The sequence below is a fragment of the Typha angustifolia genome, chromosome 11 (assembly GCF_048772165.1).
Source record: "Typha angustifolia cultivar Huaian chromosome 11, ASM4877216v1, whole genome shotgun sequence".
Lineage (NCBI taxonomy): Eukaryota > Viridiplantae > Streptophyta > Magnoliopsida > Poales > Typhaceae > Typha > Typha angustifolia.
This window is the reverse complement of record NC_133249.1, coordinates 12,068,254-12,212,432: the sequence shown is the minus strand read 5'-3', so window position 1 is coordinate 12,212,432 and position 144,179 is coordinate 12,068,254. Positions and strand designations below refer to the sequence as shown.

At 36.8% G+C, this 144,179-nt stretch overlaps 8 protein-coding genes across 8 annotated transcripts; 6 read left to right on the top strand and 2 right to left on the bottom strand.

The window, feature by feature from the left end:
• Positions 1-29,616: 29,616 nt before the first annotated feature.
• LOC140770825 (peamaclein-like) lies at positions 29,617-31,016 on the bottom strand. The gene is made up of 3 exons (XM_073112114.1): positions 30,857-31,016; positions 30,094-30,139; positions 29,617-29,972 (listed from the first exon to the last, which is right to left on the bottom strand). The coding sequence occupies exons 1-3, from the start codon at positions 30,947-30,949 to the stop codon at positions 29,788-29,790; spliced, it is 324 nt and encodes a 107-aa protein (XP_072968215.1). The 5' UTR covers positions 30,950-31,016; the 3' UTR covers positions 29,617-29,787.
• Positions 31,017-44,716: 13,700 nt separating this feature from the next.
• LOC140770881 (uncharacterized) lies at positions 44,717-61,710 on the top strand. The gene is made up of 7 exons (XM_073112201.1): positions 44,717-44,969; positions 45,049-45,138; positions 45,218-45,372; positions 60,706-60,826; positions 60,927-61,046; positions 61,129-61,199; positions 61,275-61,710. The coding sequence occupies exons 1-7, from the start codon at positions 44,853-44,855 to the stop codon at positions 61,519-61,521; spliced, it is 921 nt and encodes a 306-aa protein (XP_072968302.1). The 5' UTR covers positions 44,717-44,852; the 3' UTR covers positions 61,522-61,710.
• Positions 61,711-68,511: 6,801 nt separating this feature from the next.
• LOC140770675 (uncharacterized) lies at positions 68,512-69,891 on the top strand. The gene has a single exon (XM_073111923.1). The coding sequence runs from the start codon at positions 68,644-68,646 to the stop codon at positions 69,601-69,603; it is 960 nt and encodes a 319-aa protein (XP_072968024.1). The 5' UTR covers positions 68,512-68,643; the 3' UTR covers positions 69,604-69,891.
• Positions 69,892-85,931: 16,040 nt separating this feature from the next.
• On the top strand, positions 85,932-89,581 carry LOC140769449 (probable lysophospholipase BODYGUARD 3). Its single transcript, XM_073110128.1, has 4 exons — positions 85,932-86,655; positions 86,731-87,065; positions 87,150-87,355; positions 89,043-89,581. Exons 1-4 carry the CDS (start codon positions 86,097-86,099, stop codon positions 89,365-89,367), a joined length of 1,425 nt encoding a protein of 474 aa, XP_072966229.1. The 5' UTR covers positions 85,932-86,096; the 3' UTR covers positions 89,368-89,581.
• A 5,790-nt stretch (positions 89,582-95,371) lies between these two features.
• LOC140771134 (magnesium protoporphyrin IX methyltransferase, chloroplastic) lies at positions 95,372-97,710 on the top strand. The gene is made up of 2 exons (XM_073112545.1): positions 95,372-96,468; positions 97,192-97,710. The coding sequence occupies exon 1, from the start codon at positions 95,411-95,413 to the stop codon at positions 96,416-96,418; it is 1,008 nt and encodes a 335-aa protein (XP_072968646.1). The 5' UTR covers positions 95,372-95,410; the 3' UTR covers positions 96,419-96,468; positions 97,192-97,710.
• Positions 97,711-108,052: 10,342 nt separating this feature from the next.
• Positions 108,053-111,025, top strand: LOC140770472 (endoglucanase 1-like). The gene is made up of 8 exons (XM_073111682.1): positions 108,053-108,282; positions 108,374-108,583; positions 109,134-109,334; positions 109,428-109,520; positions 109,613-109,774; positions 110,094-110,205; positions 110,284-110,447; positions 110,535-111,025. The coding sequence occupies exons 1-8, from the start codon at positions 108,082-108,084 to the stop codon at positions 110,865-110,867; spliced, it is 1,476 nt and encodes a 491-aa protein (XP_072967783.1). The 5' UTR covers positions 108,053-108,081; the 3' UTR covers positions 110,868-111,025.
• A 10,981-nt stretch (positions 111,026-122,006) lies between these two features.
• LOC140769925 (protein CANDIDATE G-PROTEIN COUPLED RECEPTOR 7) lies at positions 122,007-123,684 on the top strand. Its single transcript, XM_073110829.1, has one exon. The coding sequence runs from the start codon at positions 122,171-122,173 to the stop codon at positions 123,518-123,520; it is 1,350 nt and encodes a 449-aa protein (XP_072966930.1). The 5' UTR covers positions 122,007-122,170; the 3' UTR covers positions 123,521-123,684.
• On the bottom strand, positions 123,521-132,360 carry LOC140769923 (L-gulonolactone oxidase 2-like). Its single transcript, XM_073110828.1, has 3 exons — positions 131,543-132,360; positions 127,719-127,974; positions 123,521-127,629 (listed from the first exon to the last, which is right to left on the bottom strand). Exons 1-3 carry the CDS (start codon positions 132,203-132,205, stop codon positions 126,812-126,814), a joined length of 1,737 nt encoding a protein of 578 aa, XP_072966929.1. The 5' UTR covers positions 132,206-132,360; the 3' UTR covers positions 123,521-126,811.
• Between the last annotated feature and the right edge of the window lie 11,819 nt (positions 132,361-144,179).

Sequence of the window (144,179 nt, the reverse complement as noted above, 5' to 3'; positions counted from 1 at the left end):
GTTTGATACCGATCCTTCATGCGAGAGCGATTAGATCAGATAGCACGGCTCCTAAATACACACACACACACACACACACACACTTCCATAGCCATTAATCTATAAGCCAGCATGCGTGGTTGGTAGGTTCACAGTGCTGAGCAACAAGTTTCACATGGCCTTAATGTGCACAGAAAAAGCAAAAAGAAAAAAAAGAAGCTAACAGGTAGTGCTCCCTATCTTCTTCTTCTTCTTCTTTCAAATCAGAAAGCTCTCTAGACGAGGGAAGGGAAACTCATATACATCATGTCACTTCACACTCAGAGGGATGTTGTTTGGTGCCGTAGAAGTTGACAAAACTGCAATAGTCGTCATCAAGAATACTAGGGAAGATTTCGCATTTGTCACCTTGTGTTCAGACATAAGCAAAATACGACAAGACCAAAAATATCGGATACGAAGAAGGAATTAATAGAGAATCACACAATCAACCAATGGGCATATCTTTTCATCGCTCATAGTAATAAGCTCAACCAATAGTATGGTATAACTCACCATATGCTGAACAAGGGAAAATATACTAAAGAGTTTGCCAGAAATACACAGTTAGCAGTAACAATCTGAATCGAATGGTCACAAAATCTAATCACAAAATAAGTAAAGAAAACTAAATAAGCAGATTATAGAATATAAAATTATGTATAGCCGAGTCTATTAGAAGAAGGTGGTAGAAAACTCAAGAAAAGAAAATTGTTTTCTTAAATACAAGATGAAGTAGATAAAAATTTTAAACTTTCTTACTTCACTTAATTTTCTTCCACAAAAAAGACCACATATATAATGGTTTGCATGACTCTTAGTTATCATATATAACTCCTTGATTTCTATCATCTAGAGAATTCGAAAAGGTTACTATAATTCAAAGGCTTAGAAAACACTAAGAGTCACCTCAAAACCAAAGTATTATTCTTGAATTCTACACTAGCCAATTAATCTAATTGACTAGTCAAATGGGCTAGCTTAAATTTCTAACATTCTCCTCTTAAGCTAGATCATTTCCACGCCGAGTTTCTTCTTCAATTTGGTGAAGGTATCCATCTTGAGAGCTTTGGTGAATATATCTGCTAATTGATCGTGAGTCTTGCAATACTTGACCTCGATCTCACTATCTTTGACCAAATCTCAAATGAAATGATACCTAACTCAAATATGCTTGCTTCTACTATGGAAGACCAAGTTATTTGTGAGTGCAATTGCTGATTTGTTATCACAAAATAAATTTGAACATTTTCTTTGTAGATGCTTGAGTTCTTCCAAAATCCACCTTAGCCACAATACTTGACAACTTGCTAATGATAAGGCAATATACTATGCTTCCATAGTAGAGAGAGCGACAATATCTTACTTCTTTGTTGACCATGAGATTGCACCGGAGCCGACATTGAAAATATAACTAGAAGTACTCTTGCTATCGTCGGCGTTTCCACCCCAATCACTATCACAATAGCTAACTAAACATAAATTGTTAGTACTTTTGTAAATAATATCTTCATCTAAGGCACCACTAATATATCTCAAAATTCTTTTCCTAGCATTCCAATGATATCTTCTTGGTGTTTTTATAAATCTGCTCAAAAGACTAACAAGTAAATAATATTTGGTCTTGTAGCTCTTAAGTACATGAGAATACTAACAAGACTTCTATAAAGAGTAGCATCTACAAATTTATCGTCACCTTGCTTGCTTAATTTCAAGCCAACCTCCATAGATGTACTTATAGGTGAAGCACCTTCTATTCGAAATCTCTTCAAAAGATTCATTGCATACTTCTTTTGTGAGATTGAAATTATGCCTTCACTTTGTTTGTCTGAAGCGTCCTCAAAAGTGATAGGATATACATCAATAAATAGTGCAAAGTTGCTCATATCTTTAAATGATACTTCTATAACAGCTTCATAGATCTCTCTATTGCTCATTGTCTTCCTTGGTAGAGACACCGATGATGAAGACATTGAAGATGATATGGAAGAAGAAGAACGGGAAGTAGGCGGAGTCCTTTCTTCTTCTCCAAGATCATTACCTTGATTTTCTTCTTCACCTACAAGAATAGAAGATTTTCTTTTCTCTTTTCCATCCCACCCCATAAGATTCTCCTTTATTAAATTTTACATCTCTACTCATAATAACCTTCTTGGTAAGGGGATTAAAAAGTTTATAGGTTTTGGATATTTCACTATAGCCTAGAAGAATACATTTTTCAGATTTATCATCCAATTTCTTCTTTTTTTCATCAGGCACATGGATATAGGCAATGCTTCCAAAAACCCTCAAGTGAGCAACACAAGGTTTGTATCCACTCTAAGCTTCTTGAGGCATCATGTTATGCACACTTTTAGAAGTTACATGATTCAAGAGATAGACTGCACAAGCAACGGCTTCAGCCGAAAATGTATTAGGCATCCCTTTTGCCTTTAAAATGCTTCTAACAAGCTCCATAATAGTCTGGTTCTTCCTTTTCGCCACCCTATTTTGTTGTGGTGTATAGCAAGTCGTAACTTGATGTTTTATGCCATGCTCTTTAAAAAATGAGATCAAATCTTGTGGATTGTATTCACCTCTTTGGTCGAAATGCAAAGTTCTTAAGATATGTCACTTTGCTTTTCGACCAAGACCTTGAATTCTTTAAACTTGTTCAATACATCTCTCTTTTCTTTAAGAAAATAAATCCATGTCTTTCTACTATTATCATCAATGAAGGTAAGAAAATAACGATTACCTCTCATGGATGTTGTGTGCATAGGGCCATATAGATCGGTATGAACAAGTTCAAAAGGTTTGAATACTCTCCAAGCTTTTCCACTTGGAAAAGAGTCTCGATGATGCTTTCCAAGTGCACATCCTTCACATGCTTGATCATGTTGATGACTATTTGGCATATCCCATACCATATGTTTCTTGCACATGTGAGAAAGAGAACTAAAACTTAAATGACCATACCGGAGATGCCAAAGCCATGACTCACCCTTTATGATGGTGTTGAAGCATGGAAGAACTTCACTTTGTATCTTTAAGGGAAATAACTTGTTTGGTGTCATATTCACTTTGTCTATAAGAATATTATTTTTCTCCTTGATCTTGCATGTGTCTTCCTTGAAGAGAACATTATAACCCTTAGAAAGAAGTTGTCCAACACTCAAAAGATTTTGCTTAAGGTCTGGGACCCCATTATCCTCTGTTAGTTGGTGGGTCAGTCACTTCGACTATGCCAGCAATTTCTGAGGTCTTAGGAGCTAGTACTACTACGAGTAAAGGATGTGATGGTGCGTGATCGGGGACTTCTAGTAGAGAAAGGGGTGGACGAACTGGTCGAGTATTTGCCATGATGAAGCAGGACGCAGAGGCATCTTTAGAATATGCTTCTTTAGAATTTAAAATCCTACTTAAATAGATATCAAATTGTCCCTTCCTTCTTTCTAGAGAAAATTAGATTAATAAAAGAATTTTGTTATAAACCTATTTATGTAATGACAGGTACTATGACTTTATTTTCTCATACTGCTAGGATTCTATTTGACACTGGGGCTACACATTCTTTCATTTCGACCTCACTTTTATGGCATACTAATATAACCCGAGAGCTTCTTGATGAACCTCTATACATAGCTACCCCAATGGGTTATTCTTTAGAGATTCGCCAAATTTATAGTCCTTGGACTCTGACTTTTATTGAATGGGATTTTAGGGCAGACTTTTTACCCCTTGAGATGCGTAATTTTGATTTGATTTTGGATATGGACTAGTTAGCCACTTATCATGCCAGCATTAACTACTATAGAAAGGAAATTATTTTGCAGCTTAATGATGGCATAGAGTGTCGATTGTTTAAAGATCGACAGGTAGACCAACCGCCATTTTGTGAAAATATTTTAGAGTTAATTATGGAGGACATAGATATCGAGGAGTAGCGGATTTATTTTCTTATTAGGATTTATTCTATTATTCCAAATTGGATTTTAGCCCCTACGAGGGTTATTATGGTTTAAATTTGTGTATAGACTTGTATTCCTAGAGGCTTGTTAAGGCTTGTGATAATTGTAACTTTGAATTATTTGCTTAGATTAGTATAGTATTTTTAGACCTATCTTAGATACTTTGTAAGATTATTATACTAATAGGTCATGTGAGAGTTGTGTAGATCTTTCCACGTGAGGAACACGTGATTTTTGGAGTTGGGTGTTTCAACTTGGTATTAGAGCATAGGTTCACCATAATTTGGCAAGTTATCTAGGGTATAGTCTATATATTGATTTGGAAAGTTTAGAGACCATGGCAGATTGGACATAAGAGATATTAATGACTTGTAGGTATAATTTCTGAATTATAAATAAAATACTCTAAAACTTAATAGGAATGCTACCTAAACGCGCTAGATCGATTCATGCAACTACTTCTGAGAGAGCTTCCACTCTTGTTAACGAGCCGACTGTGGATGCTTCAGCCAGTAGCGTGGAGGCCCTCGGGTGTCTGGTTAGACAATAGGAGAGGTTCATTGAAAAGCTAGTTCATGAGCGCACGGCGGTGGCTAGGACGAACACGCTGGGTGGATCAGCAGGTGACTTTTACCACCTTTCTTCTCCGTGGGAAGGTGAAAGAGTGGTGGAAGGCCACTAAGTGTTTGATGCCAAACCAGCCTGCAGGAGAATACATCACATGGAAGGTGTTCACAGATGCCTTTGATCAGAAGTATTTTCCACCATCCCTTTGGGTTGAGCTAACATAGGAGTTTACCCAATTAAACCAAGGAAATATGACTGTAGCTCAATACGAGGAAAGCTTTAATACCTTATCCCATTTCTGCCTTAGAGTTGTGCCAAATGATACTGCCAGAGCTGAGCAATTTAAGATGGGACTACGAGTTGAGATTCGTAAGCAGGTGAATATGGTGAGGAACTAGACTTCTGCATTGCTACTAGAGAACACAAGGAAAGCCGAGGGAGATTTGCTAGAGGAAAGAGTGGCCAAACGTCCAAGTTGCTTTGATGGGCGTCCGTAAGGAGGTGGTTTGAGTTAGAGTGGACCTTCTGGGTCTTATCGACCGAGGTTTCACCCCTATGCTAGTGGTGCTAGTTCTAGTGCAACTTCGAGCAGATCCGGCTCACAAAGTTTGGGCGAACCTAGTGAGGCATCACCTTTTATCAGCAGTGAGAGGCCAGCAGCGATTATAGGCAACATTAGTAGTGGAGGATCTACACAACAGCCTTACATTGGATGAGAGGACTTGCTATACTTGTGGTCGGAAGGGACATTTATCTTGGATTGTTTTGGTACTCAGGAGGTGACCTGTCATTATTATGGACAGGCTGGACATATCTGACCCATTGTCCTCTATTAGCTGGTGGGTCAGTCACTTCAACTATGCCTGCTATTTCTAGGGCTTCAAGAGCTAGTACTGCTGCGAGTAGAGGACGTAGTGGTGTGCGATCGTGGACTTCTAGCAGAGGAAGGGGCAAGCAAACGAGTTAAGTATTTGCCATGACGAAGTAGGACGGAGAGGCATCTAATGATATGGCTATAGGTAATAATTAAATATGCTTATTTAGAATTTAAAATCTTGCTTAAATAGAAATCAAATTGTCCATTCCTTCTTTTTAGAGAAAATTAGATTAATAAAAGAATTTTGTTTTAAACCTATTTATGCAATGACAAGTACTGTAACCTTATTTTCTCATACAGTTAGGATTCTATTTGACCCTGGGGCTACACATTCTTTCACTTCTTCCTCACTTTTGAGGCATGCTAATATGACCTGAGAGCCTCTTGATGAACCTTTGCTCATAGCTACCCTAATGGGTGATTCTTTGGAGATTCACCAAATTTAGTCCTTGCACTCTAACTTTTGGCAAATAGGATTTTAGGGCAAATCTTTTACCCCTTGAGATGCATGATTTTGATTTGATTTTTTGTATGGACTAGTTAGCCACTTATCATACCAGCATTAACTACTACAACAAGGAAATTATTTTGCAACTTAATGATGGCATAGAGTGTCGATTGTTTAAAGATCGACAAGTAGACCAACCGCCATTTTGGTAAAAATATTTTAGAGTTAATTATGGAAGACGCAGATATCGAGGAGTAACGAATTTATTTTCTTATTAGGATTGTTTGTTCAGTTATTCTTAGTTGGACTTTAGCTCCTGCAAGGGTTATTATGTTTTAAATTTGTAAATAGACTTGTATTTTTAGAGGCTCGTTGAGGCCTATGATAATTGTAACTTTAGATTATTTACTTAGATTAGTATGATATTTTTAGACCTATCTTAAATACATTATGAGATTATTATACTAACAGGTCATGTATGAGTCACATGGATCTTTCCATATGAGGAACTCATAATTTTGGAGGTGGGTGTTTCAACTTTGTTAAGAGAAGATGGTAGAAAACTCAAGAGAAGAAAATTATTCTCTTAATATAAGATGAACTAGATAAAAACTTTAAACTTTCTTACTTCACTTAATTTTCTTGCACAAGATAAGGCCACATATATAGTGGTTTACATGACTCTTAGTTATCATATATAACTCTTTGATTTTCATCATCTAGAGAATATAAAATGTTACTATAATTTAAAAGCATAGAAAACACTAATTGTCAGCTCAAAACCAAAGCATTATTCTTGAATTCTAGACTAGCCAATTAATCTAATTGACTAGTCAAATGTGATAGCTTAATATTCTAACAGAGTCTAGTGTTGAATACTATTTTTTAAGGTCAATTCGCCTCCTGTCGATTGTTCTATGTTCAACAAAGTAAAATAGTTAACTTCGTGGATCATGCTAATGTACCAAAAGTAAACAAATTCCTTTCACTTTGCTCTAGAGTGTCTGTCTTACCTACTAGAATTACTTCGCTATCATGTTTGGTCATCACCAATTATCACAAATGGTGGATATAAATTCGATGTGATTTTTATTGACGACCAACTCTCTAGATTTTCTTGGCCTTTTCTTCTTAAACAAAAGTTTGTAATCTCTTCCTTGAGTATTTTATCTAATGCATTTGAGTTCTTAAACGAAAAGGCATTGTACATTAAGTCACTTTCCTCGACAAACTTCAACAGAATATAGGAACCGGTAGAATTAAACATTGCCATATTATTGAGACAGGTTTATCATTGTTCGTAATCTAGACTTTCATCATATTTTGGATTGATACCCTACTTACCTTTGTATATCTCATTAATCTCCTACCAGGTGCCTTGCTCAATTTTGCTAATCCATATACTCAATTAGTTGTTTAAAGCATCTCCAAATTACTCTATCCTCAAAGTCTTTGGACGTGCATACTATCCTCTCATATGTCCTTAGACCAAAAATAAGCTTGAATTTCCCAGCAGGAAATGCATATTATTGGTTATGCTCACAATAGAAAAGGTTGACAATGTCTCGACTTTACTAATCAGCAAATCTACATTTTAAGAAGTGTGGTCTTCCATGAGAGTTTGTTTCCAGCATTGCATCGATTCATCATCTAATGTTGGAGTTGGCTTGCATCAAGTATGTCTTTCACTTTTCCTTCCTTTCATCATTTACATCCAACTATACCTAACACTGCTGTACCATCTTAGTCTCCGTTGCAGTCCACCCATATATTCATGATCAACCACAAGACTGTCAGTTTATGCCTTCACCATGTTTGAGCATTCAAAGGCATGAAGTCCCTCCTGATTACTCTAATACTTCAACTAACCAATCAGAACCTCCCACAAAATCCCCTACCAACTAGCATGGAAGTGATCACAAATTGGGCACTTGAAGATGAAAATGATTTAGTGATTGCCAAACTTTTTATGCCACAAAGCATCCTATGAAAGACTTCAATGCTACCATACATCCTCTTAAGCCTACGTGTTACTCCAAAGCTATTATTCACCCTCAATGGAGAACTGCAATGGGTAGGAAGTTTGATATATTCATGACAAGTGGAACTTGGCCTTTATGTCCACAAACTCCTAACAAAAATACTCGAACTAAGTGGGTCTTTAAACTTAAAACTAGAGTTGATGGCTCTATTGATGGACATAATATGAGACTTGTCGCTAAGGATTTGACCAACAAGAAGACTTATATTACACTAAGACTCTTAGCCTGGTGATCAAAACGCACTTATCAAACTTGCGCTATCTTTTGCAGTACATTATAACTAGCCCTTATGACAATTAGATATCTGTAATGCGTTCTTGCATGGGACCTTGACTGAGGAGGTGTTTATGCAACAATCCTAATGTTTCATTGATCCATCCAAGCTTGATTATGTATGAAAACTTTACAAAGCAATTTACGGTTTGACATAAGCTCCTCGAGCTTGGTTTCAATGACTTCCCCATGTACTCATGGATTGTGCTTTATTGGCTCTACGGTGGACTCTTTATTATTTACTTTCCGTCAATATCTTATACATCTCTTTGTGTTAGTTTATGTTGATAACATTATTGTGACAGGAACTCATCTATCAATTATTTCTAAGCTCATTGATAACCTCAAGCATAAGTTTGCATTGAAGGACCGCGGTTCTATTCCTACTTCGGCATTCAAGTATCTCAGACAGCAACTGGAATCCCTCTTAATCAAACAAAGTACCTCTTGGATCTTTTAGAGCGAACGAAAATGCTAGGAGGAAAGCCCTACAACTCCCATTGTATTTCTAGCAGCAAGTTATCTCAGCACCTCTGGTGATCCTCTTCAATACATGACTGTATACAGGCAGCTAGTTAGTGCACTCCCAATTATTTCGCACTTACATGACCAAAAAATGATTATTCAGCCAATCCCTACACTCTCGTACAACTACTCACATGATTATAGCTAAACAGGTGCTAAGGTATCTCAAAGGTACCTTTAATCATGGTCTCTTCTACACTAAAAGATTGTTCAACGACAAATTTGCTATTAAAAAAAAAAAGATTCTAACATATTTTATTGTCATCAAAATTAAAATAGAATAGAATATAAATAAGGGCACACACTCGTTCTCAATATCACCATAAGATACAAGCCTTTTTTCACACAAAAACGTGTAAACCGATGATGAGATTGACAACTCATTATTACATCCAAATGAAAAACCCCTAATTAAGAATTCGAAACTTAAAATTTTTACATCTTTGAAAAGAAAAATAAAAAAAAAAATGAGAAAGGGTTTTGGGTTTCTAAGCATTTAAGAGCCTAGAACCCTCACCTTTGTTGTTGATGAAGTCCTCCCTCAACCTCTTTCTCCTTCTTCAATATGCCTTCAATTAGATCCTTGAGAATGTAGTTAGTGTGCTTTACCAAAATATGAGAATATTGGATTTTTGGTCTCTCCTCCGGAGGCTTTTAAGGTTAGCCCTTATGGTACATTTATAATTGACCATAAATTATAGTTATTGAATTGTTTATAAGTAGTTATGAGAGGAGTATGGGTATTTATAATCATAGGTAGTTATTACTATTTTAAAATCTATGTTAATATAGGTTTTTCTTAGTAGATAACAAGGTTGATTATATATGTGAAGTTAATGAGAATTTTAGATAGTTATATGGGAATAGAAAGTTGAATCATTGTGGAGGTAGTGGAGAGAAAATAAGAAGTTAGAAGAAGGTTAGTTGTAGAAAAGTGAAAGGTGAAGAAAAATAGGAAGTTAAATGACTTAGTCATAAGAGAGTGAGAGGGGAGAGATATATGAAGTAAAAATGAAGTTACAAAATAGTTATAGGAGAATAAAAGCTAGAGAGATATATGAAGTTAAATGACGTAGTTATAGGAGAGCAAAAAGTTGAAAAAAATAAATCCCTAGACACACGTATGTATCTAAACACTAGGCAATGATATCGCTCGTTCGCTTAAGTAAAAGTCCGAAGAAATATTAAGAACGAAAGCAGAGATGAACGCCAAGATTTTAACGTGGAAAAACCTAAAACGGGAAAAAACCACGGATCCAAACTCGGATCAAAACTAATCACTATAATAGTAGCAGTTACAAGACTGACTCACAAAACACCCCGTCGATCCAAACGACTTTGTTTCTCTCAGTCTTGATCGCTAGAACCCACGATTCACTGTTTCTTGTGATTGAAGTCCAATCTCAGTAGCCCTCGAGATTGATCTTTCATCTAGATCATCCTTAAGACGAAAGATTAAATTCTTGTAGATGAGTGGAACATTGTTAGTTGAAGAATCGATGTAGCCTCAAGAAGTCTCCTTCAATCATATTTCTTCAACTCACCTTTAGATAGGGTTTCACAATCCTTATATATGATTTTCAAGGTAGAGACAAATCCGAGTCTTATCCGTACTCATGAACTTCAAGATAGAGCCAACTCCGAGTCTTATCCGTACTCATGATCTTCAAGATAGAGCCAAATCTGAATCTTATCCGTGCTCATGAAAGTCCAATATTTTTAAACTTTGTTGGTGCGTTCGAACGGGCTCGAGTGCGTTCGAACGCGACAGCTTGAATTCTTCAGGTTGCGTTCGAACGCGTTTGTGAACGCGGCTCTCTGTCTGTGTGAACGTAGTGCCCGCGTTCGAACGCGTTTGTGAACGCGGCTCTCTGTCTGTGTGAACGCAGATTTCGCGTTCGAACTCGTTTGTGAACGCACCGTGTTCGAACTCGTTTGTGAACGCGGTGTGAACTCAACAGCTTTTCTCCAATAACCTTGCAATTCTTCAGACCAGAGATATTCTAGACTTGTGTAAAGCTCATATACATGTAAAAAATACACTTAGAATATTTTGTACACAATTGCCAACAAATAAAAACCTAACAAAAGTGAATAGATATAGGAAGTTAAATGATCTAGTCATAGGAAAGTAAAAGGTGGCGAGATATAGAAAGTAAAATGACTTAGTCATGAGAGAGTGAAAGGGGAAAGATATATGAAGTACAAATAAAGCTCCGAACTAGTCAAAATGCATGTCAACAAGGATCTCTTTGTCGTAATACTTTTTTTTTACTTTGATTGGGTCAGGGACCTGATGACAAAAGATCTTGCTTTATGTTGTTTCTCTTGGTTCTTGTTTGATATTTTGGAGTGCCAAAAAACAACCTATTGCTAAGGATGCTTTTGAAAGAGTTTCATGCCCTTCCTTACATACCCCAACATTATGGAATAATAATATTGGTGTGCAAAATTTTCTTAGTCTCGCGGACAGAACATATTGAAGTAGATTCTCACCTACTTAGAGAAAAAGTTTTCGATTGAGATATTATTGCTAGGTTGATATCCACTGTTGACCAAGTAGCTGACATCTTCATGAAAGGACTTTCTTCTACTTGGTTTCACTTGTAAAAATAGAGGCTCATGGTCGGGAAATCCCTTGTGCTCAAAGGGGCTACTAAATAAGCAAAGATGATGGGTTTGGGCTGCACCCAACCTAAGCCTGAGCAAGCTAGGCCACACCAAGCCCAACCCAACCACACTATCCCCCCTCTTTTCTCACCCTTGACAAAAGACTAGCTAAGAAGAAGGAAGGGGGTAGTTGTTGGTGAATGCCACCACCGACAACTAGGGCCACACACTTGTCAACCCTATCTAGTTGGGGAAAAGACACATGAGATGTCAATAAGGCTAGGGAAAAGATGCACGAGCTATTGACAATGTCAAAGACAAAGCATGAGCTCATCTCGGCAAGAAGAAGCTCGATGGCAACAAGGAGAGCGTGTTAGGGTTTTTATTTGTTGGCAATTTTGTACAAAATATTCTAAGTGTATTTTTTCATGTATATGAGCTTTACACAAGTCTAGAATATCACTAGTGTGAAGAATTGCAAGATCATTGGAGAAAAGCCGTCGCGTTCTCACCGCGTTCACAAGCGCGTTCGAACGCGGGCACTGCGTTCACACAGACAGAGAGTGGCGTTCATAAGCGCGTTCGAACGCGGGCACTGCGTTCACACAGACAGAGAGCCGCGTTCACAAACGCGTTCGAACGCGAGCACTGCGTTCACACAGATAGAGAGCCGCGTTCACAAACGCGTTCGAACGCGAGTACTGCCTTTACACAGACCGAGAGCAGCGTTCACAAACGCGTTCGAACGCAACCTGAAGAATTCAAGCTGTCGCGTTCGAACGCACTCGGGCTGCGTTCGAACGCACCTATGAAGTTTGCAATTTATTGGATTTTCGTGAGTACGAATATGACTTGGATTTGGCTCTATCTTAGAGATCATATATAAGGATAGTGTTACCCTAACCTAGGGGGTTGAAGAAGATTGTTCAAGGAGACTTTTTGGAGGCTACATCGGTTCTTCAACAAACAAGGCCCTTCGCATCTACAAATCTTAATTTTTCGTCTTAAGGGCTATCTAGACGAAAGATCAATCTTGAGGGCTACTGAGATTGGACTTCAATCACAAGAAGCAGTGAATCGTGGGTTCTAGCGATCAAGACTGAAAGGAACAAAGTCGTTTGGATCGACGGGTTATTTTGTGAGTCAGTCTTGTAACTGCTACTATCATAGTGATTGGTTTTGATCCGAGTTTGGATCCATGGTTTTTTTCCTGTTTGGGTTTTCCACGTTAAAATCTTGGCGTTCATCTCTACTTTCGTTTTTAATATTTCTTCCGACTTTTACTTAAGCGAACGAGAAATATCATTGCCTAGAGGTTAGATACATACGTGTGTCTAGGGGTTTTTTCAGTTGGTATCAGAGCGGGTTCTCTCACCCTTTGAGAGAGATCATATAGGCATGGATTTTCATAGAGATGGACCCTCATCTATTAGACCTCCTATTCTAGATGGATCAAATTATAGATATTGGAAAGCTAGGATGAGAGCTTATTTGAAGTCTATAGATGAGAGAGTATGGATGGCCATTGTGAACGGTTGGAGTCCACCAATATACATGGTGAATGATGAGTTAGTTGAGAAACCGATTGAGTCATGGGATAAAACAGATTATGAAAAAGTTGGCTGGAATAGCAAAGCAATAAATGCAATTTTTAGTTGTGTTTCCTCGGAAGAATTTAGAATAATATCTACTTGTGAAATAGCAAAAGAAGCCTGGATGATCTTAAAAACAACTCATGAAGGTACTATGGCTGTAAAACTTTCGAAACTTCAGAGGTTGACTACTAATTTTGAAACCCTACGTATGGAGGAGAATGAAACATTTGATGAGTTCTATGCAAAGTTGAGTGATATAGTCAACTCCAGTTTTAACCTAGGAGAGAAAATTTCTGGAAATAGAATTGTCCGTAAGATCCTTAGGTCTCTTCCAGAAAGGTTTCAGGCGAAAGTTACAACTATTGAGGAAAGTAAGGACATCGACTCTATGAAAGTTGAACAATTGGTAGGAAATCTACAAACATTTGAGTCCAGTCTTTCAAAACCGAGGAAGTCCAAAGGGATAGCTCTATCCACTGTTGAACAAAATTTAGAGGAGTCTGAAGATGAAGGTGATTTAGATGTTGAGATGTTGGCTATGTTTGTCAAAAAGTTCAATAAATTCTTTCGAAAGCCAAACAAGTTGAATACTGAAAAGTTTGAAAAAAGCAAAGCTTTTGTGAAAAAGAAGAATACTGTGACTTCGAATATAGGTGGTAGCAACAACAATGTCAAACAGAAAAATAAGAATTCTGAGAATAAAGTTCAATGTTTTGAATGTTCTGGTTTTGGACACATTGCACAAGAATGCCCTAATCGTCTTAAGAGAAAAGGCAAAGCTATGAAAGTTACTTGGGATGATTCAGATGAATCTAATGATGATTCTGAAAAAGATGAAGAAAACTTTGTAGCCTTTGCCTCTTCTCTGCTTAATACTGACTCTGTTGATGATACTGATAGTACAGATGATCTTGATATGCTACCAGCTGAGGAAGATGAATCTGAAATTCAAAAGGCATATAATGACTTGTACCTGGAGTCGTTTAAACTCAAGAAAAGTAATCTTAGACTACTTCAACGACTCAAGGAAATTGAACCAGAAAGAATTCAATTTGAGGAGAAGTACAAATTGGAGCTTGAACGTGTCAAAGACCTTTCTGAACAACTTGACAATGCGAAAAATAAAATGAAGGCTGATGAAATTGAACTAGAGCGATTGCATAAGGAAGTTACATTTCTAAAAGGGAAGAACAAACTGGACGAGATTCTAAAAGCTCAAATCTCTGGAAAAGACAGGTATAGTGTTGGATATACTGGTAATTCAAATAATAATAAAACTGTTTTTGTTTCTGCAGGTTTACAAAAGGAAGAATACCTGAAGCCATCAATCGCATTTTTAAAGCAATCTTGGATGAATCCTTCAAAATTGAAGTTGAATCTATAAACTGGTGAATCTTTGACGGCACCAAAGGTAAACTTTAGTCACACTCCTCGACAAAAGGTGAGTAGAAAAAGGTTTGTTCCGACATGCTATCATTGCGGCATTCTAGGGCATATTCGACCTCATTGTAAATTTTTGCAAAAACCTAGAACTGCATTCATTTATGGGATGAAAACAAAAACCATATGGGTCAAGAAAAGTGATTTGAAATGTTATGTTGTCAATACAGCCTTGAAAGCTTTAAATTCTGATTTATGGTATTTAGATAGTGGCTGTTCAAGACATATGTCGGGTGACAAGTCGTTATTTTCTAATCTTGAAAAACATGAAGGGGGAGTTGTGACATTCGGAGATGGTAATTCATCAAAGGTAATAGGTAAAGGAAAGGTAAGTACTCTAGGGATTCCTAGTCTCGAAAATGTTCTTTATGTTAAGGGCTTGAAAGCAAATCTACTGAGCATCAGTCAATTTTGTGATGAAGATTTTGAGGTAAAATTCTCCAAAAATGATTGTACTATTCTAGATCATGATAGTAATGTTATATGTTATGGATCTAGAATATCTGATAATTGCTATGTCGTTGAAACTTCACATAAACTGAAATGTAACAGTGCCTCTTTCGACATTGCAGATCTTTGGCATCAACGTCTTGGACATGTGAATCATAAGGAATTATTTACTCTGTCCAAACATGAAGTGGTAAGAGGAATACCTAAGATGAAAGAAATGTCAAAAAGAGTGTGCGGTTCGTGTCAAATTGGAAAACAAATTCATATCTCACACAAGAAGGTAAATGCAGCTACCACTGACCGTGTGCTACAATTAGTTCACATGGACTTGATGGGTCCAACAAAAACGGAAAGTCTTGGAGGTAAACGCTATATATTCTTAATGGTCGATGATTACTCCAAATATACCTGGGTTGCCTTTCTACGTGAGAAGTCTAAAACCTTTGATGTTTTTAAATCACTATGCTTAAAATTGCAGAATGAAAAATCTACAACCCTAGTTAGGATTCGTTCTGATCATGGTAGAGAATTTGAAAATGAAAATTTTTCTATATTTTGCGATTCTCTTGGTATTCAACATGAGTTTTCAGCTCCTATAACTCCACAACAGAACGGGATTGTTGAAAGAAAAAATCGAGTTGTGTAGGAAATAGCTAGGGTTATGCTTCATGCTAAAAAGGTTACTCAAAGGTTTTGGGCAGAGGCGGTCAATACATCGTGTTTATCTAATAAATCGTGTTTATCTAAGACCAGATACAAATATGACTGCTTATGAAATCTGGAAAGGTAAGAAACCTAGTGTTAAATATTTTCGAGTTTTTGATAGTAAATGTTATATCTTGCGTGATCGAGAATATTTGACTAAATTTGACACTAGAAGTAGCGAAGGCATCTTCTTGGGGTACTCGAATAATAGTAGAGCCTACAGAGTATTTAATCTTGAAACTTCTACTGTTATGGAATCTGCTAATGTTATGATAGATGAATCCTCGACTGACTTAACTAAAGCTACTTCTATTTCTGTTTCTGCAGATACATATTACGAAGAAATAGGAAAGGAGCTTGATCTGGAAATTGAGAATCGGGACGAGGACAAAGTTGAAATGAACAAAAATGACTGCAACGTACCGGAACCATCTGCTAGAGTGAAATCAAATCATCCACTGTCACAAGTGATCGGAGACGTGAATGGACCAATTAAGACAAGACGACAAATCCAAAGTGAGGTATCATTTACTTGTTATACATCTTCTTTTGAACCTAAAAATATGAAGGAAGCATTGTTAGACGATTCTTGGGTTAATGCTATGCATGAGGAATTAGAGCAATTTTCTAGGAATGATGTTTGGTATTTAGTTCCTAGACCTAAGAATGTGAACGTTATTGGAACAAAATGGATTTACAAAAATAAAAGTGATGAACATGGCAATATAGTTCGAAATAAAGCAAGACTAGTAGCACAGGGATACACTCAGGTTGAGGGTATAGATTTTGATGAGACATTTGCTCTTGTTGCTAGATTAGAGTCTATTCGTATACTGCTTGCTATTGCTTGTCATTTAAAATTTAAATTGTTTCAAATGGATGGTAAAAGTGCTTTCTTGAATGGTATTCTGAATGAAAATGTTTATGTGGAACAACCTAAGGGTTTCGAAGATCAAAAATTTCCTTCTCATGTTTTTAAATTGAAAAAGGCTCTTTACGGGCTAAAACAAGCTCCAAGAGCTTGGTATAAGAAGTTGACCACCTTTTTAGTGGATGCGGGGTTCACTCGAGGGGGAGTGGACAAGACATTATTCATTAGACGTGAAAACAAGAGTTTAGTTGTGGCACAAATATATGTGGATGACATTGTCTTCGGGGCGACGGGTCAATTGTTAGCTAAGGAGTTTGCAGATCTCATGCACAATCATTTTGAGATGAGTATGATGGGTGAGTTGAAGTTCTTTTTAGGGCTTCAAATTACTCAATTGGAGAGAGGGATTTTTATCGCTCAAACCAAGTATGCTAAGGATCTTGTGACTAAATTTGGTTTAGAAAATGCAAAACATGCTAGAACTCCTATGAGTACAACTACCAAACTAGGTAAGGTGATGTCAGGAAAAAGTGTTGATCAGACAGTGTATAGGAGCATGATTGGTAGCCTTTTGTACTTAACTACTAGTAGACCTGACATTGCATTTAGTGTCGGTGTGTGTGCTAGGTTTCAGCCTGAACCTAAGGAGTCACATTTGTTTGCTGTGAAACGTATCATAAAATATGTCAGTGGCACAGTTGATTTAGGTATCTGGTTTACTTATGACTCGGGTGCTATCATATCGGCATACACGGATTCTGATTGGGTAGGTTCATGTGATGATAGAAAAAGTACTTCAGGTGGATGTTTTAATGTTGGAAACAATCTGGTTGCTTGGCACAGTAAGAAACAAAACTCGATATCTTTATCTACTGCGGAGGCCGAGTACATTGCAGCAGGAAGTTGTTGTTCTCAGTTACTATGGATGAAACAGATGGTCAAGGATTATGGCATTGAATAAGATACTATGGTGCTTTATTGTGACAACATGAGTGCTATTAATATATTAAAAAATCCCGTTCAACACTCGCGTACAAAACATATTGATATCCGACATCATTTTATACGCGAGTTAGTTGAAGACAAAACAATAGCACTAGAACATGTTGAGACGGAGAAACAGTTGGGTGACTTGTTTACAAAACCTTTGGATTTACAGAGATTTGAGTATCTTCGTACTTCTTTAGGGATTTGTGCTTTGGACTGATTTTATTGGGATTTGTGTTCTTTTTAGTTTGCGAGTTTCTTTTGTTTCGTTTTTTTTTAGGTTCTCTTTTACTCTGAAATTTTCTTTGGTTTTAGTTTCAATTTTGTCGAGAGTTTTTGTCATATAAAAAAAATAAAAAAAATTGATGCACTCCTAGATTCAATAATATACTCTTGACATAAAAATATCATTTTTCTTTTGATTATGAGTTATTATAGTCAATTTTGTCATCTTGTAGTATATTGTTTCAATTTTTGTTTTTGTCACTCCCTCGACTTCTATAATAATAAATTTTTAATGCCTCATAACGTATGTGTATTCTTGTGTGAGCATGATATCATGAATATTTTTTTAAATAACTCTCTATTAACTTTGATTTGCACAGTTTGACCTCATGCTTAGTTATCAAATATATTTTTATAAAATATCAATGAAAAGGGCTACAATGAGTTAGTGTGAAAGCCGTCTTGTTTCGAGTCCAGTTTGACTCAGTACATTATTTGCAAATTTAAAAAAAAATGATATATGTGAATTTCTTCTTGCACATCGTTTGATTTGTACTACGAGAAAAGGGCTACCTACTCATGTGTGAAAGCCATCATTGCACATATATGTTTCAGTAAAAAAAAAATACAGGAAAAATTCCTGTTGTGTTATGGAGAATAAGTCGAACAGTGCAAAATTTCTATACTAAGTCGGTTTGACTACTATGTTACATCATTGTTTATATAGTAAAGTTTGTTTAAAAAGATTGGTTTATGTTTTTCTATGCTCATCTATATGCATATCGTTATGATCAATCAAGATTAATGTAATTTTGAGTGATGCATTAGAATTGATTATAATATGCTTTTGATGATTTGATTGATCTTGTATGACTTATTTCATTTGATTGTCATATTCTATGTCTTGAATATATTTTGGAATTCTAGAAGTCCATCTCCAAAAAGATTTTTAACTTGTTTTTAGTTAAAAAAAATAAAAATAAAAAAAATAAAAGGGCGTTCGAACGAGGATACTTGAGTTCGAACGCGGCGCGTTCGAACGCGCGGACTGGTGCGTTCGAACGCACTCATGGGTTCTTTAAATATTGCATCCGAACCCAAGGGTTTCATCTTCCATTTTCCAAACCCTAAAAACCCTTCATTTTCCCCTTCTCAAATCTTCAAGATCTTGGTGTTTTTCATTGAATTTTTCACTTCAAATCCTTTTTGGGGGTCGATCTCCTCCGGATCTAGTGTCTTTCAACCAAATTTTTGAGTTTCTCCTCACATTTGCAAGGTATGATCATCCATTATTTTTCCTAGTTTTTTATTCAATAAACATGCTTGATCTTGAGTGATTTTGTGCGTTCTCAACTTTTGATCACGTTAATGTTAAACTCTTGATGGTTCTTGTGAGATTGAACGTGATATCTTAGCGTTTTTCAAGTGAAAGATGTTTTTCCTTTTGGGGCTTTATGGTTTCTACCATTTTTTTTTTTTGGAATTCTTGCTATTTTTTGGTTGCTTTGGACATGTATTGAATATTGCAACGTGTTTTCTTTTCAAGAATGCCTAAGAAAACGACAGTGACCAAGAAACCAAGGCCGCCTTCCTCGCCATCCTCGGCTCCCAAGTTTTCTTCAACAACGGCTGCGGGTCGTTACAAGCATAATTTTGGCACCCGTCCTGTTATCTGTGAAAGACCCGTGGTTATATCTGATTTTTCTGAGTTGGGGATTGAACAGATCTTTACTGAACGAGGATGGTTATCAGTGTGTCGGATGAGCGGGACTGCTTATGTGGAAGTTGTTCGAGAATTCTTTAGTAATGCCATGATTTTTGATCACTGTATACGTTCTACTGTTCGTGGTGTATCTATATACCTGGATTCCGATATTATTCGTGCTGAACTGAGTCTGCCTGATGGTTAGTTTCAGTATCCGACGTCTGCTCCACTCCCTGATGTAAATGAATATGCCAGTACAGTCCTGATCAAAGGGGAACGTTGGAAAGGTAACATGATGCCGCATGCAAGGCTGACATCTGTGGCTCGCATGCTTCACCTCTTTTGTCTGTACAATGTCACCCCCAAGACTCGACATTCCAGTATTAGTTTGGATCGTGCATTTCTTCTTCATGCCATGTTATCGGGAGTCTCTATTGACTTAGCTGCAGTGATCTATGATTCAATTCTCTCAGCTTCACAGAAAGAAGCACCTCGTGAGGGATTACCATTTGGCATTTTTCTTACAAATTTGTGCATTCAGAGTGGGGTGCGAGTGGATGCTTCGGAACCTTCTCTTACTTCACAGAAACCATTGGATCGGATTACTCTGAAGCGGAGTCAAGCTCACGACCAGTCGTCTCCTCTCAAACCATCCTCTTCCGCCGCTGGTAGGTCATCGCACCTCGACAGTTCTGATGATAGCTCTGCCGATGACTCATCTCCCACTGAGGGGGAGTTACCACAGTACTCGGACCGGTTCGATCAACTTAGTACTCAAGTGCAGGATCTCTATTCAGCGATGAATGATTTACGTACTGAGCAAGTCCGTCAGGGAACTGTTCTTGATTCCGTGTTGACGATTCTTCATCGTCAGTTTCCTCCGAGTTCCTAGTCTTTGGCATTTGTGCCAAAAAGGGGGAGAGTGTCTTAGTGTTTAGGTGTCTAGGTGTGTAGGGGGAGTATGGGCATAGGGGGAGTTTAGTGGAGTTTACTTGATGGTTGAACTTTGCTTTGTCTTAGTGTCGTTGGCATTTGAACTTAACTTGAAGTAATTATGATAAGTGTGTTTAATCTTTGTCTGTTTAAATTTTTCCTCTTGTGATAACTTGTGTTTTGATTTTTTTTATTTCAAGTTATTTTCACTTGATCTTGGATTAGTATATGTTTCCTTGTAGGGATTGATGTGCAAAATATTCTAGACTTGTTGATTGCTCAGTTTGAAGTCATTGTAATATCTTGTAACCTAGGTGTTTTGTCACAAATTGCCAAAGGGGGAGATTGTTAGGTTTTTTATTTGTTGGCAATTTTGTACAAAATATTCTAAGTGTATTTTTTTATGTATATGAGCTTTACACAAGTCTAGAATATCACTGGTGTGAAGAATTGCAAGATCATTGGAGAAAAGCCGTCGCGTTCTCACCGCGTTCACAAGCGCGTTCGAACGCGGGCACTGCGTTCACACAGACAGATAGTCGCGTTCACAAGCGCGTTCGAACGCGGGCACTGCATTCACACAGACAGAGAGCCGCGTTCACAAACGCTTTTGAACGCGAGCACTGCGTTCACACAGATAGAGAGCGGCGTTCACAAACGCGTTCGAACACGAGTACTGCATTCACACAAACCGAGAGCAGCGTTCACAAACGCGTTCGAACGCAACCTGAAGAATTCAAGCTGTCGCGTTCGAACGCACTTTGGCCCGTTCGAACGCACCTGAGATTAAGTCAGGCCGTTCGAACGCACTCGGGCCGCATTCGAACGCACCTATGAAGTTTGCAATTTATTGGATTTTCGTGAGTACGAATATGACTTGGATTTGGCTCTATCTTGGAGATCATATATAAGAATAGTGTTACCCTAACCTAGGGGGTTGAAGAAGATTATTCAAGGAGACTTTTTGGAGGCTACATCGATTCTTCAACAAACAAGGCCCTTCGCATCTACAAATCTTAATCTTTCGTCTTAAGGGCTATCTAGACAAAAGATCAATCTCGAGGGCTACTGAGATTGAACTTCAATTACAAGAAGCAGTGAATCGTGGGTTCTAGCGATCAAGACTGAGAGGAACAAAGTCGTTTGGATCGACGGGTTGTTTTGTGAGTCAGTCTTGTAACTGTTACTATCATAGTGATTGGTTTTGATCCGAGTTTGGATCCGTGGTTTTTTTCCCGTTTGGGTTTTCCACGTTAAAATCTTGGCGTTCATCTCTACTTTTGTTTTTAATATTTCTTCCGACTTTTACTTAAGTGAACGAGAAATATCATTGCCTAGAGGTTAGATACATACGTGTGTCTAGGGGTTTTTTCAGAGCGGATCGGTGAGCCACTAGGAAGACCGATGGGGAAACTATTCTAAAAGAATAAGGAGGTCGAGGGGAGTGTGCACAGTGCATGGGTGGATAGCCAGGGTGGTTAATAGCAAGGGAAAATGTTCCTCCATGGCCGATTGGCATGGAGTTCGCTCACATTGTCACAGGCTACAAGAGCCCTAGAGCAAGGTGTCATCAGCTTCCCCTTATGGATGGGAACTTTCTCGAACAACCAAAGGGAAGAGATAGTAATGGTGATAGTCGAAAAATGGATCGAAAGCCAACAAGGGAAGGATACCATATGTAGCCTCGACTAGGGGATGGAATGACCCACAAATGATCACCAGCAAGTAGGCAACGAGAAAAAACATTTGGGACCAATGTAGGGAGGCACAAGGCTGCATGCCAACTAGATATATTTTTGGACTCTATATATTTTTGGATTTCATGGATATATTTTCAGATTGTTGATGTACTTTTTGATTTAGTAGATATATTTTCTGATTCCTGATAAATATTGTCTTGAATCCATATTTACGTGTATCAACTAATGTTTGTTTATTTTTCCATATTACAAGACATGCATACCTTTCTCTAGCATTCTGCAAGCTATGTTAGAAGAATCAATCGGATCAACCTCAATAATGCAATGATGTACTCGACAGTTGTGATGCTAGCTCTATTAAAGCTATAGAATTCATTATTAATGACTATGAAATATGAAATTAGTATTTATAGAATTATAGGAGTGGTCATGTGTTGATGATAACCATAGAATGAGAACTAAGTTAACTTATTTTTATTATCTCATCTTTATCTTTCACCGTAGCCGTTAAATTGTCATTATTTTTCTAAGAGTAAATTATAACAGTGGAAACTTTTCGATCTTTCAAACCCTAACCACCATCTCCCTCCAGTAGCCACCCTACTCTACGGCCGTCCACCTCCACTCTTAGTCGTCCGCCACAATCTGACGACCGCCGCAACGTCCAAAACTTATCGATTTGTCTTTTTTTGACATATGTTCACTATTTATTTTTATCTTTTTATCTCAACTTCTGATTTACGTGAAATTGAACCCATTAGATATGTAACTCGTGAGGTTATCACTGCAAAAAATTTCATAATTTTCTTATATCCAGATCAGTCTAAATTTGGTTCGTAACATATGAAACACACCAAAAAATTCTAGATGCAATTTTTTAATGTGGAAAAACCTCCCTCAAGAATAGAGAAAAAAACACCAAATCCGATCACCTACTTTAATTAATCTATTTTGTAATCAAATATAGTATGAGATTCTCAACAATTATTTAGAGAAATTTTTCTTTTCACCCCCTTGAATTATCACCCTTATCCACAATGATTCCTTGAGTTTTTTTTGGTACATAATGGCCCCTTGAACTATCAGGAATACCTCACTTAACTCCTTCAATTAGGAGGGTCATTATGTACTAGTTTAGAGGGTCATTATATACCAAAAATAAAATTGTAAGAGGTTATTATATACAAAAAAAGAAGTTTAGGTGGTAGCAAATTATGATACTTCAAGAGGTGAATCAAAAATTATCCCAATCATTTATTATCATACTTTGGATGTCCATTGATTGAAATCCTTCTTTTGCACAATTTCATGCTTCAATGAGCTACTTAGTGAAAGTAGATCACTCCTTGTTGATTTTACTTAACTCGACATGGATCACTACTGAAAAATAGTAGACATGTCAACATTTAAGCTCCACCATGGATCACTCATTGAAAACAATAGACATGTCAATGTTTCAACTCTTCCTCTACTTTAGCACATGGTAGCCAATCTCTAAGTAATGGACAAAAGAAAAGTCTCCTCAACTTTGGTAGAAATAAGCTCCTTGAGTTGTTCTTACCTCTAGTATCCTTCTATAAGTGTGGAGAAATATATCTGATTTGTAGTAGGAGAATCACCAAAGGAGATATCTAAGTTTGAATAGATTTATGAATTTCCTACTTGTACTACATGATTGGTTTGAACCAAACTTAAGTTCTTCAACTTGTCTAGAGTGACATAATTTCTATGGTTCAAACTAGTTGGGATCAATTCGAACCGATTCTGCAAAACTATTGAATCTTATTTAATTTTAAATATGTTCTTCAATCACTTTGCACATGTCTTTGGTAAATAATGTGTGTAGCATCCCATAAAAAATAATAAAAGGCGTGCGCACGTGCTCGGCGTATGCTGAACTATAAAGGTGTGCACGTGTCAAGCAATTGTGCCTTTTCCTCTTTCTTCCCCTCCCTCGCTTCTCTCTTTTCAATCTTTTTCTCTCTTGCATCTACTGCCATACCCCCTTTTATTACCCACCGCGCCAAAGAGTGGCCAGAGGATATTGACCCGTGAATTGACTCGTTAGAGCATCCTCTTCAACCATGTTTAATTTTAATTTAATTAAGTATTTATTATTTTTCCTCCTATATGTTCCTCTTCTCGATCTCATCGGATAATCGACCAGCCAGTGGCCTCATGCCTTCTTACGTCAGTCCCAAAAGTTTCCGCTCGTCATTGTCTTGCTGATAGTACCCTTTTGTCCCATCCCCTAGTGGAGGCTATATGTGGTAGCCTCTCTTCGTCAGCTTTGGAGCCATTTTTTATTAGTTCCCACCGATGTCTTCTCTCCTTGACTAGTGGGAAACCTTCCCTTCCTCACATGGATGCCATTGGTGGCATCTACGATGCCTTCGGCGATGAATTCATTGGGAGGCTCCTTACCCTAGCCGCCAACCATAGTGAGGGGAATTTTTGGTGTCCATCACCTTGGCCAGTTGTGCACCACCTCGTGTGGTTTTTGTGCATCATGTGGGGTGTGCTGGATTGTGGGTTGGGATCGCCAATGGTAAAAATCATCGATAACACTCCACTCCTGTTGTCAAGCTCCTCTGTTGAGGTAGACTTGTGCTCATCTCCTATCGAGCTCACACTTCTTGTGTTGTCCTTACCATCGATTTCAGCCGACATGTCCACCTTAGCTGTCTCTAGTTGAGGGAGGGGAAGGGATGTGTGGTGGTGCTGAGCTTGGTATTATCCAGCCTATGTTGGTTGTGGGTTGGGTTGTGACCTAGCTTAGGTGGCGAGTTTGTTATAGTTTGGTTTGAGCTTTGGGTCCAAAATTGATGGGTTTTTATTGTGGTCTTTGGGTTGGTTGCAGCTCGATTCAATTTATTTTAATTTTTTCATTTAATTATTCATGTCAACTTGAATCTTATATTTTAATCATCTTTAGATGATAGCTTTGTTCGTTGTAATAATGGTTAAATTGATTTTAACAAATGCATCTATGGTCTGGGTGTATCTATATTGATTGCTCTTATTAGAGAATTAATACATATTAGTGTAGGAAAATCATATTAGGCATGTTTTCTTATTTAACGAAGTAAATTAATTAAATGTTGTTTATTTGTTTTACTTTAAATCGATAATAATTAATCATCTTTAGATGATATCATTGTTCGTTATAATAATGGTTAAATTGATTTGAACAAATGTGTCGGTGGTCTGGGTGTATTAGTATTAATTGCTCTTATCAAAAAATTAATACATATTAGTATAGAGAAATCATATTAAGCATATTTTCTTATTTAACAAAGTAAGTTAATTAAATATTGTCTATTTGTTTTACTTTAAATCAACAATAATTAGTGGAACAATAATTTGAGGTAAATTATTTTAATTACTTTTAATCAGTCAGGCCTTGGTATAACTATGCCGGCTCTACTTGATTAATAAATATAAAAAATTTTAGATAGACCTACCCAAGCCTATAGTAAACATAGTAGAATTATTTAATTAATTAGTGTCAGAAATGTTGTGCTTATATTTTTATTTTTTTCATTATCGACATGGACTCCCTATCATATGAGGATGATCCCATAGTTATAGCTAGTTATCTAGTGAGCGATGTTAGACAGGTGAAACTTCTGAAGTCTAGAAGTAGCATAAAGAGATCGTCATGCCCTCCGAATGGAATGATGTGAGCTAGACCTTCTAGTGGTTGGGTGTGCTATGGTTCTTGAAAAATTGCTCTACAAGGTAAGTCTAGTCTAATGAGTCCAGTCCAACGAATATCATAATATAGCCTATCATCATAAGCCAAGTGATCCCGTGGTTGATGATGATCACACTACCATAGGCCCATGGTCTAGCTCATGTCATGCCTGGACTACATACAAGTTTCTAGTCAACTAATGCGGGCCACAGGGTTGCTCTACTAGTCATCCTTAGGCTCGTACTTGGGCTCATGATCATGCTCATGGGCTCCAAACTAGTTCACAGGAGGTGGTTGAATTGGTTTGTAGAAAATTTAGCTTGCTTCAAGATTCGTGCACTTCAAGACTCCATGAAAATACTCTAACCTAACCCTAGTTATGAATTTGGAATTTGGCCCAGGGGTGCCACCACAAGTTGCATGGGAGGTGGTAGCGGTTATGTTCAGTTGTGGGTCACCAATAGTCAACCTCATGCTAGTCCTTGCGGTGGTGGAATGCTAGCATGCAGTGGTGGAGGGAGATTGTTCTCCATAGGCTGGGCTAGATGCATGGGCCACCATGACACACCTCCGATCGTCCTCGCGAGCCCTAGTGGTTGCGGTTGGTACCTCCAGCCCCACTATAGTAGAGCCACGGTGGTGGGATGAACAATGGCCAATTTTTAGCAAGGTGAGACTAGGTGAAGACTACACCTAGCCATTTGGCATTCATTGATGGTTGCATAGTCCACCAAGGGCTTGTAGTTGGCTAGTGAAAGCCAACCGTGGTCGCTAGTGGTTGCGGGAATGTCAGCCCTAGTAGGTCTACAAAGCTAAGCTTTGGTGTAATAGAGAGAGCCATGGGTGTTTAGTCACCCATCTCCTACGACTGTCGCTGGCCTAGCTTGAGTGCAAGGTTTTGGAAAGGACCTAACATGGTAGTTGCAAATGAGGCGGCTTGGATCACCGTCGGTGGAAAACTAAGGATTTGAGCCCTAGCTTCCACCACGACTAAGAAACCCAACGTTGACCCCTCCCCAGGCAACTTCTCCAACACTATAGTCATGGTTGGGAGGGTCTGTAGGGTTGGAGGAAGCTCCGGAATGCTAGAGGAGAGTGTTGTGGCTGTGGTTTGCGCTAGCAGCTCTCCTCCCCTCACAGATTGTAGTTTCTTGCCGTGGGAGGGATGGTTCCACCATGGACAGTGGCGTAGGTTGGTTGTGCTAGGCTAGAAGAGCTACCGTCAAGGCTTGGACCACATTTTCGATCCTCTTAGAGTTCTCCATGGTGGATCCAACATCCTCCCTCGATGATTCTATCAACAAGTCCATGAACTCTACCAACACTATCGCCCACGTGGATGGTTCATCAATGATGGTGGCTAGAGGCGTCGAGGAAACTTCCACAGGGATCAAGATGAGTCCTTGATCCTCCATAGGTGTTCCTTCCTCATTCGTCTTCTTTGATCTTGTGCTAACCATCGGCCAAGCAATGCTAGCTCTGATACTACTATTACGAATCAGATCTGGATCAATTTGCTCGTAAAAAAATTCTAATATTTTTATGAGTGGCCTCACAAGTTAGGGATCTTTTCGCTTTAGTTTTACATGAATATAAGATCGAGGAGAAAAGATATAATAAATAGTGGAGGAAGGTAAGAACTGGACAAACAGATTGGTAATAATTTGACGTTGAGGCGAATGATCAAGAGTGGTGGTGGGCAGCCGTAATGCATAGCTTATGGAGGAAGATGATAGTTAGGATTTAGAAGCTTGGAAAGGATCTATGGTTAAAATCTACTATGAAAATAAAGATAATCTAATGGCTACAATAAAATGATAAATGTTCAAATAGAAAATAATTAAATCTGATATTCATTCCACCATGAAAATTAACCCATGACCTCTCATATTTATAAGAGTAGAATCATAACGAGCCGAATCTAGTTTGTCATATTGGGCTTACAATCGCTTTATTTGAAATTTAAACCAATAAGCAAATTTAACTAACAAATTCAACACGACTCGACTGGCTTGACTCTCATGTTCAAATCATAATAATTAACTGTGAGTCATTGGGGTCAGCCTCTAAATAAATGTGGAGAGCGGGCATGTTTAGGGTATTGAAGAATATTAGTCATTTTCTACATTCTTCTACCTTGTGTCTCCTTCCTTCTCTCGATCTCCCCCTCTTGTTCTCTCAAGCTAGGCCTTCGTCCTCTTCAAGATCGTTGTCCTTTCTTCCTTTCTTCAACATCTATACCACCTTAGTTTCGTAAGGTCAGCCTTCTCTTTCCTATTCCCTTCTAAATCATGTATCTACCCATTCTATCATCGCCATTAACCCCTCTATCTCTACCTTCTAGATCTCATCATCCCTACCATTACCACCACCACTCACCAAAAATATAAACCCCTAAAGCAGATTCATATCTATTGGCATTAGATCCATTATTCCTCAAATTATTGCCTCCATTAGATCTATAGCGGCTCATCAACATGGAGAGACTTTCATGGCTGCATATCTCCACCTAGAACATGGGACGAGGCCATCGTCACCACTAATCTCACAAACATGGCAGGTAAAAATCCCACTGGTTGTCAAACCATCAGGAAGAAAATATGGTAGCCATGCTTGTCATGATGCAAGGGACGATGTTGGACATCCATAATAGCCTTGCAGATCTATTGCAGAGGCTTCCAAAGGCACCATAACACCTCCACCTCTACAAAATGATAAAGATCTAGAGGGGACTAAGGACCCACTTCTTAGAAGCCCAACCTTGCCCACACCCATACTAAGGATGACTAGTGTGGTGTCGGCACTCAACTAATATCGAGCATCGATGATTCCTCGCTTTGAAGAGGATAATCCTTGGGCATAGCTTGAAGAACAAGCACCTCGATGGCCTCTACTTTGGGCTGTTGGTGACGATTACAAAAAGCGTAGAGCGAACCCTCAAGAGGAAGAGGAGTCGGAGATCCAAGTGGGAACCATGCGGTTGAACTTTTTAAAGTTTAGCGAGAGATCCACTGAACTAGATTTACCACATCGAATAGTTCTTTCTGTACTAGCACACCCCTGAGGCTCAAAGGTCCTCTTAGTTTCATTCCATGTGGAGGAGATAGCCATATGGTGGTGGCGTGGTGCTAAGTGATGAAGTGAACTCGGCCCTTCTAATCTTGAGACTAGTCCATAAAGGCAATATGCATTTAATTTGGACCATTTGACTATGAATACTTCTAAGTCGTGCTCACCAAGTTGACTCAAAAGATCACGGTGAGAACATATCAAGAAGAGTTTGAGCATATTTGCAAACGCCATTTTTTCAAGGAAAATAAAATTGCTCAAATTTTTTTTATAAAAATAATTATCAAATATTAACCTCAATATTAACAAAAAAAATTAAGCTCATAATCTATGTCGAGTCGGATAGGATCTAGCTATTACGCTATAATTGTGGCTTTGACCATTATTATTTACATAACTATGATTATGATGTCATAACATGACCTCTTCCCTATATAACAGCTAGCCATTGAAATGCTCAACTGCGCTTGTTACCACGCCATTTAAATTAAGTATACCAAGACAAACTTGACCAAAGGAATCCTTCTCTCTTTTTCCTTCAAATTAGAGAAAGAAGGCTTCAGGGAGAAATCAATGATCTTCTTGCTAAAGTGAAGGCAATAACTTTATAATTTTTTTAAAACTTCTAATTTATTTTTCAGTTTGATTGGTTTCTTCTAATGTGGAAATCTTCCTTCAAATCCTGCGTCAAAACCCTCCGGTTTGAAATTTGATCTAACTAATCGTTTTCTAGACCAAAAGTTCTGACTCAGCGGTAATAAAAAGAACTCAAATTAGGCTCGAATTGTCCTCACGACCTCCCCGATAAGCAGCACATCTTGGCCCATTATTGGATTAGTTTGAACTTATTTTAAAAGGACGAAGAATTCTATTGTGTATAGTTTTAAAGAAGTTAATCTATTATATAATAAGAAGAGTAACACCAAAAGGAATTAAATTTACTACACCAAGACTCTTATTCCACAAAATAGCCAAAACTGTTGTAGTACTTAGTTGGTGCATACACATACAATAACTCGCAAGTCTAATAAAAGACACTTATTTTTCAAAAGAAAAAGGAAGAATATGTTTTTTTTTTAAAAAAAAGAGAAACATTTTAATTAAGGGCACTTTGGTCGGCCAACACGGTTGGTCATTTTGTCGTAGCAAGGGCACATATGACGCGTATCCTGGCCAGTTCCAGGAGGCACACAGTTGCATTTACTGCAACATATCCCGCACAGCTTCTTGCACATCTTGTTCTTCCAGTTTTTGCTGCACCGCACCCCACACGATGCTCCGCAATCTAGATTCATATATAATTATGAGTCAATTAAGAACCAAATTACCTCATAATTCGTTAGTTGATTAAAGAACTTTTCAAGTTCTGATTTAAACTTGAGGAGAAGATTGATGTTTAGACTCACTTATTTTTGGAGCCTCAAGCAGAGATCTTCCATGGCTCATCATCACCTACAAAAGTAAAACATATCAAGAAAGAAAAGATTTAAAAGTAGTGATCCACAACCAAAAAGTGTTAAGCATCACAGTGTGCCAGAATATCCCCCCTTCTTTTTATATTTCGTTTTGTAACATAGAGTTACTAAATACTGAAGTAAGAATAGTAAAAGAGGAGGTTTCATCATTTGGTCTGGTAAGTTGCTCCCTAAGTTGGTGGGTTCTCCCTTTTTAGTGACTCTCCCACGTTGGTTAAAATTGTGAACAGTCTAAGCAGCGCTACTGACTGAACCATTGATGTTATTGTCTCTAATAATGCATCTTGTTGATGTCATTCTTTCTGTTGATCAATGTTTTTGTAAAGACTGATCCAGTCTTCTTAGGGATCAATATTGCACTTTAAATTTTAAGTGATATCATGTGTTTATGAACCCTTTCAAAAAAAAAAACATATAGTCAAATCTTATTAATCCATGATAGAGATTGTCGATTTAATCTCTACACCGAACATAGGAAGGCGAGAGTGCTATATATAAATTAATGTTTTAGGTCTCTATATAGCACGTATGTTTTGACTCATTTTGACTCATTTCTTGTAAAAATTGATTTAGATGTACAACTTATCTAACTAGTTAAATAATAGAACGAAAACAGACAACATCTGAAACATATATGACTGCCTATGGAACTCCTAGAAATGAAATCAACTATACACGACAGCACAAAGCTCACCAAATGGTCATTATCAACAGTGCTGGAATCAACCAGCTGAACTGCAAGCATGAAGAGGAAAAGGAGAGCAACGAAGCACTTGCAGAAAGCCATGGAGACAGCTAAAGATATCGAAATATAAGCGCACTGAACTGCACTCTTTCTTGTTCTCGGGATGGTGGAGGCCTTCTCAATATATAGAGGGGAAGAATGGGAGATAGAATACTAGGATTAATCTATAATGCAACACGATGTAAAATTATACTACTGACACAGCTAAGCACACAGCTACTTGCCTCTCTTGACTTTATTTGACCCAAATTAATAGTTTTACTCAACTGGATTCATATTATAGGGATAATTACACCTGACATATTGACTCCTTTTAACTATAAAAATATCCCAAATGTCTCCTACTCTTAATTATCCATTTAAAATTCTCTAATAGAATAAACCCTCTATGTGACATTTTTATTTTTATTTTGCTAATACTGCTAAAAGATGAGAGATTTTCTATAAAGTAGAAAGTTAATATATACAAAAAGAAATATGGATATGAAAAAAAAGTATATTATATTGATCAATTGTACCATAACTTGCTGTCTTGCATATTATAGTTCTAGCTGGGTTGATGAGTTGGATTAAATTGGAAGATTTGAACTGCACCGAAAGGAGCTGAATGGGATCACATGGAGTGTCGAACAAAAGGAACACAAAGCCTTTATATGTGTCAGAATAATATCAATTTACAATGGTTTTCTTTTTAAATGTAGAGATAATTTTACTTTACCCCCTCAGCATGCTGCAGGTTTTATTTAAAAAAAATTATCCTGGATTATATTTAACCTGTTGCGAAAATAACAAACAAGAATAACTCCTAGTAATACTATAGCAGTACATTCTTCATAAAGAAAATTAATGGAGAAGTGTTTTAGATAATGATCTAGATAGTTAAGAAAGAAAAATAAGGGTTGAAACAGAAACTTTCCCAAGTTAAACAAAGAAGTTACCATTTGCAGACTGCACTGAATTTTAAGCTTTGAAAATAAAAATTCTAAGCTCGTGAATCAATGCTTCTTGTTTTTATCGTCACTTACAAATTCCATTCATGTGATTGAGGGGTGTGAGGAAGTTGCATCATCGATAAATTACTATTGACTTGATGTTGTTGATTTATAATTTGTTTTAAAATGATTTAGGAAACTTCCAACTCACTTCACTCGCCTGGGCTAATTATATTTCTTTTTCTTTTTCTACTCGTACAGATATATAATTAGTTTAAACAATTATTTTGTCCCCTGGATATAGACTGTGACATTCATCAGCTGGTTAGATGGTTAGATGCGTTCGTGTAATATACAAGAACAGGATCGGTTTAATAATTATGTTACATGAATTAATTTATTTATGATTTAAGCCTGATAAAATTAAATAAAAATTTACTTAAAAGTTAAGTTATCACGCTGACACTTTACTTAGTTTGCTGGAGTTCTAATAACTATATATAAAACAACAATAGATCAAATTAATTCTCGTCATAAGTTATGTAATAAAAGATTATGACTTCAAATCCTCTTGTAGATATTGGGTTAATATTTAATAGATATTTTACTAAAATACTATACTTATATAGATTGAGCTCATTTTGATATGTTTATTAGGATGATTAGTGTTACAAACCGATTACGGTCGACTCGCAATAAGTGGGTCTTAGTGTCAGATAGAGGTGACTGACGATGATGATAACGGTGGAAAACGGTGACCACAGTGGAGAAAGAGAATATGGGGGAGTGATGGTGGTTATAAAGCATGATTAATTTACTTCTAATCCTATATTACAATTTATTTATTTCTACTTTTTTACTCCCAAGATAGTCTAAGATTAAAATATAACTCTCAATGCTCAGATGATTAAACAAAAAAAACTAATCCCTCTTATACATAAAAATCAACTATAATGAGTCCTACTAAGGCTAACCCAAAAGGATTACACGACTCAAACTAAAATTTATATTAAACACTTACATTACTTAATTAGGACTTACCTTAAAAGCCGACATAACTTAACTAAAACTTGCATAAAATATATATTTATATAAAAGCTAAACTTGAATAAGGATACACATAGCTAAATGATAAACATGACTAACTAAAAAATAAATAGATTCAATCCATCGAGCCTAATATTCACATAAGACGATCTGATCAAACTTGGATTACATTACTCCACTATTCTTCCGACCACCTTGTTCTTAAGATATTTACGATAGTTTTCAAACCTTCTTGTCACTCTTGAACTGTAGATCTTTGATCTCCTTGTGGTCGTATCTGGCACGTAGAAGAATATGCATCACATGTGCCCTTGTTACAACCAAAACCAACCGCTTCGCAACGTTCACCAAAGTGCCCTCTTTTAGAATTTTTTTTCTCACTTTTCTAATTATTTTTCCTTTTAATTTTGAAAAATAAGTGCCCTTAATTAGACTTGCGAGTTATTATACACATAAGCAGCCACTATAAAATTATTATGGCAGTTTTGGCTAATTTGCGGAATAAGAGTCTTGGTGTAGTAAATTTAATTCCTTTTGGTGTTACTTTTCTTATTATACAATAGATCAAATTCTTGAAAACTATCCTCAATAGAATACTCATCTTATTATTCTAAATTAGATTAAAGCTACACATTGGCAGGGGAAAACATATAATTCTTCATCCTTTAAAATAAGCTAAAACTAATCCAGTAATCATCAGTAAAATTGGCCAAGAAATGCTGCTTATCAGCTACGTCGTGAGGTCAATTCAAGCCCAATTCATGTTCTACCGCTGTAGTACTTAGCTGGTGCATACATATATAATAACTCGCAAGTCTAATAAAGGGCACTATATATATAGTTATTGCCTTCACCATCGAAAAAGGACTACTGGTTTCTCCTTGACGGCTTGAAGCCTTCTCTTCTTTCTCTAATTTAAATGAGAAGGAGAAAAGGATTCCGATGGTCAGGTTTGTTTTGGCATTAGTTATTTTAAATGGCGTGGTACATACGCGGTCAAGTTTTTTTTTTTTTTTTCCTTCGAAAATAAGGAGCTATTAAGAACAGGTATGAATTAAGAGTGACAGCAAGGGGTTCTAGCCCCGGAAGCATCAAAGAAAATGATACAATTTAAATCAGGGGGTAATAAAGGAGGATCATTCCCTTAATCTAAAAAGATAGATGATCTACCAAAATGAGCAACACAGTCTACTGTCCGATTATATTCTCGATAGGTATGTGAAAAACTAACATCGGTAAGGATAGCCAGTAACTAGGAGCATTCAAAAATAATATTTCGAAAACTCAAAGATGGCGAATTTGCAATGCTGATAGCTGCTATGATGGAAGATAAGTCTCCCTTGATGATGACCTTGTGCAAATGATGCGAGGCAACCAAGGAGAGACAAAAATAATGTGTTAAGGCTTCTATCTATAGAGGAAACGAGGCCAAAACAGTTTTTGCAAATGCAATAATGATTTTGCTCTAGTTGGTTCTTTCAATGACTCCAACACCAGTCAAGCATCTAATAGGTCAAATAATGCGAACCAGGTTAGATTGGATTGTATCATGAGGATATTAGGCTCAATGGATTGTGCCTACTTATCTTTTAATTGATTCATGCTTATAGAAGCCCTTAAGGCAAGTTTAGTTAAGTCATATAAGCCACTAAGACAATTTCAATTAAGTTATATAAACCACTAAGATAAGTTCAATTAAATTATGTAAGCCACTAAGATAAGTTTAATTAAGTCATATAAGCCTCTAAGACAAATCTTAGTTTGAGTTATATAAATTTTTTGGGCTAAGTTCGAGTAGGGCTCATTGTACTTGACCTTAATATATAAAAGGTTAGGCTTTATTAATCTAGGCATTAAGAATTAATTGAGTTTAGTTATTTTCGTATTTACCAGCAGCTTAGTTAGTCTAATTAGTCTAATTTATTAGTAGCTTAATTAGTCTACTTTATACACATGACCTCTCTAATTTATAAGAGTAGAGTCATAGCGGGTTAGATCTAATTCGCCTCATTGGGCTTACATCTGTTTTAATTTAAAATTAAAAATAAGAAAATTTTTACAAATCACACCCTACATTTTATCCATTTTATGATTCACATCTCGTCTTTGAGAATTTTGTAACCCAACCCTTCCTTTTTTTTCTATAATTTTTACTTAACACCCTAGATTAATATGAATAGTACTATCAAAATGAAATTTATTATAATATACTAAATATTTTAGAAAATATTCAAATTACCCTTATCTCGTTCATCCTTCCATTCTCTCTTATCTTTGCCATGAGATTGGTAGAAGAGGACGAGGGGGAAGAAGACGACAAAGAGAAGGAGAAGGGAAGGTGGTGATGGCGATGACCAAGGGAGGAAGTAGTGGGGGCGGGGGACCGGGGGGATAAAGAAAGATAATGGAGAGGTTGAGAGGTGAGAATATTTTAGTAATTTAGTTAATGTCAGTTAGTCAAAATAACGTCAGAGAATTCAATGAAAATTATATAGAAACATTAGGGGTTGTGTTACAAAATCCTTAAAGACGGGGTGTGAATCATAAAATAGGTAAATGTATGATGTGATTTATAAAATTCCCAAAAAATAGTAAGCAAACATAATTGACTAGACTTGACTTTACTAGCTTGATCTACATAGATGGATCATAATAATCTATCATGCTTTTGACATCTTATCCTCAAGTTGATTAGTAAAAATCCACCCACCAGCTAGGCTCGTATTGTGCTCGGGCTTCTAGCAAGTTCGTCTCAATTAGGTAACATGGGCCTATTAGGTCATTCTTGTAACACCTGTATTTAAAATAAAAAATAAAAATAATAAAAAATATTATTAAATAAAAATAAATAAATAGCGCACGCGCCATGCGTGTGCACCCTAACCGCAGTGCACGCGCTTGGCGCGTGCGCTGACTCCTTCTTCCCCCTCCCCCACCTCTCGCAACCGAAGTGCGCCGAAGTGGAGTTAACTCCACTCCGTTGCCCTCTCCACCTCTCTCTATTTAATCTCCACTCCTTCCCCTCGAGTTTCCTTCTTTCGCAATTTCCTCTTCTTCACTCTTCCCTTCTCTCTTTTCTCTCCCAAGCCGTTGAAGTTCTCATCGCGGGCAGCAAGTCACCGGAGCGCCGGCAATCAACCAAAACCCCCTCACCTCGATCCTCAGGTTAGCCTCCATCCCCTCTTTAGTTTAATTTGAAAATATCCTAGTTAATCATGCGTAATTAGGAATTTATTTACGTATGCCTTCACTGGAGAAATTCGCCGGCCGACGACCTCGGGTCGACAACCCACCGGTCCGAAAATTTTTCCCGCTTCAACCCCTTGCTGTGGATACCCAAATTAGGTACCCACGGGGCGCGAGGGAGGCGATGCCATGTCGCCTCCCACCGTCAGGCTTCTTCGGCACAAGCGGCCACCACCAGCGGTGGTGGCCTCACTCGTAAACCTCGACTGACCCACATCTTCAGAGGTAGGTACCCGAGATGAGGGCTTCGAGCCCACCAAGCACTGAGTCGGAAGCTCCATGGCCGCTGGCCATGGAGTTCCTCAACTCTCACCCTCCGGCCGCACTGGCCGGAGGTTTTGATCATTCCTGCACCCAAGTCGACTTGGCAGCAACACCCCTTTCTCCTCTGTTTCTTCTTCTCTAGCAAGGAGACGAAGAGAAGGTGGGGGTTGAGCCAACCCCCACCGCTCTCTCTCTGGGCTGTGGCGTGGGCTGCGCTGTAGCCTAGGTCCTCAGACCTTCTCTAAGGCCTCGGTGGACTAGGCTCTGGAGCCCGCAGTGGGCTGTGGTAGGCCCGCAGCCCACCTCTTCACTTTATTGGACTGGGCTCCAGAGCCCAGTCCACCATCTCACCTTGCTGGACTGGGCCCTTGAGCCCAATCCAGAGCGCCTTAGAACTTGGTGGGCTGCAGCCCACCTCCTCACTCTGTTAGACTGGGCTCTTAAGCCCAGTCCACTGTCTCTAGTCCAGTGGGCTGCAGGTAGGTCTGCAGCCCACTCTCTCTCTCTCTCTCCCACCTAATTTGCTGGGCCTTGAGCCCAGCCCAACCATTAACCCTAAGACTGATTTATTTATTAGTCTGTTCTCTTTTTAAAAATTCTGTTAGCTACATAAATTGTAATTAATTAAATTTTTCTCAACCATGTTATTAATAAAATTAGGATTTATACATAATTAAATTAGACATTTGAATTTATTAGTCTTTTCATTTATCTTCGACACTTACATTGTAAACGACTCTAAATGACCGTTATTTTTTTAAATTAAGACAAATAATAGTTCGGACCTAGAAAATCAAATTAATCTTATGTTTATTTTATTTTTAAATTATTAGATCCATTATTGTGCGGGAAGGATCTCAAAAATTAAGAAGAGCTGACTGATTAGGAGAGTAAGACAGATTCCAGAAATAACTCAAGCGAGTAGAATTATATAATAGTCTACGAAAATGCATACTTATGTCATTTCTTATCTGTATTAATTAAATGTTGTTTTCTTATTTGTGAAAATTACATGACATTTCATACTTGCATTTAATTAGATGTCAATTCTTACTTGCATTATTTATCATTTAATGCACATGTATGATAGACTTTATGCTTGTTTATAATACCTGTTATTTTAATGATTCTATTAAATAAATAATAGATGTCATGGCACCACGTGCATGTGTCATTGTTAGTCAAGTCCCAGCTAGACAGTGCCCTTTCACCCACTCAACCCGGGGTTAAGGGTAGAGTGTATTATATAGTATTATATTAACGGTCTACACCTGAGGTCAGTAGCTGGTGGAGCATTCAGGTGATTAAACTGCCCTAGTTGGAGACTAGTCTAGGATGATATTAGAAAAGATGATTGAGAGGTAGGGATTATAGTTCTAGCGGTACCCGAGGACGCAGGGTCACGGTGTCTATCGAGCTGTGTGCTCTTATTCGCCGTATGTGATGATTTCGCTCTATGCGATGATTACTAGAGCGGTGTTGATGGGCCTACGACTGGGGTCCTTAGTCTGATGGCCACAGACAACCGGTCATATGCAACGTCGCCAAGCATGTATGGGCGATAATACCGCTAGATGACTAGTCCCCCTCGATTTCTATGATGCTTTGTGAGATATATCATTGTGACTCGACTACTGTGTGGATTTCTATGTAAAATGAGCTATAATGATGAAAGTTATTAAAAGTCATAATGTACACTTTTCTTGATATGTTATGGGTTTGCATTTCTATTTATCATGTAATATTCTTAGATTATTATTGGATTTTACTTACTGGGCCCCGTGCTCACTGCCATTTTGGTGAAAATATTTCAGAGCTGATTATAGAGGATGCGGACATCGAGGAGTAGTAGATTCATTCTTTTATTTTTTTTTAGCATTTGTTTATTCTACTATTTTAGTTGGACTTAGCCCCACGAGGGTATTTATGTTTTAACAAATTTGTGTTGGACTTGTATTCCTAGAGGCTTGTTGAGGCCTGTGATATTGTAATTCTAGTTTATTTGTTGGATTATTATGGTATTTCTTGACTTATTCAGATACTTTGTGAGATTATTTCACTGACAGGTCACGTGAGAATCACGTGGAAATTCTCCACGTGAGGAACACGTGAATTTTGGAAGTGAGTGTTTCAATTCCACTAGTTGTCATCAGGCTCATACTTGAGCACCAAGTCACGCTTGTAAGTCCCCAACTTGTTCATACGAGGTGATCGAGCCAGTTCATAAAAATTCAGCACGACTCAAGATACGTGCATTTCATCTCTCCCAACCAATAGGTCAAACCCTAACCCTAGGGCTAAAAATATTTTTTGACCTAGGGGCACTATCATAAGCTGCTTGCGCTGGTAGCAGGGCAAGGTTGCTAGCCAATGGCAGTTGACCTCTAGAAGGTCCTCGCATTGGCAAGTGGTGGTGAAAGACAAAATTCAAGCTTGTGGGTCAATTTGTTGCAACGGCAGCCATGGCATGTCATCGTCGAGTCCATAGGCCCCATTGGCTATAGATAGGGCCCATGTTCCCACTGTAATTGAGCTATGATGATGTGGGTTGGCTTAGGTGATGTCGCTGCGAGCACAATCGTCGGGTTCGGCCACACGACAAATGCTGGCGGCTATAGTGGCCACCATTGGATGGCAATCAAGCTGGAGAGGCCAGCCATGGCCACCAGTGGTCACAAAAGAGTTGGACCGGAGGCCATGACTCGTGGTTTCACCACTGATAGGAAGCTTATGTTTCACTAAGCTTTTAGCTTATAACTCTTTTTTTTTCTAATCTCCTACATAAATATGAGGTACATCGATTTGAGATATCGTGAAGAGATATTTTAGAGCAAAGATGACGTGAGCTAAATGTGGGATGGCATAAAAGATAGCTTATGTAGAGTTATATCGATATTGGATATATTTGTACTCCATAGTGTTAGACAATTATTGGTATTACATATATGTTGGATTATATTTTATTCGTGTATCAGTTGTATCTTAATGATTTATTATGGCCTACATGATTCTTGCTAGATTATATAGTGATCCAACATGATTATTATGGATTTTGATATTAATATATTAATATATTTATTTTGGTTGATAGTATAATTTATCTTTATAATAATTATCTTGAGTATAATTGTATTTTTGTGTGATGACACTGTAACGCCCCTGCTCGGCACGAGCACATGCACGCCCACATGCCCAAAACGCCCACACAGCACGAGCGGTGAACTCGATAAGACAGGCAGGGCCTGTCACGCACAGATACACCTATACTCAACATAATTCATCTCAGATATCAATCATACTATCAACCAAATAAACTAGTTAACATATGAATGTCTAAGTCCACAACAACCATACTAGACAGCTACATAATCTGGCAGGGTCCACATAGGCCATGATAAACCATCAAGATACAATTAAAACCACTAATACATGAGTACACTATAATTTGACTTGTATTATACAAATCATCGTCTATACAATGGAGTACAAATATCAAATAATGGTACAACTTAATATTTGGCAGGGCCCACACAGGCCACGACAAACCATCAAGATACAATTAAAACCACTAATACATGAGTATACTATAATTTGACTTGTATTATACAAATCATCGTCTATACAATATAGTACAAATATCAAATAATGGTACAACTTAATATTTGGATAAACTATCTTCTTTACCATCTCACGTCTATAACTCACCTCATCTTTGCTCTAAAATATCTCCTTAAGATATCTCAAGTCGCTATCACGTACCATAATATCTTTCGGGGGGGTTAAAAAAAAATAAGAGAGAACCATGGGCAAAATGCTCAGTGAATAGATCTTATCCCAAATCAGTAATGACAAATAGAGAGTAAATCATGTACTGGATAATATGAATCAGAAAATGCATTATGTCATGAATGAGTATATGAATGTGTCATTAATAATAATATATAAATAAAAGGTTGATAACATGCCATAACTAATAAAAGTATATAATCCACTGTTTTGAAAAGCGAAAAAGGCGGCCGCCATGGCGGGTGCACCGCCCCGCCATGTAGAAAGGCGTTGGCAAAAGGCGGCCAAGCGCCTTGGCAGGCTGCCTAGGCACTAAATAGCGCTAGGCGGGCCGCCTGGCCCAACTTGGCAGGCTAGCGCTTTGGCCCGCCAAGTCGAGATGCGGTTATTAGTGAGCGGGTCAGATTTTATAGCGGACCGGGTTTAATAAAACTAACCAATATAAAAAAAACCAAACACTATGTTAATCTCTCATTCTCTTTCTTTCTCTCTCTCTCTCTCTCGCTACACATCTCTCACTGACAAACCCTAGAACTAGCTCTTCCCTAGCCGACAGTAGCGAAAGGCGGCGACCACAGCGAAGGCGGCAAGCGGTTGATGTCATTGGGCGACAACGTGCGATGCTCTCTCTCCCGCTCTCTTAGTTAGTCTCTCCCACAAGGGTACTCATCTCTCCTGTCTCTATCTCTCTCCCTCTCTCACTCACTCTCTCAGTCTCTCTTAGTTTCTCTCACTCTCTCCCACTCTCTCCCATTATGAATCAATGGGTTTACTGTTTTCTTTTCCCGAGCTTAAATGTTCCCAATTTTTCCTAGCTTATTTTTTCAATTACTCTTAATCTGCTATAATATATAGTTATAGGAATTAATTAGAAATTTAGAGGAGTTAATTGCTAATTGCTTTATGAATTATTGAATTAAGATTATAGTGAAGGAATTTTTTTTCAGTATCATGCATTATTAATTGGGGGAATTACTAATTGCCTGCTATTTAAGTATATAATTTTTTATTAGAGGATTTTGAAATGTGATTCATGTGAATAAACAAGAGTTAGTAAACAGATATCTCAGTTATTTAGTTATCACTAATAAACAATTAGCCAATGTGATAATGTTATTTAGTGTTTTGGTTTAGTGCACTATTAAAATTTCTGTATATACTATATTTATTTATTTATTTATATTAAAAATACTAGACCGCATTGTCATCCGCCTTGTCGCCCGCCTTCAGTCTAGGCGCTAGGCGGTGGGGTGGCCGCCCGCCACCCATGGCCGCTTTTTAAAACATTGATATAATCCTCGACAATAAATATACAAATCTCTATATCATACTATCATCATAACTCTCTCTCAAATATGACATATGATGCATGTCGACCATGACCATACTATGATATCAAATGCAACTATATATGATAATGAAATCAAATGTATTTCTCAACATCTCAGTCATTAATATCATCTATGTATATCATCATCATGCTAGACCACTGTGCACAATCAACACTCGGTACCCGATCTCAACATCCTATCCGTAGGCTCAAAGCATACCCTGCCATACGCTAAGGATATCTAAGTTATAATCATGCCCTGCCATACGCTAAGGGTATATCAAAATCCATCTAAATCGGATACCCCACCAGTTAATAGAAATCACATAAGGATAACTCGCCATACACATGCCCTAGCGAACAGCAAGTGTCCGATTGTCTGTGCGCACAGACTCAACTAACCTTGGATATGGGTCACGAGATATCGCATATCAACGACCATAATCATTAATCCAAACACCCTTAACCCTAGCACCTACTCGAGTACCTACATGCTTTTTCTATTAACTTTCTTATCAATGAGATTTATGCATTTCTTTCTATATGATAAATCACATGCATATATCTAGTACTATAACAAGTCATGCATATCATGAATTTAGGCGGTAAGGAAGTCAAGAGGAAAATTATGCAATATAGTCTCCAACCATGTATCTAACACATGTATATCTAGGTTAGTCTATCATATGCATACTCATACTAAAGATTATCTCGATATAAAGTCATAACAGTATAATCATCTCCAATCATCTTTATATGTCATCAGCATACTCATATCCCAAATCAGCCTAATTAAATGCATGATAAAATATGCTCAATTAAAATCATCTCTAAATAAAGTCATATAATCATGCTAAAGGCCAAAATATGCATATACATAATTATATAATATATTCTAATTTAAGAAAGACATCTAGGGGATAAGACTACTCACATCTAATCAGAAGACACAAATCACATATCCCTCATATCCGGCAACTGAGGGACAACTCGTCCTAACAAGATCCATGGGGTCTCACAATAAAGGGTTTGAGATCTTGGCCACCGTGGCGACGGCGGCAGCGGCGATTCGGTGATAATAACAATGAGAGAGAGAGAGAGAGAGAGAAAAAAAGAGTTTGAGAGAGAGAGGAGAGTGAGATAGAGGTCAAAAGAGAGAGAGAGGGGAGAGAAATAAAAGAGAGAGAGGCGGTGGGGGGAGGGGGCTTGGTGGTGGTTGCGACGGCGGTGGGGCCCGCCGCGCTAGCTAGTTCGGGCAGGTTGGCCGAACCGGCGGCTAGGGCATGTGGCCCCCTCAACGCACGCCAGTGCTACTTTGGCCGGCCACGTCGTGCCACAAAATTTAAATTTGTTTTTATAGATAGGTTGTTACAGGCATCGTTCGTCCTATTACATGCACCACACGTGCCCGTCGAGCAGAGGCGTTACATTGGAGTGATGAGGAGATCCGATGATGGTAGGTGGTAGACGACAGTGAGGGCTCAGTAGGTAGTGACGAAAAGAGATGAAACACTAGACGATGGTGAGGGTTGGCAGGCAGTGTTCAGAAGGTGCCATGCAGCAAATGGAGGCACTGCAATGCAGTAGATTGGACAAAATTTTTCCTCCCTTTCTAGCTTTTGATGAGGTGACTGGAGATAGTGGAGTGGAGAGGGCGTGCTTGAGTGAGTGGGTTAGAGTAGGTGTAGTTAGGGTTTTTTTATTATATGTATAGAACGAGTTGGTGGGTTGACCCAATCCATCTTGTATACTTAAATGGGTCAACCAGGTCAAAAAGGTAAGTAGTATAAACTCAAACATGACCTGATTATTAGATGGGTTAGGAGGGTTGACCCGTTTCATAACTTGAACTCGATTTAAAGCTAGGTTATCGTGTGGGGTTACCGGGTTAAGTCAAAATTTGCCACCCCTACATGCGTTGGTACCAAGCAACATAGTGAACCTGACCATTCCAATCTTGGGACGAGTTTGCAGAGGCAATATGCATTTGATTTGGACTATCCAACTATAAAGACTTCTAAGATGTTCTCACCAAGTTGGCTGAGAAGACCACGGTGAGGGCATATCAAGAAGAGTTTGAGCACATTTGCAACTGAGTCCAAGTCTAGTAAGATCCGGCTTCGAAGAGCACACTCATGAATGGTCTTTAGTGGGAAATACAAGCTGAAGTGAAGGCAGTCACACTATTGATACTTCTTGAGGCCTTCTCCACCGCACAAATGATAGAGGAGAAGATCCAAGAGCTAAGTATGATGACGAAGAATCCTTAGATCGCTACAGATGCGAGGTCTAAGCCTCGGCAACCGACAGCCACCGATGGCGATTTCAATGCCTGCGCACTACCAGGTTTCAATTTTAGTGGAGATTAGCAGAAGCTCCTGATGAACCAAGGGGATCTTAGCTACCTAATGCCCTCATGAGCAACAACAACAATCAAAGGCTTACCCCTACCCAAGTGAAGGAATGACATTCTAAAGGGTTATTCTCCTATTGCGATGAGCGGTATATGTCGAGGCATAAATGCACGAAAATTCCAGCAACAATTATGTTGTTAGAAGAGGTGGATGAAGACGAAGGACCAACAAAAGATAGGATTTGACACCAAATTGGCTCCACCTTTTATTTGACGGTAGGGCTACCTAAGCCACTCTAGATAGTGACTAACACATGAGAGATATTAAAGCCACCGGTAGCTCCACCAAAGGACCCTTTCATGATTACTCACTTTGAGGACAAAGTGAAAAAAAGCGTGGTGAAAATATGTGATCTAGATTTGATCGAATCACCTCACAGGAGAGACATTGGGTTCACTAGGTCAAACCCACTTATCTAAGTTTAGTTGTTGTATTTTTAGAGGACTTCTAGTTTTGGGCAATCAAATGCCTTAACTTCACGACGTCATCGAGGCATTCAAATGCCCTACCAATGATGTTCAATTGCCTGTCAGCCGAAAGTAACCTTTGTTGAGATATTTGAACACATTGACAAATGACATTTGAATATTCAGACCACATAGCAACCTTGGTTGAGACATTCGAACGCAGGTATAGCAACGTTCGAATGCCCATTAGCTAAGAATAGTCATTGTGGAAGCATTCAAATGCCCGACAAATGATGTTCAAAAATCCAACGAGACGTTCGGACATCCCACTTGAAACTTTCTTTGTTTGTTACAATATTACCCCCCAACCTCGTATCGGGCCGATTCGCTCAAGAGGCTCGATCATTTTGGCACGTCTGCCTACCACCAACGTCCAAGAGAGAGGAAGACGAATTGGCGCGGGAAATAAAGAACGCAAGAAGAAACGAAGCGGCCGAGCGTAGAAACAAAGCGGCTGCGATGAGCTCAGCGACGGGTGTCGCCCCCGGCGACCAACCGTCGGATCTTGTATGCCAGCTGGACTGCGTGCAAGGCATGGTCGACGCCCTCTCCTCTGTTCGCTGGAAGCGCCATCAGGTCCCGAACTTCTTCCCCAGACCCTAATCTCCTCCTACAAACTTCTAGGGTTTTCAAACCATTCCCTTCTTCTGTCCAGGACTGCGTGGTCGAGCTCTCGGAGCACGGCATCGTCCTCATCGTCGAAGAAACCGGATGCCTCCAGGCCAAGGTCTATCTAAAGCGCGAGGTGAGGGGAAAAAGTTAAAAATTTGTAGCACTTTATTAGCTTTTTTCTTGCTGTGATCAAGATTCCATTCAATGTGCAGTTATTTCTTGTGTATGAGTACGCGGCGGAGGGACGGCCGAGGTTTGGGTTGAGTTTGGGGCTATTCGTCGATTGCCTTAACACATTCTCGGTTCCCGGGCATGCGACCGTGATCGAGATCCAGTATCCGGGCCCAGACATGCAGCTCCTTATTAAGTAAGCTTTTTGCGCAGATTATTGTTTAGATCAGTGGGAGAATGCTTATAGAAGTGAATAGTATGACCTTAGGCATGCTTCACTTGGTTAGTTGAAAATCAAAGTTATATGTGCTGTTATAAGCTGAAAGCTTGAAAGGTAAAGATTTTAATTAGCCTGATGAAAATGAGGTAAATTATTTGTCTGCGGTGAGATTGAGGGAATTTAGATGGTATGTTGGTAGCTGACTTATTATAAAGAAAGTCCTAGAGGCTGTTAGGTTTTATGTATCTGAAAGAACTGCATCTACACAGATAAAAATGTAAAAATCAATTCTTTTTGTTGGTTTATGAATCTTATAACATATTCTTTTCAAGTGCCAACTTATGCTCCTATGCAGCACCTTGGCATCTATTTTAATTAAGGGGCTATTTAGCTTCTTCATGTATTTGGAAAAACTGCATCTACCAAAATAAAGTGAAATAGAAAGAAACAATTTTTAGTTTATGGATGCCATGAAGTATCCTTACCAAGGGCTAAGATGGGTGCACATGCAGCATCTTGACATCCCATTCAATTGAGTGGATGTCACACATCCTCGAAATATTTAGTGGGAAGAAAAGAGATAATCTAATACTTCTATTTATATTGATTTCTCATTTAATGCTATAGATATTGCATCTTGAAACACATGAAATCAAACGGTTCTTAAATAGATGTCAAAACAGTCTCTCAAAATTTGATGGAAAGGAAAAAGGGAAAGATAGAAGGCTTCGCTTGGCTTCTCATTAACATTACAACTGCAACATTTTGAAACACATAAAGCAAAATGGCCGCCTAAATGATCTTAAGGTTTAATGGCACATGTATTAGATGATGAAAGCTTAGTATTGTAGTGGGCCTAGTGGCTACTGAAGAGGTCTACATTTTGGACAATTTAATGGTAGGAGAATACTTTGTTCAACTAATCTTTTTCAGTAGAGGTTTGTTATCTGAGGTTGCAAATACTATGGTAATATGGAGCTTCAGTTGTAGCATAGAAAAACAATGGCTTGCAATGCTGATTTCAAAGAGGATGCTGAGGTCAAAGCATATAAGTATCATTTGAGAGATTGTTAAGAGCCAAGTTTAGCTCTTGAAAAGGGATATGCATGGTCTTCTCTCATTTAGGCGATCATTTTGACATTGGACAGCACTACGTAGTTCTGGATCTAGTTGATAAATTGTAGCTCCTTTGAACCGCTAAAACTAATTTCTCTTACTGTAATTTTTTGCTAATGAGATAAAATTTGAAATTTAGTATAGAATTCCATTCTCTTCAACTAAATGAACTACGTAACAAATATTTGAACTCACAAAAGATTCTTCTGAGATTATTAAAGCTAATCCATTACAATTATAGAGGCAGCAACAGTCTAGCCTATAGCCATCTTTTACTAGAACTGTTAATCTTATACTGTATCTGCGTATCAACTCAACTTCAAGATAGAAACTGACAATGCTTACTGACCTACAGCCCTAATTTAGCAGATGGTTGCACCATATTAGAAAGCCACAAAACTTGTACCTAAATCATATCCTGCAAATACAGTTATGAATTTCTTGAGACAAGTCTTTTCTTGTGTGATTCAGACCACTTATACAAATCACATTACATCCCATGAAGTTGTCATTGTATGTTGAAATAGCAAAATGTGTACTTCTTTTTCACTGGATTCTGGACATGTGACAACATTTATAGGTGGCTCCCTGACTTAACTCAGTTAGCCGAATCGAATAGGCTTGGGTCGACTACTTCACCTAAGCAATACTCATCCACATAAGCAATGACTAATACACATAAGCAAAGGATTAGAAAACAAATGCATGTAACATAGGATCTAAACTGCAAGAGTCATCGTAAAAAATAAATAAAAGTCAAATATAAATAGATGACTAGTTAGGAGTAAAGACGTAAATGCCTCTGACCACCTCTAGGCACCGAACTCAATGGGATTGAGTTTGCTCTCATAGATGGGTCATACTAGTCCACCACACTTTTCTCATCTTGCCCTCAAGGTAATAAGCCGAGAAATGCTCCAAGTTGGTTTGACTCAAGCTTGACTCGAGCCATCGTGATGTCTCATCTATCATGACCTCGGGTGGAGCTGCCGATGGCCAAGGCCTCTCCAATGTCTCTTTCTCTGTCCAAGTCTGTTTGGCTTGACTTTTAGAGCCCTAACTGCTCCATCAATATTGCATCTTCAAAAGTTTCTTCCAAGGTCCTGGGGTGAAGTGTTTGTTTATTTGTTTGAATGTCACTTCGCAGTTCGGATACAAAAGTGCTCTTCAAGAAGGAATTCGGCCATGGCTGTGATACCAAATCGTACGATCTTCCCTCGAAATGACTCATTTTGATTCACAACCTATTCCGTATAGAAATTAGGGAGAAACTTTCAAGAGATATTTCGGACAATCTACTTGTTGAAACTTCATAAAATTTGGATATGTTATACCTCTGGACGAGAGCTTTCCAACGGATTCAATATCACGAGATTTGGATTGCTAGATCAAGAGATGTCATCAGATCAATGGTTGGAGGTTCGGATGGACAGACGTGCGCGATAAAGTTCTTTATTACGCACCAATCCAGACATAAAAAAATTATGATATTTTATGTAATGGTAGCATCACAAGATAAGATTTTAATGGCTTTGGTTTCACATTAATTGAATGTCTGAATGAAAATTTATTAATAAAATAGTGGAGCAAAGTCAAAATAGGGTAGAATGGTAAATAACCAATGTTGTTATAGTTGTCAGAGGGTGGTAGACGGTCAAAGATGATGATGGACTTCAATAAGGTAGGGTGGTTGCTAGTAGAGAAATATGGCTAGGTTTTGGAAAATTGGGATGTTTCTATAGCTATGATTCACTCCTAAAAAGATAAAATCAATCTAACGGTTACGGTAAAAGTTGAAGACGAAAATAATGATTTGGCTAAACTTATATTTATTCTGTGATCAATGATAATCAACACATGCCCACTCCTATTTATAGAAGAAAGTCATAGCAAATTGGATTCACATGCGGATTATCAGATTTATTTAAAATTTAAAACAATAAGATAAAGATAACTAACTAATTCAATTTGACTTAACTTGACTCGGCTGACTCAACTAACTTAACCCGTATGATCAGATCATAACATTGAGCTGGTTTTGGTTCAAATTCAAGTCCAGGTCTGACCATATGAGGGTATTATTAATGCTCCATGTGGTGTATCCTCTTTCTTTCCTTGTCTTGGCATGGCTTGAGTTCAATTGGTTCAGCCCAATCATCATCTTCATCGAATCGACTCGGATTCACTCGATATTTGGGTTTGTCGAAAACAAGTTTAGATAGAACCATGGTTGCAGCCCTGCACCCTAAGGGGTTGGGCAACAAAGCCCTTGTTTGGGAGGTGGAGAGCCTAGTGGAGCAAGGCTAGGTAGTGGCTGAACTGTCAATTAAGGGCTCAGTGGTGATTTTATTCTGGTTGGGTTCCTCTGCGACCGGCTCATGGGTGGTTGCTAGAACATGTCGAAACTCAATGGGAAGGGGCAGCAAGAGGCCTTCATTGTGGTCTGGCTGAACTTGGATGGGAGATGGAGAAGCTGTCAGTGGAGGAACCCTTGGTTCCGACTTCCGACGCGGTTGATCAGTTCAAAATCATCTCCTTCAACTCGATCTGCTCGTTATGCAGTTTGTCCATCCATTGCATCATGATCTCTAAGAGATGATTGGTTGAGCCCAAGGTCTCTATGAGATCAACCCCCATAGGTGGTGGCCAACTAGGACTAGCCGTGGCCAACGCAGGTTGCTTAGGTTCTAGGGTTGGTGATAGCACGGGGGTTTCCTTTACCGGGGTCGGGTTATCTTCAGTTCTTCTTCTTGAGGCCATGGACCTTGTATCCACAATTAATGGAGGTCTGAGGTTCAACTGGTTCTGATATCACCATTACGTGTCGTCTCTGAACAGCGATCTGAAGGTGTCTTCCTACTTCGACCAGTGGTGCAAGCCTATTATGGTCTTCGATTTACAATCTGTCCTTCGGTTTGGAAGCTAAGTTTACTGTGAACCTTCAAAGTTAAGAGGATCTTTGGGATTCAATAGATGGATCGGAATAAGATTTAGAGATTTGACAGATCCAGGATAGAGGATTGAATCTATCAGAATGGATCAGTGAAATGGTAGCCAAGTTGTGGTGGGGTTTGGTGGTGGTGTAGGGTTGTAAAGGATAGTTTAGTGAAAAAGGGAGAAGGGAGAAGGTGAACCATTCCTCAGGGTCAAGGGGCACGATCAGTCGAGGAGGTAGGCGGCTTGGTCAGCTAAGGTGGTGATTGACCAAGCTTGGTCTTAGGTCGAATAAGGGTGGAGGAGAGAGAGAGAGAGAACAAGAGAGATAAACCAGCTAGGGTAGGGCGACAATGGAGATAGTGGTGCGGTTTGGTGGCGTAGGGTTGTAGGAGATAGTTTAGGGAAGAAGGGATGATGTGGGCATCATCTTCAATTTGACCAAAATAGAATTATTTGAGTCTAATTTTAGTCTAATTGCTGATTTTTAATTCAAATAATCAATTGAATTAGTCAATTGACAAATATAGTAGCCTATATGTGGGGGATGTCCGTATTGAGTTATTACCTAAATTGGGTTAGTCAATTTAGGTAAAACTTAATCAATTAGGATCCTATTAAGAAATAAATTCCCATTAGAATCTCAATTGATAGTTATGGTAAGCTTATATGTGGGGGGATGTCCATATTGATTTATTACCTAAATTGGGTTAGTCAATTTAGGTAAGAAGATCAATTAGAGTCCTATTAGGAAATAAGTTCCTATTAAAATCAGCTAGATTCAAAATTGTCAACCTATTTAAGGGTTATTGCTTGAGAAACAAGGACAAGTTGGAATAAAAATTATTTGAAGTCTCATTTTCTCTCCTGCGGTCTTCTTCTTTCTCTTTCTTTCTCCCTCTTTCTCCGACTATATCTTAAGATTCTTCTCTAATCTCTTCTACCTCCTCTTTAAACTTTTCTTCTTCTTCAATCTCTACTTTTTCGTTGGTTACTGCTACTGTCCAGAAGATTCCAGTAGTGAAAGAGGATCTTTAGGTGTCCGGACGTAAAGAAGAGGACTTGGTTTTAAAGTAAAAGCACTACTATTTCATTTATTGGTAAACCTAAACTCTAAAGTCTTTTCTTACACCATATTTTAAGCCTTTCTATTATCAACATACCTATTTGAGAGTTGAGGAAGCTACTGCCTTATCTGAGTGGTTTTCTCTCCTTCCATCTAGTAGTGATCCTTTTAATCAATTAACTTTTTATCAGTTATTGCTTACTATATTTTACTTTAGTTACCTGTTTGGGTCGATTGTTCTCCAAAACATTGCATTTATACTAGATTTGCATCAATTGGTATCAGAGCAAGTTTTCTTTTTCTTGGGTTTGCTTGCATATAGATATAGTTCAGCATCTTTTCTATAAAAAAAAGGTTCTTTATCTGTTTAGCTTATTTTGGAATCATGTCAAATGCAAATTTTAACACAACTGATATTAGAGAAGATATCACCCAACTACAACATCAAATTCTACAACTACAAAAAGGAATGGATCAAATTTTACAACACTTAGGTAACATCCAAGTCAATCCACAACCAAAGAATATTCCTAGAGCATCTAGACAAGGCAACACTTCTGTCCAAGATATAGGGAGTGATGATGATAGGAATTATTATGCACATCACATAAGACATAGGTCTGTTAATAGGTGGGATCATGGAATTAAGATTGATGTTAGCCAATTTGAAGGGCGATTATTACCTGATGAATTTTTGGATTGGATCGACCATATAGACCAATTTTTTGAATGGAAAGAAATCCCAGAAGACAAAAAAGTAAAATTTGTTAGCCTCAAATTGAAAAGTCATGCGTTAATTTGGTGGAAACAAATCCAAAATGATCGAGTCAGAAAAGGAAAAGATAAAATCAATTCTGCCTCATACACATCTTCTGTCAATTAAATATGACCATTTTTCTCCTCAATAGTGCCATATTCATATCTTACAGAATAGTGGTCCCCCACACTGATACTCCTACCTCATACACATCTTCTGTCAATTAAATATGACCATTTTTCTCCTCAATAGTGCCTTTCCATAGGAAGTTACATTTGATATGATCCGCCCACCCTTTTTCTAACCTGTACTGGTATCTCAAAACAAGAGAGGTAATATAGAGTAATAGCATTCAAGATATAATTTATTAAGGTTATTCTACCTCCAAGAGAAAGCATTTTGTCTTTCCACCTAGCCAATCTCTTCTCCATCTTCTTAATAACTGGATATCAGTCATGTTTTGTCAACTTCCCATTATGCAAAGGAAGGCCAAAATTTTTAATAAGTAAATTTTTTACCTTATAATTCAAAATCGATCGAAGAGCTCCTTTCATAGTTAATTTTCAAACTTGAAACAACTTCAAAGTAATATAGTAGAAACTTCAAAGTCATTATTCCTTCTTATCTACCTCGAAGAAATAACCATATTTTCAACCTATAGAGGAGATCATTTGATTTGCGCTGATTTGGGTTAGGTTTGTTGATCTTCTGCCTGAGTACTGGAAACCGGAAGTCCTTACTAGCATTAAATTGGGTCATCCTCTTAGGGTTGATAAAACTACTATATCATGGGCTAGAAGCAAGTATGCCCATATGTGTGTTGATCTTGATCTATCTAAACTTCTAAGGCAAGAGATGATGGTCGATGTTGGGTATAAAAAAATCTAGATTAAATTTGTTTACGATAACCTCCCTGAGTTTTGTTTTTCTTGTGGTATAATTGGGCACCGTGTCTTGACCTGCCTGAATCCTCCTAAAGCAAGGCGCCTTGTAGGGATGATACTGGGCGGGAAACTCCGAGCATGACCCGAGCCACGGAATCTAACCATCTTGCTACTGAGGTGATCCTCCTAAAGCAACGCGCCTTGTAGGGATGATACTAGGCGGGAAACTCCGAGCATGACCCGAGCCACAGAATCTAACCATCTTGCTACTGAGGTGCACGGTAAAGGTGTCAATGCTACTAATGCTAATGATGATCTAGCTTTGGGCCCTGGCTCCATGTCTCATGATCACCGACATGGAGGCCATGGCGGATTGAGGGGTCGTAGTATGGGAGACGGGACTGCATAGGGTGGTCGAGGTAACTCGAGCGATAACCTAGTAAGTGATGCTAACTGGGCTTGCAACTCAGTATACTCGTCTCAGCCTGGAAGAACACTTGATGAGCACATGAGATGGGAGGTGGCTTGAGACATAAGGCAAAGGGCAGTCAAGTCGAACAGGAGTGTTTCGATTTCCTCCGGCGAATGTACTAAGTCTACCTCGGGTATGGAGATGCAAATGGATCGCATGCAGCCCACTTTAGAAAATAGCCCTCGCCCTACAGACCTGTCCTGTCAAAAGGACAACTCGCTCCATACCGAGGCTCAACTGGTGACACTTGACCAGACCGACCCCTTGGGTTTGGAAAATGTCACCTTTGGAGTTATGGGCTCTGCCCAACGTCTTTCTGCGCTCCCAAAAGGTGCTTCGATCTCCATTCCCCCTTCTATTGTGTCTGTGTCTATTCGGATTTGTAAGATCAATCTATCCATTTCTCCTCACAAATCCCCTTTCTCGGTCCCTCTTGGGCAAGTGGGGGGTGTTTCTTTTCCTTTGCTCCCTGGTGAAGTTGTGCCCTCTAATAATGCAACGATGGGGCTCTCTAGTCTAGAGGCCACTAATGGTATGGATGAGGATCTCCAGCCGAAAAAATCTAGCTCTATGATGAAGCTCATATCTACTCTAGGCTCTAAGGTTCCCTTGGAACCAAATAGGACTCTCTCATAAATTGGTGAAGGCAGGGAAGTGGATAACATGATCAAGGAACGCTTGGATCCACATGATACACTTACTATGGCTGCCAAAGAGATCTTTAGCACCGGTCACGATATCGTCATGAAGGGTCTTGATGAGATTACTATTGAAAGATCTAAACAAAGAACAGGAGGAACCCCAATTTGCTGAAGAAGCTAGGAAAGCGGCAACTTTGTCAGCACGGAAGCCTCAGCCACGGCCAACATTGCCATGGCTAAAAGGGTTATTTGCAAGAAGACCAAAAAGGCTGGCTTATAACCATACACCAAGGGTAAACCTCTGGTAAGAGTCCTATAGCCTGAGTGGGGAAAAAACTTTAAAGTGTTTATGTCTATTATTATGTGAAACTGTAAAGGAGCTTCAATGCCGCTTAATAAATGTCGTGAGTTATGTAATTTTTATAACTCGTTCATGATTATAATAATATATCGTTAGAAACTAATAGATTTTGCTACAGCCTTTGACTTTGCTTGTAGGCTGCTGTTGCTAGCAAAGGCTTGTAGGGTGAAACATGAATAGTTGTGCCAATAATGGGACCACACTTGGGACAGGGTGTGTCAATGCACACCCCTGTGCTGACCCGTGCCAAATTGGCACGACTGCATGTCGGTCATTGTGCCATATGGAGGCATTTTTTTAAAATTTTTTTTATTTTTATTAATAATTATCTAATCAACTGATTAGTTGATCATTTAGAAGGCTTAGATAAAATTGATGATAATGAGACTAGAGATGATAACGATAATGGTGATAGTGATAATAACGAGACTCAATCTTATGCAGTGATGATGGAGATAAGACATGCGTTCATGCTACACAACCTTCTCAGAGCAGTATTATTTTTATAAAAGACTTGAGTCTGTAAATAGCAGAATATTAAGAGAGGTGCACTCGCACGATAATGAGTTTATCGTAATTACCATCATATCAATCACACCCACGATAGCCAGATCACCCTTATTATACTCTATATCCATAATCTGCATATGCTTATGGTATATCTGTGACTATGTAGTGACATTCATTTCCATGCATATTTAATACACATATTATATCATAAAAGAATTATAAAATTTCTATTTGTATGATGACTATGTGAGATGTTATAATGAATAATATTATTAATGAATGAGTTTTAAAAAATATTGACAGTATTTAATACAACATTTTCGTGTAATTTTTGTGCCGACAAATGAAGTCTTTGATCCTTGTCATTTTACGTTCAACTAGATACTAATTTTAATTATTAAATTATTATCAATTAATATTATGTCTTTAATTATATTATGGAGTATTCAATTATATTATAGAGTGTTCAATCATAAATATTAATTTTAATAAATGTCTTTAATCATAACCTGGAGTATCGTGAAGGGAAGGCCAAGGTTTGGGATAAGCTCGATCAATGTGCATTTTGGGTCCTACCCTTTTAATTACCTTGAGATTTCGGTTAACCCGACTAAGCTCAAAATTTAAATTTTTTATGGTATCTTGGCTAGAAGTAAAAGTAAGCTTGCTGACTGGAAGCTTACTATCTTGTCGTAAGCTGGTAGGCTTACTCTCCTTAAATCCACGATCTAGGCCTTGCCTACCTATGGTTATATAGTTCGGATGTTCCAATCTCTGTTTTGGACAAGGTTGATAAACTTTCCAAGTCTTTTCTTCGGGGCAAAGGCAATTTTACTAATGGGTTACACCCGATTGGTTAGGATAAGATTAGGCGCCCTCTTTCTAAAGGCGGTCTTGGCGTTCGTGATCTCGGTCAGTAGAGTGTTAGCCTGTTAGACCCTAAAGCCTTAGAATTACTCCAACAGGCTGACAAAAGCTGGGTTCAGCTCATGACGCATGAATATGGCAAGTGCAAGCCTTAGCGTAACATTCATGCTAAAGGCAAGAAGTCTACTTTTTAGAGACGCCTTGCTGAGTCCATTGACACTATTAAGAAGGGCATCCTAAAATCAATTGGTGATGGTTAATCTACTAGTGTGCTGGAGAACCCATGGGTGTCTAGTATTCTCTTTGCTTACAAGCCTACGTTTGTCAATATGAATATCTCCTTAAAAGATAAGAAAGTGGTGTGGTTGGTTGCTAACATTGTTTGGAATAGTGATGGGGTTATGAGGTGTTTTGGTCCTATATTAAGAAGCACCATATGTGCTGTCCCTTTTCCTCAGTTTACTACTAAGGATACCTAGCTCTATTCCGTAGGGTCAAGCTACCTCTGCCTCTATTTGTAGGATCCTTAGGGATGAGAGTACTATGCCTATGATTCCTCCTAAAATTAAGTTATGTGGAACTGACTGCCCGCCAATGTCAGACTCCACAACCTTTCCCTTGCCTCTATAGATAAGTGCCCTATATGTTTAAGCCATGAGGAAACCTCTCATCTCTTGGTTAAGTATAAAGGTGCTGCCGACTTATGGGGCGTGGTGGAACAATATCTAGATCTTAAATCAATGTTTTAAATAGCGGTCAAGACGGCCGCCATGGTGGGGCAGCACGCCGACAGCCCTGCGAATAGCCCAGGCGGCCTCGACTTGGCGGCCAGGCCACTTAGGCCTTCTTGGCGGGCCGCCAAATCATGTGGCGGTCTGCCAAGGCGCGTAGCTTGCCAGGCGGCCCGATAAATCATTTTGTGGGAGAGGCCAATTTTTTTAATTTTTTTTAATATAAAAATGCTAGACCATCTTGTCACCCACCTTATCACCTGCGTTCCGCCTTGGCGCTAAGCGGTGGGGTGACCACCACTTGCCATCCACGGCCGCCTTTCAAAACATCGTCTTAAATTCTTTTAGAGGAATAGTTGGTGTACAAGTGATTGGACAACACAGATATTGGGCTAAACTAAAGATGGGCTAACCCTCATTGGATGCATTATTGCCCATGGACTATGGCTCCCGTGGAAGAGGCAAAACAACCTCGTCTTTCAATCGAAGCGATCCTCCACTAAATAGATATTTTATCAAGTAGTTGCGCTGGCAGTTGAGTCCTTCCAAGCTCAAACTAAACCTAGGAAGGATCTAACTACCAGAAGATATGCAACTAGCTAGATCCCTAATAACAAGAGGATCAAACTAAATATTGACAGTTCTCTCTCCTCATGACCAAGGTTCCCAGTATTGGGATCGAGATCAGTATCGGCCGTCCAGAAAAATGATATGTATCGGCTGTTCATATCGGATCAAACTATTTTTTAATTACATAAAATTTTAAATATTATTTAAAAATGCAAAAAAATTTATAAAAATGATAGAAAAATAAGAAAAAAATTACTCACATATGTAGTCTAAAAACTTAAAAAATGTATTAACTTACTTAAAATTTAAAACTTTGATGAATACCGAGTTGGTTCTTGTAAATCTCTATGGTATTCATTTTCATAATCACCATAAGTTTATAAATAATTATGCCTAAGACTTGATGCTTCAAAAAGTTATTCCATTTTACTAGACATTATATAAATGTTGTTGTGTGACTTGCGTCTAAAGAGGATAATAATCAGCATTTGAATCTTGTGTCTGAGAATACTAAGGATACTGAGGATAATAATTAGCACATGGATCTTGTGATGGCTCCAAATAATAAATACTTGATGTACTATAATTATAGGAAGTAACATTCTCATGACGATCTCATTGATATGTATATACATCATCAGTTTCTCTGTCTTCAATTCTTATGCCTTCTTGACTTTTTTCAACAAATGTAGATAGGACAATCTCACCACCATGTGTATTATCAGAATTATGACTAGTACTTATATGTATACTATCTCTCGCTGCTGAATGACTCGTACCAGCCTCTGCCCTTGTCGTGGTCTCCCCCAATATCTCATCTAACCATGGGTTATCTTTATCATCTAATAATCTCTGTCCTCTATTTCTCTGATCCATGGAGTCAAGGGGTCTTTATTAAAAAACATGCTTTAAATCAATCAATTGTTTATTTTGTCTTTCTTCTTAAATTTCTCTACCTCAGTCTCATATTATAATGACAAAAAACTAACTTCTCTAATATTTCCATTGTCAATCGGTTGCGTGTTTTTGTATGGATTAAAGAGAAAGTAGTCTAATTTCTTTAACACTGTGATGAAGACACAGTTTGACTTAAAATCTTTTTTGTTATTGGCGTCAAATTTGATGCCTTCTCCATCTATAGATAGACTATCATTCAGCTGAAATATTTTAAGACATAGCTGCAGCAACTTTAGCAGTACTGAATTGCCCAGCTCTCAATTTATATCTCTCCATCTAAAATTAGAAATATATTATTATATACTGATTATATTGAAAGTTAAAAATTAAAACAAATAATAATAAAATTATTTAATTGAATCATAACCACTTCTTTATCACAAAGGATTTGTTTATGAATATCGGGCTCAAGATTGCTGATTACCTTCCTAATTCCCAATAAGACTTCATTATCATTATTGACATTTGTAAAGAATTGAAATCTTCGATTAAGAAAATACCCTATAGAAATTTAAAATTTATAAGTATTCAAGTTTTTAAATATTCATAAATAAAAGTAAATTAGTAAATTAAAACTTAAAACTTAAAAGTATGCCTACCAACAGCGTGTATATCTCTATGTAGTTGTCCATTCCATCTATAATTAATCTTTCACCACTTTTCTATAACTTTGCCCCATATTTATTTTATTGATCCTTTTGCTATGTCCATTACCTCATATAAGAAACTCATCTCAGACTTGTCATCACTGTCTACAGGTCGTGATACTTTGACAACAGGCTCAAATGCTGCAGTGGCAATTGTAATATCATCCTAAAGTATATTTTCAAGAGCCATATTTTTTAAAATTTCACCTAAGATTTATCTTTAGGTTTCATATTCTTAATTTTTATAGACTACTCCTATGATGTAAACATTTGCATAATATTATTCTTGTAGACATAAAAATGAGTGGCAAATCTAATGACGCTAGGTCTGATGATTTCTTTACCACCAATCATTTGCCTAAGTAAATTAAGAACTCAACTATGATTATATATAAAATTTGTTAACCTCTGGTCTTCATGTATGACCATGTCAATTTCACTCTTTTGCAATATCCTCTAACATTAGATCAATATAATGTGCAGCACGACGTCTAATATAAATGAGGTCTTTTTATCATAAGTAAATTTTCAACAGCTTTATAATTGGCCTCATTATCAGTAACCACTTGGACTACTCTTTTTTCACCGATTTTTTGTGCCACCTCATCCATCAACTAACAAATATAATCTGCATTTTTAAAATGAGCAGTAGCATCCACAGATTTCAGAAATATTGTCCCCATGCCCAAGTACACTAAAAAATTAATTATATTTCTTCTGTTTTGTGTACTCCACCCATCACACATCAGTATACAACGAAATACATCCCAATACCATTTAACTATCTCAATGTAGTATAAAGCTCATCTACCTCTAAATCAAGATATTTAGTAACAATATCATTTGAAATAGGAGGCGAAACACCAGACCCTACTGATTGTATGGTATCCACTATAGTGTGATAATAAGGACTATCAGCTATATTGAAAGGAATATGGTTGTAGAAGAAAAATTTAGAGATAGCCCTACTGATGTATTTTTTTGCATTTTTAATTTCTTTGAGAGTTGTCTTAATGGAAGTTTGTGTACGACCCTTTTCTTCTGAAAATATGAATCCATTTGTCTAATATTTTCAGACTCTACTGTAACACCAAAAGACCTAAGGGTAGAACTACTGCCCCTATATTCTCTCTCCCTGTATATTAACTGATCTAGATCTCTGAAAGTTACCACCAGTGTTTCTTTATGAGACCACTTTAAAAGCCTAAACAACAATACCTTTTTATTACCAAAGGTCTTCCTACTTGCTATTAACCAAGAAAGCACAAATACTTCTATACTTTCGTCATGTCCATATCGGATATGGTACTCTTTGGATACTTTCGATTATGTATTGAATACTTCCCTAAACTATCTGATTTTTAAAAAATAAAATTAATGTTGTGGATACATCTGGAATACTTGTTGGATACTTCTTTGTAATTCTTTTGATATTCTTATTAATAGGAATCAAGTTAAAGGGGATACTATCACCTTTCATTTCTCATTAGATAAAAGGTTCTCTTTGTTAAAACATTGAATTCACTTGCTTATTTGTAATCTATGTTAGGAAATCATGCTATACTGGTCAAATTGTTCTGATTTTTAGATTGAATTCATTTGTTTATCTTATATATTAGTTAGTAATATACTAGGCTTTTTGTTATGAACGATAGTTCTTTTAATGGATAAATTAGAGGCCTTCTTACATAAATTATCACATGCAACAATAATATATAATTTCTCAATTAAGAAATGCAAGCTTACAAGTAAACTAATATACATATGTAGACATAAATATATACATATATGAGCTAAGTATCCTTATGGTATCATATCCTTTTTTTCAAGTTTACCATGTCGGCATATCCATATTATATATGTATCCCATATTTGTGTTCATGCTACATAGCTATTAATTAATGTGGAACTTAAATTCAATACTGTTTGACTCTGAAAAGGCTAAAAAGGTATAGTAAAAAGCACCCAAATATCGGCAAATACATTTAAACTTTGAACCGGATCTTAACCCTTAAGAGTAAATTTAATGGGTTAACTTAGTTTTTTAAGGCTTCTAAATGTGTCTGAGACATTGGAATGCCTATCATATGATTTCTGTTTGGGCAGTTTCATCATCTATTTTCCCTGTAAAAGAATTGTTTCGTACGAGTCATTAAACAGATAGGTGGCAATTATTGTTTTGTTTACTGTTTTATCTTTGCTTTCTTATCCCATCTTTATCTCTCCCTCCGGATAGAGGGTTACTTGGTAATAACTTCATTACCCTGAAAAATTTGCCAACCTCTCATTTGTAGAATCCTATATTAAGTAAAAGAGAGATTAGCTTCCGGTTGGCTAGTTTTGATACCTCCAAGTGGTTCTCGGGCCAGATCAGGCAGAATGGGAATCTTAAATAAGCCGTAAATGTTCTCCCTCAGGTCTATTATACCTAATCTTATGTTTGTGATAGTGGTTACCATTTTCGAAGTTCTCTCACACCATTGAAAGACTGACCTAGTTCAGTTTCACGAGGTAAATCAACTAAATTATGTTTATGAAATGCTTGAAAGAGTGGAAAATCAAATCTTAACAATGATTACATTGTTCCAAGAAGAAATAATTTAGAGACACAAATTTTGTTGCTTTTTTTAATTTGCACCAGTTCCATTATACTTTTGTGATTGCAAAGATCATGGTTCTAACAATCTGTTTGCCTTGTCTGCATAACAATGAACGAATTGGATAAAAATATATAACTGGTAGGGGTACTTTTTCCATCCTCACTTTCCTGAGCTCACTTTCCAAATGTGATTCTAGGTCAGTGGGTTCCCCAGATGCTTGTGTTTATGCAGAGATCAGAACAAGAATCCCAGACACAATATCCTGGGATTACAATTTTGAACGCGCTGGGAGTACTCCTGTCAGCTTTACTGTTAAGGTTGCTCCTGTTAATCTCTCTTTTGGCTTCACCATGCAGCCACCTACTCTACCAAGTGCCCTAATCATCCAGCACTGTTGCCCTCTTGTGTAATTCTCAGTCTGTAGTCCTGAAGGAAGCAATCGATGATCTTGAGTGGCCTGGTTCAAGCATCCAGATACTTCTGCAATCCGACCCTCCTTCTGTGACATTTAAAGGTGAAGGTCATGGTGACTTGCAGGTCTGGAAACCTCTCTTTCCTTTATATTGATGCTGAGATCATTGGATTTTTGATCCACTTCACCAGCTAAACAACTTGGCAGATTGAGTTTCCATACTATGCAAATACCGATCTTCTGATCGCATTTCAATGTGATCGTCGCCTATCATACAAGTATGTCACTATTTCCACTAACTATGATTTACTTTTGATAACTTTTGCAGTTATTAATCTTAGATATTTGTATAGGTATAAGTACAAGTTTCTCCGTGCAACGACATCAAATATCCCAAGCAGTGCGCTGAAGGAAAACAGAGGAATCAAAGTGACAATTGGAAGAGGGGGGATGCTGAAAATCCAGCACCTGGTTTCAGTTGCACGATCTGCTGCACAACATTCATATGGTGATGTTGGACTTCAACAGCCAAGTCGGATTGCTTATATTGAGTTCTTTGTCAAACCGGAGGAGGATGAGAGTACTATAAATGACTCCTAGGAGGGGTATGTTGAGCAGGCATAATATATGAGCTATTGAGGCCATTAACATTAGGAATCTTTTTTTGTCACTGTTAGCAAGCAATCAGTATTGCCTTCAAGGATACAGTAGCTGATCTATTACTAGAGGTAAAGCAATCATATATTGAAACAATTATTCTCCAGCGTTTGTCTAGGGTAAATCTGTTTATACGTGTAATGATTAAAATAAGGTATTTTTGCATAATTACTACTGAAACCTTTTAAAATATTATAATTACCACTATAAATTGCTATTATAGTTAATTTTTAATAAACTCTTTCTAATAGATTATTATTATTATTAAGGTTAATAAACACCTGTAAATAACTAAAATACTCCTCTTATTTAAGTTTAGAATGTTAGAAGTTATATTTTGTTGCACTATAGTATTAGGTAGATAGCTTTAAACTATTTATAATAATTTATATAAGGGTAAAATAGTCTTTTTTGGATCTAAGTTGTGTTTTAATAATTATTAGTTAGATTTAACTAATGGAAATAACGTTTTTGAGAGAACACAATGTTTTCAGTTATAATTATAATATTTTGAAATTTTTGAGTGGCAATAGTTCAAAATCCCTTAAAATAATAAAAGATATATAGATTGAAAAGTGAGTTTCTTCACTTTTATTAAATCACCCTAACTTTTCTAATTTTAACTTATTCTCCTCTCTTTTCATGTTATTATTAATTGCCACAATTATCTACTTCCATTAAGCACTTACTACTATTTATCAAAAATGACTTTACTGAAAAGTTTATCACATTTATGCAAGTATGCAACCCTCAACTCACTCTCCTTTTGTCGTCCTTCGATCTTTACAATGTGGACCCCCACCAACTAACCAACTACCGCTGGCCACACAATTGCCATACTACTTTCGCATACGGATGAAGTCACATTCAGCGGTTGGAGCAGCAGTTCAAAAGTCCACTCCCACTTATTAAATAGAATTAGGTATAATTTTCTTTTCACTCTTAGAATTACTTTTTTTTTATAATAATCTTTCAAACTTTCTTTTAATATATAATGATCTTCTGAACTATTAAAAATACCTTACTTAATCTTTTTTCATTAAAAGATCATTATGTACCAAAAATAAATGTTTAAAGAGTTATTATATACAAAAAGAAAAGAAAATCAAAGTCATTAGTAGAAAATGATAATAGTTTAAGGGATAAAAGGAAATTATCTTGTAGAGTTAATATAAGTTGCTTGCATTGGGATGCCATTAATTTTTTTCTATTAAAAGGAGAGATGCTAAGTGGTTAATTAATCGCTGTCATAGTGATACGATTCTATCCATATTGGCTCCACGCGTGATATTGGGTTCATGGGAATGAGCCTTTTTACCTAGTTAAGTATGTAGAAACAATAAAATCAATTTTTACCATGGTGCGTTCGAACGCAAGGACCGCGTTCGAACGAGGCCGTTCAAACGCCTGCATCGCGTTTGCATCGACAGAGAATGGAAATTTCGCTTTTGAACGCAATCGGGCGCGTTCGAACACACCGCAACGAAAGTATAGGTTAAGTTAGGGTTGTTTGGGGTATTTTTATGTTAATTATGGAATCTTTAGGGTGAATCTATATATATGTGGAGGAAACCATAATTGAGATTTTTTTTATCTAGATTGGAATTGGCTTTAGCCTCATCTCCTTCTCTCTTAATTCTAGCCATTGGCTCTCTCTTCCACCTCCCTTCTTCCACCGCCCAAGTCTTTAGTCGGCTTCTTCCAGCCTCTAACCTCCCTCTTTCACAACAACTTCTCCCCCTTCACACCACAACTAATCCTAACATTCATATAGCCATTGGAGGGCTATCAAGTTAGGATCCAAGATTTAAAACTGTTGCGGATCGGATTAGGCCGGTTCATAACATAGAAATCTTAAGGCATCAAAAGCGAGAATACAACTGAGGTCAGAGGGAAGCAAGTATTGCTCATTCCCTTAAAAAAATAAAGGAATGTCGCCTACCAAAACGAATAGCTCAATCAGCTAGCATGTTATAAATCCAACCAACATGAATAATAAAAAAAAAATATTGGACAAAAGTTTACATTGGTGAATAATGTCATGGATCACCCATGAGGTCTTTAGTGTTGTTAATAGCATTAACCACAATAACAGAGTTGCCTATCAAAGTGGTTTTTTTTTTTTAAATGGTGTTCTATTACTATGGTGATGCCTTATAAGAGAGCTAGGGTCTCTGCTTCTATAGCGGAGGCTACTGAGATTGCGCTAGCAAAGACAAAATAAATTTTAGCGTTGTTGTTCCAAGCAATTAGACCAAAGCCACTGGACATGTCTAATGGGTTCCAATAATAGAGTTGCCTTTTCAAAGTGATTATTTTTTTCAAAATGGTGTTCTACTACTAAGTGATGCCTTATAAGAGAGCTAGGGTCTCTGCTTCTATAGTGGAGGCTACTAAGATTGCATTAGCAAAGACAAAATAAACTTCAGCGTTGTTGTTCCAAGTAATTAGCCCAAAGCCACTAGATATGTCTAATGGGTTCCAAGATCCATCAAAATTCGGTCAGACAAGACACAAGGCATGAGCCTCCCAATGAAACACATTGTGAGCTGTAGCCCTTTCTGTCATAGTATTTTATGGTCATTTGCATGGCTATCTATGTCGTGTGGTGAGGTTTGCTTTGGATTCATTGGAAGCAAATTTTGTTTCTAGCCTTCTAGAGCATCTAGATGGTGGTTATCACTGTAGCCATAAGCTTCCCTTGATCACCCCAAAGGTGACTCCAAACATAATTGCCAATTGACATCTAAGGTAAACATTATACAAGGTTGTGGGCAATGACCTCTCATACCTCAATAGCAAACCTGGAAGGAGCACTTTGGTGGGAACTCTTTACCATATAACTTTATAGAGGAAAGTTTTTACCCTTGGATATACTCTTAATTTTCAAACTGTTTTCCATTCTAGCTCTATCAATTCAAACTTGGGTTTTAATTGAGTATAGATGGATTTGGTTGTAGCTCTCTCTTTCAGGTCAGACCACCAAATCTATTTATTCTTAATGGACCCAATCCTAAGGGTTAGAATAGCATTTTTGAGAGTTGACCCAAAGGCGGTACCAATTTTAGGCTTATTCCAACAGCCATTAACGATAAGTTCGAGACCATAGTTTCATGATTTAAAATAATTGGTATCTATATATGAGGGTTTTCAAGCCAGGGGTTCAACAATGACCCAAAGATCCTCGAAGATGCTAATCTTAAATAGTGCCATCACCCAGCAATTGTTTAATACTCTCTTTCATATTACAAATGGCGATCTATAAGGCCCTCCAAGCCTAGGAAGTACCTTTGAGCTTGACGACTCAGTAGTCCAAAATTCAATATTTACATATCTTGATGTTCACCCAAAAAGCTGAATTGTTGTTTAGAAATTTAAAAACATATTTTTTTTTTCATCAAAAAGAACATTTTTGGCCAACTGCAAGCTCCTAACAGTAAGACCACCCTCAAATTTAGGTCTAGTGACCTTAGACCAATTGACAAGGTGTCGACATTTTTTATTTTTGCCCTTTTCCCATAGGAACCCTCTCGCAAGTTTAGTCACCTAGTCTAGAATATAATCTAAAACCCACGAACAAGCAAGCTAATAATTCGGAATAGATATCATGGTGGAGTTTATCAAGAATTGTCTAACAAAGTATCCCGCTTCCACCTAACCAACTTATTGGCCATCCTATTGATAATCTCTTACAAGAATGCGACTAGGAGAAATTTGACCACCCAAAGTAAACACTAGATTTATTAAGGTTAACTCTTTGGTTAGGGGAGGAGAGGATAGCACCACCAAAGTAAACACTCGATTTATTAAGGTTAATTCTTTGGTTAGTCAATGTATTGTATTTATCAAGCACTAGTTTAATAGCTTTTGTCGAGGCTTGGCTAACTTCAGCCATAATATGAATAACATCCGCAAATAGCAAGTGATTAAGGTTGGGCTGATCAGTGCCCATAGAGAAACCTCTCAAGTTTCCTCGTACATTTTCCTCGTTAAGGAGAAAAAAAAAAGGATTTAGAAGCAGATGATAAATAAATACGAGGACAAGGGATTATATGAGGGTCACGAGCCCACACGGCACATGCAATGCACAAGGCAACCTAGTTAATTGCTGATGATCAAGTAAATCATATATCAATACCATAATTTAATCATCAACATCTAAACAATAAATGGCTAACATAATGGTATCAACAAAATACTAATAACCTTAATAGGACTCCACATAAGCTATAATATATTATTAAGAGCATCTCACTATTATATATATACAACAGTTATATATACATAATACATTAAGTATAAAGTTGCATATTTATAGTAACAACAAAGATATAGACAATACTGTAAAAAAACTGATACATCATATAATATCAACTTATCTAACATATCGCACTAATAGTATTCTACTTCCTCACACTAGCAAGGTCCCTAGAGGAGCGTCCCTCTCAATCTGCTTAACTAGTTTTTTTTTTAAAATAAAAAATGAGGTCATGAGCTAAAGGCGGAGTGAATAGACCACCTTATTTTAAATTAGTGATTCCAAATAAAGAGTAAATTTATATACTAAATTATATGAATCAGAAATAAGCATTATGCCATGAATGAGTATATAAATATATCCTCAATAATATATAAATATATAATAGATATCCTAATATAACTGATCAAATATATAATTCTTATCAATGTATGCATAAATCTCTAGTCATACTATTATCATAACTCTCTCAAGTATAACATGAATAATGTATGTTGATCATGACCATGCTATGATATCACATGCAATTATATGTGATTCATAATAACTACTCGATAATCAAGTATATCGTATGATAATGGCAGCTATTCTAAGTGGTCTGAGCCAGGCGAAGGAACTAGAGGAAGAGAGAGAAATGAGAGAATGAGAGAATGAGAGAAAAAGAAAGAGAAAATTAGAAAGAAAAAGAAAGAGAAAATTAGAGAGAGAGGGAGAGCTATGGTGGTGGTGTGGTGGCGACGGAGTGGCCGGTGGGTTTAGTCTCACTTCCAAGAGTGAAAAAGTTTATACTTAATAAAAATTTTATACATACCCTTATTTGCATGTATATCCCTCAAAACTTTTGTATGGATACTATTTGGACTTAACCGACAGATAAAATTTAAAATAATATAGACATGCAAAGACAAAAATATCATTATTTTAACTTTTATAATTTTCTTAGTTAATGGTATGTTTTATTATTTTCTATTAAATTATTAAGATTTAACTTGAAAAGCAACTAATAGATATGTACGCAAATAATATATATTCCGAAGGATATACATATAAATAGTCAAATTTAGAGATATATACAAGCAAATAATGAATTTTTTTAAGAGTGTAAAATAATAATAATAATAATAATAATAAACTCTTAATTTATTGACAGAAGAATTATGAGACACAATGTCGATAAAATATGATATACTGACTCTTTCCCATCTTACAAAAAAATGATTTTCTTTGCATGTACATCCTTCTATAATCTCTTACTTGTATTTATACCCCTTCAAAGTTGATATTCACATTATATCTCTTAAAATATTTGATTTTTAAATAGATACCCCCTAAAACTTTTATTTTCTTTATGACTACCTCTCACATTTAAGTCATTAAATTAACTACAAATAACAGAAATACTATTGTTTTCATTTATTTTATATTCATTTAAAGTATCTATCTCTCTTCATCTACTAAATTACTAGGCATTTAACTTATAGATCTCAGAACGTAAATCTCAAAAACCTTGAGTTTTGAAAAGTATATGTACAAATATAAATTTAAAAAGGTACATACGTAAATAAAGCTTTAAAAATACCCCTCTAATATTTATATATAAAATAAAAACTCATAATCATAATGATGAACTAATACGACTTAGGCCGGAGAGATGACCTAAGCTAGGAAATTCTAATCACATAAAAGTTTCCCGACAATAGAAAAAAATGATGGGAATAAAGTCTCATAAAAACCAAAGGCAAAGATCTCGCCACCGCACCTAATTAACAAGCAAGGCAAGTACACCTTTCTGGACTAATGCATACCCACCACGAATCCTTAGTTATGTTATGTTGCATGATTTGGACTAGACGTCATATCTTGTTCGTTTCTTGGATGGAAACTCTTTTTTAAAGCACTTGAACCAACCAGTCACTAGATATGTTCAATACCTAAAACCAACAAAAATCTTACACCTATTCGATCTGGAATGGGGGGGGGTATTTTGTATTGGTATCAACCTTTTGGACTTTGGCTACCTGCTGATAAATGAACAATATCTGACTTCCATGTATCGTGTTAATAAATGACTCGTATACTATATGTTATTAGATACAGGTACAGAGTACATTGTTCTTTTTGTAACTACTATATAAAAGGATGTCATTCTCCTAGCATTATCTCACTCATGACTCATTTAAATATAAACTAATCCCTCAAAAAATGTTGTTAATTTCTAAACTTTTGCTAGTGAAGAAAAGAAAAGAACCTTCATTTATTTATTTATTATTTAATTATATCTGTTTACCTTTATTTGTTAGTGATATTATGTGAGTAATGTGTGATCACTTTTAAACATTTTAATGATTATTCTTTAAAGGAAAAAATGATTCCTAAAGTTATCATTCGAAATAGATAGAAAGGATGAGAGATCTTAAACCGTTAAGAGGATAAAATATTATAAAATATAAATACGAGAATTTATAGAAAAATTAGCAATAATCCATATATATTGTAATTAAGTCTGTTATACATAATATGTATTCAGAGATAGAAAATCGAAAATAAAGTTGATGGGGTATCTTTTTCTCTCTTTATTTCACAACTATTACTATCAACAAACAAGATAGTAAAGAGTAGTTTGTGGGCAAATAGCATTATTCATATAATATATTCAGAGGTACAAAATTCCAAAATAAATTTTAGCGGTAGTCGTCTCTATCAATGACCAACTAACACTGTAAATAATCTTCCAGACCAACAAAACCCTGCCCCTCTCTCCGGCTCTTTCTCTCCCTCTCTCTGACTCCTCTCTCTCTCTGCGAGCCATGAAACCTCGTCTCCTACCCCTTTCATCTTCATCTCCTCCCCTCTCCCCCACCTCCTATCGCAAACTCATTACGCAAACCACCATTTCCCTCCTCCTCTTCTCCCTTGGATACACTCTCGGCTTCCTCTCCTCCTCCTCCTCTTCCTCTCCTCCTCCCTTCTCTTCTCCATCCCAATCTGATTCCAACTCCACCATTCCATCCCTATCAGTAGATCTCTTCCGCTTCCGCACCAAGTGCGCCGACCCCATCCCCCAGTCCTCGATTCTCTCCACGATCCTAAACAATTCTTTCGACGGCGCCTCGCCGTTCTTGGGTTTCCCCTCTCCGGAGACTTCTTCGCTTATCCTCCCGCCGCGATCCAACCCCCGGGGCTGGGGCTCCACCGGCGCCGTCTTCCGCGACCTAATCGAATCCCTTCGCCCCTCCACCATCATCGAGCTCGGCTCCTTCCTCGGGGCCTCTGCCCTCCACATGGCCGCCGTCACCCGCGGCCTCTCCCTCCCCGCCCTCATCCTCTGCGTCGACGACTTCCGGGCATGGCCCGGCTTCCGCCGTCGCATCCGCCGCGACGTCCCTCCAGGCCGTTGGGGCGACTCCCTCCTCCTGCCACAATTCATGGCCAACGTCGCTGCCGCGGGGGAGGCCTCGAGGGTCGTGCCGCTGCCGTTCTCCACGGCGGCCGCGCTCGCGGCGCTCTGCGACTGGGGAATCTACGGCGACCTCATCGAGGTGGACGCGGGGCACGACTTCCACTCGGCGTGGGCGGACATTAATCGGGCGTACGCGATTTTGCGGCCCGGTGGTGTATTATTCGGCCACGACTACCATACCATCGCCGATAACCGAGGGGTGCGACGTGCCGTGACGCTATTCGCTAAGGTCAAGGGGCTCCAGGTGCGGGGCCACGGTGAGCACTGGGTCCTCTCGGCCAAGCCTCTTAACGAGTCCCTTTGGTAGTTAATGTAATTTTTGTACCATAATTATGGTATTAAAAGTTATATATCTAAGTATAAAGAATAGTGCGTGTAATAAAGAATACATATTAGAAAATGGGAAGGAAACATAACAACCATCTTGATAACAATTTGTCCTGTTTGCTTGATTTTTTATTTTTCATTTTTATTTTTATAGATTACGTGATATTGGCTGCTGTTTAATTAGCGTTGTCTCATTTGATCTAGATCGTTTGGTGCATGTTTTTTAATCATTTATATATTTAAATAGTCCATCTATGAAGGAGAAAAAGATGTAGTGGTTGATTAATTTTATGATTACATCTTATTCATTTATCTGCAATTGATTTAGGGGTGGAAAAGAAACAAGTGAAATGCTTTATCTCTGATAGACTGATACAGTTGAAAAGCAAGTAATAAAACTGTAAAGATGTCATTGATAAAGAATGAAAATATAGATTTAGTGATATTATGGATCTAATTAATGATTATTATTTTTAGAAAATTTGTATTCAACACTACATCATTTTATATATCTGGAGTTAATAAGATATACTAACTGAATTTAACTAAACTTCTCTAAATTTAAGTTAAATGTACTAAGAGAAATACAATTACCTAGCTTAAACTCATTTTCACACTAAGAAATTCATTTCCTTTATAACAGGTATATAGCATATAGAAAATAAACCTACACTGTCACTCTAGCGGTTATTAAATTCGTGATATCAAACTCAATTAAATCCAAATTATATGAATCAAGTATACCCAAATCAAAATGACTTATTCCATGGGGTTTAATTAAACTAACACAAATGAGTACAAATATTAGATTAGGTTAATTTGATACCGCAAACTTAATAGTTCACTTTGAAATCTAAAGAAGGAGCCATTTGACATTCTTCACTTGCACCAACTTCATAAGGACCGATAATAATTTGATGAGAGCGAATACATTCACATGTTGCTATATTTTCATTGTTACATGAATGTCCACCATTATTACTTCCTAATAACTTATACAATAATACATTTTGTGATGGCTACCGTAGCACTTTACTACTCCACTTTTCTTAATTAGCTGATATTAAGTACCACCATATTTTTTAACAAACCTCAACTCCCCTTAGTTGATTTTTTTTTCAAAGTCCATCCCCAACATGGTGTCCATGTTTAGAGAACTTTCCTCCGTGTAAACTAAATTTGTGACTAAATAATTATAAATTTCTATACAATGTGGATAATAAACTAATAGTTTTATCATCATTTATCCATCTCTATTTTACCCATAAAAGACCTTAGGAATTCGTTTGAATAATCTTCTCTTTATAAAAACCTAGTTGGCATTAAATGGGATTTGGTACATACACTCTAGCTTTGTCTTTCTTTAATAGATATCTTATTTGATTTTCTCTCTATAAAATAAAGTGTCATGGTTGATCTTAGAGATTTAGTAGATGAATATTAAACCTTCAAATCTCAAACTTTCTTCTTCATTAAGTTTCTCCATCTTAATTTGACTTTTACTATTAAGGCAATTCTTTAAACATCTTACACTCAAAACCATAAAACTCTAATATCTTTTATAAAAAATAATAACCAATTTCAATTCCACTAGAATCAAAATAGTTTTAATAATGAAGTAGCTAGCGACATTGATAAAGAAGTAATCAGTGCAAGATCCAACTCAACAACTCGTTGTTGCATCGAATGAGCTAAAGATGGCTAACATGAAGAGAATGGAAAAATGTCATCATTGAACCCGGTATGATCTTTTCAACTCAGATGAACATCAAGTCTAGCTATCTATCAAAGATGGTACTCTCCTTTCGGATGCATTTGAATATTGTGAGTTGGTTGACTCTCTCTAATATTTGACACTCACTTGACTAGACATCTCCTATGATATGCATATATTGTCCAATTCATGAGTGCCTCTCACATGAAATTTGATTGTTGTCAAATGAATTCTTTATTATTTAAAATTGAATTTGGACTCATCTTTCGTCTCTTCACTAGTGCGCTTTATCTCAACGCCTACTCTAATGTTGATTGAGCTGGTTGCTTAAATACTTGTCACTTCATCAATAGCTTATGTGTCTTCCTTGTACCCAATAACATCCCCTGGTCCTCTAAGAAACAATTACTATCTCTCAAGTGTCGAATTTTAATATTGCACTCTTGCCATCAATTATGCTAAGACTATTTGGCTAGCTTATATCCTTTTTGATCTTTCCTTTCTAATGATAAAAACACACCACTTTTCACTTTAACAACCTAGGCCCAATTTACATAGCTTCTCAATCATGTCCTTCCATGCACATATGAAATATATTGGGCTAGATTATCACTTTGTACGAGAGTATATCACCTCAGGCACTTACTATTTTCTATTTATTCTTTCGTTTAATTATTCAATGGATCTCTTCAAAAAAGATCTTCATAAGCATTTGTATTATCTTTTACATTCTAAACTTGTCTACCTATAGCCGTCAAGTTTGTGGGGGAGTGTTAACCTAACATCTAACTGTCCTTAGTTGTGTTAAGCAATCTAGTAATTATTTTTCCTACTATCCTTATAGTGGTACTTTCTTAGTTTGGTTGCATTATTTACGTTGTTAACTTTTCATATTTTTATAATAAATCCATTTTACTATAGAATTATTTTATTATAATTGAACTATTATAATATCTATATGGGTATGACGTTAATAGAAATTTGATTTTATAAAATTGCCCTATACTCATAATACATATTTGATTTTATTAAATTTTCTTCTACCCATTTACAGAAGTGGTGGTGGGTAGCTCGTTAGCAAGCGAAATAAAAAAAAATTATTCTGTATAAACTTTCGTATACTAGCATAACAAGAAAATAATCACTTATCTTAATACTAATATAGTAATACCTACTTTTCTTTTCTCTCCTCTTTTATTCAACATTTTTATATTTACTAATTATTATTAACCTTTGAAAATATATCACTTTAATTAACTTTTATTTTAGTCACTCGTTATCTCTCGTTCCACTTTATTTTTTCTCTCATCTTCTTATCTATATCTTATAAAGAGTATTTTAGTTATTTATTAAACTATAATTTTAACTTTATATCATATCAAGTATAATTATTATACACTACACAACAAAGAAACATAGTAGTAACTTATACTAGAATTAAAATTTAGCATAACTATAATATTATTAAATTAAAATAAGATTTTAATTGATAGAAAGGCTTGCAAAAATTATAGTAGACCATCTACTCCAATGATACATGTTCATATATAGTTCATTATAATTCTCAATCCGTATTAGAAAAAAATATATAAATCCAAGAAAGTTAGCAAAAAGGCTTAGGAGGTTGCATTTAAAATGAGAATCCAAGGAAAAAAATATTGGAGATGGCGTTAACCAAAACAAATAAAATAAGACATTATGAATATATTGCAATGATAATGATAACCACCTTATTAATTTTAAGATATAAATATACTGTATTAATGCAATTGACAACTCACATGATAATATATAATATAAAAAAATAATAATAAATATCAGAAATCGATTTCAATATAAATATTAGAATAATCTTAGGCCACTAGAGGTAATGAGATAGAATTCAGTTAATTAAAGACTTATATTGTAAGAGGGCACCTGAATTCGAATTTTAATAACATTGATATTTAGTGAGATACTATTAAATTTTCACTTCTCTCAAACTGAATTACTCTCATTATTTTATATATTATGAATATTTAGAAATTTTACTATGTGAATAAGAGCAATTTAAATTTTTATTAAAATTTTAACATAGAATTCATATATATATATATATATATATATATATATATATATATATATATGTGTGTGTGTGTGTGTGTGTGAGAGAGAGAGAGAGAATGTAGACTTTTTTTTCAGTAGGAATTAGCAATATAATTTAAATAGTTAAATATATAAATAAATTTCTATATAAAAAAACTGCATATATGGAAAGTCTCAAAAATCTGAAATTAATATGCGCACTCTAAAATTAGTTATATATGAAAAATTGTATATATGGAAAGTCTCAAAATTTTAAAATTAATTTGCGCACTTTAAAATTAGTTAAAAATATTATATATATATTTAAAATTATTTATGTACATTATAGATCTGCTAAAGTAGTAGATGAAGCATTTTTATCACTTTTGATCTTAGCTAAATTATATTGAGACCCACTTAATTATAACTTAGTATTCCTTATATTGTTGAAGAAAAGATATATACTTAAAACCCTATACTATTTAAATAATTTAAAATAACCCTCCTATTGGCCTACAATTTGTCTTTCTTTAAATTGACATATGAGTCAACCAAATTTTCATACTCATTTGTGCTGAAAGTGCTTTTCATCTTTCTCCCTAAACTTATGTTAAAGATATTTATACTCTCTTCCCCTCAATCTTTATTAATCCTCTACCTTTCCACTCCTTCTAATAATTTTCTTTCCCAATAGCTATTATTTTTCCACATCTCAATCTCCTTCCTACTCTCAACTTTACTCTTCTTTCCTATCTTCACATCTCTCTCTCTCTCTCTCTCAATTTTATGGCCAATCCCAAATTCTATGGCACTATTTCTTTGAATTTCTCTCTTCATTTTTATTTTTCTATCTCAATTTCTCTCCCTCTCAATCCCTATCAAACTCGGTCACCTTTTAAAAAAAAAAATAGAAACGTTGTTGGCAAACTAATTAGCAGCTTGATTAGCTTGTTGGTAAGTATAAATAACTTACTAATTATTAAAATTGCTAGTTAAAATTTTAATGTGCCGTAAAAAATAAACGAAGAATCTCATCTTTCTATGTGAAAACGAGTAAAAATTTATGAGGTCAAAATATAACTATTCCTATTTTTTATATATTCTATGTGCATTAATATGCCTTCAATTCCACTTTACTTCAGTCCTAATTAATCTTTAGGTGAACTGATCATAAAATAGAATAAAGCTAGTGTATGTTCCACTTTGCTTCAGTCCCAAACTAAGGCATCGGAAGAAGTACTTGGGGGTCTAATCGAATAAATTATTTCCACAAACTTTCGGTAATTAATATTAATCTTCCATTCCTTTGCTTGCTTTACACAACGCACGAATTCCTATGGAGATTAGATTAGAAGGTGAAATATGTATATATATATATAGTGATGGCCCAAATCTCTTTGGCTAGGCCTGGCCCAGATCCAGAATGGGACTAGGGGTGTAAATTGTAATCGAGTAGAGCTTGATCGAACCAAGTTAATTTCAAGCTTTAATGAAAATTAATTTCATTAATACCATATCATAGGTATGCATAATTTCACCATAGTATAGAGTTTATATTTTAGAAGAGAGTCATGAATAGGAATGAGAACAATTAAATAGTCGGATAATTAACTTTTCACCTTTCTAAACTATTGTTCTTTTCACAATGACATTTTAAACTATTTTTTAGTACATAATTATTCCCTAAATTATCGACAAAATTTTATTATGAGACAATCTTTGGATAGAAACAGGTAAGAGAAATCTAAGGGAAGAAGTGAATAATATCTAATTCTATTAGATTTTGTGTCTAAGTTTTCCTCATCTATTACTCTAGTTGGACTCAATCTAAAGGTAGTCTAAGTTGGACCGAGGGCCCAAGCCCGTGATTCTGCCATCAATGAAAGGAAACTTAAAATGGGTCTGTAAATAGGTGAAGCAAAGCTGAATACAACACTTGAGAAATGCCAAAATGTGAGTAGCATAATTGGGCCACCCTTCCATTGAACTGAACTAATGCAAAGGTTTTTCATGGACAGACGTTTTCTTTTTTTTTCTTTTTTTCATAAACAGGCTTGTTTTGTTTGTATCGTGTAAAGAAATCAAGACGGAACAAACATATTTTAAGTTTTAGCTTGCAATTTTTATAACCGCATTTAGACAAAGTCACTGGCATCTGGATGTCACTCTAAGAGTACTCTTATGACAGCAAAAGAAAGTTTAGGTTCTAAAACGAACTTTGATGGTTTTTTTTTAATTCCCCTATTATAAAACTCAGGTATTTTTTTATCTTTTTTTAAAGAAATTAAGGACAAAGGGTGGAGCAGCCGTGCAAGTGAGAACTCGAAATATTTAGTCCCAATTTAGAGAGTTTTCTAGTTCACTCACAAAGCATATTTATTGAACTATGATGAGCATTTTTTTGAATACTCGAGCTTCAACCGAGGATAATAGAATTATGGAGGAGCTAAATCATCCATCTATCACTATCAACCTATTATGGTTGAGGAGTTGATCCGAAGCATAGTGCTTATCTATTAATAGAGGTCTTTTACTTCACAAAAATAGTTAATCATATTGTTATTTACTTAATCACTATCGACACATTCTGGTTCTTTTTCTTTTTTTTTTTTGACTTGGACTTATACCTTTCATATCTCTAAACCTAATTGGTGTTGGAATTCTATCTCCTCCGAAATTGTATACTTGTCTGACTGCATTGGTTACACTTAGTGAACTAATTTCCACATACCTACTTTTCTTCTAAGGATAGAAACAGGGTAGGGTGAATCAACCACACATAGTAATTTATTTGTTGTTTGAAGTGTAGAAATCTTTCACCAAGTCTTTTAGCATACTTGCACCAAACCGGCAAACACTAGCTTGTGACTAAAATGCTTAGATTTCTTCCGGACCAAAGATGCTGATGGCTTGCCTTAGAGAGAATGGCTCAATATATAGTAGTAGTAGTAGTAGTAGTGAGATTACATCCTTAAATGAAAAGATCTAACTAACAATAATATTCTAAAGAAAAATCCTTTTAATGCAATCGCTGATATCCTACATAAGAGGTTGATAATAAACTATTTAAATTAAAATGAGGTAAGTAAAGCAATCGATAATTGAATTCAGAAATTGACTCAAAGGACATTCAATGTGTAAGACCTGTTCAAGCATCATGTTCTTATTATCAGGCATTAGCGAGTTGATTCCTAATTCCTTTGTTGGGAAATAGGAATTAGGAATTAGGAATTAGGAATTAGGAATTAGGAATTAGGAATTAGGAATTAGATTTGATGTAACCGTGGACTGATGCAATTTAGATTTGAATTCCTAATTTCCTTTGGGAATCTCACTTGCTTACGATGTAGATGTCTATCAATTTCAATGAAAATGAATTTGATGCCAAAATTTCTTTGCCGACTGTTCCAATCTGACTACATTCGACGTTGTGATCTTATTAAATAATTGTCACGTCATTAGCTAATTAATCCCTACACGGTTTGTAGAAGATGTCACAAAAGACAACCAAAGACTTGAAACACAATCCATGGGTGTTACAGCTAAACACTAATTTTGATGTGAATGTGGGTAAGAAAGAGATAAAGAAAACATTATAGATGAAAAGATAATATATGTAATTTCAATCCTGTATTTTATTTTTTTAATTATTAACAGCTTATTATATGAGTATTTATTATTTTCTCTATGCATTTTATGTTTATTTTCTATTTTATTGAGAGAGAGAAAGTCTGTAAGTAAGATATTTTATTTATGCAATCAGACAAAAAGAAAAAGGGAGGTAGATTAAATAAGTCATCATTACTCGGCGAAAAATAATTATACAAGAAGAATTTCATAGTATTAGGTTCAAAAGGTGCACAGAAAAAAAAGAGTAAGAATATTGCCCAACTCACTACACCATCCTATAGATCAATCTCTAACGATTTCGTCATGATCATCGTGGATCCAGGCTAGATAAAAAGCGAATTTCCACAAAATAGAGAAAAATAAATAAAAATTAAGGAAGTTGCTCCTACAGATCCGAAGAGCCTAGACCATAACTGATTCAGTGATGGCTCCTAGTCTCACTCGTGATGGAAAGGAAGAGTGTAGTGGTGATGGAATGTGGGGGAGTGACGGTAGTGAAGAGGCTAGGCCATGGAGAGGAGGGGAGTGGAGTGGCACTGTCGTAGAGGAGGTGGCAATGGATGGAAAGGGAGGACGATGTCGTAGGGAGGAAGCAACCAAGGGAAGGGGAGCGGCGACCTCTACGACTTAGGAAACAGCAACCTCGACAATGCAAGAAACAATAACCCGGCAATGTAGTGAGCAGCAACGACGAAGAAAGGAGAGAGGAAGAGAATGAGAAATTGCAAAAAAAGAGAAAGGAGAAAGAGAAGAGAGAGAAAGAAATAAAAAATCGTCACAAGGGAGAAGGAAATACCCCTCCCCTCCTCCAAGCCGAAGACACTAAGGAGGATAGAGGGTAGAGACCATTTGTATGATTAGCGGTGATGGAGAGAACCAAGGGTGGCTATAAAATTTTTTTCTCCCGAAACCCTATTAGAAAAGGTCTCTACTGTCGATCTTATACATATGATGTTTATTGCCTCAAGATACACTATATAACTAAAGCGAATTAATTTTAGTTATACATTTTCTCACCTATAATACTATAGTTCAAAGAGAACTCCGGTGATATCAGTATTTATATTAGGCTTAACCCTTACTCTCCCCCTTTAGCTAAATCAGTCTTCCTCAAACATTGCCCTTGCCTTTTACTGGACAAAGTGTGGGCTATTATGGTTGGCTTGACCGAGCTCTCCAAATTTCCTTTAAGAAATGAGTTGTGGCTCTTTAGAGATAGCTAGTTATCTATTAGCTAGATCAACGACCATGTGGCTAATTCTGACTAGATAATCCATCATATAGTGTTTGATTGTAAACACGTGCCCTCTAAGTGCTCTTGGATTAAGCTAGGGTTTACTAGCAGGTGAAACAACTTCCTTGTGCATAACCTAGCTCAGCATTCCGTTCGCCGAAGGTCTTCTGACCACTGGTCAGGTGAACAGCTAGACGCCATCTATAATTCTACCTAACTCTATGACAGTGGTCTATTGACATTCTTTATAGAAATAAATAAATAATAAATAAATAAAGAAGAAGAAGAAGAGAGAGAAAGAGTAGAACATGGTAGAGTTGACTGAATGGACATTCAATGTGTAAGATCTATTCAAGCTTCATGTCTTTATAAGGAATGGCGAATTGATGCAGTACTTTGCATTTCTTAATTCTCTTGGGATCCATAATCTCATATGGCGTAACAGTCGATTGATACATTTAGATTTAAAATTCTTAATTTCCTCAGGGATCTCACTTGCTTTAGGATGTAGATGTCTATGATGGAGAACACAATACTAATTTCAAAGAAAATAAAGCTAATCAAAATTTTCCTTTGTCGACTTCTTCCATCTCACTAGGTGAGACGTTGTGATCTTATCAAATATCGTCATGTCATTGATTAATTAATTCCTACGCGGTTTGTAGAACATGTTACAAAGACAACCAAAGACTTTGAAACACAATCCACTAATTTTGACGTGGATGAGATGGGAATGTTGATATGGATACGGATGCTCCAAAGAAAAATACAAGAAAACATTAGTTAATAATAAAAAAAATAATGTACACCCATTTTGCTCTTATATTTTATTATATAAGTATTTATCATTTAACTTCTGTATTCTAAATTTATCGCCTCATAAATGCACTGTATCACGGAGGTGAATTAATCTGAGTTATTCATTTTTCTGCTTCGAAAATATATTCGAAGAGAGTAAAGAATTATAAAGTTGCTAGAGAAAATCAGCACCAAAATCAAAATACGAAAAGAAAGCAAAATAGAAAGAAAAAAATGATTGAAAGAGTTGCCATATTGCCAGTTTAACACTGAATATGTGACATAGAGCAATTAATTAAGGCTTGTACTCCAGCTACAAGGAGATAGATTCTTCCCATCCTTTCCTAGCAGATGATATTTATTTATGTAAATTATTATGGCTATCATGATTCATGAAGCCAAGTACTACTACAAAACACTTCACACTGAAGTGAAGAGTTCAGAGATTAGTTGGTAGTATGATAATTATAAATGGGGAACAGCTTGCTGTTGGAGATGGACATAAATTATGAGCTTGTTTCAGGCCCACAAGCATGCCATATGTTTCAGTCTCACAAGACGAGGTGTTATACTTTCCATCTAAAAATTTGGGCTCTTAAATAGAAAAGAAGAAGATGATGTCAAGTTGGTTCGGTGGCACATCAACCTTTGATGCATTCATGGAACCATTTGGCAGAAGTAGCAGATTAATTTACTACAAGCGTTAATAATATATATCATGAAATTTGATGCTACTTCATTTGGGCTATGGAGAGTTATATTATACCATAATAACTACAGTTTTTTTCATGTGTAAATCTAATTTGAGAACAGTATGGATAGTTTAGTCATTTAGTAACTTACAATATAATATGTAAGCATTAATGAATCACATTGATTCCAATATTTGCACCGTTATTTTTGGTCTGCACTTGTGAAATTGATCTAAACCAAAAGGAGAATTACAAACTAGAGAAATTATATTTCGCTCCTCCACTGTAGTTTGATAGAAATTTAAATGTAGCTTTGGCCAATTTTTATTCAGAGATAATAGTGAGGGAAAGGTAGAGCTAATTAACTTAACCACAGAGGAGGAGTAAAAAGATATATTTCTGTTTACACTCTTATTAGGACAAGGGTAGTGTGACAACAAGTTAATTGTAATACCACCAATAATTAATGCAGGGTATAGACATTTTCATGAATTTAATTTGATGAAAGAAAGATGAAAGAATATGATCTTGTCTCTTTACGAAGTATGTCATAAATGTGCACCATTTTTTAGGGACTAATAAAGAGAAGGCCTACATTATGGCTCCATGTCTTTTTATTATCTATAAGATGGTCCGGTGGGTAAACTACCAACAAATCTCACGGTTAACAAACAAGTACACCAGAAGGACTAAAGAGACTTGTTAATAAAAATAATCAATGTTTATATCTATGGTACATCTAATTATTCACCTCAAAATAATATCTAACTTTGGCCAGGAATTCTCAAGATATACTAGGAAAACAGTAAAAGGAAACTTAAATATGAAGGAGTTATTATTATTATTATTATTATTATTATTATTATTATTATTATTATTATTATTTTTTGAAGAAAAGTGATAACTTAAACAACATTCAAGTTAAATTATTATTATGATATGAGTCTCTTCAGCAATCTCAGAATAATCCCATTTGAATTCGAAATGGAAGAATTGTCTCAGTTGTATTGTATGTTAAATATTATATATAAGTATATGTTGTGTATATATATGTTAAGAAAGATTTAAATATCTTGAGAAAGATATCTTAAAATTATCTAATAAAATAATGCTTACATAAAGATTGAATCACAATAACTACAATGGATATGTATAGAAGGTGATAAAGAATATCTAAGAGTAAACAAGATACTTAGAGATAATTTATAAATTATTAACACAAGTGACTATGACTCCGATAATAACTCTATAATAAGATGATTTCATGTCGTAAGAGTCGCTATTAATCAATAAGTACATCAAAGTTTTAATTTTTACATTTTTTTTGTTTGTAAAGAAAACCATCTATAATCCAAAACAAAAATGAAAATGAGAAATCATAAACCTAAAAAAAATCTTAAAATGCATAAATTATTAACCAATATAAAAAATAATCTCAAACTCAAAAATTATATATATATATAGCTATGGAATATAAATAAGTAATTGAACTCTTCACTAACATATCCCACTAAGGGATCCGAGGTGAGAAAATGTCTTCTTTCCTTAAATAAATTTGTCTAATTTTCAACCCATTATAAGAAGCATATTTAGATTTTTGTATTCCAACCACTATATTCATTCTTATATATCTTAGCATTCTCATACACTTCTCATTATATTTCTTAACATTTGTTTTATAATCAATATGAGAAGTATTAATATAATAACAAGACGATCGAACAAAATAAAAAGAAGAATATACATTACATTTTACTTTCGAAATGATTTGATAATTTGTTATTATATCCTAGCCCTTCCTTTGTGATACAAGTTGTTTCAAATTTTTGGACTCTATAGAAAATTTGTCAAGTGCAATCTTAACATTATATAGCTTATTATTAAGACAATTGACCCTATCAATTTAAGTCTCTTTAAGAAGAATTTGCTCATGCACATTAACCTCAAAAAATTTAACTTTATCTCGTAATGAAGAACTTTCATAAATTAAAGAGTTTGAGTTTAAGATAATGTTATCTAATTTTTCTTGAAACTTTAAATTTTCTTCTACGAGTCTTTATATCTTTCATCACTTTTCGTTTTCTTGCAAGTTTCAGATTAATCATTTATTTTTTGTAGAATTTTTTGTACAATTCATCGTAAGTTCTTTGTATTTCTAAATCATCTTCAAAATTTATAGCATCTGGATTCTGTTCATTTGCACTCAAATATTTATTAGAAAGTTCAATAGATAATTAAAAAATAGTGAAAGTGATATACTTTTTTTTTCGATTCAAAGTCGTCGTCATCAAAATCATCAGTATCTCAAGTGGCTTGTAAAGTCTTGCCCTATCTCTTGAGTGTGCAAATTTTTAGACTTAACAGAAAATTTATCAAATCCAATCTCGGCATTAATGCATAATGCTCTATCATTTTGACTTCTTTTTTCTTTCAGCACTTTGCGTTGTTTTGCAAGTTTCAGATTAATCTTTTTTCTCTTGTAAAATTCTTTGTACAATTCATTATAAGCTCTTTGTAATTCTGAATTATTTCCATAATCTGTAACATTTGAATCTTGTTCATCTGCACTCAAATATTTATTAGAAACTTCACTAGATAATAAAAAAAATAGTGAAAGCGATATACCTTTCTTCTCGATTAAAAATAGTCATCATCAAAATCATTAGTATCAAGTGGCTTGCAAAGTTTTGCCCTTTTCCTTAAAACGATTATAGCATTCATGAGCGATATGCTCATACCCTTGGCATTCATAACATTGAATTACTCCACCTTTATAATTACTTCTAGGTTTTCTTCGTTTACATTTATGATTTTTTAAAAAATCCTTAATCATTTTCATTAGAAGTCTTATCAATTCAATGCCAATTATCCTCATCATATTCTAGCATACATCCTATCTTTCTAACATAAATTTTTGGATCTATCTAACATTGGAGATTTATCAATATCTTCTCTTAAAAAATTCATCAACTAAAAGATCTTTCTCTAAGCTAAGAGAGCCTGCTCTGATACCAAATAAAAAAACTAAAGAACTTATGCGAATATTTAGGTATGCTATGATATTAATTAAAAAACAAAAAAAGTCCTAATATTATCTATTATACATTATCGATAATAGTATGCAGAAAATAAAGAATGAAACATCAAACACAAAAAATTTTACCTAAAAAGAAACTCCAAACCAGTAAAAATCTACAGATTGAAACCAATCACTAAAATCTATAGCAATTAACAAGAAACTTACAAATCACCCAGTGATTCCCATCACTCAATCTGTACAAACCTTGCTTGCTAGACCTAGTAACACACTGCTTCCCGTGATAGATTTCATACTACTCTAACCTTCATGACACTGTTTAAGTACTTCAATCACACTCTGACTTCAAATTAATCTTCTACTTCAATATTTTTTATCAAATATTTTGTAACTTGTTTATATGCTCATATATAAAATTTAGACATTTTACATGAATATAAATTATGTTTTAAAAAATAATTTATCAATTATATTAATACAAATAAAATCTAACACATGCAAAATTCTTCAAGAGAGAGACTTTTCCCTTACAAGAACAAGAGCCTCAATATATTTAGGGGTGTAAAAGAGCAGAGCCTAAGTGAGCCAGCTCCAATTTAGGCTTGGCTCAAAATTAAATTCGAGCCTTGTAACTTTGCTCAAGCTCGGCTCAGTTCAACTCTAGCCGAGCTTAGTCAAGCTAAACCAATCTTGAGCCAAGCTATAGCCTGAAGTGAGCCTATTATTAAGCCTTATTTAAGCCAAGCCGAACCAAACCAGATTGAGCCCGAGCTAACCCACAAATAAGCTATAAGAGGAGGATGATGACGAGGTGGTGGCTTGAGAAGGAAGACGAGCGCAGGGGGACTAATTGAGGAGAAAGATGAGCAAGAGGCAGCGACAGCTTGAAGAGGAGGAGGTGGGCCGACGATAGAGAAGGATGAGGCGATGGGCTGATGGTGGAGAAGGACAAGGTGATAAGCCGAGGAGGACGAGGCGACGGGCCAAGGAAGACAAGGTGGCAACTTGAGGAAGAAGGCGAGCACGGGGCAGCAACCTGAGGAAGATGAGCATAGGGCAACGTCCGGTGGCTTGAGGAGGAGGAGTTGGCTTGCCGAAGGAGGAGGAGGAGGAGAGCTGACGGTGAAGAAGGATGAGGCAATGGGTCGACGATGGAGGAGGAAGATTGGAGCGACCAAGCGAGTGAGGATTGAGGAAGCGCTAAGGAGATTTGTTCGGCTACATTTGGAAATTGGGACTTAGGAGAGGCTAGGGTTTCCAATTTGAGAATCCCTTATATACTGAGCCTATCGAGTCGAGCCTGAGTGAGTCAGCTCCCGATCAAGCTTTGCTCGAAATTGATTTCGAGCCTTCTAATCCGGCTTGAGCTTGACTCAGCTCTAGTCGGGCCGAGTCGAGCTCAAGCTTTTATATGAGCTAAGCCTGAGGCCGAACCGCTCATATATTTTGATAGCCCTAAATATATCTAGAGTTTACACCTAAGCTATATAAAACATTGAGAGTTATATCATTATCAGAAAAGGGAGTGTTAATCACGACAAGTCTGTCAGCAAGAGATTTGACGGAGTGCAGGAAGTCGACAACTAATTGGGAGTCACGTTGAGCAAGAAGAAGAGATTCCTTCAATTGCATCACACATGTGAGCAAAAGTGATTTGCATAGAGTCGAGAGATTTATCCACGCATCATGTGAAGTTTATACTGTGCCTTTATTTATCATTTTTTGAAAAGCTTTTTATGTGCATAATAATTTTTGCTTAGTAAATATTATTTCCCTTTTATCCTTTCTCAGCGAAAGATTATCACTCTAACGAAGTAGACTTTCACTAGTTTTGACCTTCCCAAACACTTGTGCAGTTATGAAAACTCTTTTCCCTTGTTTTTCTTTTTGATTCATTAGAAAAGCTCAATAATCTCTCTCTCTCTCTCTCTCTCTCTCTCTCTCTCTCTCTCTCTCTCTCTATATATATATATATATATATATCAATGATAGCACTAATTCCATGTTAATCATGTTAAATGATTATATTTCGTGTGGCCTTTATATTATGCCATGATAAAAACGCATTCTTGGGGCAATTCTAGATTGTTTGAGGTATATAATGTTCCAAGGGGCCCGATGGTTGACGATAAATATGCTCAATATAGAAATCTCTATACGTTTTCACACTTCCACACTCAATTCTTTTTTAGCATTGTTAACCGTGTCCTCATTAATTAAATGAGGTATAAACCTATCTTAAGATAACATAAGAAGTCGGTAGAATTTGGTTGGTGTGGTACTTATTTATCTCTCTTATATATAAATAAACACTCATTTATACACACTTTAGTTGTTTCTTAACAAGAGAGATAATATAATAGTTTATACATGTATTTAAGTAGACGTGTGTGAAAATGTTACACACAATGTAGTTGCCTCTTTATACTATCCAAAATAACGAATATATCCTTATAAAATAATAAATATAACATTTTACTATAACCTAATAAATATTATTATAAAGTATGAATAAAAAATACTATATTATAGAAAACTACCTTTACCAAAATAATTTTTTAACATCTATTTATTATTATATAGTATGCTTCATTACTGTTATTTTGAAAACAATTTTATATTATCATAATAATATATTTTTAGTGATAGTTTGTGTATAGATAAATTTTCTTTGTCTAGTTATATTAAATCTATAGAAATGATTCATCTCATAGGGGTAATATGGTAAGATGATATAAAAAAGAACCAACATCGTCTTAAAAATTTCTATCAATATCATATCCGTAATAATGTGTAAAAGAATTAATTAGTTCTTAACCTTCCTCCTAATCCGATGTTACCCATATCGGCAAGACTAGAAATTGAAGCACATTAACTTGGACGCAAAAGCCGTTCCAAACTAGCATTTGCTTCTTGGAAAACCAAATTCTCTTCGCTAGACGCCGAGCTCAACCACCAACTACCCTTCTTTTCCTACAGCCCAACAACCGTTTTAAATGTCACCAATTAATTTTTCTCTCCCTCTCTCTCTCCATTAAACCTTCCGTAATTAAACTAATCAAACCCCTCTCCACTCCAAGAAGCATCCACCTCCAACCTCGTTTAGCTCCTCCTTTATAAATCCCATTCCAGTACTGGGATTACTCAAACGTATAGCTCCTGCCTTCTTCTCCTACCTTACTACTTTTCTTCTTCTTATTTTTGCAAAGAACCCCACCAAACAAGCCAAATAAAGAGTAAGAAGACACGCCCCATTAACTCAAGCACTACTCCCACTTAGCCAAGGAGAGTAGTGTGGAAATTAATGGCTGGTGTTGGAAAGAGTAGTTGCAGTAGTAGTAGTAGTAGTAGTAGTAGTAGTAGTAGTATTACCCTCCTGGCTCTAGTCGGGAGGGCATTGAACATTGCGGTGAGCTTTGTTGTCTTCTCTTTTCTAGACGTGTTAGACGTCGTGCTCTGCATTGTCTACAAACTCATCGACTACTTCGTCGAGGCCGAGTGGAAGCCGTGCTACTGCTCGTCTTCTAAGAACACGATTGCGAGCAGCGGCGCGATGGTCGTGGCGAAGACCACCGGACCAAAAGTGCTTCGGCTTTGCTCTACCAGGCTTCAGTTGGAGGACATCTCCGATACTTTGTACGCCCGCCCGTCGGTCGTGAAGGAGGTCACGAGGACGGCAAGCTCCCCTGCTACCACTACGTTCACCATCAGCTCCGGCATTGCGGAGATGATCAAAGGTAAGATCGGCCGGCGCCGCCCCCTGCCGGATCCATGCTGGTCCGACTGTGATTGCAAGACTTGTAATTCCTGGAGCTCCAGTCCGAGCGGTTCCCACCTTTATGTGCACGTCGAGGAGCCAAAAGGTAACGCGTCACAGTGTACAAAACGTTTAATTGTGCTAGCAATCTGATTCATTTTGGGTGAACTTGATTATTAAGGCGGAGCAACTGCGGAGGAGGATGTAGTCTTCATCCACGGATTCATATCATCATCGTTATTCTGGACGGAGACGGTCTTCCCCGTGTTCTCGGAGGAAACAAAGTCGACCTACCGTCTGTTCGCCGTCGATCTACTAGGATTCGGCCGGAGCCCGAAGCCGGCCGACTCACTGTACACGCTCCGCGAGCACGTCGAGATGATCGACAAGTCGGTGCTCCAGCGGTACAAAGTCAAGTCCTTCCATATCGTTGCGCATTCTCTCGGCTCCGTTCTCGCCCTCGCTCTCGCCGTCAAGTACCCGGACGCCATCAAGTCACTGACTCTACTCGCGCCGGTACATTACTTCTAAGAATCTTTTTTAACTTAATAACTATTATAGATAGACAATAATAATAATACAGCGGAGCATTGGGTACAGCCGTACTTCCCAGTACCGAAGGGCATGGAAGGGGCGGCGTCGCAGTACGTGATGCGGCGGGTGGCGCCCCGACGGGTGTGGCCGGCGATAGCCTTCGGGGGGTCGATGGCGTGCTGGTACGAGCACGTGAGCCGCACCATCTGCCTGACGATTTGCAAGCACCACCGCCTGTGGGACTCACTCTTCAAGTTTCTAACTCGGAATAGGTACGGCAGCCGGCCACTTATTAGCGACACACTTCGCTATCAAATTAATGTAATCGCATCATATGATGTTAGCTTAGTATTTATGGTAAGTGCATGAACTTTTTTTAACTTTTTCTAGGGCATCATTTAGTGCGACGATAAGGCTTAAAAACGCACAAATATTTTCCCATATGCCAACCTGCTTTTATTAGGCGGTGAGATACTAGATGTTATTGGTTAGGACCCCACTTAACTTATTTATATATCCATATAAGAATCTCACGTAAAAGAGGAGGACCAATTAAAATGCCATTAATTTTGTAACTTGCTCTATAACTATATGGAGCGGTGAGGGCGGCTATTGAATTGTACACATCTATGCATGCAACAGTGATGCATGTATTATGACTGTTTGTGATATTTATAATTAGAATAAGCACGAGTTGTATTAACTATAATTATAATTAGGATCCATTAAGATGCCATTCGTTTTGTAACTAGCTCTATAACAATATGGAGCGGTGGGGGCGGCTGTTGAATTGTACACATCTATGCATGCAACAGTGATGCATCTATTATAATTGTTTGTGATATTTATAATTAGAATAAGCACGACTTGTATTAACTTGTTAATTAAAAATCGTTTTGCACACCAACTTTTTCACCCAATTTATGATATGTGGGACCAAATCACGTGGGTTATACGTGTAAATGGGTTATAAATTAAATTAGAACTATTCTTATTACTATATCATCCATTCATGTTAACTGTGAACAACTATGTTCATCCTATGAAATAGTTAGGAAGGTAGGGGAATGCAAAAGGGCATTGGTTAAATAGGTGGAGTCTATTCTTGCCATAGCGATACATGGAGAGGTGACTAATAAGTTGCTTCCACAAGAGAGAGGAGTTGAGTGTGGTCTTGTCAAATGTGAATATCAATGGACTTCTCTACAACACCTCACTCTACCTACAAGCTAAAAGTGCAAATAATGCACATGAAACTTGAGACCTAAGTCAAACATCCTATATAGTGCAAGTTATTTATTAAAGAGAAACTTGGCACTCACTTTCCTATATGTAAATATTGTGCATCCTTAATGGCTTGTTCTTTTGTGGTCGGCTACTTTTTACATTATTCATTCTCATATTATTCTTCATCAAGAATAGTTTCTATAGTCAATAAGGAAATTCATCTATCAAGTTTTTTCTTTTTGTTTCGAAGGATAACAATATGAGACAACGTTACAGGAATTTACTCTACAGAACTAAATAAATCCGGTTATACTTTACTGGATTGTTATACTTTACTGGATTACATGACATGCACGTACAAAATTCTTATTTACTATCTACAAATTTCATGAAAGCATGGTTCAAAGTTTTGATTTTGATTAGTTTTAGTTTTAACTCTTAGATAAAATAAATAGTTTAAGCTAAAATAATATAATTTTAGCCTATTATGATCCAAAAATAAATATTAAACTAAATATCTTTGATAGTTCCGGTCATAATCAATGAGTTTCACCTTTCGTTAAGTTTTGGTTATTACTGTTTCATCTCGGGTAAAACTTCAAACCATGCTGCTAAGTAAAGCCAAAATTCATTTTCTTTTTTCATACAAATGATGTAAATGAATCTAATTAGTTTCTATCTAATCCAGGTAAGTTTGTGCATTAATGAGACATTTCTAATATATTGATGCAGGATGAAGACCTACTTGATTGAAAGCTTCATGTGTCATACTCACAATGCTGCATGGCACACTTTGCACAACATCATTTGTGGGAGTGCAACAAAAATGGAGAATTATCTTGACATAGTAAGGGATCGACTGAGTTGCAACATCACAATATTCCATGGCCAGAAGGATGAGCTCCTTCCTGTTGATTGTTCTTATGCAGTTGGGTCCAAAATACCTAGGGCTCGTGTTAAGGTCTTTGATAAGAAGGATCATATCACAATTATAGTTGGCCAAGAGAGGGTTTTTGCTAAAGAGCTTGAAGATATATGGAAGAATAAGAGGGCTTAAGTGAAAGCTTGGAAGTGTGCAAATCTCTGTCGTCAATGGAGAGCTCTAGGGATTGTTGTGCTAGGAGCACTCTTATTTCTGTATGTTGTCTCATGTTCATTGTTCAAGTGTGAAATATGTAATGATATGAATATTACATGGAAAGATATAGAATGTTATGTTTTCACATGTATTCTCCTTATCATTTGTAGGAGTATGTTGGTGGTTGTTTGGCTTCATGTATCTAAAAGAAGTAGAACGTATGAAGTATAATATGAAGACCAGTTTTTAATTTATGGATCCCATGAAATATCCTTTCCAGTGGCTTAAGGAAGGCTCGTATGCTGCATCTTTTTATTTCACATATTTAAGATATATTATTTTGTAGTGTTATATGAGAAGTTAATATAAATAAAAATGTTATATCTTTTATCTTTTCTTCCTACTAAAGATTGAGAGAATGTGTTTTAATATTCATATCTAAAACTAGCTCACCTTCTGTTTCTAACATTGTTTCTTGAAATGAGAGAGTTTCACTTTCAAAGAATCAAGGTGAATATTTAGATATGAATGAGCAATGGCACATTTTTATGGCGACGGACAGCTTCACTTCCTCGAAATGAGAGAGTTTCACTTTCAAGGAGTTATTCTTTTTCTTTGTATTAAGTGTAGAATGAATTGCTATTCTTCTTCTTTGTCAACCAAAATATTTAAGTGAGATATGCTCATCCCTTTCTTGGGTAGTGACCTAATCTCCAATTTCTGTGCAAAGTTGAAAATAGAAAGTAAAAATTTGTCACTCTTCGGTTTTTATTTTACTTACCCAAACACAAAAAAAGTGAAAGAAAGTTGCACTTTCTAAGTATGACTTTATAAATAATATGAGCCGAAATTATGGTCTTTGGTATATACATTTTTTTTTTAGTTTTTAATGTAGCAAAAATGAGTCTTTTTGTTTATTTGTGCGCATCTCAGTATGCATTTTATTATAAAGAGATATACATTTAGTATAAAAAATAAACATATTCAATTTTAAGAGATCAATATTATAATTAATAAAACTCCAAAAAAATTTATTCAAATATCCTCGAAATTAGTCATCGTAAAGAATTTTTATATTTTACTTTACATATGTTGATATAGTTTCCCAAATATACTAAGTAAAACGGAATATATAACATAAAAAAGGAATATATATAAAACTTTGTTTACATTAATTTCTAATCAAATAATATAAATAATGCATCGCAACTCTCTAAAGACAAGTAAATTACCCATGTAATATGCTTAACATTTTGGGTGTTTTTTTCACATAATTGCCACCGAAAACCAGTTATTATATTACGACGTGATATAAGAGTTCATATAATGTTTCTGTTTATAGGGACATTTCTGATAGACTACCTAATAACTATTTCTCATGGTGGCATTTTTGATGGACTAGCTAATAATTTAATGATCAAAATGGTATGTAGGGAAAATATAATTTAATAGCCGCGTCATGTAATAATGTATATGTTAAAAATAACAAGTGATTAAGTAGTATATAGACTATTTTAATCCAATCAAAACATAATTACTGATTGAAATATCTACTTTAGCAATTTAATTAACAAAATAAAATTAAAAGAATTAGAAAGACCTACCCTCTCACAAAGGGATTCTCGTTTATTATTAAGCATGTTAGAGGGATCTACCCTATAATCGAAACTGAGATTGTGTAGATAAAAAAGAGAGAAGAGAATATTTGAGAATATTTTAAGAGACCCGATAGTAGTATCTAGTAGGGGATTAGATATTAGATCTCAATTGACTAGTCATTTGAATCCATCGTATGAGAATTATTAATGCCAATCTACCATCCTAATAATCTAACCCCTAGTACCAAATTCCTCTTTTGTTATCTGTTCTCACAATGTGACTACACGAGATTGTTGTCCCTCCTTTATTTTATTTTATAGGGAATGTTCAAATTATACTTTATATTTTTAGTTTTTTTTTTTTGGATTTTGTAATAGAGCCCTCTATTTTTTTCTATAATTTTTATATAAAATTTGAGTTAATTTAAGGATTAATTACGTTGACACTTCCTAAACTATATCCAATTTTTATAGAAACCCCTAAAAATTTTTCAGTTACAATATCACATCTAAATTTTAGGCCAAAGTGAAACAGATAATGATGGTGACGAAAAATACATAATGACTAACTATACCCCTAATTAATATATCATAATATTATTAATTTTTAAATTAAAATAGTAAATAATTTACTCTCTTCTTTCTCCCGTCTCCGCTAGTTCTACCTTCGTAGGCATCAGGTGGCGCGTGAGAGGGAAGGCGATAGTAGCAACACAGTAGCAAGCTCGCTCGCAGTGGAGACATGCTACCCACACTTGAAGAGGTAGAGAATAGAAGCTAGAGAGGGAGGGAGAAGGGAAGGAAGAATAAAAATGAGGGTGGTGATAGTGAAGAGGAGGAGAAAAAGATGATTGAATGTAATAATAAGAAAAATTAAATTTTTATTAGAATATTTTTTACCTAATTTAATTAATGAGTCGTATAAAGAGTACAAGGGTATTTAAGTTATTTGGAATTAATTACGTCTGATATAATTGCCACGTAAGTTAATTTATCTCATTTTTCTAACAATACACTGAAAGAAGGATGACATTGAAATTTTTCTAAAGTTTAGGGATGATATTGTAACATAAAATAATTTAGGAGGTTCCTAAGAAAATTGGGTATAGTTTAGGGAGTGTAGATATAATTAACCCTTAAATAGAGCTGTCAAAATAAAAAGCAGCTCGAGTTTGGCTCGACTAAAGCTCGAGTTTGATAACTCAAAAATAATTTCGAGCCGAGCCTAAGCTGGAGCCAACTTGTTTAGGCTCAACTTGATAAGTTCGGTATAAAAGGGTTTCTTACAAAACCATAATTCCAAATCTCAAGTCAGAAAACCCTATCTCAAATTCAAAGTCTACCTTCTCCTCCTCCTTCTGTAATAGTAAGCACTTGCTCGTCCTCCTCAAGCTGCTGCTTTGTCTCCTTCCACCAAGCCAATGCCTCCTCCTGCCCCTTCAGTGATGGCAAGCCGCCTCCTCCTCCCCCTTTAGTGACGGCAAGTCGCCTCCTCCTCTCCTTTCAGCAACAGCAAGCCGCCTCCTCCTACTCCTTCAGCAATGGCAAGTCGACTTCTCTTCCTTTGGCAAAGGCAAGCCCCGTGCTCGTCCTCCTATATGCTACCGCCTCCTCCTCCATCAGCTTGATCTGGCTTGATCCATCTCGATCTAACTTGACTTGAATGAGGCTTAATAATAGGCTCATTTTAGGGTTGAGCTCGACTCGGGCTTGGTCTAGCCTGGTCTAACCTAGTCGAGCCCAACTCAAGTTGAGCTAATTTGAGCCTGAGTAGAATTATAAGGCTCAAAAATAATTTTGAGCTGAGCTTGAGCTAGAGTTGGCTTGCTCAGGCTCCACTTGTTTACACCCATACCCTTAATTTAACCTAACCATTTTCAAATAGTAGGTTATCAACAAACAAATATTAAGATAAAAATATAAAAAGTCTTATATTACCTTCTTTTCTCATTTCCAATTTTATTCGTGGGTTATAACCCAAATCTTAGTCATTTCCTTTATCCCAAGCTATGAGGGAGACGAAGAATTGAGGGAGCAATAGGGCAATGGATAAGGAAGGAGTAAGAGGAGGAGAGACATAGTTTAGAAGAAGAGGAGGAGGAAGAAGGGAAGTAGAGGCACAGGAGGTTTGAGTTGGCATGGGAGGAAGGGTTTATGAGGATGAGGAGGGGGGAGGAAATGGATTGATGGGATTTCAAGGGGAGGGAAGATGGCGGCGCGCTCATGGTGGGAGGAGGGGAGCTCGGTTGAGATGGTGCTCGACGTTCACAATGGCCATGCCGAAATTAGGACATGTTGCTGTTGTAGTTTAGGAACATTAAATTTCTGATAAAATATGATAGAAGAGATATAATATTGACCAAAAATTAATGTGATTTACATGGGGAAGAGGATTTTGATTTGGGTGATTAAATCTAGAAGAGATCTTTAGCTTGGTGAGGTGAATTAGGGTGGAGTATAGTTTAGAAAGAGTTTGGCTAATATGGGTCTAAATTCTAATTTTTTAAAAGGTATTTTATCAATTTAAGTATAATTACATAAATTATATAACATTATTAAGATCGATCAATTAATGAAAATAATATTCAGGTTCATATAAAATTACATAAAAAAATATATGGGTCGAGTTACAAAATCTTCGATGATGAGGTATTAATTAGAAAATAGAGAAATATAGAGTATGATTTAAAATTTTCCCTATTTTATATTAAATACTAGTCTTTCAAAATTTAAATCCATCAATCGGATTTATATACGAAAAAACCATTTGAAGGCTAAATTTTATATTAGAAAAAAAATGTAGAGATAGTTATGATAGTTTGAAACTTTCCAATGGTAAGACTCTTTCTCCCCAGTCTTCACCATGACATATTTTGATTCTTCTACTACAAACCTTTCAATTATGGGAGGTTGGGATCAAGCATAGGATACAATGTATATATTTGTACGAAAATGACCATTAATTTGCATGCATGCATACATACATATATCTTGTCGGCAAGAGTTAGCACTAACTTTATTGTTTGTCACACTCATTGCCAAAGCTTTGACATTGGTTGTAAGATAAACCCATCAACCATGTACTAAGTTGAGAAGAAACATTTATAGCACTATAGCTGCATGTCAAGTGTGATGGGCATGCAGAGAGTGAGGTTTACTTGCACGAATTGAATTCCAACACTAAATCGGAATGGCGATCCAAGATTAACATGTACGTCATGCATGGGAGCTTTCAGAACATCGTCACAGTTGTTTGAAATTGACTGTGCATGCTTATTAAGTCCGAGTGGAGGAGTAAATGGAATGCTGTCGGTGACAACTGACATTATCGGAGTTACGTGATGCTCACTGATGTTGATGATCACATGGGGAGTTAATTCTTTCGGAATAATTTTAAGTTCATTTTTTTTTTACTCATATATGTAGTTAGTTAATATGGTGTTAAAATTCAGATCTGGATCGATATAAATGTAAGAAAATTTTGAAAGTTTATATGGTCGTAGCTTCGTGAATTATAATTTTATGTGAATCCGACATTCGGAATAAAAAGTTAAAAATATAAAAGTATTAAAAAATCAGAACGAGACAGAACGGTAAATTAATTTGGTTCGACTCTAATTGATTTAATTTAACGCATGTAGTCAGATGATAATGAAATGAAAATTAATTTAGCTCAAGACGATCTATATCCATATTTTTAAAATTCCTATGTTACCCTCAACAATGGTCATAACTGAGCTCATGTGCAATGGTTTCACTGACGATTACATATTTTAAGTTCCAAACTATGTCAATGGATACGTAGATTGTTCTCTCGGTAAGCAACAAGTATTATAGTTAATTTAGAAATATAATTATGAATGGTAATACTAAGGGTCGCCATGGGCCTGGGGTTTACCGTAAGGTTGATAGAATATTCGGGCCGGGCCGGGCCGGGCCGGATTCGGCCCATGGACGGGAAAAAGCTTTAAAAGAATTGTTCTTAAATATGGATAACGGATGCTTTAAAATAGGAATCGGTAAACTTTGAGGACAAACCTAACCGTTGGAGACTATGAAGATTTAATATAGATGTCGGGTTGGGCTTGGGGTTCAGGTTTCAGGCCGAGCTATCCCGGCCCAATTGGTCTCGGGTCGGGCTCGGGTCGGAGGATAAATTGGGCTTGGGCCGGGTTATGGCCTGAAAAATTCTGGAGGGTTATTCGCCTGCCAGCATTACTCCCAACAACGCCCACAATTTTTCGTCCCTCACTAGTCACTCCACTAGTCTACTCTGTAGCAAGAGTTGTCTCTGCGCTAGAGCCTAGAGGCTTATCCAACCTTATCGGAAATCTTATTCCTTCGGACCAGAAACGAAATAAACAAAATAATAAAACCAATATAAAATTTTATTAAACACCAAAAATAGGAGAAGAGGAAGAAAGATGCAAGCAATGGCGCTCGCCGCGGTCCCCTCCTCCGCCACCCCCAGTACCCCCACGGCCACCTCTTCCGCCTACCGCCACCACCAGCACCACCATCATTTCTCCTTCTCCCCTCTCCCTCCCCCTCGCTCGCCTTCGACTCGTACCCTCGCCCTTCCCTCCGCCGCTGCCGACGTCCTCCCCTCCCTCAACACCGCGGCCCCCGCCGCCCTCGCGGCCGCCGCGGCCCTCACGGCGGCTCTATCCCTCTCCGACCCCGACCGCCGCCGTCGTAAGCAGGCCGCCGAGGCTGGCGGCGACGACAAGGAGGCCGTGAAGGCCTACTTCAACTCCACAGGCTTCGACCGTTGGCGCCGCATCTACGACCCCTCCTCCTCCGACGTCAACCGCGTCCAGCTCGACATCCGCCTCGGCCACGCCCAGACCGTCGACGCCGCCCTCCGCCTCCTCCGCGACGCTGGTGGCCTCGCTGGCACCACCGTCTGCGACGCCGGCTGCGGCGTCGGCTCCCTCTCCATCCCCCTCTCCCGCGAGGGCGCCATCGTCTCCGCCTCCGACATCTCCGCCGCCATGGTCGCGGAAGCCCAAAAACTAGCCCAAGAAGCCGCGTCCCAAGAGCCCCCCAATTCCCCCTTTCAAATTCCCAAATTTGAAGTGAAAGATCTCGAGAGCCTACAAGGCAAGTACGACACAGTCGTCTGCTTGGACGTCTTGATACATTACCCGCAGGAGAAAGCAGAGGGGATGATCGCGCACTTGGCGTCTCTGGCCGAGAAGCGGCTGGTGCTCAGCTACGCGCCCAAGACGTTCTTCTACAACTTCTTGAAGCGGGTCGGCGAGTTGTTCCCGGGGCCGTCGAAGGCGACCAGGGCGTACCTGCACGCCGAGAGGGACGTCGAGGAAGCGCTGAAGAAGGTCGGGTGGCGAGTGACGAATAAGGGGTTTATATCTACGCAGTTCTACTTCGCTAATCTCATCGAAGCCGTGCCGGTGGGATCCCCGCAGTAGGGAGAGTAGGGAGGGGATGGAGGTGTTAGCTTTGCAGCACTTGTTGAGAGGTATGTATGTATGCATGTCTTTGGTTATATGGTGAGAATTTTTTTGGCTTGAAATTTTTAGTTAGTTGATAATTTGGAGGTGTTAGCTTGTAGTACTTATTGAATCATTATATCAATTCCAATTACTCTGATAATTTGCATATCATAAATTGTTCTTGTGTAACGATTTAGATTATACACTGAATAAATTTGATTCTAAAAGCTTTCTGATGAAGGGAAGTTAATATCTAAGATTCTCAATCCAAAACAGAAGGTTTATATCATTTGTTCCTAAGCAAACTGAAGTTTCTAATTTGACTTACGTCCAATACTACAACCAAGTGATACTCGGATAGAAGCGGTTCAAGCACCCACCCACCCATGTAAAATGAACATTTTGGATGAATTTATAGATGTTTACAAATGTAAACGTCAATAAAAGAAAAGAAGGGAAACTTGTGGAAATTTTGAATTTCATAGTTATATACTCTTGTGAACTTTACAGAATCTCATGACAAACAAAGGAAATTTAACGTTAATGGTTAGCATTACTGAGAAGCTTAAACAATAGGCTTGGGAGTCAGATCTGAACCTTAACTTCTACTGATTCAGAATACTAGGCTTTCAGGATTATGGGTACTACTAAGTACTAATGATCTTTATCATCCTTACTAATAACTTACCATGTTCTTTTCTGAGGATTCAGATTAGTTTAACTGTGTATCGCTGGCAATTACTAAGCAGGTGGAAGTGCTCTCTATTGCTATTCAGGAAAGTTCTAACAAAGACATCTGGATAGTGGTAAAGGTTTTCCAAACATGCCCTTGTTGGCTTGTTGCATTTGATAAATCTTGCCAATATTCTTTTAAGTAGTCGAAGGAAGACATTGTACTTGTCTGCTGAGGCTTGTTGGCCTACAGATTTATCAATTTGAAATAGTCAGTTAAATCCATGCTTGATTCAGTTTGACATATAGTTTCATTGTCAAGGGGCTGTTAAAAGTCTCATTCTTCTATCATGATTGTTGGGGGCATCTATGTGGATCTCTCAAGCTAGCATTTTGTGATAGAACATAGAAGCAAGCTATATAAAATCTCATTACTGGTTGAGTGGTTGTCTTAATCAAATTAGGAATTAGTGTCTTAATTAACTTTTAGAAGACTAATTCTCATTCTTGCAGCAAGGGTTTCCTAAACCTGTAAAAAGGATCCTGGATTGTATAATCGAAGCACTGAATTGTTGAAAAAGGACTTGTTTTTATTAGCTGAGCTTCTTTACTCTGGCTCATTCCTGTCCTATGATAGACATGGAATTTTGGTTGCTGGATTCATAATATCCTCTTCCATAAGTTTAGTTATTACTTTCTTTTTTTACTTCATTGAAGCTTATCTCTTGAAATAAACTCTACTGGTATTAAAAAAAAGTTGGATTTTTTTATCTTTTTTTCATTGATTCTAAATCAATTGTAGCCGAAACCTTTGGCAGTGTGTTTGAGGTAAAAGTGTATTGTTCTTATATCTGACAGCAGCAACATTGGAAGCATTAGTGAGGAGTTTGCTGAAAGTCTTGAATAAAGACTATGGTGATTATGTACAGCATATATTAAGTTGAAGAGTAAGAGAATGTTCAGAAGAAGTAAAAATAGTTTCAAATTGACATTGAGGAATGGACAATAATAAAGGTTATTCTTAAGTATTGGACTATAAAATGGGGATTCAGTGCAGGCTAGTGTTGCATGCTAGTGCATCGATCATGCACATTTAACAAACTTGATCGTGCTTGAAATCGAATACAGGGGCCCTATGAGATTAGGGTGGATGATCACACTGAATCCCAACCTTTGCCCTATGTGCCAAGTAGAAATTTTAATGCTATGCTTACAAATAGTTTAGAAATACTCTACAAATAAAATAATGTGTTAACTTATTAGTCTTAATGGTTTCTCTCTTTACCTCACAATCATCTCGAACAATACAAATATTTACATTTGCACAGTTATTAAATTTTTGTGTTTTATATTTATGAGTAAGCCTTTATACTATCAAGAAGTTAGCTGATAATATATTTCAACCATTTTCTGAAGGCTATCATTAGATTATAGTGATACAAAGTCATAAATGGTTATTATTGTGATTGATTACAGTATCTCATGATTATCATATGAGTGAGATTAGGATTTGTTCATATTATGATTAATTGCAATATCTCAAGAATTGGAGACAATATCTCTCGTTTACTATATAAGCAATATTATTATTCACTTGACGTATCTGACGTTATTAGGATAAAGATTACAATTTGCTTGGCATATCTTACACTATTCTTTTTCCTTAGATTAATTGATAGTATAGATATTTTATGAGGGTTTCTTCAGTGTAATAGAATTAATATTTTATCAATCAATTTAATGAAGATTTAACTGTTTAGATCTTTAAGGATATAATAGAAATGAAAGATATTACCGGTTCAGTAGGTAATTTTTTTTAGATATATAATCTTGCACATTATTTTTTAACAATTATATTATTTTAATATTTTATTAAGTAAAAGACATATATATCATTAACTGAGAGTAATGTATATATATCAAAATAAGGGTATTGATGTCTATTATAATTAACTTGATGAAAATTTAATTATTTTTTATCTTTTTGATTATTTTTGATTATTTACATATATCTCCCATTAGTTTAAGATTGATTTAAATTAAATTTTAATAGATAGAGATAGAGAATTATATTTAAATTGAAGTTTATCTCCAAATAATCAAATCTAAATTATTTAATATTATTAAATGATATCTTCTATAATTAAGGCATAATTATATTTAAGAGAGAAATCTCAACGGAAGAAAAACAAACGTGTAGAGCGTTTATTCCGTAACGTAAAGTTAATTGTTTATCAATCACTTTGATGAAGATCTAATGGTTAAGATCTTCAAGGGTATAACAAGAAAATTAGAAAGTTAAGCACACATAATTAATCTTCTTAACTAATATATTTTTTTCCTTACGTAATGTTGTTTTGGAACCGGTACCGGGTATGAAAACTAGCTATTATAGCCGTTGGATTAAGATTATAATTTTTAAAGTTGCATTGAAGTATTTGCCAAATTTTATACCTTTTTTAGTTTTTCATATAGCTGTATATATATATTGATGTAACCATGCTATGAGAATACATCAAAGGAGCATATCTATAGCACACGCTTGCCTGACTAGCTTCATACCTTGCTTCGCATATCTTTCTTGCTTATTTGCCTTGATTCTTAATATGGTGACAAATTTTGAACCAATAATTATGTCTTCCATCATAGACTCTCCAAACTCTAAGAATTGGTTCATAGTTGTGAATCCTGTGACTGATCTTTCAAAACTCTCAACACGCGATACATTAGGTATCTTGTAGTCTTAAATACTACTAGATAGGGGTGTAATATGCCGAGCTTGAGCGAGCTGAGCCTAGCTTGTCTTAGCTCGTGCTTGAGATGAGCCTAACAATATCGTGTAACGATTACTTTTCTAACTCCACGATCATTGAGTCCAAATCCGAAGACGAAATTAAATTTTGACTCATGACCAGAAAGTTGGGATTACCACGGATCTCTAAAGTTAAGATGTAATTCTAGATCAAAAGATTAGATGGTAGAATACTTTTTTGGATTGAGATAAATTCAGGATGAAGAAGGAATCTATTGGGATTGATCGTGGAATGGGGAGGCCAAAGAGGCGTGGTGGTGATCTGCTTAGAGTTGTAAGGTGGTGGAGATGGCAATAGTGGAGCAATGAAGATCTTAGATGATGGCTAGGGTTTCAAAGCTTGGAGGTAGTCGAACAAGGAGGAAAGAGACGATCTTGCAAATTAACATCAACAATCTAAGATAATTATTCATATGCATACCACATCTATCTATAGGTGGTATCTTGGCTCGACTAGATTTGACAATAGGATAGAACATGCTCGAGTCCTATTGCCCAACATAAGTAAAATAATGAAATAAAACACCTAGACTAGAGTTCCTCACTGTTAGGCATTAGAACGCCCTCAAACGCCTAATTTATTTTCTAGCTCTCAGGTAAATGAGTTCGAACAATATTCAGGGTATTTGAACGCCTCATCCCGAGTAAGCAAACAAACTATTAGCTAACTATTACATATAAGGATGATTCCTAACTCTTTCTTTTCCAATGTGGGACTAAATATCTTTAACTATTTCAGATTTAAGTGTATTACCAACTATGCTCCGCATATTATAAGCACCATCAAGCTTCTCTCCATACTGGTTTCATTAGCATCCCGCCTTCATGGCATCTTCAAATTGCTCTAAAAAAGATGGCATCTTCAACCTTCCACCTTCATGCCATCTCTAATTCCTTCAAATGCTCTCACTATCGCCCTCCCCTCTACAAAGATTTGAAGATTTCTATCAAGTTATCTATCACTATATTCTTCCCCACTACCTAAACTATCGTAAAAAATACTGAACTCCAATCTAAAGATTTGGTCATAAAAAATAATCTTTTGGGAGGAAGGAAAAAAATATGGTTCATATATTAGAGAGAGAGAGATGTTGGGCGAAAGCAACTTCGCCCATGGTTGAGCTCGTGATCAGATTCAATGAAGTTGGGGCAGATCCATTATTGTTGGAGGAGGAGAAAGAAAATCTATTGCTGCTGGAGAAGGAAAAAGATAGTTTGAACAGATCCATTATTGTTAGAGGAAGAAAAAGAAGAGTTAGGGGCAATAAAGGAATTTCAAAAGAATAAATATTTAATTTTTACTTTGTCATTCAACAATCCCACCATTATAAGTGGAGGGGTAATTTAGTCAATATACCGATTTCGTCAACAGACATTAGGGAGATGAGTTATTTCTGATAGTTTAGGAAGTCGGTGTATACAAGAATAAAGTTTAGAAGAGTCATTATAAAAAATAATGATAGTTCAGGAGGTGAAAATAAAATTATTTTTATCACAAAATGATCATAGCATCATTTATGACCACACTAGTATTGAAATCCACAACAAAATAAAGTTGTCTAGATGATATTTTCGTAACGTTGCCCGCTTATGAAGTTTTCAAAAGCACATGCCCATTTACCTCTTGGGATGTATCCTAGCTGCTACTTGTCTCATTAACAGAACACTATTTTCAATACTTTGATCACAAATCGCATAAGAATATTTTAATATTATTCCTAGTTCCAATCATTCGCGTATTTTTGGTTGTTTATGCTATGTCAAACGCTTAAATCACGTTTGTTTGGTAGTTACATCTCTATCTCTATGTGTATTTTTTTAGTTTATTACTGTCAGATAGGGCTGTCAAAAAAGCTCAGTCTGCTCGTGAGGCTTGTGAGCTCAGCTTAAGCTCTAAATGAGCCAAGCCAAGCCAAGCTAGAGTTAGCTTGCTCGAGCTCGGCTCGTATAGACTCGATATATAATGTGCAAGATAATATTATATATATATATTAAAATAAAAGTGTAAATAGCATATAGCATAGTTGATTAAAGCAGCTCTTATTAACCCAGCCTTTTTCACCTCTCGAGCCGAGCCAAGCCGAGCCTTGCACCTACCGTCAGACGAAAAATCTCACCGTGATATAACTTAGAATAAAAAAAAGTTGTTCTAGGTGTCTCACCTTTGTTGAACGTGTTTTCTCGTTGCAACAAATTTCTACTCCTACATCATTACAAGTTGTCACTCCTGCATGGATGCATAATACAATAACGTCGCCTATCACCACTTTCCTATCTGACATAACAAGCCCACTCTCACCTCCAACATCACATTTACCAACTACATCACCGTCTATTACTTTATCTAACTTCTTCCAACATTTCGCACTCATCACCACGATGCCCCAAATGCACCATCACTTACCTATCCCGTTGAAAAGATTTATGCCCAACTCCTTCAGAGTCCCTCACTCCTTCCATGCTTACCAAGCACTATTTAATATTTATTCTCTTTATAATTTAATCTCTTATAAAAGAATTATTCTAGTTATTTTGCTTCTCTTTCTTCTTTATCTAAGCAAATTGACACTATATTATATTCTCAAGTGGTGCATCATCCTCATTGGTGTGTTGGTATGTCATGCCTCTATCTAGGCAAAACAAGTACGGGTACTAAGTATATATGTTAGATTTTTAGTATTGACAAATATGTATAAAATATTCTAAGTATATATATATATATATATATATATATATATATATATATATATATATATATATATGAACATATATATAAGTTTTGATAAGATTTGGTTCGAAGATTTTCAAGATTTGAAGTATTTAAGTAAGGGCGTTTGAAGTGACAAACTTTGTAGATCGTTCGAGTTGTTCGAAGATATAGAGGAGTAATTTTGGCTATTCGGACACACCTAGAGGCCATTCAAAAAAGGTCAACTTGTAAATGAGGCACAAACTTTTGTAAAATCTAAGATTTCGTGCAACTTATTTTGACTTAGATTTAGTTTTATCTTTATGATATAAGGGTTGTGATGCTCTAATCTTAGAGTACGTCGATCATTGCTTTGAAAAAAAGTTTTTGAAGAAACAAAGTTTTTAACAACAAAGGTTTTGATAATCTTCTACATTAAAAGGATTTGTCTTAAATATCATAAAAATGGAAGATCAATAACAAAGGTTACTGGGATTAAAAATCAATCACCAAAAATAGTGAATCACGGGGTCTAACAATTAAGACTGTGTCAAACAAAGTCATGGGAATCAATATGTTGTTTTGTAAGTCAGTCTTGTAAACTGCTATATTTATTTAATAATTGTTGAGTTTGGATCTATAGTATTTTACCCATTTAAGGGTTTTTTATATAAAAATCTTGGTGTTCATATTTGCTTAATTCATTGATTATACATATATTTTAATTGTATTTATACATGTGTATATATATATAAGTGATAATATTTGGTTTGAAATTTTTTGAGATTTGAAGCATTTAAGTCAGTGCGTTCAAACACATTCTATGAATCGTTCGAAGTCATTCGAAGATACAGAGGAATGTTTTTGGCTGTTCAAACGAGGTCGACTTGTGTTCAAAGGGGCCACAAAACTTTGCGAAATCTAGGATTCCGTTAGACCTATTTTGACTTGGATTTGGTTTTATTTTAAGGATAATTCATTTTTCACTCTCTGAACTATTATCCATTTCCATAATAACTCCCTAAACTTTTTTAGAGTACACACTAACTTTCTTAAACTATTAGAAATACCTCACCCTCTGATATCGTTGATGGATCAGTGAATTGACCAAATTGCTCCTCCCCTCCCCTTCCCAACTTATAATGGCAAAATAGGTATGTGGCTTAGCTAATATTAAATATTTTATATTTTTTAAAGTCCTTCATTGCCTCCATTAAAGTTAGAAAAGGAGGTTCGAAGCCTTCACCCTTTGTTGTTCATTTATTCCTCCATCATCTCAAGTAAGCTTGCCAAAATGAGGAGTTTCCATGGTGTAACTTGATTCCCAGGGAGGAGGAAACAAAGATTTGAAAAGCTACTATTTTTCTTCTATTTTGGGTTGTCTCCTTTTATTTGGTTTTTTTTTTAAGGTTCTCTTACATGGGTTGGTGGGTGGGGATTAGGAGCTCCATTGGGATGCTTTAATGGTGGAAAAAAAAGTTTGGGGCCAAAATTATTGAGAGAAAAAAAAGTTTTTAAGGTCTATATGATTGATATGAGGAGATGAGATCGGGTTAGTTTTCATTTGAAAATCTAAAAAAAGATAGGAGAAAGGGTCTATATAATACTATAGCTTGAAGAACAAATAGGAGTTTTTTTAATGGAGGTTAGAAATTTTAGAGAATTGGGTGGGATGTTGTAGAAATTTGGAAAATATGATGGGATCTAAGGGTATTTTCGTCATCATAAAAGCTTCTTTTGAGTTGTATATGAGTTACACATGCATATCAGGGTATTATTGTCATATTATTGTCACATGATCATCACATGATAATTTATGAATAGAAATATGTAATAGAACCCTAACATAAGGGATCAAGTAAGATATTTTTGATAATTCAGAAGGTTATTGTGTACCAAAATAAAGTTTAGAGGGTCATTGTGAATATTGGTGATATTTTAGGGGGTGAAAAAGAAATTGACTCTTATTTTAATTAGGTATATAAGAGTTAGGATGCCCTAACTATAGAGTAGTGTCAATCATTGCTTTGAGATGAAGTTTTTGAAGAACAAACTTGTTCAGCTACGATGGTTTTGATCATCTTCTACATTGAAAGGATTCGTTTTAAGAGTCACCAAGATGAAAGATTAATCTTGAGAGTTACTGAAAAGCAATGAATGACGGGGTTTGGCTATTAAGATTGTGTCAAACAAAGTCGTAGGGATCGACAAGTTATTTTATAAGTTAGTTTTGTAAATTGTTAATATTATTAGTAATTGGTTCAAATAGGTTACTAAAAATAAAATTTCATGCGAATGGTTCCATTAAACAGTATAAACCACGATTGATTGGCAAAGGTTATATACAGATTGAAGGATTAGACTATTATAGTACTTTTGTTGTTGTAGCTGCACGGTGATATCCAATTGGGTGACTATTATAGTACTTTTGTTGTTGTAGCTGCACGGTGATATCCAATTGGTTTCTTCACCAATTGGATATTACAATGTCTTTCTTCATGGTGACATTAATAAAGAAGTCTATGTGACTTTTCCAATGAGATATTGCCATAAAGGAGAGACTAAGTATGTCGTCTCCATGAGTCGCATTACGGTCTCAAACACACATCTCATAATATTTTCTCCAATCTCTCTTTTATTCTTTTTAATGCTGAACTTATTTGATCAAAGGCAGATGATTCCTTATACTTAATTCTTCACATGGTAATTCTTTTACAATTGTTGCTATAGCAAAAACTCAGTGCTTATTGCCAAGAAATAACATTACAAGTATTGATCATCTCAAGATGTGAAAACTGTCTCGACCGGCTACTCGAGGGTCATTACGGGTTGGGTCTCGACTAGAGGAGTGGTTTTGGTCGTAGGTTGGGTCTTCTCTCCACCTCCCTTAGGGTTAAAAGTTGATAATCATGCCTGAGTTGTTTTTGCCATGGCCGGCAGACCTAGTGGCACAAGTGGGTGCTGTTGAGTCACGAGGACTATCATTAAGGCTTGGATAGCTTTTCGATCCTTTGGGAGCTCTCGGCAGCAAATCTAGCAGCCTCCCTCGATGATTCTGTCAATGAGTCCACGAACTCTACCAACGCCTTTGCCTATGCAGGTGGTTCATCGACTATAGTAATTGATTGCGTCGAGGAATCTCCCAGTTGGATGGAGACAAGTCCTTGATTCGCCATAAGTGTTTCTTCCTCATTCATCTTCTTCAATCTCATGCTAACCATCAACCGATGAACACTAGCTCTGATACCACTATTACGAACTAGGTCTTCATCGATCTGGATGTAAGAAAATTATGAGAGTTTTATTCGTGGTAGCTTCATGAGTTACGGATCTACTAATAGCTTTCATTTCACTTGAACCTGAGGTTGGATGAAAAGATAAAAATAAAATAGTGAAGAAAGGTCAAAATGGGATAAAAGTGGAAATATTCAACGTTATGGCAGTCATCGGAGGGTGGCAGACGGCCAAGGGTGGTGGTAGACTATCGTAAAATAAGGTAGCTTATGAAAGAAGATGATGGCTAGAGTTTGAATGTTTTGAATGGATCTAAGATTATGATCTACTCGTACGAAAATAAGAACGATTTAACAACTATTATAAAAGATAAAGACATGATAATAAAAATAATTAAACTCAATATCATTTCACACATGATAATTAATCCATAATCACTCATATTTATAGAAGTAGAATTATAGCGAATTGGGTTAAATTCATCCTATTGGGCTTACATCTATTTTATTTGAAATTTAAAGTAATAAGCAAATCTAACTAACTCGATTGGACTCAATTCTACTAATTCGACTCACGTGGTCGGATCATATCATAATCTAACTTAAAGTTCTCCTAAAAAATCTATGTCCCATAATCAAGAATAAGACGAAAAATATTGAAATTGATTGTCATATTGTTCAAGAAGAAAATAATTAAGCTCATTTATGCTGCTCACACTTCTCCGATCACTGACATCTTTATCAAGGCAATTTACATGCTCAATTTATTTTATCATTTTGCATGCAAGCTGGACATTACAGATATTCATACACCAACTTGAGGATGAGTATTAAAATTGATTGCAATATCTCAAGATTATTATGATGTGAGTGAAATGACAATTTCATCGTATGCAATATCTTTAGAATTGTAGCAATATCTCGAGATTACTATATAAGCAAAATTAGTATTCACTCAAAATTAGGTTGTGATCGAGATTACAATCACTTAACACATCTGACACTATTCTCTTTCCTTAAATAATGTAATTGATGGTATAGAAATTTTATTTTCTTTCTTTAATTTTTGATCATGTAGTTATATATATATTCTCATTGATACGAGAATACATCAAGAAGATTAATCCTTCACCACATATTTTACTATAAGAAATATGACCTATAATGACATTTACTATTTAGGCAGTCAGATAAACACCGCTAATAATAAGTTTTATCGACATTTACTGTCGACTGTCTGTTTATCAAAATGTCACTGATTTGAGAACAAATGCATCAATATCTCAGTTTTATCAGAATAACAGAACCCAGACTTTTCCTTTTTCTTCTTGCTTATGTGTCTTAATTCTTAACAGTAGTAGAATTTTGTTGCTATGCTTAGTGCATGGGTGAGAAATTTAAATATATAGCCTCTACAAAGCCTCCATGTCGATATTTCATGGCAACTTAGAAAGTTAGAAGGCAACTCTATCTTTTCTTAATTTGATGTGTTCCTCTTTACGATACAACCTCTCTTTTCTTCCCACAAAATTCAAACGGAACAAACTTATCCAACTTTGATATCTTATACAGCAACTTGTTCCTGCAATTTCGAGTAGTGGATGGATGGATTATAATATCCTTCTTGTGTGCTCTTTCCAAGCATTCTATCCTTCTTATCTCGTCTCCCTGAATACCTATCAACGACAAAGGCTTGTCTCCCTAACAAAATGTGCCTCCGTTTTCAAATCTCAACCCCCTAATTACGGCGTACAAACGTTCTTTACTTTACGGCTGTTTTGCCAGTCCAAGTAAATTAAAAGCTCGGTTTCTTTCAGTATTGAGTTTGGTTTTCATTATTAATAAAGTTCTAGAGAGAGTTTACGTATAACCCTAGTTATAATAACACGTTGTTTACTTTGACAATCCGGATAATTTGGCATTAACAAGCTTATAACCAGGTGCATGTCATGAGGGACATTCCACTGTCAATGTGAAGCACTAAACAATTTCTTTGCCTAAACCTAATCCCCAATAACCTATTCCTCTGAAGTCAAAGCTTCATAATATCTTTTGCCTTTCCACTGTTTTAAAAAGACCGGTTTCCCGCAGTTGATCCCGTTAATTAACGACCTTGTTTCAAAAGTTTCAAACTGCCAAACTACCGGTTAAAGCCCAATCCCACTCACTCCACCATTATAAATTAAGTCTCCTACTTACACTACTTGTCCATCACCTCATACCACTATCCAAAATGGAGACTAAGAAACTTTGTTTCCTTTTGACGTGCCTCTGTTTACTGTACCATTCTTGCTTGGTCTCTGCGTTTAACTACGCAGACGCACTCGAGAAGTCTATCCTCTTCTTCGAAGGACAGCGGTCCGGGAGACTGCCGGCCGATCAACGGATGACGTGGCGCGGAAACTCCGGCCTATCCGATGGCTATCCTTATCATGTACCTACATGCTCTCATGCATAAGCAATAATCTCTAATTCACAATGTAATTAGCAGTAGAGTTATACAATGCCTATATATTAATATTCAGGTGGATTTGGTTGGTGGGTACTACGACGCGGGCGATAACGTAAAATTCGGCCTTCCGATGGCCTTCACGACGACCATGCTGGCGTGGAGTGTCATCGAGTTCGGCGGGTTGATGCGCGGTGAGGCCGGACATGCGAAGGCCGCCGTCCGTTGGGGCACGGACTATCTTCTCAAGGCCGCCACTGCAGCTCCCAATACTCTATATGTTCAGGTAACGAATAAACTTTGAACTAAAGTAATCAAAACTGGACTGCGGCCGGATAATTGGATGAGTAAATCAGTGAAAAAGTCGACTCAGTTTCTTTAAAATTTTAGAAAAAGAAATATATATTGACTGCTTAAAAGTCGGCCGATTCAATAGTTTAAGGGTTGAACCGTGCGATTACTCTGTTTTTTTAACCCTAGGATTAATATTTTTCCTAACTTTAGGTTATATGATCCGATGAACACGCATAAGTGTAATGATTAATTAAAATTGACTAAATAGTAGAATAAATGCAATTATATTACTTTTGTAAAAAAAATTATCTTTACTTATATATTGTTTAGGTATTTTAAATTGTTTTTAGATAAACTAATAGTTTGACGGATGACCCACTGGTTGAATCAACAACTCACAGTCCCAAACTCTGCTTTGATAACTAAGCTTTTAACACTCTCTTTCCCTACTACTCCCAGCGAAATTTGAACTCAAACCTTTTTACTCTGTATACTGCAACCTTAAAAACTTTAGCTGATAGAGAACGGTGATTTTATGACAGGTTGCAAATCCAACCCAAGATCACCAATGCTGGGAGAGGCCCGAAGATATGGACACGCCTCGCAGCGTGTATCGGGTGACGAGCCAAAACCCGGGATCCGACGTTGCGGCGGAGACCGCTGCAGCGCTGGCCGCAGGTTCTATCGTGTTCCGGCGATCTGACCCTGCTTACTCTGCAAAGTTACTGCATACGGCAATGAGAGTAATCACACTAGACTCAGATACCCATAGCTTTCAGTTTGTAGACAATTTAAAGTGACCATTGTAACAAAGTGAGGTGCTTGTCACAATGCAGGTGTTTGATTTCGCAGACAGGTACAGGGGATCTTATAGTGATTCACTTAGTTCAGCTGTGTGCCCCTTCTACTGCTCCTACTCTGGCTACCATGTAAAGAGTTACAAAATTTTATTTGGATATATTATATGGTATTGGAATAATTAGTATAATTCTACAGAATATAATCTTTGTAATGGAACCAGGATGAGCTTCTCTGGGGTGCAGCGTGGCTTCACAGGGCATCCAATAACTTCTCATACATGTCATACATCCAATCCAATGGATTAACTTTGGGTGCTCAAGATGATGATTTTTCCTTCAGTTGGGATGACAAGAGAGTTGGTGCCAAAATTCTTCTCTCCAAGGTACCTACTACTTTGTATAATTAAGTGAAAATTACGAAATAACACCCTACTTTTACTACATTATAATTAAGTCCTGTATTTCTATTATTGTACAATAGTAGTTTTGGATCCACTGATTTTATGGTAAATTAAGTTAAGTTAAATGTAGAATTAAATTATTCCCTTTCAATTATTTACAAATAGAGCTTTTATTTGCTAAAGAATACATATCAAATTGGAGGGCGTTATTTGTAATTCTCTATAATTGCTCAACCACCCTGTATTAAGTTGCATATAATACGAAGGCGGCTAAATGGGTTTGTTCTCTATGCTCATATAGGGCTTCCTGAGAAATAAGATTCAAGCATTCCAGTTGTACAAAGTGCATTCAGACAACTACATTTGCTCTTTGGTCCCAGGAACTAGCAGTTTCCAAGCTCAATACACTCCAGGTTAGTACTTTATTACTCTCATATTTTATCTTTATTTTGTGAATACTTTTGTTGCTTACAAGCAATATACACGTACAGGGGGGCTCCTTTACAAAGAAAGTGAGAGCAACCTGCAGTATGTGACAGCCACTTCATTCCTCCTCCTCACTTATGCCAAGTACCTAAGATCCAGTAATGCAGCAGTATCGTGTGGGTCGTCCTTAGTAACTGCTGGAAAGTTGATATCACTGGCTAAAACTCAGGTACACTATCCAGCAAATTCTTGAGAGTATGATGAGATTTTTAACTCAAGACCTCCTGCTCTGATACTATCTATCTGGTGCTGCCAGGTTGATTACATACTAGGCCACAACCCTGCCAAGATGTCGTACATGGTAGGGTTCGGGCTGCGCTACCCCACGCATGTACACCACCGGGGATCTTCGATTCCATCGGTTCACGCACACCCTGGTCGTGTTTCGTGCAATGATGGATTTCAGTATTTACATTCGAACTCTCCGAACCCTAATGTGCTTGTCGGCGCCGTCTTAGGTGGCCCGGATAGCAGAGATGGCTTCGCCGATGATAGGAGCGACTACCAGCAGTCGGAGCCGGCAACGTACATCAATGCTCCGATGGTTGGAGCTTTGGCTTTCTTTGCAGGCACACCATTGATGGGCTGATTCATTGGAAGCCCTCCATCTCGATACTATGTAGTAAATATAGAGCATGGTAGAGTGGAAGTTAGAAAATGAGGCTTCCATAACCATATATGCTGGAGTAGTGGAACGTTTCCATATAGCAGCAAAGCACTTGTTTCAAATAAATATGTGATGCTATCTATCTGTGATTGTTTCTTACCACTCATTGGTAACTAACTGGCACTATAAATATATTTTCACTAGCAAATAAAGAAGGTGTGCAAAAAAAGAAGAGCGATTTGTTACACACTAGTGAATTGTTGACATAATCCCTGGATTCATAAAATTTTTATTTATTTGATAAATAATTTCTAATATACTAGGACTCAAAGTAAATTATTAAAGTAGATTAAATAAATAGGCTTGATCCATCAAGTCTAATTTTTTTATGATGTGATCCGATCTGACCTTATTTATATTAGTGGACTCAAGTCGAGACCATTGACAGATCCAACCAAAACCCAATTTGGGTTTGGACCCATAGGGGTGCACCCCCTAACCCTAACCCATGGAGACCTAACCCACCAATGAGGTTGTGGGGACATCAGGGACATGGCCCTCTTGAATTGCACCGAAACTAGGCACCGGGATATTGAGAATAAAAAATTGGTCCAAGGTGTTCAAACTTGAATTATGCCGCTCAATTTTTCCAAGTAGTCGAGGGAGACCCATTGGATTGATTGCACCAAGTGAAAAAAAATTTTTAGCAACCATGAAACTCCACCACACCAGCAAATTCATCTAGCCTCCTTCCATCTTCGATAGAAGTCTAGTCGTTGGTTTCAAACCGCAAATAGGGCTAGACCCTTTGCAGGTTGGGCTGACTTTGCTACAGCCATGTGTACTCAATTCAATCCCACCGAATACAAGGGCTTTTAGGAGGCTCTATCTCAAGTCTATTAGTGGACCACTATTTGATCTAAGAAGCCAATTCACAACTTTGTAGCATGTTCATCGGGTGACCCAAGGTCGACGTCCATGTGGTGGTGAAGGCCATGATTTCATAGTCCTTACTTGAAGCTTTCAAAAAGCTTCAAGGCTCTTACTTAGGCTTGGGCTCGACTTTAGAAGGGAGGGCGACCCACATGGGAGCTCTAGTTGGGGCAACAACCCATCGGCCAAGTCCCAAGATCTGGCCTATCACTAAGCCACCAACTTAAGCAATGTCTTCCACCCCGAAAACCTTAATCGAAGGGGAACGACAACTTCTAAAGGGTCACTCCGACAGAGGTGGCTGACCAGAGGGCCAAAGCCTATGTTTCTTTTATAATGAGAGGTTTACACCCAACCACAAATATAAGAGGTAGCCCTTGGCCATCATGTTCTTGGAGGCAGACGAGGAGGGAGAAGAGATGGAAGCTTAGAATGGGTGAGACAATGATGTGGAGTGAGCCGCAAACAAGCTGAGTTGAGGTTGCATGCTCACTCGGGCTTGAGCGCCCCTCGCACCCTACGGGTGGAGGGCACAAGTCAGAATCTTGATAAACTCGGGCAGCACGCATAATTTCATGGAGTTAAAATTGGTGTGGTGGTTTAGGTTAATCGTGAGCCCAATGGTTGGGTTTGATGTGGCAATAATCTTTTGGGCGAACGAGAAATGTGAAGTGGTTAAAGTCTAGATCTAAGGGGATGAGTTTGAGCTCTACTCTAGTACTTGTGATCCAATGGATGCAGAGGCTTGGCACTATTATATTTGATTTCGGAGCGTTTTGATGGAGTTCAAGTCCGGAGGTAAGGCAGTTCAGCTTGAGGGCATGGACTTGCAGACTCAAGTCACTTATTAAGCTCTAAATGAATTACCACGAACAGGTTGTCTGGAGATTCTGAAGCACTTGGATGCAAGCCCAATTGGATCAAAGGAGGATCAACTCGAGTGTAGGGAGGAGCCGAACCCCATAGGACCGACGAAGATGATTTAGACCAACCACTCTAAACTCGATCAAGATTGGACTAGACTCACTTCATTGCACCACACCAAGGAGACTGCAATTAAAACTAAGGTGGTGCAGGTTGGACTTGAGCCAAATCTAGAAACGAAACAGATAGGAGGACTCATGGGGGGAAAACTAAAGAGCTTACTTGTGCTAGACATCGGCACAACCCAATGGAGGCCTAACAAGTGGAGAAGTGCAAAGGGCAACGACGGACGAAGAAGCACAAGAGACCATGACTTGCAAGTGAAGAAACTCATCTATAAAAGGAGTTCATCTTATTCTCATAACGGTAATTGATTAGTGATGACTACACAAGGAATTAAGCATTTTTCCTGATTTAAGTTATTGATTTTTTTTCCTTAAAAATGGATGAGATGAATTGGGTCAAAGATTCTATCACGAGGGTGAAGACCGCAAGGCCGATAGCCCCTAAAGGTGCCCATTCGTCAAAGAGCTTCAGGGTGACTCATGAACTTGGGACTAAATGTCTGTTCGAACTTGAATTACCAACTAGGCTAATAGAAAATTTGGCGGTTCAAGTTAGGATACACATTTAGTTGTCAGTTTCAAGCTGTTGAAGCAACAAGCAAGAATGGTGGAGGTGGACCGTTACCCTCATGCGGCACCTTGAGGACAAAGTGAGGAAAGTGTGGTGATATGTTACAGTCTAAAACAAGTTGAGACAAAGCAGAGGATGTGAGAACGTTAGGTTCAACTTGAGACGACTTGTGGAATTGCAATAAGGACCCTAGATTCTATTTAATTAGTTTAGCTTAATAATTAGTTTAATTAAGATGTATCTTATATTGGACCCAAGGGTTTGATCTTTTATTTCAACATTTAATTGTTCTTAGGGGTTAGCCAAACCTGAGCTCACGAGGGCCAATCGTGTAACATCCAAGAAAAAAAAAAATATTTGGGCGCGCATGTGTAAGGCACATGCGCCCCTTTCCTCGCCCCTTCCGCCCCACCTCCACTCTTTTTCTTCTTGTCTTTCTTTCCTTCTTTTCTTTTTTCTTCTTTCTCCCCACTGGTGGTCTTTTGCCCCTTTTCTTTTCTCGCCATGCTGGAGCATCACCGGGGCACATTGATGTTGCTAATCGACTTGTAGGTCAGTCCTTCTCCTCCCTCGTTAATTAATTTTAATATAAATGTCTAGCTACCATTTTCTTTTCTTCTCTTTTAGTTTTAGTCTTGTCAATCGATTGGCCGGGTAACGACCTCAGGTCGCGGTCATGCCAATCCTAGGAGCTTCACCTTGTGAAGTTCTCATGATTACAACCCTTCATGAGCTTTTCTTGCCTTTGGGGGAGGCCACAAGAGGCCATACTAAGTGGCCTCTTCTCACCGGCTTTTGAGGGTGAGATCAACCACTATCGGCGCCATCTCCTCTCCTCGTCCGGTTAGAAGATTTCCTTTTCACAATACAAGGCTCCTAATGCCATCCTTTGGTGCCCTCATGGCCAGGTTCGTCGATTGACTCATCCTTCTAGCCATCGGTCGTGGCGTGGGGGCTTGATCGCCGTTGGCTGCCTCAACCGACCATGCGCCACCTCATGTGGAGTCTATGTCGTATGGGTGCATTTGGTGCAATGGGTGGGAGTGTCGGTGGCAGATATCGCCGAGGACCCTCTCTCTCCTCCGTCGTGGAGCCCTCCCTACTCACGGCTCCATGTTAGGCCTCTGGTCAGGTCGCACCTCGAGTGTCGTACCTACTATGGGCATCGACTGGTGCACCAGCCTTTGCTACTAGCAGTGGGGCACGTTGGTAGCCACCTCCTTCCCTTTGTTGGTACTTAGTCGGTTGAGAGGAAGAAGGTGGCGAGGGTGGTGTGTGGGTGGGCAGCCAAAGCTAAGTGGTGGGTTTAGGCCACTGGCAGCCCAATCCACCAGCCTAGCCCATTTCTTTGGGCTTTCAACTGATTGAAATAGATTAATTGCTTTTCATCTATTTTAATGTATTTTTAAATCCTTTGTTTAACTATTTTTTATAAATCAATGATAAATATATTTAATTATTTTAGAGGGTCACTTGCTAGTCATATCATTATTTTTTATGAATCAAAGTATGGCCTGAGAGTGCCATTACAAATAATTCATAAAAGGGGAATAGCTTGATATGATCTCCCCTTAGGCTAAGGTTCGATCTTTTTCAATTCTCTAATCTGGACTAGATCTGGCACATAACTTTATAATAAGATCTCAAAATATTCCACTGTCGGATCGATGTGAAAGTTGGAGATGTTATAGCCCCAGAAAAGAGCTTTCTAAAAAATCAAGTTTCAAGTGAATCGGATGTGGGGATCTCGAGATATTGTCCGATTAGTGGAAGAACGTCAGGGTAGTCTATTTAGGATCCGTGGATGAAAGCACGAGATCCTAGGTGATGGTGGTTGGAGGCGGACCGGCATTTGTGGGGTGGCATCGGTGAAAAGTGGTGAGGGAAAGGTTATGGTTGATGGAAGAGTTAGAGCAAGTGTTGGATAGATTAGAAGAAGGGAGAGGAGAGGGCTGCCCCTAAGGGTAGGGGTGGCAATCGGGTTGGGTTAAGCGGGTTCGGGTCGGGTCAACATCTCCCTAACATGAACACGACCCAATTATTAAACGGGTTGTATTTAGTAAACACGAACACGACCCGTTTATTAAACGGGTAACACGACAACCCGTGTAACCCGTTTATTAAATGGGTCGGGTTAAAACAGCACAACCCGTGTAACCCGTTTAAAAAATGGGTCGTATTAACACAACCCGAATAATACAATAATATTTAATTATTTACTATTTAACCCCATATAAAAATTAATATTTACTAATTTACACTATATAAATAATACATTATACAATAATATCTTTTCAACTCAAAATTTATACAACATAAAAATAATAATTATAAGTATTAAGCCATTAACCGTGCATTCAAACAGAATTTATTATACAATTGACTGGGCTAACACAAATAGAATCTTTTATACAATAAACTCTCGGTTATACAAGCTATTAACCCACAAATCCTAACACAAATCCTTAATTACAACTATAAGTCGGTAACAAATCCAACTCCTCAATGATAGAGATCGGAGACTGACGGCGATGGCGTGGTAGATCGATCGACCGACAGCGACGGCGATGGGGTGGGCGGGTAGGCGTGCAAGAAGGATGGTGATCCGTTGGAAATCTAAGGAGAGAAGGGTGGCGGTGGAGGCGAGGCCTTGAGAGGGAGGATCGGAGAAGATCGGGCCTTAGGATTTCCGTCGGAAGTCTGAGGAGAGGCAAGGCTGCAAGAGAGCGGGAGGCCCGTCGGAGATGAGGAGAGAAGGCTGCGGTGGCGACGAGAGCTTACCATTGGTGGCGATGGAGGTGAGAGGGAGGAGGGGAAGAGATGATGGGATTTTGAAGAAGAAGGGATCTAATGGAAGAAGACCATTAAGCCAATCTAATGGAAGCAAGAGCTTACCGCTGTCTCCACCACCGCCGCGGCCATCATTGCCCTCTCGGTCGCTGCACCATTAAGCCGATCTAATGGAAGAAGACGACGAGGAGACAGCTGCGAGCATGGGTAAGGACCAAGGGGCGACGACTGCGAGCATGGGTAAGGGCCAAGGGGCGACGGTTACGAGCATGGGTAAGGGCCAAGGGGCGACGGTTACGAGCATGGGTAAGGGCCAAGGGGCAATGGTAAAGGCCGAGGTGCGACGGCTGCGGGATCGGGATTTGGCCGATTTGGGGACTCACTCAACTAGTGTTGAGTATTAGGGTTAGGGTTAAAAACCTATATATATGGCGGGTTTGCGGGTCGACCCGACCCGACCTGACCCGTTTACTTAAACAGGTTAAACGGGTCAAGCGGGTCAGTGGTATAAACCCGAACACGACCCGATTAATAATCAGGTTAGGCGGGTTGACCCGTTTATGACCCGAACCCGATTAGACTAAACCCAAACCCGATTAACAGTCGGGTTGTCGTGTCGGGGTATCGGGTCGGGTCAATTTTTGCCATCCCTACCTAAGGGTCTAGGGTGATTGGTCGGTCAAGGGAGGTTAGAAGCGGCGTCGCTGGGGATTGAGAGAACGAGAGTGAAGAAGACGAAGAAGGCAAGACAAAACTCAATTCTTCAATAATGACCTCTGGTTGCCATCCACATCCTTTTTAGAAACTAACCAAATAACTCAAAATTAACCCTAAACAATGCAATTTCACCGACCGCGTTCGAATGCATAATACACATTCTCACAACCACGTTCACAACCACGTTCGAACGCACTCTACCCGCGTTTGAACACGAGTTACAGGAAACTTATTTTCTTAGAAATTAAATAATAAAACAAGAAACAAGACACTCCTAAAGTGTATCCATGCTCGAGACGACATCGGTGAAGTCCGAATCGTATCATAGCTCTAATCAGAATTTAGCGTGGTCAATTACATTTTGGTGAAAATTAATTTTTAGCAAATGAGTCGTTGATCTAAGTGTACCTATATTAATTGCTCCTGTTAGAGAATTAATACAGTTTACTTTAGGGAAATTATATTAAGCAGGTTGTCTTATTTAACTAAGCAGACTAATTAAATGTTGCCTATATGATCTACTTTAAATCAATAATAATTAGTAAAATAAGAATTCGAGGTAAGTTATTTTAAATTACTTTTAATAACGCATTAGGCATCGGTACAGCTATGCTAGCTCAACCTAATTAATAAATATAGTAATATGTGGATAGACCTACACATGCATATAGTGAACGTCAGTAAGAATATTTACATTAATTATTATAAGGAATATGGTGCTTATAATTTTTATTACTGTCATTGTTGAGGTGAACTCCATACCATGCCAGCATGATCTGTGGCACAGTTGCAGCTATCATCAGGAAAGCAATATCATGCAAGTAAAATTTCTATAATCTAAGAGTAATGTAGAAAATAAAATAACTTACGTTATGACATCATCACATTCATATCATGTATATTCATACTTTTTATCTACTATTATTATTACACATTATGCATGTTAATTTTATTTTGTTGTTTGATAAGACTTCACGTATCATAATTTCTACACATATTTATTAGGTATGATCATATGCGTTAGCAACAAAATAAATGATAATGATATATGTTCTATTATGCACATATACACGATTATAAAAAGAGTGACTATTGCGTCTCGATAGTATCCGACACTTCCCAGCCTATCGAATCTAAATCCTAGATTGTTCTATCACCTAGCTACACCTTTCCACGACTTTTTGTTCGGTTCAAACATCACCCCACAACCTTCTACAGACCCTACAGATCCCTCTCTAAGTCTCATCTGTAATATACCACAAAATCAACTTCAGTGGGATCACCTGCCTACATGGATGCACATCCAAATTCGATGCGCACCGCTTCCAAACAAACTGAAGGTAACCACAACCAACTGAGTTTGATGCACACCTCGATGCACGCCACCTCTAGAAAGACAGCAAGGACTCTATTTATTGTTTAGGAATGATTGGATTGAGATCCTTAAAAGGATCGCAAAGCTTAGTACAAAATGAGGTTTAATTTAGATGTGAATTAGTTTGTTTCTTCAGATAGGAGGGTCTGAAGAAGGGCCAGTCCATGTATATCTTTTTTTTTCTTCAAATCCCTAAGGCCTAGTGCACTAAGATACACCTTTATAAAGAGGAAATAGGACAAAACTCCGGTTAAACTCAATCGCTCCTTCACAATCTATTCATCTTGTGATACATGTATAAACTCTTAAATATATTTATTATGAACACTTATTCCAAGAATGGATAAAATATCTTTGCCACTTAGATACTACTTTTAGATGGCTCTAAGAACTGAAAACCTCGAGCGGTAAGTGATTATTGGGCGGGTCAGGCAGGGCACATCGGGCTAATCAAGCTAGGCACTATGTTCGCCAACCCACTCGAGAGTGAGTTGGGTCGAGCTAGAATAGTCTAGCCAGTTATTGTCCATCTACTTGTGAGAGAGTGGGCTAGGCTAGGTCGACCTTAATAATCAGGCAGGGCATAATAGAATTTTCAGAATATTTTTAGCTATGTTTAGAATTTTTTTATTATTAGGCTTATTGTTAAAAAAGTATTTACATTTGAGCTAGATGCAGGCTTCATGGCTAGTCTTTGGGCTGGATATTTGGGTTAGTCCAACGGGCTAGCTTCCGGGTTGGCCCGTGTTTCTCATTGGCAATTCGAGCTTGGGCTAGACTAGGTCCTAATTGGGTCTGAGTATCACCTCTAGGTAGCAAGTCAATGTTTTATAAGGGACTCCACAGCGGTACAGATTCCCCTTTGCCTAATCAGAAATTTCCAAGTAATTCCATATCATACTATGAACGTTGTCTACTGCTCAAAAGTCCAAATCAATCTCCTACTCTCATTCCACTTGCCTATTACTTGGCTTGCTTTCTATCCAAAATAATAATCAATCAACATTCATCCACAGTGCCCAAAAGTTAAAATATGAACACTTCCAAGACCCGAAGAGGAACTTTGGACTATTTTTAATTGTGCTCTTAATTTTTTTACATATTTAATTTATTTCAAAATCTAAATATAAAACTAGATACATTGAAAATTGTTCGCTCGATCAATAACTTAAGTAAAAATTTTAAATTTCCTAAAAAATATGCCAAGTTTTAAAAGTAAATTTTTATATAAATTACATTTCGATTCAACGAGCTATACAAATTTCTCTCTCAAATTTTAGTTATTTTAGAGAATATCATATTTAAGTTTTAAAACATACTAAACATATAAATATGCTAATATGGTTAATGAAAAAAAAAAAGAAGAAAAACTTTCTAAACTGCACAAGAGTTGAAAAGTTCAAATCTTTTCACTTTGGTTCAACCATGCATTAAACAGGAAATAACATATCCCTCTTCTCTTAAGTGTAGAATTAAGGATTTCATTAATGTTCTAGGTCCATCGAAACCGATCGAAATTTAATATGAAATTATTGTTTTTTTTTATCTAGAAGAGTACTTTTCCTTATTCTTCAATCTAGAGAAGTCAACAACTCCTTGGTCGTATAATTTTGCATCTCGTGGGGTGGAACATAGAAATTTATTGAAGAAGACTAAGACTAAGACGTTTCTCCTATTATAAGTATTTGTCAATCCTTACTGCCGAAGCAATCCCCCCACCACTACCCCGGATTAATTACGTGAGATTACCAACGATACAACGTCTTAACCTCCAGTTTCCCCATACTGCCCCTCTCAATTTCTCCAAGATTAGTTGGATGCTGATATCTTTTATGTGAATTTAAACCTTCAATTGCCTTCCTTTTGCCCTTTAGTATAGAATACCGATAAATTCTCACTTAGGGCTGTGCACGTTCAATTGCTAGATCTTGGCGGAGCCGCATATTAATATTAGATGTTGCGTCTATGTATTCACCAATGAATCAGGGGTGAAATGGGTCAGATTAACTCCGACCTGACCTGCTATCTGAACTGATTCGAATTAGATTTGGATAAAAAAAATTTATCATATTCGAATACAAATAAAATTTTTGAAAAAGAAAACTCCGATACAGATTTAGATACGGGTCGAATATAATTTTTGGATTTGGATATGGATATCGGATATCCGTTTACCTGTATATATTTTTAAATGATTTATAGAGATTAATTTTTCTAATTTTATATGTATTTGAGATACAATTTTTTTTTCAAAACTTTTAATGCTTTTGTATCAATTATGTCTAAGTAAAAAATTATAATTCATTTAAAATTCAATCAACACCTGTTTAAGATGCGATCATCTATTTAAAAATTATCTGTATCCATTTAGGTAAGATATAGTTTTAAATTTATTATCCGTCGAATATCCGTATCCGGACTAAAAATATAGATCGAGTATGGGTTGAACAATATCTAGTCCGTATCTTATCTATTTCATCCCTACCAACGATGCATTTTACTTTAGACCTTATAGTCCTGTTTTTTTTATAGAAAGCTTGATTAATCTATGCCTAACCCCGTGAAGGTGAGATATCAGTAGAAAGTAGCTTACAAAACTTAGGAGGGATGAGGTCTGTAGGCCCCAACCTTTTTGGACTTGACCCACTTCTTTGCTGGGCAGCCTAGTCGATCGCCTGTTGCCCTCTCTCCTAACGTGTATTAATCAACTGTTTACAAAAGAGCCGAGTAGTGTTTTGCACTTAGCAACTAACTTCTAAAGTTCCCAAGGGCAACTAACCTGATTCTTGATGATCTGGACTAACTCTAGAGAGTTTGATTCTGCCTTGATGTGACTGTGGCCCTTCGCCAACTTTAGGCTAAGCCAAAGGGCTTTACCCTCGGCCTGTAGAGCCGACTCTTCGACGATCGGCTCTTAGATAGCTACTAGTAAGGCGGCCGTCAATGTCCGAAGCACTACTTCTTGCCCACCTTAGGTTTCTCCTTTAGTGTAGGCTCCGTCCACATTTACTTTTGACCATCCCTCCACAAGATGAGTCCACTAGCCTAGGCTCCTTGTGCCCGAGCTGCTCAACGACTTCGTGGGCTCAGCGTAGTCTCGCGCTATTTGCACTGCCCTATGGACGATCGCTCTCGGGAGTTCTTCGCTGCCCTTGAACACTTTGGTGTTGCGGTGCCTCCATAGTTGCCACATGGTGGTTGCCATGAGCGCCATGCATGTAACGTTCTGTTTAGAATCCTTGCTCCAAACCATGGCGGGCTAATTGTTTGAGAGCCTAATTTCCCACTCAGTCGCCAAACCTTGGTTACTGCCAAGGAGTCCTCAGACGACTTTCGCGAATCTGCAAGTAAGGGAAAGGTGAATGGTACTTTCCCAGTGAATATCGCAGAGGGCACGGAGCTCTTCCAACCCCACCCTAATGGCATGTAGAAGTTCTCTGATATCTAAATTTTCTTTGTTGTAATTCTTATTGCTGTAGCTGTAGCCCGATAGAGGGCTCTGTCAAAAGTGAGTGGCCCTATTATCTCTTTCATTTTGCATAAGTTGTCTTATATGAATGAAGCTGTCTTTTATATATATATATATATATATATATATATATATATATATATATACTATTATGCCATGCCATCATCGTAATTACACCCATCTCCAGTCCGCTTTTATTATGAAACACTAAATTACAACTATACCCCGTTTGATTCACTCCCATCCATTTACACCTTCCTCGTTTGCCGACGAATCACGCTTTCTCAACGTGCCTCCTCTCCCCTCCTCAATCTTCCCCAAGAAAAGTTGACAATTCCAATCCCCAGATCTCTCTCTCTCTCTCTCTCCTCCTCCTCCTCCTCCTCCCCCAAATCTAAGAACGCTAATTAAGAAAGAGACCGAGATCTGCACTCCTCGAGGATGATGGCGATCTACCGCTCTATCGCCGTCGTCCTCCTCCTCCTCCTCTCCCTCCTCTCCTCCTCTTCCGGGGAGATCCGCCTTAACTCCGTCTCCTCGGATTCTCGCGCCATCATCCCCTTCGACGAGTTCGGATTCACCCACGCCGGCGTCTTGGAGCTCAACGTCTCTTCCATTTCCCTCTCCGATTCCTCCGAGATTGACCTTTCCCAGCTCGGCTTCTTCCTTTCCACTGCCGACGCCTGGCTCCACGTCCTCCAGCAACTCCGCGACCTTGATGTCACTTGCGCTCTCCAATCCGACCTCGTCAAGGTCGTCTACTCCTTCGACCACCTCGATCCCCCTTCCAACCCCTCCCGCGTTGCCGTTGCCCGATCCACCTCCTTCTCCACCTCCTTCCGCATAACCGATCCCGGCCAGTACACCCTCGTCTTCGCTAACTGCCTTGCCGGCCTCCGCGTTTCCATGTCCGTCCGCTCCGCCATGTACAACCTCGATCCCCGCTCCCCCAGCCACCGCATCTACCTCTCTGCTGGCTCCGCCGTCCTCCCCTTCATCTATTCCGTCCTCTTCTGCGCCTACCTCGCCCTCGGCGCGCTCTGGATCGCCATCCTCCTCCGCAAGCGCGCTGCCGTCTTCCGCATCCATTACTTCATGCTCGCTGTCGTCGCTCTCAAGGCGCTCAATCTCCTCGCCGAGGCGGAGGACAAGTCCCACATCGAGCGCACCGGGAGCGCCCACGGCTGGGACGTGCTCTTCTATATCTTTAGCTTCCTCAAAGGGATCTCCTTGTTTACCCTCATCGTTTTGATCGGAACCGGCTGGTCCTTCCTCAAACCTTACCTTCAGGACCGCGAAAAGAAGGTGCTGATGGTGGTGATCCCTCTCCAGGTTGTCGCCAATATCGCACAGGTGGTGATCGATGAGTCCGGGCCGTATGCGCGCGATTGGGTCACATGGAAGCAGGTTTTCCTCCTGGTTGATGTCGTCTGCTGCTGCGCCGTGCTTTTCCCGATCGTCTGGTCGATTAAAAATCTGCGGGAGGCCGCCAGGACCGACGGGAAGGCGGCTGTTAATCTCATGAAGCTTACTCTTTTCCGACAGTATTATGTGGTTGTCATCTGCTACATTTACTTTACGAGGGTCGTTGTGTATGCGCTGGTCACAATTACCTCGTACCGGTATCTATGGACTAGCGTCATGGCAGGGGAGCTTGCGACACTCGCCTTCTATGTGTTCACAGGGTACAAATTCAGGCCGGAAGTGCACAATCCTTACTTTGTGATTGACGATGAGGAGGAGGAGGCTGCCGCCGAGGCTCTCAAGTTGGACGATGAGTTTGAGCTGTGAAAACTTAGGGATGATTCTGGACTTTGCTCTTGCTCTGTTGCCAGAACAATTGGTATAGGTGGGAACCTGCTAATGTTTTGCTTTTGTTTATTTGGTACTTGATTTTGTCTTACTGTAAGTGGGATTATAAATGATGTCATATTAAGTTGGTCTCTCGCTTAGCATCTCCCTGTTGTTTATGTCATTTCTTTTATCTATTTGACTGCAGATGAGATAGCTGTTTGTATATCTTCATAGTAATTATCATATTTAACTGTGTTTTTTTTTTTTTTTTTGATGTTGTAGACATCTATTGCTCATATTTACACCTTGATTATTGATTGAACTCATATGATTTTGAACTGTTAATGCATGGTGTATGATTGCACTTGCACATCCTTGGTAATACTAATCATGTATGATTTGCTACGGAAAATGTAATAATGACTTTGATCTTAGTTGCATGTATTATCCTGACTTCTTGTCAACTTATCAGTTTAATTAAATGGGTGTAGTTGTTCTTTGCATTTGAAGTAAACAAATTAGCTGGTAATCAACTTCTTGCTTGTAAAGTTAAAATCTACTTGCATAATCTGATATTGTTTGGTTAAGTAGAAGGGCGTAAGTGTTTTTTACTGAGAATTTGAGATTGGATTTCTTTAACCCTACTATGTTGAGAATTATTCTTTTGCTTCTCCTTTTGCTAAAGAAAAGCCAATAAAGAAAGTATGACATTATTGTCCAATGAAATGTTTTGGTTAACTTGATTGCATCTACCTGCATTAAATTTGAACATTATAATGGGTTTATGATGATAATATGTGCATAACGTCGTGTAGAACTGCATTCTTTCCTCATTCAAAATATCGACACTTATTACTAATATCACTGCCTTCCTTACCGCTTTCAATGGTCAACAAAGAGATAAGAGCTTGGAGTGAGTAGTGGTCCTTGTCTATTTGGGGAAGACCATGATTCTCAATCAATTATAATTTCTTGCTGACTATAGCAGATCTGAAGAAAGGTTGGCTCTAGAGATTTTAGGAATTTATGATCACATCAAGTATCATCCATGTGCATATTTGTTTTGCGTGATAGTGGCTCTTCCAGTGAAGAGGTTCTGGAGGAGTGTCTTACTAATTCATTCTAAACTGGCTATGTTTAGTGGGCAATTAAAGAGGATAATTCCAAGTTTTGCGATTGTCAACAAAATCCAGTTATTCTGTGAATCTGTATTAATTTAGTTTCTTCTGAATATTGATAATTAGAGAACTATCGAATTTCGCAACTTTTGTGTACATTAGGCTGAACTGAGCTCTTGATTCGTTCCATTTTGGAGTTCTTTGTCTCTTGGGTGCTGCAGTGGATAATTGCTGCTTCTGTACTAAATCTTCCTTCTAGATACTATTTGATTACGAAACTGTAGACTCAATATTTAGTTAGAAAAATAAAGTGGTATTCCTAGTTTCCTAGGAGGGTCAATATTTATTCAGTTATTTCAAACTATGTTTGCTTGTAAATTTGTTTAACATGCTTTTTTTTTTTTAGCTATTCTACAAGTTCAGTTATTACAATGGTGGTTGCAATACTGATATTTCTGTAGAGACATAACATATTTAGAATATCAATAAATTGAAGTTAATCATTTGTTAATAAGTGTTTTTGATAATTCTCAGCATAGTTTCCTGCTTAAGATGCTTTCTTCTTTGTCCCGTGTGTCATTCTCAAGCAATAATTTAATTTCCAGAACAGTTGAAATCTTTAAGGGAATCATTTCAGTGGCAACCTTCTTTAACAGGAACTAGCATGCATCTTCATCTTCTTAGCAGTTTAGGTTTCTTTTGGCTTCTGCGCAATCTTGGTATAGGACTATGCTGGTTGCAATTTTTTTCACATGTATTGCAAAGTTTGGAAGGATGACTAGAGATTGTTTCAAGGGGATGTTATTGAAATCTTTCTGATATAGGAGATTAGAATATTCTTATCAGTATTTTGGCAGAATTATCAGTTACTTGTTTTTCTCTTCAAATGATTGAAATTTGGAAACTTAGGGAATCTGGTGTAGTTTGTCAGTAGTCTAGCTTTACATTTTGCATGCCAACTTATATTTAACAATTCCGCTTAGTGTATAATTTTTTTAAGACAGTTCATTGTAAGTGTCAACCTTTAGCTTTCGTAACAGCTGAGTAAAAGTTATGATGAATACAGATAAAGTCTAATTGGAAATGCAGTTCTTTTCGAGTTTTTCCAAAAACCACTTTGAAACTCTTTTACTCAACTTGGCATGAAATCACTTTCTTTATTTTGTCTGTTTAGACAATCGAAGTTTCTTGTTTTCTACTTTTCTTTCATCATTTTGTGGGCATTGCTCTTCACTACGGGGATCTGGGGCTTTGGGACCTAATAAGCTCCATGTTATTTCATTAAGGTACTTTATGCCTCAAATGATGATTATCATTCTCTATTTCGTGACTTTTGTCAATAATGTTATATATGTGGCTAACTTCTAATGATCTGATTATCAGAACTTCAATTACAGAAAATAATTGCTCGTCATTTTTAATGGAATTCTGATAGTTTGCCTGTTATTAATAAATAAGCAGGTTCCCTTGATAGTGCTTCAAAAGTGGTGGCCTTTTTTTCCATCAAATTGGTATTATCAATTGTTTCCTTAATTCTTTAATCAAATAATGGCATGTTTCTGAAGATATTAGATAAGTTATCTTTGATTTACTTTATCATAGCCACGACTGGTTATATTATTCAATGGAGCTCATTTATTAATTGCATCTGGGGTTAGAATGTAGTTAGTTTACTCTATAAGTTTACAATTAAAATTACTTTGCTTAACCTTTTGTTAGTACAAGAAGCTCGAACAAAGATTATTTGTGAAGGATCCTCTCTAAGATCTTGTTGCAACTTTTATTTTTTCTTTTTATCTAATGTTCTTGCTTGAGTCATTTTGATTCAATAGAACCTTTTTACTTTCTGGCATTGTTCCAGTTTTGCTGCTAATATGCTACCTTAGTTTAGCTTTGAATGATCTTTATGTGGCTTCAGGATACCTCTTTTTGTTCCTCCCGCAAAGTCTACTCTTGACAGAGTTTTAACTCGTCTGGAAAGTATCAGGGATTCTGAACAATTTCGCCATTAGGTACGTGACTCAAATTTTGTCTCCTCTTTTCAATTCTTTAGGATAAGAAGAAAAAATCACGCGAGCCAAAATACTATGATGCATCAACAAACAAGCAACCTCCTTTGCATTAAAATCCATAAGTAATCACCTCTTCAAGCTTGATGCCTGGTGACTCTTTAGTATTGTTCAATTGAAGTGCAAACGCTCGCTTCCTTGTAGACCTTACCTGGTCGACAGAAGTATCCTTTGTCAGGGGCACAATGTATGTCCTCTGAGCATATACACAACCCTTCCAAGGCACACCCTTCCTTTACTATGCTTGCTCTTCCTTTGATCCCTAGAACTTGGTCTGTCCATTCACTTGAGAACAATCCTTTAGGATCATATGCATCTTTCACCCTTAAAAACTCACAAGCCTTAGCATATTTCTGAATCACTCCAACAAATGCGATATTGCGATTCTTCCCCCAATGTGGGAGACCTTGATACTTGATTATTGCTATTTGCTCGATCTCTTCTAACACATCTTCATAAAGCCTTGGTGTCATCGGGTCATGGCTCCTGTAGTAGGTCATGTCGAAATCTATCGAGTCTTCTTGCTTGCCTAAGTAGGCGGTTGAAGCCTTAACATAGCGCATGAGGATGCCATTGTAGAGCTCTATACCACAAAAAGCTTCAGGATATATGTCTCTAAGTTTCTGAATATCAAGGATGAATTTTGTAACTTTAGACAATGCAATGGTGAAGGTTGTTTGGTGGAAAAACAACCCCCTGACTCTCCGATCCCAAGGGCAAGTAGTTAGGAGAGCATCATCTTTACTGTCGAGGCAGCCACCAGAGGATTGCATCCGATTCTGGTAGCCAATCACTGGATAACCCGTGAATAAAAAACCATCGTTTGCCAAGCCATATCCTCGGATCGTGATGATGTCTGTAATTACCTTTGAGTTTAGACATTTACCTTTAGCATTGCCCGTGGCCTCCAAACTCTCCTCTTTACACAAAAGAATAAGGAACATCAGTTGAGAATGATATACTAGATGCATTTTTTTAGTATGTATTCAGTATTCTATTAGATATTACCTAGAATTCTACTTAGCGTTGTTTCTAGAGTTGGAGTGGATCGAAATCCAATGAAGTCATAGACACCATCGCCTGATACATTGAAGGGTACACGATCGTCGATCCGATATATAACTTTGCGGTGGCTCGGGTACCAAGCAATGTCGGCAAATTCATGCTGATAGCCGAAGGCGATGGCGAGCTCTGCTAGGTTGAAGTCGTCACAGTTTGAGAAGGTGAGTGAACGCTTGAAAAGTGGCTGCAATGCGAGAGTGACCTAAAACAAGAAAAGCAGGAATTCAATTAATATTTTTATTGGAAAATTTATAAAAAAATATACTATATTCTAACTTTGTTATTATTATATAACTATTTATTATTTTAACGCTTGTCTTTTACTTGTTCTATCTCAAGAATACGAGTTATAACAACAATTGGATTAAGATTGAAAATTGGAGAGCCAGTACAGATTGCCAAAAATATTTTTCTAAATGTTATGAAGCCTGCCATCTTCTTCTTGAATTAAGCTTTGGTTTGACGATCATTTTTTCAACGAAAAGCTTTATTAGTTTATGGGGGCATTTCTAATGCGAATAGTTGGACAAATCTCTTTGGCTACAAATTAGAATCCTTTCCAATCATATATCTTGGACTCGATTGATATACGAAAATCTTCTGATTAGGACCCAATTATTAATTAATTGGATTATAGTGCAGATCTAATTTTCACTCGATTTAGGCTGAAAAAAAAGGCTAGATTCAAGAGAACAATCCAAGATCTAGACTCTAGAGAGGAATCGGCTGGTTTCTGTGATGATGAATACTCCTTCAGAGAATCAGTGAAATGTGACCTGAATAAAATTATTCTTCAAGAAGAAATTATTTGGCATCAAAAAAAATTCTCTGACATACTTGGCTCAATGAAGTGATTAAAACGCACACAAAAAAAAAATCACTATTATGCTAATTGCAGAAGAAAGACTAATTATATTGCTTAGCTTATTCTAATCTGAACCTTTTTTACCGGTTTGGAAAGATCGTTTCTCTATCTCATTTGTCTTCTCCTCTTTCTATTAATTGGGACGAATTATATTAAAATCCTTCAACTAATTTTTCAAATCTTATCCAGCCAATCTTTGAAGACGAAGTTAAATTTGCAGCATTTGATCTTGGTGCTAAAATAGCTCCGAGGCCAAATGTTATTCCAATTCTCTTCTATCAAAGATGTTAGTCTACTGTTAAGAATGATATCCTCAAGCTTGTTGCCGATTTGCTCTCTGATAAGGTCCACCTTCATGGCATTAATAATGGTTTGGCAACATGTATTGATAAAAAGAAGGATCATGCTATTACGTACAGATTGGTAATTATTTCAACTAGATAAATCGGTAATTATCTGACAGATTATTTTAATGATTTATTAGAACCCTAATGGTTATTAATCACATTCATTAATCTGACAGATTGACCTTGACAGATTGGTGATTATTTTAATAAGTTAGAGTTCTCCGTAGCTATGCATCAATTTTCACATCTTTTTATATTTTACTTTAATTTTATATTATATTAAAAATATAATTTTAAGAATAAGAATCTAGAATAGCATAGCTAGTCTAAATTGTCCTTTAATTCTGGCCTTAAGATTTTATAGTACTTGATAGGCTGATTTGCTATCTAACAACTTATTAGTTAATTGGGGAGGCCAACTTAAAATGTTAATTAAATTATTCAACACAAACCTGAGATGCTCACCACATGCTCAGGTAGTATAATTCTTTGGAAGCTTTCTAACCACCACCAACCTAACTAAATGATTATATAATTAATAATTAGCCAAATTGTCTAATTAACTTGGATAGACTTAAAATTATAGATATATGTTATTCGATCCTGTAGTTTAGTTTTAAAGAATGCCCTACTATTCATTTTTCAGTTGCCAATTACCATATAAATGAGATAAATTAATTATAAATGTTCAATGACTTTCATTCTCTTAAGTATGTGTCCTAAGGTTAACATAAAAATAAAAAAGGACTAAAATTTACACCTTATGGGATAGAAGAGAAAGTCTAACAGCATCTCCAATGCTTGCTTCATATTTGGAGCCCAATATGGAACCAAAAATAGAGCAAGAGCGCGGTGCACTCCAATGCACCCGGCTCCATATATATTATAATAATAATATAATATATATTATTATATTAGCTAATTTAAATTGTTTAATAGATCATCTTAGCGTTATTATTTTTTATTAAAAAATATGGTTAGAAAACTCTCATCGAGATCTTTAAAATAAGATTAATATTCAATAGTTTTAGAAGTAATTTTAAATTACTAATTTTTTAATTAAACGCATCAAAATTATATTACACGAAATAAACATTGAAATAAGCATTACATGTCATTAACTAAAAATATCAAAATTACATTACCTAAAATTGAAGAGCTTGAAGCCAATGATGATGAACGATTTCAACGATTCCTTGCGCGACATAGAAAGATCCAAGATAAAGAGGCTCATTTTGAGCTTCGAAATGCACTAATTGAACACTTATAGAAGAGGCACGGGAATGAAAGAATATAAATTTTAATGTAATTTTTATTTGATGTATTTCATTTTTAATGTATTTCATGTTTGATGTATTTCATATCTAATGTATTTTAATTTTTAATATTTATATTGGGGATAATTTTGAGTAATTATATTTTAGGATACATAATTTATTAGACTCATTTTTATAAATAATAAAAAAATTTAAATTTAAATTAACTCAAAAATAATTTAATATTAGACTCATTTTTATAAATAATAAAAAAATTAAAATTAAAATTAACTCAAAAGTAATTTAATATTTGACTCATTTTAAAGGTCTCGATGAGACATTTCAAATGGTATTATTTTTATTAAAAACTAATTAGTAAAACTAATTATATACTCAGTTTAACTAACTAAATTATTTAACAAAACATACAAATAGAATTAAAATTATTGAATATAACACTTATTGGGTAATTTTGACATTTTTAAAAAGTTGACATGACAAATGAAGCCCGGCTCCATTTTCATGGTGGGGCTCCACTAAATTTGGAGCCCCACTATTCATGGCTCCAAATTTGGAACCCCAGCTCGGTTGGAACTCCACCGGGCTCCAAATTTGGAGTTTTGGAGCCCGGTTGGAGATGCTCTAAGAGAGAAAGAGAAAAAAATACTCAAACTTTCATTTGTTATTCTTCAAAAGTAGGGAGAAAGAGAGGAAAAGAAAGTGGAAAGAAAACATAGACACTATTTATATTTTACTATTCCAATTATGCTCCTATTCTATTATATTATTTATCTAAATTTTTTATATTCTATTAACAAATTTAAATAAGAATAGATATTATAGCTTGTCCCCAGTATTATGGAATGTGAATAATATAGCTCACATATATTATTTCTATTGTTTATCATAATTTTATTTATTTAGAAGAGAAATCGTATGGATTTTATAGCTTTCTTTAATTTTTTTTTTAATTTTCTCGTCTTTTCTCTTATTAAATTAAATAGAGTAAACTTATATTTCACTTCTTTTTTCTCCATTACATTTAAATAAGACGTGAGAGAAGGTTATATATTCTCTTCCTTTCTGTTCTCATTTTTTTCTCTCCTCTTTTATATTGTTCTCTTCAGTCTCTCCATCATGTAAAATCAAACAAAGAATATTATAAATAATTTTTATTATTATTTCAGCTGCTGTTAGGATAAAACTAACGTCTATAATATCCATATGGTAGACTATGGTAAACCATGCATTTGTGTTTATTATCTCAATAAAAGAAATTACGAAGGAGTAGTTAGTCGTTACCTGAGAAATAACTCCAAGTACACCGAGAGAAACCTTTGCAGCATCCAACTCAGGGTGGCCGCCGTCCAACTCTCTAACCTTAGCGTACCCTTCCTCCGCCGCCGCCGGTGTGACGATTCTCATCCCGACGACGTACTCGTGCACGGCGCTGCCCTTGCCCCACAAAGAGCTACCGTGCGCCCCCGTCGACAGTAATCCCCCGACCGTCACGCCCCACCAGTACGGCGTGTACGGGAGCGCGAGCCCCACCTCCGCCGCCGCCTCTATCAACTCCTTCACCGTTACTCCGCTCTCCACCGTGATCACCATCCTCGCCGCGTCGGCGTTAACAATGCGGTTGAGCTGCCGCGTGCTAATGAGGAGGCCGTCGTCGCCGTCGGGGCAGGCCAGCTTCGGGATACTGTGGTAGTACCTCGTCGCCGCCTTCATCTTCTTTCCGCAGGCCGTCGCATTGGCCACCGCCTCGACCAGCTCCTGCTCCGAAGTCGGGTAAACGACGCCGCCGGCGCGGCACGTGGAGCGGTCAGGGAAGGTGCCGTACGTGTTGGTGATCGTGCAGCCGGCGGCGGTCCCGGACGAACATGTGATCGATTCCGGCGGAGGGCTAGAGGATGCAAGAGAGATCAGTAGCTGGAGAAACCCAAGTAGGAGAATAGCTCCCATTGTTCTATGAAACTCCTTATTATCTGTCAACTGGAACCTACTACTACTACTACTACTACTCTCTCTCTCTCTCTCTCTCTCGCTATATAAATACTGTTAATTTAGGGGCGATGCCAATTACCTAGGCAATCATTATCCGAATTTTACGTACCAACTGATTCTATTATTATAGTTGGTATCGTACCAAACAGCTTTAAATTCTTAAATAATTAATTATCTAATATGATATCAGATCTTCAAGAATAAGTGTGGCATTCGAAAGCGTAGTAAAGATATATGATATCACATTGTTTATTTGTTAACTAACAATCTAAACTTTTACCTGAAAAGGTTATCTAACAAAATATATAACGATGTTTATTTATTATTTATCAATTGTGCATATGATTTGAGTGCATTTAATAAATATCTAAACTAATATTAATTAAAGTCAGCTTGTTGGAGGAGCGGGTGCACCGAATCTTGTCCTTCCCAAAGAGATATTGCAATCATCCATATTATATTATTGGATGAGCTAGTCGTCGTTGAGGTACGTACCGACACATTAAAATTAACCACCACCAACCAGATCAAAATTTATTGGATTGGATCCGATTGGAGATCGGATGGGATCATAAAAAAGAAAATAATATTTTCTTTTGACACATGAAATTGAACCCACAGTTTGGTGACGTCCTACCTGGGACGTTGTCTCTTACATGTACAATCTTTAATTGAAAGAAATAAAATAATTAGGATAAGTGCTGTTCTTCACATGAACAAGGATCGGGGAATTAAATTAATATATATATATATATATATATATATTTATTTGCATATGTGCTCTTAAATGGTATATATTCACGTAAGAAAAGTAACAGTTAACCTTCTATACTTTGTGCATAATTTTTTTAAGAAATTTTGTGCACATATCTTAAAGAAAAATTTAGGTACATTACTCACTTTTTATTGCTTCGTTATAAAATATAATAATTGCCTTGAATAAATTTATATAAAAGTCTGTATTTAGTTACTAGACTTGAATAAATATGTTTTCAATATATAAATATATATATATATATATATATATATATATATATATATATATATATATAAATAACTTTGTCCATAGGCTGCAGGAGTAGCAGTTGGCTTGTTCTCTTGAAAGGATTCTTGAAACTTTGTATCTTTCAAGGGGAGAGCAACTCATCTTTGGAGAGGAATATTGCATCAGCTTCATAATTGGAAGCTTATTGTTGTAGTATTTTCTTTTTCTTTTTTCTTTCTCTATTCTGTTTTGGATCATCTCTTTGTTGTTATAGTTATAGTGTTTCACGACTAATTATATTTCTAGACATCTATATATTGTATAAGTAGTTAACATGCAAAATTAGTTAGGCTTTCAACAAGTACATATATACATTACAAGTATGTGCTACATTGTTGGTCCATTACTTAATAATTTAAACCTTTCAATGTGTAAATTATTATAATTTATATTAAAATATTTAGTATATTAAAATTAATAGTCTTTTATATCTATTCATGATTAATAAAATAATATTTATTTGCTTAAAATTTCATTAGAAATTATAATTCTTTGACATATGTCAGACATTCTAATCAGGCTTGGTAGCCCTAATGTGAAGTCTTTCAACAACATTTTTTCGTATGAGTTTTGTTATCACCCTGTGACCCATTACTTAATATTTAGAACGAAACTCTAACAATAAAACTAAAACGAAGACTAACTTTTCTATATTTTAATATATGATCATGAAACATAGACCAATAATCACAGGAACAAGACGTGGAGATTAAATAGCACATATTAACGTTTAAGGTGGCCAAGCTAAATATTTTAATATAAATTATTTAACACATATTAAAGTTTAAGGTGACCAAGTCTAATTATTGTACTTAATGAGGAAGATTATTATACTTAAAATATCCTACGCAAATAGGAAGAGTAATGCGGTGGTATGGCTGACGGTACATGTTAACCTCCGATGTCTCTCAACCACGGGGGCTGTGGTAAAACCAAGTTGCACTCAACTCTTCTCTATTAAATATATATATATATATACATGGTAGGGTTGACGTAAATATGCATATGGTTAAGTTAACCACCAACTTTTAATATAATAATTATAATAATAACAATAATAATAACTCTATCTACCAACCAAATCAAAATTTATTAGATTCTATTGGAAATAAATATTTTCTTTTGGCACGTGAAATTAAGCTCACAAGTTTGGCCCTATATATATATATATATATGAGGGCGACGTCCTACCAGTAAGGGCCCTCTTTCTTAAATGAGCAACTTAATCGAAAGAATGAAATTATTAAGATAGTCCTATAGTTTTGGTGAACAAAGATGGTGGGCTTAAATTGAAGTGTTTCTTTTTTCATGGATATCATTTAAATTCTTTATTTGAGTATATAGCCATCTGAAGTTAATATTTGCATGTATCTCAAAATGTATATATTTTGCAGAAATATTTTTCCAATTAATTTTCAAAATAAAAAAGGTTGAGTCTCAATAATTTAATAAAAAAAAATGTTAAAATGTATAAAACTAGAATAAGATGTTTTATCTATTTATATTTAAATTATTTTAATTTTAATGGTTAATTAACTTTAAGGGATGTGCATACGGAAAAATAATTTTAAAAAGTATAAATGTAAAAATTGTGCCTTGAAAGGTATATATATATATATATAAAATAATCTTTGAAGGCTATATATATCTATAAAACTCTAATTAAATGAATTTTCTATGTCCACAGGCATTCTTGATCTATCTCAGGGGAGTGCAACTTCTATTTGGAAAGGAATATGAATATATTTGTTAATTAAACACTGGAGAATCTGATGAATGCCCTTGCATCAGCTTCCTAGGAGATTGTAGTACTAGTTGTAATTTTTCTTTTTTTCTTTCTCCATTCTTTTTTTTAATCATCCCTAGTTGTTATAGCTATTTCATGACTAAGTTATTCTTCGTACCGTTCACTTTGTTTGAATAAGTTCATAACTAGTATAGGTACTCTAATTTTTTAATATAAATGTAATAGAGGTTAGTCTAGTACTATAGGCTATTCATAAGTTTTTTTCTTGTAAACTAGTATTGTTGTGAAGTCAGTGATATTCCACACATTTTGAAATCGTTTAGAAAACTTTATAAGCAATAGGCAGAATTGTAGTTTAACTCTTTCTATGTATTCCTTAGATGTTATTAAATAAAATACACTGAGAAATATACCAGTTTATAAATGGTATCAAAGCAGGAAAGAACCCTTGCTTTGCTTTCGCCATGTCAGTAGTTTTCTTTTCTTTGGTATTCTCACTATGACGAAAGATGTCGAGAGTACTAAGAATGCTGACAAAATGGTCCATCCTATCTATATCTGTTCATCATTCCGATCATCAACTCGGGGCGATCCTCGTCTCCAAGCCTCACAAGGGAGACAACTATGGAATGTGGAGTCGATCGATGAAGATCTCTCTCAGCACAAAGAAAAAGTTAGGATTTACCGATGGATCCATCCAAATTCCTTCTCAAATGATGAAACAAGAGGAATATTTGCTGTGGAAGCGATGTAAAGACTTGATCCTTTCATGGATTCTTAATTCTCTTGAACATGATATTATTGATATAGTGATCTACTCAACTACAACATATAGAATATGACAGGACCTTAAAGAGAGATTTTCTATAAGCAATGCACCATATCAGCTTCAATGAGAAATTTTATATCTTCGTCAAGAACAGATGTTAGAACGTGAGGAGAGGAATGACCTAATGCTGTTCCTTATAGGGTTAAACGAGTCCTATAGTTCCGCATGTGGATAGATTCTTCTAATGCAACCACTTCCAAGTAACTGGAACACTTATTCCTTGATACCCCAAGAAGAAAAGCAACGAGAACTTGGAAATACAAGGGGAACAACCGAAATGACTAAAGACTTTTGATAAATCTCATGTATTACATCAACAAGAACGTGTTACAATATATAGAATTGGATGAAACTAATCCCACTAATCCCACTAATCTAGGCACATAATAGGAGCTAATCAGCTGAATAAGAGAGAGATCAAGGCTATATAATAGAATACTTGGTGATTCGACTAATCACATGTTAACTTTCCAAGGGTGGACATGGACATTCTAACATGGTGCTCTATCATGGGGGCAAACGCATGGGTTTGGTAGGACACTAAGCTTGGTCCGATGAAGAAGAAATGGTTTCCGAGCCAATGGTTTAGTGAGCGAGTCAACAATTTGCTGAGTTGTATGAACATGAGAGATGCGAAACCATTTTTGAGAGACTTGATCATGCACGAAGTTAAAGTCAATGGCAATGTACTTCATATGAGAATGGGAATAGAAGACTGAATTGAAGTATAAGTAGCTCCAACATTGTCATAGTAGATGGTAGGAGAGGTTGGGAGAGAGATAGCAAGTTTAGAAAGCATGTTGGTGAACCAATTTACTTCGGTAGTAGCAGCTGCAATTGCACGACAGCTTTTGTGGAGGAGAGCGGACTATGGTAGATTGTTTCTTAGAGCTCCAACTGATGGGATTGGAACCAAGAAACGCAATGTAAGAAAAGGCAAAGTGATGGGTACGTATTAAGAGGAGAGTGAGCCGAAGCAAGGAGAAAGGTCTAAAGTTTGTTGTACCATGCTCGAGGAGCTTGATGAAGACCATAGAGAGCATTGTGTAATTTACAAGCATGAGAAAGATGTCGAGAGTCAACACCTTGAGATTGTTGCATATATATATACACAATCAGAGAGCATGCCTTATAAGAAGGCATTACTAATATCCAATTGATTCAAGACCCAACCACGAGTCACAGTAGTAGTAAGAGTTTAATAGTGGCTAGTTTGACAACCGAGCTAAATGTTTCAGTGAAACTAGTCCTGAGTAGTTGATGAAACCTCTTAGCAACAAAGCAAGCCTTCGTATCAACCAATGGAACCATCTAGTGTTACGAACTAGATTTAGAGTGATTTAGACTTAAGAAAATTATAAAATTTTAGATGATAATAGTCTAGTGAGTTAGAATTCTAATAGTTTTAGTTTTACTTAAATTAGAAGTCGGGATAAAAAGATTTCAATAAAATAGTAGAGAAAGGTTTGAAGACAGATTGATAAATATTCGACGTTGCAGTGGTTATTGGAGGGTGGCGGATAGCCAAGGGTGGTGGTAGATGGCCATATAGTGGAGGTGGTTGCTGGACGTAATAGTGGTTATGGATTAAAAGTAGAATTTGAGTTTCTAACTTAGATCTACTCCTAAAAAAATAAATAGCTATGATTAACTTACATCTACTCTTAGATTATCTTACTCTTACTCCTAAGGCAAACTCAAGAGTAAAATAATTTTCAAAGATGGTTAGATGATTAAACAAAGAAGTCTCGCCCCTTTATATATAGAGGTAAGGTATAATGAGTTCTATTCAGACTTAAATTTGAAGGCTTATACAACTCAAACTAGAACTTATCTTAGAGGCTTATACGACTTAATTGTACTTGCCTTAGTGGACTTAACATGACTTAATTAGACTTGTTTTAAGTGCTTACATAAGTATGAATCAATTAAAAGATAAATAGGCTCAATCCATTGAGCCCAATATCCTCGTGATACGATTTGATCCGATTCGATTCATATCATCTGGGTTCCTTTAATCCTATAGACCCATTTAAATTTGATAATGTTTGTGTGTGTTTGTGTGTGTTTCAGGGGGGTGGAACAAGGTGTCGTTGGTTTGCAAGGCAAGAAATTCTTCATGCATGATAGAAAGCTAATAAAGGTATTTGTTGGCTTGAGTGAAGGAGGAGATGAGATAGCAGTGGTTAAAGAGAAAGGTTTTTTTGGTTTGTAGATATTATTTTGGGCACAAGTAGCCATGCGAGTAGGCTAGATCAGTGTAGGAGCAGGGAAGGAACTCAGGTCAATTGTTTGGTTGGTGTCGATGAGGTCGAGGCATAAGGTAGAGAGATTCGTTATAGAGATGGTTGGGATAGTAGGCGTTGCAGATGAAGGAAGTTATTTACTTATGGTGGAGAATGATGAGAAGCATCTTTGAGAGATGACGAAGGGGAGGCATCATGTTGAGTAGTATAAGAAATTCTCAGTATTAAATGTGGTGAAATGGGTAATATTATAGAGTCAAGGTTGTCTTTCGTGGGTGTAGGTTGTAATGCTCCCGCCTGGCATAGGCACATGCACGCCCACGCGCCTACACGGCACGCGTGGTGCATGGGACAGAACGGGTGGGGCTCGCCACGAATACACCCCTGTGCTCAAATAATCCATCACCAAATAAATTATACTATTAATCCAAATAATCTTGTTAATATATAAATATCCAAGTCCACAATAATATATACTAGACCACAAAATAAATCACGACAGCTTCAAATTAAACTTGCTAGCAAATTCATATCTATATCAACAACAACCATACTAAACAGCTACATAATCTAACAGGGCTCATAGAGGCCACGACAAACCATCAAAATACAACTGAAATTACTAATACATGAGTACACTATAATTTGACTTGTATTATACAAATTATCGTCCATATAATGGAATACAAATATCAAATATATATCAAATAATGGTATAGCTTAATATTTGGATAAACTATCTTCTTTACTATCTCACGTCTATAGCTCACCTCATCTTTGCTCTAAGTATCTCCTTAGAATATCTCAAGTCACTATCACGTACCCTAATATCTTAAGGGTTAGAGAAGAAATAAAGAGTCATAAGCTAAAGGCTCAGTGAATAGATCTTGTTCTGAATCAGTGATGTCAAATAGAGAGTAAATCATGTATTGGATAATATGAATCGGAAAGAAGTATAATGCTATACATGAGCATGTATATATGTATTCTCAATAACATATATATAAATAAAATTAAGATTATCTCATGAATAAGCATATTATATCTTCAACTAAAATATATCTCATGATAAAATTATAATATAACATTACCCAATATAACAACATATAGAGTATAACAATCATGATCCAGTGATAATATTCATATCAGTATTGATGCATGATGCATGTCAACTATTCAATATCATATATGTCAGACCTAGATATAATTTACACATCTCTTACTATAATAATCATCTATCTTAACTCTGAATATCATCCACCATACTAGACTATGGTACCCAGCTTCAAATTCGATACACATCATGCCACAAGCTCAGAGCATACCCTATTATACGTTAAGAGTATCTCTAAAGATAAATCATATCTTATCATACACTAAGGATATATCAATGATAATTATATCCTGTCATACACTAAGAGTACAACCATTAGCTATACAACCATCAACCATCACTATACTCTATCATGCGCTAAGAGTATTTCTAGTACTAGCCCGGACCAGATACCGTTTTAGCCATCATATCACATACACAAATATTTTCATAATTTTCTAATACATGATAGATCATATGCATATATCCAGTACTATAACATATCATACAACTTAAAAATTTAGATGGTAAAGAAGCTAAAAGAAAAATGATATAATGCAGACTCCAACCATATATCCAACACATGCATACTCTTGCTACAGATCAACTGGACATAAAATTATAATAGTATAGTCATCTATAATCATGTCTATATATCATCATACTCATATCCAAAATTAGCCTAATTACATGCATGATAAAATATGCTTGACTATAATTATCTTTAGATAAAGTCATATAATTATGTTAGAGACCAAAATATGTATGTACATAATATATAATATATCTTAATTTAAGAAAGGCGTCTAAGGAATAATATTACTCACCGTCTGATCAGAAGACATAAACCACATATCCACCACATCCGTCAACAGAGTATCAACTCATAGCTAGTAAAGTTTACGGGGTCTCAAATAAGTTTGTTCGGAGTCTGAAAATATTTAAATAGTATGAAGTTAGTCGTTTATCCCATTTAGAATTCGTTAGTGTAAAATAGAATAATTTATTAGATTGTGTTACATAACTGAATTTATATTATATATACTTATGACAACCTAATTTTAATTATATATTAGGCATATAATAATTAATCTCTTTTGATATAAAATCATTAAAAGAATCAGATATACAATAATATAATTAAAATACATATATATATATAAAATAACTAATTATTTAGCAATTACTACTTTAACTTAACTAGTTACTAATTATACATATAATAATCATTATCCATTAATATAAAAATAATTATCCGAGCTCAGCATTTTATATTATAGAAAATAATATATAATAATAATAAAGTGCTAGAAATATTATATATATATATATATATATATATATATATATATATATATATATATATATATATATATATTAAATATATGCATGCATAAATATACATAAATATTAATAGAAACTTATATAGTTTAATTATTTCTAATTAAACTAAATATATAAAATATAAAATTGTTATCAATATGATTACATTTATTAATCCGATAAACAATGGCTAAACTATATATAAATTAATATGCAAATACTTATGATTATAATTCATAAATTATTATACTAAAAATCTTAGGTAATATTTATACTAGTGAGTGTAAATTATCAAAATAATCTACCATCTAAATAAACTAATTTACCTAAATTTTAGAAAATAAAATATATAATTAATGTAAAAAAAATAAAAATAAAAGGGAGCAACCTCTTTGCTACAGTGCTGGCGCAGAAGGGGGAAGATCTGAGGAAGAAGAAGAAGAAAGAAGAAGAAGAAAGAGGAAGAAGAAAGAAAGAGAAGAAGAAGAAGAAGAGGAGAGAAGAGGAGGGAGGATGGTGCGGAACCGGGCCGGCGGGGAGGGCACCGGCCGCTGCTGGCCAGCCAGCGGCCGGCCTCGCTTCGGCGGCTCGGCTCCGGCTAGCCCGAGCCCACGGGCAAGAATTTGTGGTATTTTGGGAGAGAGCAAGAGAGAGAGAGAGAGAGAGAGAGGGAAGAGAGGAGAGAAGAGAGAGGAAGCTCACCGGCGGTGGGTTCCGGCGGCGGCACAACCATGAGAGAGAGAGAGAGAGAGAGTAAGGGAGAGAAGGAACGAGGGAGAGAAAGATTAAGAGAGAGAAAGGGAGAGATATAGAGAAGGCGGTAGGGGGGGGGGGGTGCTCACCGGCGCTCGGTGAAGGTGGCGGCGGTGGGTTCCAGCGGTGGCGGGGCCCACCGAGCCAGCTGGCCCGGCCAGGTTGGCCGGGCCGGCGGCTGGGGGCACGCGTGGCGCCCACAGCGCGCGCCCGCAACTTGCATGGCCATGCAACACAATTCTTTTTTTTTCTTTCTTTCTTTTTGTCTCTCTTTTTTTAAAATTTAATTTATATATTATTATTATTTTATTATTTTTAAATCTGGGTTATATAGGTACTAACAATCTGATTCTAAAAATCACAAATAATTTGATAAAAAAATAAGTAAATAAAATAAACTTAATTACAGATCATAGAATGTAAAATTTTCTATAATCGAGATTAGTATTGGATACTATTTTTTAAGTCCAAGTTGCTTTTCAATAATTGCTTTCGATATAGTAGATGTCGATCTCCTAAGATTCAACGACTGTCTTATAGAGGTTACAATTTGAATATATCGTCGAACTATGTACTCTTGATATGATTTGGACTTTATTGAGGACGTCTCGAGCATGGATACACTTTAGGGGTGTCTTTTATTTTTGTTTTAGTATTTATTTCATAGAAAAATGAGTTTTCTATATGTCACGTTCGAACGCGGATGGAGTGCGTTCGAATGCGCTTGTGAACGCCTGCATAAGGTTCGCAAAAACAAAAAAGGCAAATATACGTTCGAACACGATCGGGCGCATTTGAACGGGGATAGAATGCGTTCGAACGCTATTATGAACGCCTGCATTGAGTTCGCAAATACAGAGAATGCAAAATATGCGTTCGAACGTGATTGGCAAAAATCTACTATTTTAGGGTTAATAATTATCATTTTTGAATTGTTTGGTTAGCCTCAAAAAGTGTGGATGGCAACCATGGAGTCATTATTGATGAATTGAGTTTTTGCCTTACCTTCTTCGTCTTCTTCGCTCCCGTTCTCTCGATCTCCGGCGACGCTGCTTCTAACCTGTAATAACCCAAGTAGGGTTAAAAGAAAAAAAAAAAAAACTAAAACTTGCTAGGCATGACGAGACCAGCCACACTATGGTCGGCCTCGTGCTCAGCATGCCCTGTATGCTGTGGCAACGGTGGAGGTGTCACACACCTCCACTGAGCCACTCTCCTCCACGCCGCGACGGCGACACGTGGAGGTGGGACCCGACCCACCGGCCATTTCGCCGTCGCCGCGTGACATTCTCTCTCTCTAATTTTTTTTTCTCTATCTTTCTCTTCCCCGCATTCTCTTGATCTCTCTCTAGCTCTCTCTTTCTCTCTCCCTTTAGTGCACCAGCGGTCATTAATCACCGAGAAGAGCCGTTGTCGGCCCTTCTATCCACCGATGAGCCTCTCTCTCCTTCTCTCTTTCTCTCTCTCTCTCTCCCTCTCCACTTCTCTCTCTCTCTTTGTCGGCTTCCTCTTGGGACCGCCGGAGGTTTGAGCCATCGGCGAGAGGCCGGCAGCTGAGTGGCCACTAGCAGCCGTACCCCTCCCTTACGGCCCAACCCTCTTCTTCTTTCTTTTTCTTCTTCTTCTTCCTTCTTCTTCCTCTTCTTCTTCTTCTCCTCCTCTTTCCCTTCTTTCTCCTCTCAGGTAATACTGTAGTGAGGTGCTGGGCTCGGCTCAACACCTGCTAGGTTAAGATGTTGGGCTAAACCCAGCACTGTGTATAGTTTTAATACACACACACACACATATATATATATGCATATTATTGATTACTAATTATATTTGATTATGTTATTAATTATTTAATTAGTTTAGTTAATTTAATGTATTTAATTTATATGAACTAAATCTAATTATATCATGTTTAGCAAAATACCTGCAACATAAATTACTATATTAATCCTAGATAGGTAATAATAATTATTAGGGTTATATACGTATATTCTTGCGTAATTATTTGTAGTAACTTAATTCTTATTTTTCTTAATTATCAAAGAGAATAATGAGTAGATAATTATGTTTTAAATACACTATTAAATAATATAATTATGGTTAATAAATAAAAAAACAAATATAGAAATGAAGAGTACATGATTACAACAAGAAATTATCTTTTAGCCGGGTTAATTTTAATTAATAGAAAGACTGACATTATTTGTTATAAATAATTTCAAATCCCGACCCCCCTATTCAAAACCCCATGGACTTAGCTATCGAAGCTTGATCGTTGTCGTAGCAGCGTGAACAAGTAGTTATTGGTAATTACTATGGTGGTGAGTAGTCTTATCCCCTAGACGCCTTTCTCAAATTATGGTATATTTTATATTATGTACTTGCATGTTTTATCCTCCAGCATGATTATATGACTTTATTTAGAGATGATTTTAGTCAAGTATATTTTTATCATGCATTCGATTAGGCTGATTTGGGATATGAATACATTGGTGATATATATAGATGATTTGAGATGATTATACTATTATGATTTTATACCAAGATGATCTCTAGTAGAGTGTGCATGTGATAGACTAGCAGGAGTATGCATGTGTTAGATACATGGTTGGAATCTGCATTACATTAATTTTCTTTTGGCTTATTTACCACATAAATTCCTGAGTTATATGATCTATTGCAGTACTTTATATATGCATATGATCTATCATGTATAGAAAATCATAAAAATTCTTATGTATGTGATGTGATGGCTGGGTATCAGGTCCAGACTGGTACTAGACATACTCTTAGCGTATGACAGAGTATAGTGATGGCTGATGGTTATACTCTTAGCGTATGATAGGGTATAACTATTATTAATATATCCTTAGCGTATGACAATGTATGATTACTTTCTTCTGAG

What these genes read in the sequence shown, in the direction of transcription:
- LOC140770825 (XM_073112114.1), bottom strand. Translation starts at nt 30,949, where the DNA reads ATGGCTTTCTGCAAGTGCTTCGTTGCTCTCCTTTTCCTCTTCATGCTT. An exon ending in CTGTTGATAATGACCATTTG is followed by an intron (nt 30,140 to 30,856) that starts GTGAGCTTTGTG and finishes TTACTTTTGTAG; the next exon opens with GTGATGATGAGCCATGGAAG. An exon ending in GCTTGAGGCTCCAAAAATAA is followed by an intron (nt 29,973 to 30,093) that starts GTGAGTCTAAAC and finishes ATATGAATCTAG; the next exon opens with ATTGCGGAGCATCGTGTGGG.
- LOC140770675 (XM_073111923.1), top strand. Translation starts at nt 68,644, where the DNA reads ATGAAACCTCGTCTCCTACCCCTTTCATCTTCATCTCCTCCCCTCTCC.
- LOC140770881 (XM_073112201.1), top strand. Translation starts at nt 44,853, where the DNA reads ATGAGCTCAGCGACGGGTGTCGCCCCCGGCGACCAACCGTCGGATCTT. An exon ending in AGGTCTATCTAAAGCGCGAG is followed by an intron (nt 45,139 to 45,217) that starts GTGAGGGGAAAA and finishes TTCAATGTGCAG; the next exon opens with TTATTTCTTGTGTATGAGTA. An exon ending in GACATGCAGCTCCTTATTAA is followed by an intron (nt 45,373 to 60,705) that starts GTAAGCTTTTTG and finishes ATGTGATTCTAG; the next exon opens with GTCAGTGGGTTCCCCAGATG.
- LOC140771134 (XM_073112545.1), top strand. Translation starts at nt 95,411, where the DNA reads ATGCAAGCAATGGCGCTCGCCGCGGTCCCCTCCTCCGCCACCCCCAGT.
- LOC140769923 (XM_073110828.1), bottom strand. Translation starts at nt 132,205, where the DNA reads ATGGGAGCTATTCTCCTACTTGGGTTTCTCCAGCTACTGATCTCTCTT. An exon ending in TACTTGGAGTTATTTCTCAG is followed by an intron (nt 127,975 to 131,542) that starts GTAACGACTAAC and finishes TTCTTGTTTTAG; the next exon opens with GTCACTCTCGCATTGCAGCC. An exon ending in AACGCTAAGTAGAATTCTAG is followed by an intron (nt 127,630 to 127,718) that starts GTAATATCTAAT and finishes TTTTGTGTAAAG; the next exon opens with AGGAGAGTTTGGAGGCCACG.
- LOC140770472 (XM_073111682.1), top strand. Translation starts at nt 108,082, where the DNA reads ATGGAGACTAAGAAACTTTGTTTCCTTTTGACGTGCCTCTGTTTACTG. An exon ending in CCAAAATTCTTCTCTCCAAG is followed by an intron (nt 109,775 to 110,093) that starts GTACCTACTACT and finishes ATGCTCATATAG; the next exon opens with GGCTTCCTGAGAAATAAGAT. An exon ending in CCAAGCTCAATACACTCCAG is followed by an intron (nt 110,206 to 110,283) that starts GTTAGTACTTTA and finishes ATACACGTACAG; the next exon opens with GGGGGCTCCTTTACAAAGAA.
- LOC140769449 (XM_073110128.1), top strand. Translation starts at nt 86,097, where the DNA reads ATGGCTGGTGTTGGAAAGAGTAGTTGCAGTAGTAGTAGTAGTAGTAGT. An exon ending in GCACGTCGAGGAGCCAAAAG is followed by an intron (nt 86,656 to 86,730) that starts GTAACGCGTCAC and finishes TTGATTATTAAG; the next exon opens with GCGGAGCAACTGCGGAGGAG. An exon ending in AAGTTTCTAACTCGGAATAG is followed by an intron (nt 87,356 to 89,042) that starts GTACGGCAGCCG and finishes ATATTGATGCAG; the next exon opens with GATGAAGACCTACTTGATTG.
- LOC140769925 (XM_073110829.1), top strand. Translation starts at nt 122,171, where the DNA reads ATGATGGCGATCTACCGCTCTATCGCCGTCGTCCTCCTCCTCCTCCTC.